The sequence below is a fragment of the Pongo pygmaeus genome, chromosome 8 (genome assembly GCF_028885625.2).
Source record: "Pongo pygmaeus isolate AG05252 chromosome 8, NHGRI_mPonPyg2-v2.0_pri, whole genome shotgun sequence".
In the NCBI taxonomy this organism is placed as follows: Eukaryota; Metazoa; Chordata; class Mammalia; order Primates; family Hominidae; genus Pongo; species Pongo pygmaeus.
Genome location: NC_072381.2, coordinates 138,920,682 through 139,061,980, shown reverse-complemented (window position 1 = coordinate 139,061,980; position 141,299 = coordinate 138,920,682). Strand labels below are relative to the sequence as shown.

At 50.3% G+C, this 141,299-nt stretch overlaps 6 protein-coding genes across 13 annotated transcripts; 2 read left to right on the top strand and 4 right to left on the bottom strand.

The window, feature by feature from the left end:
• Positions 1-33,651: 33,651 nt before the first annotated feature.
• SCART1 (scavenger receptor family member expressed on T cells 1) lies at positions 33,652-51,621 on the bottom strand. The gene is given in 18 exon segments (XM_054503344.1): positions 33,652-33,773; positions 34,279-34,440; positions 35,256-35,359; positions 35,442-35,484; positions 36,169-36,180; positions 36,183-36,624; positions 37,120-37,217; positions 37,310-37,432; positions 37,510-37,786; positions 37,788-38,215; positions 38,376-38,681; positions 48,320-48,388; positions 48,391-48,633; positions 49,287-49,391; positions 49,394-49,594; positions 50,154-50,261; positions 50,745-51,068; positions 51,561-51,621. Coding segments are annotated over 18 exon segments (3,228 nt in total).
• A 2,550-nt stretch (positions 51,622-54,171) lies between these two features.
• On the bottom strand, positions 54,172-62,398 carry LOC129006032 (antigen WC1.1-like). 3 transcript variants are annotated; one of them, XM_054435137.2, is made up of 6 exons: positions 59,586-62,398; positions 57,158-57,307; positions 56,323-56,487; positions 55,590-56,141; positions 54,853-55,047; positions 54,172-54,367 (listed from the first exon to the last, which is right to left on the bottom strand). In XM_054435137.2, exons 4-6 carry the CDS (start codon positions 55,780-55,782, stop codon positions 54,291-54,293), a joined length of 465 nt encoding a protein of 154 aa, XP_054291112.1. In that variant the 5' UTR covers positions 55,783-56,141; positions 56,323-56,487; positions 57,158-57,307; positions 59,586-62,398; the 3' UTR covers positions 54,172-54,290. The 3 variants fall into 3 exon arrangements, 2 of the variants coding, with proteins under 2 accessions (XP_054291112.1, XP_054291110.1); XM_054435135.2 differs by lacking the exon at positions 54,172-54,367 and having other exon boundaries at positions 54,746-55,047; XR_010127494.1 differs by lacking the exons at positions 54,172-54,367; positions 59,586-62,398 and having other exon boundaries at positions 54,746-55,047; positions 55,590-55,727; positions 57,158-57,828.
• A 14,369-nt stretch (positions 62,399-76,767) lies between these two features.
• SPRN (shadow of prion protein) lies at positions 76,768-80,684 on the top strand. The gene is made up of 2 exons (XM_054435134.2): positions 76,768-76,871; positions 77,662-80,684. Exon 2 carries the CDS (start codon positions 77,678-77,680, stop codon positions 78,131-78,133), a length of 456 nt encoding a protein of 151 aa, XP_054291109.1. The 5' UTR covers positions 76,768-76,871; positions 77,662-77,677; the 3' UTR covers positions 78,134-80,684.
• Positions 80,685-80,815: 131 nt separating this feature from the next.
• On the bottom strand, positions 80,816-105,771 carry MTG1 (mitochondrial ribosome associated GTPase 1). Of its 4 annotated transcripts, none has more exons than XM_054435133.2 (11): positions 105,523-105,771; positions 104,084-104,148; positions 103,584-103,688; positions 100,418-100,498; positions 99,693-99,749; positions 99,300-99,390; positions 97,312-97,373; positions 96,647-96,743; positions 96,031-96,112; positions 81,754-81,866; positions 80,816-81,319 (listed from the first exon to the last, which is right to left on the bottom strand). In XM_054435133.2, the coding sequence occupies exons 1-11, from the start codon at positions 105,632-105,634 to the stop codon at positions 81,180-81,182; spliced, it is 1,005 nt and encodes a 334-aa protein (XP_054291108.1). In that variant the 5' UTR covers positions 105,635-105,771; the 3' UTR covers positions 80,816-81,179. The 4 variants fall into 4 exon arrangements, with proteins under 4 accessions (XP_054291108.1, XP_063526498.1, XP_063526497.1 ...); XM_063670428.1 differs by having other exon boundaries at positions 104,084-105,039; positions 105,127-105,539; XM_063670427.1 differs by lacking the exon at positions 105,523-105,771 and adding an exon at positions 105,127-105,481.
• A 2,371-nt stretch (positions 105,772-108,142) lies between these two features.
• PAOX (polyamine oxidase) lies at positions 108,143-121,241 on the bottom strand. Of its 3 annotated transcripts, none has more exons than XM_054435130.2 (7): positions 120,508-121,233; positions 119,784-120,270; positions 118,609-118,808; positions 115,392-115,644; positions 110,665-110,777; positions 110,030-110,187; positions 108,143-108,523 (listed from the first exon to the last, which is right to left on the bottom strand). In XM_054435130.2, the coding sequence occupies exons 1-7, from the start codon at positions 120,962-120,964 to the stop codon at positions 108,380-108,382; spliced, it is 1,812 nt and encodes a 603-aa protein (XP_054291105.1). In that variant the 5' UTR covers positions 120,965-121,233; the 3' UTR covers positions 108,143-108,379. The 3 variants fall into 3 exon arrangements, with proteins under 3 accessions (XP_054291105.1, XP_054291106.1, XP_054291107.1); XM_054435131.2 differs by having other exon boundaries at positions 120,784-121,227; XM_054435132.1 differs by lacking the exons at positions 108,143-108,523; positions 110,030-110,187; positions 115,392-115,644 and having other exon boundaries at positions 110,668-110,777; positions 120,784-121,241.
• A 5,232-nt stretch (positions 121,242-126,473) lies between these two features.
• ECHS1 (enoyl-CoA hydratase, short chain 1) lies at positions 126,474-137,811 on the top strand. Its single transcript, XM_054435128.2, has 8 exons — positions 126,474-126,813; positions 129,271-129,468; positions 129,983-130,110; positions 131,186-131,285; positions 133,230-133,334; positions 134,197-134,316; positions 135,568-135,635; positions 137,345-137,811. Exons 1-8 carry the CDS (start codon positions 126,726-126,728, stop codon positions 137,408-137,410), a joined length of 873 nt encoding a protein of 290 aa, XP_054291103.1. The 5' UTR covers positions 126,474-126,725; the 3' UTR covers positions 137,411-137,811.
• The last annotated feature ends 3,488 nt before the right edge of the window (positions 137,812-141,299 follow it).

Genomic DNA, 141,299 nt, shown 5'->3' with positions numbered 1-141,299 from the left:
AATACAGATTTTGGTACCAGAAGTGGTTCTAGAGGAACAGGATATTAAGGATGGAGTTCTTTCATTGGTTTTGGGGTTTCTGGATTTGGCTGCTTAATATGATTAGATGCAAAAATGCTAAGGTCTGTACTTCTAATAGTATGTAAAACACTGATAGTCCTTGGCATAAACTGTTTAGTAAGTTATGCAAAATAATTGCATTTGACACTCCTGATTCACCGCTTGTGAGAGGCAAGGAGTTCAGTGACTCTGTACATAATACCTTTGGCCATATGTGGAGGACCAAGAAACATAATGAAACTGGTTGGTTGCTCCTAAGTTCAGTGGACAAAGTGATGAAAGCAAATGATGAACCCAGGGATTCTGTCTCCTGGCTTCAGAGGCAGATACTGAGCCTCAAATCTGCTAAGGTTGCCCTGAATGAGAGTCTCATCTCTTTCAGAGAAAGAGCTGAAATTGTGGAAAAACAGACACAAGCTCTTATCATTTGAGTGGCTGACCTGCAATGAAAGATGCATGCACAGCCTCACCAGGTGTCTACTGTTAAAATGAATGCATTGATTGGAAAAAAATGGGACCCTGAAACTTGGAATGGGGACGTGTGGAAGGACCCTGATAAAGCTGGAGACACTTGAGTTCATAAATGCTGATGAACTTTTTTGGCCAGAAGAAACAGCTTCATCATCCCCAGTAGCGGCAACATCCCCTCCTCGACCCATGCTGCCATCAGCCTTTCCACCTTTGTCTGAAGAGATAAACCCTGTGCTGCCTGAGACAACAGTGATGTCCTCCCCTGAGGCAGATGCCAGGCAAGATAATGTTGATTCTCCTCAGGAGCTACCCTCCAACACCTCTGTTTGCTTCTAGACCTGTAACTAGACTAAAGTCCCGGTGGGCCCCTAGAGGTGAGGTTAAGAGTGTGACCCATGAGGAGGTGCACTACACTCAAAAAGATCTGCTTCAGTTCTCTAATTTATATAAACAGCAACCTGGAGAACAGGCATGGGAATGGATATTAAGGGTATAGGATAACGGGGAAGGAATATAGAGTTGGATCAGGCTGAATTTATTGATTTGGGCCCACTAAGTAGGAACTCTGCTTTTAATGTTGCAGCTTGGGGAATTAAAAAAGGTTCTAATAGTTTGTTTGATTGGTTAGCTGAAATATGGATTAAAAGATGGCTCATTGTGAGCGAGGTGGAAATGCCTGATCTCCCTTGGTTTAATGTAGAGGAAGGGATCCAAAGGCTTAGGGAGATTGGGATGGTGGAGTGGATTAGTCACTTTAGACCTACTCATCCCAGCTGGGAGGGTCCAGAAGATATACCCTTGACCAACGCCTTGCAAAATAGATTTGTGAGGGCAGCACCTGAATCTTTGAAGAGCCTTGCAATTGCTTTTCTCCATATGTCAGATCTAATGGTGGGAGCCACAGTCACTCAACTACAAAACTTAAAAACAATGGTAACAATTGGATCCCAAGGTGGCAGGGGCCAAGTGGTGGCACTCAGCTATCAAAAGCAAAGTGGGCATAGCTATCATAATGGACAGCAGAGGCAAAGCAGCAATCAGAATAGTCTGACTCGTGTAGAGCTCTGGCATTGGCTAATTAATCATGGTGTTCCTAGAAGTGAAATTGATAGAAAGCCTACTGCATTCCTACTTAATTTATACAAGCAGAAAACTTCTAGGTCGAATGGATAAAAGACTAATTTGAATTATAAAAACATAGAATCATGGCCCCTTAATCAATTTCCAGACTTGAGCCAGTTTACAGATCCAGAACCACTTGAATGAAGGGGAAGCCAAGTTCCCATGAGGAAGGACCCTACTACATTACCAGCAACTTATGCAGTGAATCTTTCTCCCATCCTTCCCCAAGGAGACCTCTGGCCTTTTACCAGGACAACTGTGTGCTGGGGAAAGGGAAATGATCAGACATTTCAGGGACTACTGGACACTGGCTCTGAGCTGACACTGATTCCAGGGGACCCAAAACGTCATTGTGGTCCTCCAGTTAAAGTAGGGGCTTATGGGAGTCAGGTAATTAATGAAGTTTTAGCTCAGGTCTGACTTACAGTAGGTCCAGTGGGTCTCTGCACTCATCCTGTGGTCATTTCCCTAGTGCCAGAATGCATAATTGGCATAGACATACTTAAGCAGCTGGCAGAACCTTCACATTGGCTCCCTGACTGGTAGGGTGAGGGCTATTGTGGTGAGAAAGGCCAAATGAAAGCCATTAGAGCTGCCTCTACCTAGAAAAATAGTAAATCAAAAACAATATTGTGTCCCTGGAGGGATTGCAGAGATTAGTGCCGCCATCAAGGACTTGAAAGACTCAGGGGTGGAGATTCCCACCACATTCCCATTCAATTTTCCCATCTGGCCTGTGCAGAAGACAGATGGATCTTGGAGAATGACAGTGGATTACCATAAGCTTAACCAAGTGATGATTCCAATTGCAGCTGCTGTACCAGATGTGGTTTCATTATTTGAGCAAGTTAACACATCTCCTGGTACTTTGTGTGCAACCATTGACTTGGCAAATGCCTTTTTCTCCATTCCTGTCCATAAGGCCCACCAGAAACAATTTGCCTTCAGCTGGCAAGGCCAGCAATATGCTTTTACTGTCCTACCTCAGGGGTATATGAATTATCTGGCTTTGTGTCATAATCTTATTCAGAGAGAACTTGATCACTTTTTGCTTCCAAAAGATATCACACTGGTCCATTACATTGATGACATTATGCAGATTGGATCCAGTGAGCAAGAAGTAGCAAACACTGGACTTATTGGTGAAACATTTGCATGCCAGAGGATGGGAAGTACATCTGCCTAAAATTCAGGGACCTTCTACCTCAGTAAAATTTCTACGGGTCCAGTGGTATGGGGCCTGTAGAGATATTCCTCCTAAGGTGAAGGATAAGTTGCTGCATTTGGCCCCTCCTACAACCAAGAAAGAGGCACAATGCCTAGTGGGCCCATTTGGATTTTGGAGGCAACACATTCCTCATTTGGGTGTGTTACTCCAGCCCATTTATTGAGTGACCCGAAAAGCTGTCAGTTTTGAGTGGAGTCCAGAACAAGAGAAGGCTCTGCAGCAGGTCCAGGTTGCTGTGCAAGCTGCTCTGCCACTTGGGCCATATGGCCCAGCATATCCAATGGTGCTTGAGGTGTCAGTGGCAGATAGGCATGCTGTTTGGAGCCTTTGGCAGGCCCCCATAGGTGAATCACAGTGGAGGCCTCTAGGATTTTAGAGTGAGGCCCTGCCATCTTCTGCAGATAACTACTCTCCTTTTGAGAGATAGCTCTTAGCCTGTTACTGGGCTTTGGTGGAAACTGAACATCACGAAGTCACCATGCGACCTGAACTGCCTATCATAAACTGGGTGATTTCTGACCCATCTAGCCATTAAGTGGGTTGTGCACAGCAGTATTCTGTCATCAAATGGAAGTGGCACTAGGGAAATGACCACAGGATGGAAGTGGTATATACGTGATCAGGTTCCAGCAGGTCCTGAAGGCACAAGTAAATTATATGAGGAAGTGGCTCAAATGCCCATGGTCTCCAGTCCTGCAACCCTGCCTTCTCTCCCCGAGCCTGCCCTGATGGCCTCATGGGAAGTTCCCTATAATTAGTTGGGCCTGGTTCATGGATGGTTCTGCACGATATGCAGGCACCACCCAAAAGTGGACAGCTGCAACACTGCAGCCCCTTTCTAGGACATCCCTGAAGGACAGTAGGGAAGGAAAATCTTCCCAGTGGGCAGAACTAAGAGCAGTGCACCTGGTTGTGCACTTTGCATGTAAGGAGAAATGGCCAGATGTGTGATTATATATTGATTCATGGGTTGTAGTTAATGGTTTGGTTGGATAGGGACTTGAAAGAAGAATGATTGGAAATTGTGACAAAGAAATGTGGGGAAGAGGTATGTGGATGGACCTCTCTGAGTGGTCAAAATCTGTGAAGATATTTGTATCCCATGTGCATGCTCACCAGTGGGTGACCTCAGCAGAGGAGGATTTTAATAATCAAGTGGATAGGATGACCCCTTCTGTGGACACCATTCAGCCTCTTTCCCAAGGACCTCTGTCATTGTCCAATGGGCCCGTGAACAAAGTGGCCATGGTGGCAGGGATGGAGGTTATGAATGGGCTCAGCAACATGAGCTTCCATTCACCAAGGCTGATCTGGCTATGGCCACTGCTGAGTGCCCAATTTGCCAGCAGCAGAGACCAACACTGAGTCCTCGATATGGCACCATTTCTCAGGGTGGTCAGCCAGCTACCTGGTGGCAGGTTGATTATATTGAACCTCTTCCATCATGGAAAGGGCAGAGATTTGTCCTCACTGGAATAGATACTTACTCTGGATATCAGTTTTCCTATCCTGCACACGATGCTTCTACCAAGACTACCATCTGTGGACTCATGGAATGCCTTGTCCACCATCATGGTGTTCCACACAGCATTGCCTCTGACCAAGGTACTCACTTTACGGCTAAAGAAGCGCAGCAGTGGGCTCATGCTCATGGAATTCACTGGTCTTACCATGTTGCCCATTATCCTGAAGCAGCTGGATTGATAGAACGGTGGAATGGCCTTTCAAAGTCACAATTGCTGTGGGCGGCAAGCCACCCAGGTGCCGAGGCAAGAGACCGAGGACACGAGCTGTTCCAGTACAATAAAATATAAAATAAGAATAGTTATACCAGAGATAGATCTTAGATATGATTATATATGAATATCATTAATCATTAGTAGCAATTACTCTTTATTCCAATATTAAAATAATCCTCGCTCTATAATCATAAACTAGGAAAAACCAGGCCATACAGAGATAGGAGCTGAAGGGACACAGTGAGAAGTGACCAGAAGACAAGAGTGTGAGCTTTCTGTTATGCCCAGACAGGGCCACCAGAGGGCTCCTTGGTCTAGTGGTAACGCCAGCGTCTGGGAAGGCACCCATTGCCAAGCAGACCGTAGTCTAGCAGTAGCGTTAGTGTCAAGGAAAAACACCCGCTACTTAGCAGACCGGGAAAGAGAGTCTCCCTTTCCCCGGGGGAGTTTAGAGAAGACTCTACTCCTCCACCTCTTGTGGAAGGCCTGACATTAGTCAGGCCTGCCCGCAGTTATTCAGAGGCCTAACCGTCTCCCTGTGATGCTGTGCTTCAGTGGTCACGCTCCTAGTCCACCTTCATGTTCCATCTTGTACACCTGGCTCTGCCGTTTAGTTAGCAGTAGCAAATTAGTGAAAGTACTAAAAGTCTCTGATAAGCAGAAATAATGGTGTAAGCTGTTTCTCTTTCTCCTCTCTCTGCCTCGGCTGCCAGGCAAGAAAGGGCCCCCTGTCCAGTGGACACGTGACCCACATGACCTTACCTATGATTGGAGATGGCTCACACTCCTTATCCCACCTCTTTGTCTTGTATCCAATAAATATCAGTGCAGCCTGGCATTCGAGGCCGCTACTGATCTCCGCATCTTGGTGGTAGTGGTCCCCCGGGCCCAGCTGTCTTTTCTTTTATCTCTTTGTCTTGTGTCTTTATTTCTATGCTCTCTCATCTCTGCACATGAGAAGAAAACGCACCAACCCTGTGGGGCTGGACCCTACAATTACCATGTCAATTAGGTGACCATACTTTGCAGGGCTGGGGCAAAGCACTCTAGAAGGCTGTGTATGTGCTGAATCAGCATCTGATATATGGTACCGTTTCTCCCATAGCCAGGATTCACAGGTCCAGGAATCAAGGTGTGGAAGTGGAAGTGGCACCACTCACCATCACCCCTAATGATCCACTAGCAAAATTTTTGCTTCCTGTTCCTGCAACATTATGTTCTGCTAGCCTAGAGATCTTAGTTCCGGAGGGAGTAACACTGCCACCAGGAGACACAACAACAATTCTATTAAACTGAAAGTTAAGATTGTCACCTGGACACTTCGGGCTCCTCCTACCTTTAAGTAAACAGGTTAAGAAGGGAGTTACAGTGTTGGCTAGGTTGATTGACCCAGACTATCAAGATCAAATCAGTCTACTACTCCATAACGGAGGTAAGGAAGAGCATGCATGGAATACAGGAGATCCATTAGGACATCACTTAGTATTACCATGCCCTGTGATTAAGGTCAATGAGAAACTACAACAGCCCAATCCAGGGAGGACTACAAATGGTCCAGACCCTTCAGGAATGAAGGTTTAAGTCACTCCACCAGGAAAAAAACCTTGACCTGATGAGGTGCTTGCCGAAGGCAAAGGGAATACACAATGGGCAGTAGAAGAAGGTAGTCATCAATACCAGCTACAACCACATGACCAGCTGCAGAAATGAGGACTGTAAAAAGTATTAATCCTAGTTGTGTCTGTGCAGGTGTTGCCAAAGGAGATTCACATTTGAGTCAGTGGACTGGGGAAGGCAGACCCACCCTTAATCAGGTGGGCACCATCTAATGAGCTTCCAGCAAATATAAAGCAGGCAGAAAAACATGAAAAGGCAAGACTGGCTTAGCCTTCCAGCCTATATTTTTCTCCCATGCTGGATGCTTCCTGCCCTCGAACATCAGACTCCAAGTTCTTCAGTTTTGGGACTTGGACTGGCTCTTCTTGCTCCTCAGCTTACAGACAGCCTATTGTGGGGACCTTGTGATCATGTTAGTTAATATTTAATAAACTCCCACTTACATATATACATATATATATATACACACATATATAATATTTATCCTATTAGTTCTGTCCCTCTAGAGAATGCTGACTAATACAGATTTTGGTACCAGGAGTGGGGTGTTGTGTTGCTGAAAAGATACCCAAAAATGTGGAATTGACTTTGGAATTGGGTAACAGGCAGAGGTTTGAACAGTTTGGAGGGCTCAGAAGAAGATAAGAAAATGTGGGAAAGTTTGGAACTTCCTAGAGACTTTGCCCAAAATGCTGATAGCAATATGGACTATAAAGTCCAGGCTGAGGTGGTCTCAAATGGAAATGAGGAACTTGTTGGGAAGTGGAGCAAAGGTGACTCTTGTTATGTTTTAGCAAAGGGACTGGAAGCATTTTGCCCCTGCCCTAGAGACCTGTGGAACTTTGAACCGGAGAGAGATGATGTAGGTATCAGGTGGAAGAAATTTCTTTTTTTTTTTTATTGTATTTATTGATCATTCTTGGGTGTTTCTCGGAGAGGGGGATGTGGCAGGGTCATAGGATAATAGTGGAGAGAAGGTCAGCAGATAAACACGTGAACAAAGGTCTCTGGTTTTCCTAGGCAGAGGTCCCTGCAGCCTTCTGCAGTGTTTGTGTCCCTGGGTACTTGAGATTAGGGAGTGGTGATGACTCTTAGTGAGCATGCTGCCTTCAAGCATCTGTTTAACAAAGCACATCTTGCACCGCCCTTAATCCATTTAACCCTGAGTTGACACAGCACATGTTTCAGAGAGCAAGGGGTTGGGGGTAAGGTTATAGATTAACAGCATCCTGAGGCAGAATTTTTTCTTAGTACAGAACAAAATGGAGTCTCCTATGTCTACTTCTTTCTACATAGACACAGTAACAATCTGATCTCTCTTTCTTTTCCCCACATTTCCCCCTTTTCTTTTCGACAAAACCGCCATCGTCATCATGGCCCGTTCTCAATGGTCGCTGTCTCTTCGGAGCTGTTGGGTACACCTCCCAGATGGGGTGGCGGCCGGGCAGGGGCACTCCTCACCTCCCGGACAGGGTGGCGGCCAGGCAGAGGTGCTCCTCACCTCCCAGATGGGGCGGCCGGGCAGAGGCACTCCTCACTTCCCAGACGGGGCGGCCAGCAGACACGCTCCTCACTTGGGGCGGCTGCTGGGCAGAGGCGCTCCTCAGTTCCCAGACGGGGCAGCCCGGCAGAGGCGCTCCTCACTTCCCAGACAGGGTGGCGGCCAGGCAGAGGTGCTCCTCACATCCCAGACGGGGCAGCCGGGCAGAGGTGCTCCCCACCTCCCAGACGGGGCAGCCGGGCAGAGGCACTCCCCACTTCCCAGACGGGGCGGCTGGCAGAGATGCTCCTCACTTCCCAGACGGGGCAGCTGCTGGGCAGAGGCGCTCCTCACTTCCCAGACAGGGCAGCCGGGCAGAGGTGCTCCTCAGTTCCCAGATGGGGCGGCCTGGCAGAGGCGCTCCTCACTTCCCAGATGGGGCGGCCGGGCAGAGGCGCTCCTCACCTCCCAGACAGGGTGGCCGAGCAGAGGTGCTCCTCACTTCCCAGAGGGGGCGGCGGCTGGGCAGAGGTGCTCCTCACTTCCCAGAGGGGGCGGCGGCTGGGCAGAGGTGCTCCTCACTTCCCAGATGGGGTGGCTGCTGGGCAGAGGCGCTCCTCAGTTCCCAGATGGGGCGGCTGCTGGGCAGAGGTGCTCCTCAGTTCCCAGACAGGGTAGCCGGGCAGAGGCGCTCCTCACATCCCAGACGATGGGCAGCCGGGCAGAGGAGCTCCTCACCTCCCAGACGGGGTGGCAGCCAGGCAGAGACGCTCCTCACTTCGCAGATGGGGTGGCCGGGCAGAGGGGCTCCTCACATCCCAGACGATGGGCAGCCAGGCAGAGATGCTCCTCACCTCCCAGACGGGGTGGCAGCCGGGCAGAGATGCTCCTCACCTCCCAGACGATGGGCAGCCGGGCAGAGGAGCTCCTCACATCCCAGACGACGGGCAGCCGGGCAGAGACGCTCCTCACCTCCCAGACGGGGTGGCAGCCAGGCATAGGTGCTCCTCACTTCGCAGATGGGGTGGCCGGGCAGAGGGGCTCCTCACATCCCAGACCATGGGCAGCCAGGCAGAGATGCTCCTCACCTCCCAGACAGGGTGGCAGCCTGGCAGAGGCTGTAATCTTAGCACTTTGGGAGGCCAAGGCAGGCGGCTGGGAGGTGGAGGTTGTAGCGAGCCGAGATCACGCCACTGCACTCCAGCCTGCAATCCCAGGCACTCGGCAGGCTGAGGCAGGAGAATCACTCGGCAGGCACTCCGAGGCAGGGAGGTTGCAGCGAGCAGAGATCACGGCAGTACAGTCCAGCCTCAGCAACAGAGGGAGAAGAAAGAAAGAAAAAGGGAAGGAAGGAAGCAAGGAAGGAAGGAAGGAAGGAAGGACGGACGGACAGGTGGAAGAAATTTCTAAGCAGCAAACATTCAAGAGGTGATTCAGGTGCTGTTAAAGGCATCCCATTTTATAAGGAAAGCAGAGCATAGAAGTTTGGAAAATTTGCAGCCTGGCAATGTAATAGAAAAGAAAATCCCATTTTCTGGGGAGAAATTTAAGCCAGCTGCAGAAATTTGCATAAGTAATGAGGAGCAGAATGTTAACTCACAAGACAATGGGGAAAAGACATGCCTCTCCAGGGCATGTCAGAGGTCTTCACAGCAGCCCTTCTCATCACAGGCCTGGAGGTATACATGATAAAAATGGTTTCCTGGGCTAGGCCCAGGGTCCCCATGCTGTGTACAGCCAAGGGACTTGGTGTCCTGTGTCCCAGCTGCCCCTAGCCATGACTAAAAGGGACCAAGGTAAAGCTCCAGCCATGGCTTCAGAGGGTGCAAGCCCTAAGCCTTGGCAGCTTCCACATGGTGTTGAGCCTGTGGGTACACAGAAGTCAAGAATTGAGGTTTGGGCACTTCTGCCTAGATTTCAGAAGATGTATGGAAATGCCTGGATGCCCAGGCAAAAGTTTGCTGCGAGGGCAAGGCCCTCATGGAGAACCTCTGCTACAGCAGTGCAGAAGGGAAATGTGGGGTCAGAGCCCCCACACAGAATCCCTAATGGGGTAACCACCTATTGGAGCTGTGAGAAGAGGGCCACCATCCTCCAGACCTGAGGATGATAGATCCACTGATAGCTTGCACTGTGTGCCTGGAAAAGCCACAGACACTCAACACCAGCCCATAAAAACAGCCGAGAGGGAGGTTGTATCCTGCAAAGCCAAGGGGTGGAGCTGCCCAAGACCATAGGAACCCACTTCTTGCATCAGTATGACCTGGACGCAAGACATGGAGTCAAAGGAAATAATTTTGGAACTTTAGGATTTGACTGCCCTGCTGGATTTTGGACTTGCCTGGGGCCTGTAGCCCCTTTGTTTTGGCCGATTTCTCCCATTTGGAATGGCTGTTTTTGCCCAATGCCTGTACCCACATTGTATCTAGGAAGTAACTAACTTGCTTTTGATTTTACAGGGTCATAAGCAGAAGGGAGTTGTCTTGTCTCAGATTAGACATTGGACTGTGGACTTTTGAGTTAATGCTGAAATGAGTTAAGGCTTTGGGGGACTGTTGGGAAGGCATGATTGATTATGAAATGTGACAACATGAGATTTGGGAGGAGCCAGGAGTGGAATGATATGGTTTGCCTGTGCCCCCACCCAAATCTCAACTTGAATTATATCTCCCAGAATTCCCATGTGTTGTGGGAGGGACCCAGTAGGAGGTAATTGAATCATGGGGGCTGGTCTTTCCTGTGCTATTCTCGTGATAGTGAAAAAGTCTCACAAGATCTGATGGGTTTATCAGGGGTTTCTGCTTTTGCTCCCTCCTCATTCTCTCTTGCCACTGCCATGTAAGAAGTGCCTTTCGCCCTCCACCATGATTCTGAGACCTTCCCCAGCCACGTGGAACTGTAAGTCCAGTTAAACCTCTTTCTTTTGTAAATTGCCTAGTCTCGGGTATATCTTTATCAGCAGCGTGAAAATGGACTAATACACTTCCCCTCTCTCTCTCTCGCTCACTCACTCACTTCCCCTCTTGCCTTGCCACGTGATCCCTGCATGCCAGCTCCACTTCACCCTCCACCATGCATGAAAGCAGCCTGTGCCAACATTGGATGCAAATGCTGTCACCATGATTCCTGTACAGCCTGCAGAACCATGAGCCAAATAAACCTCTTTTCTTTACAAATTACCCAGCCCCAGCTATTCCTTTATAGCAACACTAAATGGACTAAGACAATTGAGATAGAAACTTTAAGCACCAGCCAGCAGATATGGGTTTTAAGAGTTTTGTTTCCCATTGAACCTACCAATGGGAAAACAATGTCAAGTATTGCCTCATTACATCTGCCTCTGCTGCAAGTTGTGATGTCATAATAGAATCATCCAGAAATCCTTTCATTGTTTTTCTTATGGAAGACTTGTGGACCTAAGGTGGCATTTAATCATAACTCTCTTGTCTAACTTGGAAACAAGAATTTACTCTCCTTCTCTTCTTTTTGTTCTTTCTTTCTTTCTAAAAAAAAAAAAAAAGTGGGGGGCAGTAAGCATGATGTCTGAAGAAATAAATATGCCCTGGAGATTTGGAGGTATTGTGTATTACCTCCCACATGCTAGATGCCCACTCTTTCCCTGGGAAGAAACACAGAGACCCTGATAAGCCCCTGATTTAAGAATAACAGACTAATCTCCAAGAAGGAAAAACTGAAATGAGGTTTGTCAGGATGTTTTGTGCCCTCACAGGGTAAGGATATGTAGTAATGTAGTTTCTTGGAAACTAATCTTTATAAGAAATATTTTCCTGAACTTCTTTAGCTTCATCAGTTTCCTTTCTTTTTATTAGTAAATATAGCTAATACTTGCTTTTAAAACATATGATATTCTCATAAAATTTTATCTTTCAACCTAATCTAAGCAGTTCTCTAGCTACACACGATTTAGCTTTCTTTCTGTATATGCAGAGAGACATGGAATCATGATTGGAGTGATGTCCACCAGATGTCAAAATAGAGTTCTGGATTCTTGTTTTGTATCAACTTTAATGAGGTATAATTTCCATATAATAAAATGTACATATTTCTGTATAATTTGATAAGTTCTCAAAAATTTATACACCCATGTAAACACCTCCACGTCATGATACAGAACATTTCAATTACCCTAACAAGCTCTTCTCTGCCCTTTTGATACAAATCCTTCATCTCAGCCCCAAACAATCACTATTCTTTCTCTCACTTTACATTAGTTCTCTTATTGTGCAGTTTTATATAAATGGAATTATACAATATGAACTCATTTTGTATCTGTCTTCTTTTGCTAATCTAAACACTTTTCAGATTCATCCATGTTGGTGCATGGATGAATGCATGCTAAGTCCTAATCCATTATATAGATGTATCACATCTTTATAATTATATTCCATTATATAGATTGCTAAATCCTATTCCATTATATAGATATATCACAATTGTTTTGTCCATCATCTATTGATGGATATTTGTCTTAATTTTAGCTTTAGATTAATTTGGATAAAGTTGAGGTAAGCATAAATACATAGGCCTTTGTGTTGATATATGTTTTTCAAGCTCTTACATAAATCCCTAGGAGTATACATTCAACTTTCTAAAAAAAGTCATTTTTTCCCCAAAGTAGTTTTGCCATTTTACATTTCCACCAGAAATTTACGGTTGTTCCAGTTGTTCTACATTGTTTCCAACACTTGAAATTGTCAGTTTCTTTAATGTTAGTGGGTCTCTAGTGGTATCCCATTTTGCTTATAATTTCTAGTTCCTTGGTGACTAATGACGTTGAACATCTTTTCACATGCTGATTGGCTATACATAAAAGTTCTTTTGTGTAGGGTCTGTTTGTATCAGTTGACCATTTTAAAAAACAATTAGGTTGATTGTCTCCCTGTTATTGAATTTTTAGAATTATTTATATAATATGGAAATACAACTTTTGTCTAATATATATGTTATGAATATTTTCTCCCAGTTTGTGGTTTGCCTTTTCATTTTCTTATCTATGTCTTTCAAAAAGCAAAGTTTTCTAATTTTTATAAAGCCTACTTTGTAAATTATTTTCTTTGGTGGTTTGTGCTTTTTGTGTGTGTACTACCTACAAAATTTTTGTATACCCAAAAGTTGCATATTTTTTCTAGTAGCTTTTAGTTTAGCTTTACTGTTTTGGTATATGATCTGTTTAATGTTCATATGTGGTTTGAGGTAGGGATTATGGTTCATTCTTTTCGATATACATAACCAGTTATTTCTTTTCTACATATAAGTAACCAGTTGTTTCAACACCATTTTTGAAAAGATTATCTTTTGGCTGGGCATGGTGGCTCATGCCTGTAAACCCAGCACTTTGGGAGGCCGAGGTGGGCAGATCACGTGAGGTCAGGAGTTCAAGACCGGCCTGGCCAACATGGTGAAACACTGTCTCTACTAAAAATACAAAAATTAGCTGGGCATGGTGATACATACCTGTAATCCCAGCTACTCTGGAGGCTGAGGCAGGAGAATTGCTTGAACCTGGGAGACAGAGGTTGCAGTGAGCCAAGATCACACCACTGTACTTCAGCCTAAGTGACAGAGCAAGACTCCATTAAAAAAAAAAAAGACTATCTTTTCCCTGATTAGATTAAACTGTATTGATCCTTCGTTAAAGATCAATTGACCATTTAGGTATAGGTTTATTCATTTCTGAATATTTATCCTTACATATTTATCCTTACATCAATAGCAGACTGTCTTTACCAAAATAACTTTAAAGTAAATGTTCAAATCAAGTGATTTTATTTCCCTAATTCTGTTCTTTCTTGTTCTTCAAAATTGTGTAAAATACTATATGACATTTGAATAACCATATAAAATTTAAAATCAAATGTCAATTTCTAGGTACTAGTTCAATTTTGGAAGAACTGAAATATTATCAATGTTGACTCTGCAATCATAGCGTGTATCTCCACTTATTTTTATCTTCCTTGAGTTTTATCAACCATGCTGTGATCTTAGTACTTAAGTCTTAAACACATTTTGCTAAATTTATCTTTATTTCATGCCTTTGATGCAATTGCAAATGGTGTTGTTTATTTGATTGCAATTTCCAATCCTTGTTATTAGTACATAAAACACTATTTATTTTTGTATGTTTTACTTTATGTGACCTTGATAAACTCACTTATTAATTCAAGTAGCATTTTTAACATACATGTGATTATGTTCCATTACATGGCATAGTTAACCTTAAGACAGTGAGATTTTCCTGGTAAGCCTGACCTAAGCACACAAGCTCTTTAAAAAGGACAGGTTTTTTTCCTAGTTTCAAAAGGCAATGTAGAATAGAAGCAAGCTGGTTTCACTCTCTCCCACAGAAAACCAAAAACAAATATACAGCACCAAGATTATCACCAGAAATATCCCAGAACTCAAATAAAAAGATGAGACCACTTCCAGGCCCACAGAGAAGTGAAAACACTCTGAGTAGTTGTAAGAGAACTAGACACCCACATTTGCAATGCCCCCTCCCCCATTCTGCCTGGCACCACATGTGTTGAAAAATTTCCCCAATTGATTCTTTCTACACTGAGAAAAGCAAAATGGAGGAGACAAACAGCTTCCCCACCATCTTGGGTTCCCTGGCAGGAGAACTGTCCCTACCTTAGCCCATGGGAAGCATCAAGAAGTATCCCTGAAGACAGGCAGAGACAAAGTGGGGAGGTGGGACTACCATCTCCAGCCCTGGAAACTCTGCTCTGAAACTCAGCCACAGGAGATGGGAATTACAGTGGATGTTCAGCAGCACCATGCTGTAGGAGGTTCATCCCACAGGTCCCCTGGGTACAAACCCCTAGCCAGCCTTCCCACACTACTGGAATATCCCTTTGGGACTTCCCCACCTCTAACTCAAGAAGAGCAGTGCTCTAACCATTTACTAGAGCCAAGGGGAGCTTGTTTTTAAGGTACCACCTAGAGCCATAAAGGAGGCCTATGTGACCTAGCATTAGAGAGCCTCTAAGCTTGGGAACAAGATAGCTGACTAGAGATGCCTGGTATTCATCTCCTCCCCATCCCTCACCCCAGACAAGAAGGAACCAAAGCAAAAAATAAACAGCTCAGTGTTGACTAGAGTGTTGAAGGAAGAGTGCTGGTATGCAAAAGAGGAGTGGAAATGCACCTGTGGTGATTAGAAGTCCAGGAGGGCAGTGTGGAAGCACTTGGCCTCTGCAACCCCTTGTCCCTCATCCAGATCAGAACTGCCTAATGTCAGGAGTCACTTATTGCGGATAAACAAAAGATCCCCACCATCCCTGATTGCCACCGCAAACACCTAAAGTCCTTACAACAGGAGAATCCCACCGTCACCCAGTTTGGAGAGCTGCAGGGCATTCACACAGCTCCATTGCCCTAGATTAGGAGCACAAAGTGTGCACTCCCCATCCCCCAACTATCCCCTGTAAGCCAGTCTGCTGCAGCAGGGCACCATCTTGAGACCAGAGTCATGTCTGGAGTGCACCCTATTCTGGAGGCCAGTATCCACTGCACCTCTCCAGCACTGGAGCTCTGTCTTTATTCCACCAAGCCCACACTGGTGGCTGAGCACCACAATGCTGGCAGCATGAAGCCTGGGCCCAGGATTGGCTGTGACCCTGGAGAGCAGAAAAACCAACTCCTACCACTCTCACTTCCAGACAGAGGAAAAGTCTGGCAGTCCCACCCAGGGCAAAACTGCCCTTGAGCCAGCCACACTGCCGCATGCCCTCCTCCAAGTGGGAGAGACCCTCAAGACTCTGAGTAGCTGACACACTTCCAGGCCAGTGGAGTGGCTATGTGCCTATATTCAGGGCCTGAGTAACAGTTTTGAGGTGCCCTATTCCCTGCAGACAAGGCCCTGACTTGCCCAATGGCCCTATGTCCACAATCAGTGGCTGAGAAACTGCTCTAGGGGCTGCCATTTGCAAAACACCCCCAGAACAACTAAGCAGTTGTGTGCCCTGGGACTGAGAAGCAGCTCAGCTGGCCAATCCTGGTAGGCGAATCTCCAGTCCAGCTGAGCAGATGCACACCCATATCCCAGGTCCAAGAAACAGCCTGGTGGCCCACCCCCAGCAGACACACACTCAGGCCAGCTGATCAGTCATGCAGCTGTGTCCTGGGTCTGAGAAATAGTCCCATGGGCTGCCTGCAGCAGACACAACCCCAGGCCAGCCAAGCAGCCCTGTGCCTGCATACCAGGCCTGAGAAACAGCCCTGTCAGCCACCCATGGTGAGCATGCCCATAAGCCGGCCAAATATCTATGCTCATGCTCCTGGCCAGAGTAACAGCCCAGTGGCCCCAATCCCAGGGAGCAAGACCTCAAGTTGACCAGCCCATTGTGCATATGCACACACACCCCAACCTGAGAAACGGCCTGGTAAGCCTGACCTAAGTGCACAAGCTCTTTAAAAAGAAGAGGGAAAGCTGCACCACCAGTGCCACAGACTCTCTCAGACTAAGCCACTGAGAAACTTGAAACACCACTAATGTAGATTACAGCTGAAAAAACTACACAGAGACGACATTACTGCATCCATCTAGAGCCCAGGGCAATGCACCCCACTGAACTGATGCCCTGAGGCCCGTTCATATGAATGAGTCTTTCCCTTCAAAACTTACTCCACACAAGCAAAAGAGGTGATTTTTTTCCCATCAGATGTATAGAAATCAACATAGAGACACCTCAACACATTAACCATGAAAATGCAAGGAAACATGTCACCTCCAAAGAAAAATAATAATTCTCCTACAACAGATCTCAATCATAAGGAAATATATAAAATGCCAGAAAAAGAATTCAAAATAATAATCTTAAGGAAACTCAGTGAGTTACAAGAGAATACAGATACAACATTCAATGAAATTAGAAAATAATTTATGATTTGAATAAGAAATTTAACCAAATGGTAGATAACATTAAAAAGAGCCAAACGGAAATCCTCAGCTGATGAATTCAATGAATGAAATTAAAATATACAATCAAACACTTCAACAACAGATTAAACAAAGGAGAAGAAAGAACTTCTGGACTTGAAGATAGGTCTTTTGAAATAATACAGGCAGACAAAAAATAATTTAAAGAAATAAAGAAAGCCTGCAGGATTTATGGGACACCATTAAGCACACAAATATTATGGGCATTCCAGGAGGAGAAAAGAAGGGAAATGGAAAACACATTTAATGAAATAACAGCAGAAAAATCCCAAATCTTGGGAGAGGGATGAATGTCCAAGCCCAGGAAGCTCCAAGAACCCCAAATGGATTCAACCCAAACAGGTCCTCTCCAAGTCACGTTATAGTCAAACTGTCAAAAGTCAAACATAAAGAGTTTTTAAAGTAGCAGGAGAAAAGCATCAATTCAGATATAACGGAATCCCAGTTTGATTAACAGCAGATTTCTCAGCAGAAACCTTACAGGTCAGAAGAGAATCAGATGATACATTCAAAGTACTGAAATAAATTTTTAAAAAACCTGTCAACCAAGAATATTATACCCAGCAAATCTATCCTTCAAGAATGGAGGAGAAATAATTTTTCTTGAGAAGGAAAAACTGAGGGAATTCATCACCACTAGACAAGCCTTACAGGAAATGCTCAAGGGAGCCTTACATTTGGAAGCGAAAAGACAATAACCCATCATGAAAACATGCGAAACTATAAAACTAACTGATAAAACAAAGGGGAAAGATAAAGGAATCAAGTCTTATCACTACAGAAAACCACCCAACTGCAAAAATAAATAATAACAGATGAAGCAAGGACCAAAGAATATACAAAGCAACCAGAAAGCAATCAATAAAATAACAGGAGTAAGTTGCCACCTATCAGTAATAACTTTGAATGTAAATAGATTAAATTGCCCATTTAAAAGCTAGAGACTGGCTGAAGGACAAAAACAAACAAACAAACAAACAAATAATACCCAACTATACACGCTGCCTTACCTATAAAGACACATAAAGACTGAAAGTGAAGGAAGGAATGGAAAAAGATATTTCATGCAAATGAAAACCAAAAGTGCCAGAGACGGTGGCTCACATCCATATATCCAGCACTCTGGGAGGCTGAGGCAGGCAGATCATGAGGTCAGGAGTTCCAGACCAGCCTGGCCAATATGGTGAAACCCCATCTCTACTGAAAATACAAAAATAAATATTAGCTGGGCATGGTGGCACACACCTGTAATCCCAGCTACTCAGGAGGCTGCGGCAGAAGAATCAGTTGAACCTGGGAGGCAGAGGTTGCAGTGAGCCAAGATAGTGCCACTGCACTCCAGCCTGGGCAACAGAATGAGGCTCTGTCAAAACAAAAAACAAACAAACAAACAACAAAAAAAACAACAGGAGTACCTGTATTTATATCAGAAAGTACAGACTTCAAGCTAAAAACTGTAAAAAGAGACAAAGAAGGACATTATTTAATAATAAAGGGATCAGCTCAGCAAGAGAACATAACAATTTTAAATATATATGCACCCAACACTAGAGCACCCAGATATATATAGCAAATATCATTGGATCTAAAGGGAGAGGTAGACCCCACTACAATAATAGTTGGGGACTTCAGCACCCCACTGTCTGCACTGGACAGATCATCTAGACAGAAAATCAACAAAGAAACATTGGTTCTAAATTGCACCATAGAACAAATGGGTCTAATAAACCTCTACAGAACAGTTCACCCAACAGCTACATAAAACACATTCTTTTCATCACTACATGGAGCATTCTCCAGGATTGGTCATATACTAGGATACAAAACAGGTCTCAACAAATGTTTTAAATCAAAATTATATCAAATATCTTATCTGATCACAATGGAATAAAACTAGAAATCAATAACAAGAAAAACATTCGAAACTATGAAAATACATGGAAATTAAGCAGCATAATCCTGAACAAACAATGGGTGAAGGAAGAAATTAAGAATGAAATTTTAATACTTCTTGAAACAAATGAAAATGGAAACACAATGGAAAAGCAGTATTAAGAGGCAAGTTTACAGCAATAAATGCCTACATAAAAAAAAAACTAGAAAGAAAATAAATGACTTAATAATGCACCTCAAGGAACTAGAAAAGCAAGAACAAACCAAACCCAAAATTAGTAGAAGAAAAGAAATAGTAAAGATCAGAGCAGAAATAAAATTAAACAAAAACACAATACAAAATAACAAAAAATGAAAAATTGGTTTTTTGAAAAGAAAAAGTTGATAAACCGTTACCTAGACTAACTTTAAGAAAAGAGAAGACTCAAATAAATAACAGCAGCAACGAAAAAGAAGAAATCACAATGGATATCACAGAACTATCAAGGATCATTAGAGACTGCTATGAACAGCTGTAGAGACTGATAAATTTCTGGACACATACAACTTACCAAGATTAAACCAAGAAGAAATAGAAAACCTGAACAGACCAAGACAAGTAACAAGATTGAACCAGTAATAAAAAGTCCTTCAACAAAGAAAAGTCCAGTACTGGATGGCTTCACTGCTGAATCCTATAGAATTTTTAAAGGATAATTAATACTGCTTCCTCTTAAACTATTCCAAAAAATTAAAGCAGAGGGAATTCTTCCTAACTCATTCTTCAAGACCAGAATAACTTTGATACCAAAACCAGACAAGGACACAACACCAACAGCAAAAAGAAAACTACAGGCCAATATCTCTTGTGTACATAGATGCAAAAATCCTCAACAAAATACTAGCAAACTGAATTAAACAACATATCAAAAAATAATAACCATGCTCAAGTGGGCTTTATCCCAGGAATGCAAGGATAGTTCAACATACACAAATCAACAAACATTATACATACATCAGTAGAATGAAGGGAAAAAAACATGATCATCTCAATAGATGCAGAAAAAGTTTTGATAAAATGCAACATCTCCTTCATGATAAAAAACTCTTAATAAATTAAATATATAATCAAAGTAACTCAACATAATAAATATATATGACAAACCCACAGTTAACATCTTACTGAACGAAGAAAAGTTGGGGGGCATCCTTGTTTCAGTGCTTAGAAGAAAAGAAAGTTCTCTTAGTACTGATAAATTTAGTAAAGTTGCAGGATTCTAACATACAAAAATCAGTAGCATTTCTATACATGACGATACAGTTTAGATATTTGTCCCCTCCAAATCTCATGTTGAAATTTGTTCCCCAGTGTTGGAGGTGGGGCCTAATGGCAGGTATTTGGAGCATGGAAGCAGATCCCTAATGAATGTCTTGGTGCCATCTTCATGGTAATGAGCAAGAACTGATTATATTTTAAAAGCCTGGCACCTTCCTTCCATCTTTCTCTCTCCCTTTGCCTCACCATGTGAGGCAGCTCCCTCTTGCCTTCTTCCATGAGTGGAAGCTTTGAGGCCCTCACCAGAAGCATATGCTAGTGCCATGCTTCTGTTACAGCCTGCAGAACTGTGAGCCAAATAAACCTAATTTCTTCATAAATTACCCAGCCTCAGGTATTCCTTTATAGCAACACAAATGGATTAAGGCACATGAACAATGAACTAGCTGAAAAAGAAATCAAGAAGGCAATCCCATTTACAATAGATACAAAAAAACAGTGCCTAGGAACAAATTAAGCCAAGGAAGTAAAAGATCTCTACAGGGAAAACTACAAAATATTGATAACAAAATTGAAGAGGATACAAATAGAGAGCTATCTCATGCTTATGGATAGGAGAATGACAATACTACCCAAGGCAATCTACAGATTCAGTGCTATCTCTATCGAAATACCAATGACATTTCTACAGAAATTGAAAAAAAAAATCATAAAATTTGTATGGAATCACAAAAGATCCCAAACAGCCAAAGCAATCCTGAGCAAAAGGAACAAAGCTGGAGCTATCATCACATTAGCAGACCTCAAAATATACTACAAAGCTGCAGTAACCAAAACAGCAATGGCATGGTACTGGCATAAAAACAGACACATAGACCAATGGAACAGAATGGAGAACCCAGAAATTAATCCACGTATCTACAGCCAACTGATTTTTGACAAAGGTGCCAAGAATATTCACTAAGGACAGCTTCTTTAACAAATGGTACTGGGAAAACTAGATATTCACACACAGAAGAATGAAACTAGACCCCTTTCTACTCTATACAAAAATCAACTCAAAATGAATCAAAGATCTAAATGTAAGACCCAAAACTATAAAACTGCTAGAAGAAAACATAGGGTAAATGCTTCAGAACATTGGTCTGAAAAATAAGATTTTATGAATAAGACCTTGAAATCACAAGCAACAAAAACAAAAATTAACAAATAGTGTTATATCAAACCAAAAGATTTTTACATGGTGAAGGAAACAATCAAAAGAGTGGTGAGACAACCTATAGAATGGGAGAAAATATCTGCAAACCAATCATCCAAGAAGTGATTAATATCCAGAATATAAAAGAAGCTGCAACATCTCAACAGAAAAAAAAAAGATTTAAAAATGGGCAAATGATCTGAATAGACATTTCCCAAAAGACGACATGCAAATAGACAACAGGTATGTGAAAAAATGCTCAACATCACGAATCATCAGGGAGACACAAACCAAAACCACAATGAGATGTCATCTCATCCTAGTTAGGATGGTTATTATCAAAAAGACGAAAAATAACAAATGGCAGCAAGAGCGCAGATAAAAGGGAACTCTTGTGCACTGTTAGTGGATATGTAAATTAGTACAGCCATCATGGCAAACAGTATGGAGGTTTCTCAAAAACCAAAAATAGAACTACCATATGATCCAGCAATCCCACTGGGTATTTATCCAAAGGAAAAGAAATCAGTATATCAAAGGGATACCTGTACCCCCATGTTTATTGCAGCACTATTCACAATAGCCGAGAAATGGAATCAACCTAAGTGTCCATCAGTGAATGAAGGGATAAGGAAAATGTGGTATATATACACAGTGGAATACTACTCAGCCATAAAAAAGACTGAAATCTTATCATGTGCAGCAACATGGATGGAACTGGAGGTTATTATGACAAGTGAAATAAGCCGGCCATAGAAAGACAAATATTGCATTTTCTCATTCACATGTGGGAGCTTAAAAAGTTGATCTCATGGAGGTGGAGAGTAAAATGATAGTTACCAGAGGCTGGGAAGGGTGTCGGGGAAGGGGATGAAGAGAGGTTGTTAAGGGGTACAAGCATACAATTAGACAGAAGGATCTGATCATCACACACGGGTACCGGATTTGATCATCACACATGGGTACCTGGTCTGATCATCACACACAAGTAACTGATTTGATCATCACACACGGGCACCTGATTTGATAATTATATTACTCAGCAAACGTACACCCTTATTTATGCATTTTGTTGTTTGAAAATGTTACCTTAAAAGGAAAAATAACTATAAACAAATGTTTAATGATATGCACGCAGAAGTATTTAAGAAGTGAACTGATGTTTGCAACTGGCTTTGAAATGCATAAAATAAGATGGGTTGGTGATGGACACAAGGATAGATAATCAATTAAACAAAGATAAGTTAATGACAGAATGTAGGTGATTGGTGTATAAATTAAAGAATGAAAATGCCCTTCTCTGAAAGGAAGTAAATCAATAAAGCCCCATGTATTTCCTGCAGGTCATTAAAAAGAAAGGCTGGATAACCCCATCTCTCACCCTTTATGGTGCCAGGACCACGAAACCTCACACAGGGAGGAGAGCATTTCTCCTGTTTTCCTTGACTTCACACCAAGAGGAGTTGGGTTGGAGAGTCGAGGTTTGGGTGATTTTCTCCAAAGCAGGATATCAAGAAATGCCCCCACCCTGTCAACATAGACCAGGCAGTGTGCACAGTGGGCATATCTAACTCTCGACTCATCCCCGGGCAAGAACCCCTGACTAAAAGAAGACATGGCCAGTGGCACCCCCAAGGTAAACGCTCCCGCATTGCTCCCGGGGCCCAGTTGCCAGTGAAAGGGAGTCAAGCAGGTGCATGGGGTGTCGGAGGCTGTTAAGTGGCCCTTTTGGGCTCCTGCTCAGATAGCCACTGGCCCTCCCTTAGCTCCCTGCTGCCTTGTAGCCCTGACTGCACCTACCCATAAGGCCTTGGGATGTTGGGAGTTCCACGTTGAATGATGGCAGCCCCATGGGGGAGCACATTATTTATAAATCTATGGCATTAATTACTTTCTTGTTCCTTGCTGCTTGCATGAGATTCTCAAAGTCATATGTTGAAATTAGTTTGTTAACACCTGGAACATTTCACACGGGAAACTTCCCTTCCTTTTACCTGATGCTAGAAAACACTCTCCTCAGTGCCACTGATACGTCCTTGTTCCGCAGGGAGTAGGTAAGGGGTTCAGGGTGGGGCTGACAACTGTGTACAGCACAACCACCACTCTGCTGTTGTCCATGGAGGAGCCAGAGCCAGTGAGGATGTAGGTGTAGAGGACGGTGGAGTAGTACATGCAGACCACCAGAAGGTGGGAGGAGCACATGGAGAAGGCCTGCGGCTTCGCCTCCCGCAGTGCGGATGCTCGGGATGCTGGGGGTGCTGGCGATGATGCAGCCATGGGACACCGTGGTTAGCAGGAAGTTGACCACGCAAAATAAACGTCTGTGACTACAATCATGATGTTGTTCAGGGCCGTTGGGCTGCAGGACAGCAGTAGCAGGGTGGGGACCTCACACAAAAAGTGATGATTCTGACCGGAGCCACAGAAGCTGAGCCATCAGGCCTGTGTGCACTGACATGCTGACTACACTGACCACTCACCAACGTGCCTAAGCTGATGGCCACGTAGTAGTCATAGGCCGTGGCGGTGAGCAGCAGCAGCTCAGCCCCCAGAAACCACATCAGGAAGAAGAGCTGGCCGTGGCCACCAGCCCCTCCGGCAATTTGGGGAGAACAATGGATGTGCAGACGATGTCTAAAAGGGCCAGGTTGGTGAGAAAGAAGTACATTGGCGTGTGGAGGCCTAGATTCAGGCTGATGGCCACGACCATGAGGATGTTTCCTACAAGTGCTATCAGGTAAAAGAGGAGGAAAAAAGCAAAGCAGCAGCCCTGGACCGGAGGGTCTTCAGAGAAACCCTGCAGGACAAACGCCTCTACGCTGTGTGGTTGTTTGCTGCCATTAGGAGTGCGAGGCCCTCAGGGGTCACTGGGCACAGCTAGTACCACCAGCACAGGAACAGGGTGGCCAGGCGACCTGTCCCCTTGCTCGCTGTCCTGCTGAGACTCTCTGGGAAAGTTTGCTGTTGGCAACTTTGCTGCAGAAAGCACATAATTAAGATGTTAACATGGGTCCCTGCGCCCAGGGAGAATCAGAGCATTAACCCTCCACTCTGTGGGGGAGTCAACAAGCCCAGCATCACTCACCCCCGAGGACAGTGCTCTCTGCTGGCCTGCAGCAGGGCCAGCATCACAGTAAATAACAAAAGTGCAGCAAGAGCCTCTCATTGCTTTGATTTTAAACATTTCCTCCATTATTCCAGCACACAGAAGCTCGTGGTGTGCAAGTGTGTTTGGCCCCCGAGGCAGGCGGAGACCACGTCACTGACCTGGGCATAAGACTCTGGGTCCCAGAGAAGGAAAACCACCCAGCAGGCGTGGGCTTTATGGAGAGTTAGCCTCAGGATAGCACAGGTTTCACCTGCAGAGGCTGTGAGGGACACTCTCCAAAGGGAGGCATGTGGGGACATCAGGGCACTGAGTGGCTCCAACTACCACTCCAGCTCTTTTGGCTAGGTGACCTCAGCTGTCAGATGTCGGCTGTGGGTTGACCTGGCCACAGCTCCTTAGTAGAAACCATGACTGCGGCCCTACCTCGGCCACCCCAGGCCACTCCCTCAGGAGGGCAGACTCCATGCAGAAGCGGGCACGGACTGGTCATCCCTGTTCCTGGTCTGGGTGGGAGGTTTGTTCCCTCAGGGGGTGTCAGGCTGTGTCTGAGACTGGATACATCAAAGAAAGCACAGACCCAGCCTCGGCACAGCTCCTAATCCAGTGCCTCCACTCAACCAACCTCACGTACCTCTCCCAGCACCCATCTCTGACCACCTAGCCTCCTCGGGCAGGACAGGCCCAGCCCAGGGCAAGGAGAGGCGGCTTAGTCAACATCAAAGGAAACAAGGCCCAGCCCACTTCCTTCCCAGCCCAGGAGGCACCCAGCCCAGGTAGTCTTCAGCCCAGGCAGCCTTCAGCTGCAGCCCCCAGCCCAGGCAGTCCTCAGCCCAGGCAGCCCCCCCAGCTCAGGCAGCGCCCCCAGCCCAGGCAGTCCCCCAAGCCCAGGCAGCCCTCAGCCCAGGCAGTCCCCCCAGCTCAGGCAGCCCCCCCAGCCCAGGCAGTCCCCCCAGCTCAGGCAGTCTCCCCAGCCCAGGCAGTCCCCCCAGCCCAGGCAGTCCCCACAGCCCAGGCAGCCCCCAGCCCAGGCAGTCCCCCCAGCTCAGGCGGTCCCCCCCAGCCCAGGCAGTCCCCCCAGCTCAGGCAGTCCCCCCAGCTCAGGCAGTCCCCCCAGCCCAGGCAGCCCTCAGCCCAGGCAGCCCCCAGCCCAGGCAGTCCCCGCAGCTCAGGCAGTCCCCCCAGCCCAGGCAGTCCCCCCCACCCAGGCAGCCCTCAGCTCAGGCAGCCCTCAGCCCAGGCAGCCCTCAGCTCAGGCAGCCCTCAGCTCAGGCAGTCCCAAAGACCCCCTGGCTGCCCAGTCTGAGGTCCGAAATCCACCCTCCATCACCCGCGAAACCAAGGGCAGGGCTGAGCCTTGCACCAGATTCACAGGAAGCTTCCAGGCCCCTCTTACAGATCCTGATCTGCCTTAAAGGCCAAATAACAGGGCTCCGGCTTCTTGCTCACCTGATCGAGGGCACAGAGCAGGCCCACAGAGGTTCCCAGGCACTTACAGTTTCAAATGGAAACCCTCAACACAACAGCAAAGCAATTTCAGCAACATTTTTTCCACATTAAAGTAGGTCAGGGCAGGGTAGAGTCAGATCTGACTTTTCAAAAACATTGAAAGGAAAATTAGGTGGGTCATCCATGTGGAAGGAAGGCGTGGAGGGTTGCAGCCACTCACTGAGTGAGGAGTGTGGCTGGGCCAGCTCCTGTCCAAATGACGGACATGATGGTGCCTCAAGGTTGACGCCCATCTCTTCCCAGTCAGTGTCTCCTGTGCTTGATGCTGACCTTTGAGTGAAATCTGTCCCCTCGGGGTGGACGCTGAGGTTGCTACAGAGGCCCATGTGCCCCCCAGGAGCGGCTCTCAGGGAGCAATTACCCCACTCAGAGGTAGAAAGGGGTCCCTGTGGGAACCACCCCCAGGCTCGAGCAGAGACAGGCCAGGGCACCTGCAGGGCTTCTGGGGAAAACAAACCAGAGCTGGCGGCTTCTCCCCAGCACCTCTGCCCTGGGCACACAAGGGCCATGTGCAACCCTCCCTGCAGGAGGATGGAATTTTATTTAAATAGACTTAATCTTTTAGAATAGTTTTAAATTTGCCCCCACCCAGTTTCCCCTGTTACTGACATCTCCCATTAGCGTGTGTTACATTAATGTGCCAGTATCCATCCTGTACTATCAACTGCAATCCATGGCTGATTCCCAGTTCCTCCGTGTTCCCCTAATGTCCTTCTGTCCACATCACAGTTAGGAGTTTCCTTAGGCTTCTCTTGACTGCGACATTTTCTCAGACTTTCCTTGCTTTTGATGAACTTGGTACTTTTGGAGAATATTGGCCAGGTATTTTGTATTTGCCAGGTATTCCCTTGACTGGGATTTGCCTGATTATTTTTTTACTCATGATTAAAGTTATGGGTTTTGGGGCGGAAGGACACAGAGGCATGTGACATTCTCATCACGACACACCGGGATGCACACTGTCAGCATGTCTTGCTGTTGATGTGAACTTGAGAAGGTAAATATTTTCATCGCAATTCTTATGTACCCATCCAGACGCTGAGGTGGCCTGCAGTGTCCAGGGAGACACTGTCCTGCTTTCAAGGATGGAGCATCCAAAAGGTCTGAGGAGACTAAGAGTCGTCTGGCAGGCTGGAGCCCAGACCCCCACTCTGCACCCAGCAGGCCTGGCCATGTAGATGAGGCATTGTGAGCCCATGGGGGTTGACTCACTTCCTTGTTTGGGCCAAAGGCCCACAACTGATTGGTAAAGCATGTGTAGGTGGTCACAGAAAGTGCCCGTAGGTAGAACTGAGATGATAATTGTGCTCAGGAGAAACCTATCAATTTATCTTAGTGACCAAGTGCAGAAAACAGTCATTGCAAAAGAACCAGAGACGTGGCCATGGCTGATTTAAAGTGGTTCTTAATTTCATCAAAGGAAGACAACTGGCCCCTTTAATTTTCCAAACCTGTTAACATCCTTCAACTCAACCAATCAGCACATATTTTTAATCTCTGGCCAATGATTATCTATTTTCCATGACAGTATATGTAATAGCATTTCAGCAACCCAAGATTTGAACACTTCCTCTAATTTATTCAAATGTGATATAACCTTCAGCTATGCCGGATTTTCCTAATCAAACACACCACTTTTCTTAAAAAATAATGTTGATTTATAAAAACATTCAGTATCAAAGGTCACTGCAACACTGATTTAAGGTTATTTCATGGCCCACAATAAGTAACCATATTTGTAGCATTTAAACCTCAAAATCCAAGCGAAGTGGTAAGATGTGGGGAGTAACTGCTACATACCTGGAATTGTCCTAGGGCTATGGGGATCCTCAAAGCCCGATGAGAGTCCCTCATCTTCCAATGTTTTGGGATCCTCAGGCAGCAGGGCCATCCCCAGCAAGGCTCAGCAGGTCCAAGTCACCTGACCACTGTCAACCGGGCACTCCCTGGGGGACCCTGTGCTCAGCCTATGGGAAACAAGCCAAGCAAAGGGGCTTCTTCAACTCTGGGGTCAGTGAGACACCTACCCACAATTAGACACAGGATGTTCCCTTGGGAGGGGTCTCTGTATTCATCTGTTCTCGCACTGCTATAAAAAAATACCCGAGACTCTGTAATTTATAAGACAAAAAGGTTTAATTGGCTCATGGTTCTGCAGGCTGTACAGGAAGGAGAGTGGTATCTGCTTCTGGGGAGGCCTCAGGAAGCTTCCAGTGATGGTGGAAGGTGAAGGGGGAGCAGGTGCCTCACATGGCAAAAGAGGAAGAAGAAAGAGGGGGAGACACCACACTCAATGACCAGATCTCAGGAGGGAAATGCCACACTCAACTGAACACATCTCAGGACAGAGATGCCACACTCAACAACTTACATCTCAGGAGGGAGACGCCACACTTTCCACTGACCAGATCTCAGGAGGGAGATGCCACACTCAACAACCAGATCTCAGGAGGGAGACGCCACACTCAACGACTAGATCTCAGGAGGGAGATGCCACACTCAACGACCAGATCTCAGGAGGGAGACGCCACACTTTCCACTGACCAGATCTCAGGAGGGAGACGCCACACTCAACGACCAGATCTCAGGAGGGAGACGCCACACTTTCCACTGACCAGATCTCAGGAGGGAGGCGCCACACTCAACGACCAGATCTCAGGAGGGAGACGCCACACTCAATGACCAGGTCTCAGGAGGGAGATGCCACACTCAACAACCAGATCTCAGGAGGGAGATGCCACACTTTCCACTGACCAGATCTCAGGAGGGAGACGCCACACTCAATGACCAGATCTCAGGAGGGAGACGCCACACTCAATGACCAGATCTCAGGAGGGAGACGCCACACTCAATGACCAGATCTCAGGAGGGAGACACCACACTCAACTGACCAGATCTCAAGAGGGAGACACCACACTCAACTGACCAGATTTCAGGAGGGAGACACCACACTTTCCACTGACCAGATCTCAGGAGGGAGATGCCACATTCAACGACCAGATCTCAGAAGGGAGACGCCACACTTTCAACTGACCAGATCTCAGGAGGGAGACGCCACACTTTCCACTGACCAGATCTCAGGAGGGAGATGCCACACTTTCCACTGACCAGATCTCAGGAGGGAGATGCCACACTCAACAACCAGATCTCAGAAGGGAGTCGCCACACTTTCAACTGACCAGATCTCAGGAGGGAGACGCCACACTTTCCACTGACCAGATCTCAGGAGGGAGATGCCACACTTTCCACTGACCAGATCTCAGGAGGGAGATGCCACACTCAACAACCAGATCTCAGGAGGGAGACGCCACACTCAACTGACCAGATCTTAGGAGGGAGACGCCACATTCAAAGACCAGATCTCAGGAGGGAGACGCCACACTCAACTGACCAGATCTCAGGAGGGAGATGCCACACTCAACGACCAGATCTCAGGAGGGAGACGCCACACTCAACTGACCAGATCTTAGGAGGGAGACGCCACATTCAAAGACCAGATCTCAGGAGGGAGACGCCACACTCAACTGACCAGATCTCAGGAGGGAGATGCCACACTCAACGACCAGATCTCAGGAGGGAGACGCCACACTTTCCACTGACCAGATCTCAGGAGGGAGATGCCACACTCAAAGACCAGATCTCAGAGGGAGACACCACATTCATCGCCGTCTAATAATTTTGCTAAAATTCTTATTTTTTCTACATACTATTCTTTTCAGTAAAGTTAATTCATTACATGTATAATTACTAAGCTAATATCTTTAAATTTTTAAGACTTTACACAAATAAACTCATAAGTAAGGAGCCCTCCTTTGCCAGCTCACACAGGCTGGTGATGGTTTAGGCAGTCACTCACCATCATCCTGTCCAATCTGCTGCTAACCCAGAAGTTCCAACTGTGCTGATTTTGCCCCCAGGGCACATTTGGTGACGTCTGGAGACATTATTTTATTGTCACAACTGGAAGGGGGCTGCCACTGGCACTTAGTGGGTGGAGGCCAGGGATGCTGCTCAGCACCTATGATGCACAGGATGGCCCCACGCGAGAACAACCTAGCCCCAAGGTCAGTAGCGCCAAGGTTGAGGGGCTGCTCTGCCGGCACGTGGACTCTAACACTGAATTACCATAGCAGATCCATTCTCTCCCCAACTCTCCAGCCCCACATGGCTGGGGCAGACACACCTCCCTCCACCATTTTCCTCTCCAGGACACCTCTTCCCACAGGCCTGGGTGTCCTTTGATACTTCCTAAGAGCCAGAGCCTCCCAGTATCCCAAACTTTGCTCCTGCCCCACAGCCTCTTGGGCAACATTTGAGCTGCCAGCCCACCAAGAGCAAAGATCAGCAACGGCCCAAAGTACAATGGGGGCCGCTATCAGGGTGGGGTCCCCTGTGTGCCCAATGGGACACCTGGCTGGGCTCTGTGAGTCCTGTGGGGAGACAGCCCAGAGGGAGGAAGGTGCTTAGTGTGGCCTGGCCCCCAAGCCCACATCTGGACCTGGCTGAGGCCACCCTGCAGGACTTGACTGAACACTTTCTTCCTGTGTTCCTGCAGTGGGGAGGACCCCTCGGTACCAGGGCCACAGCTGGGAAACGACCACCCCAGAGGAATTCATGAGAACGCTCAAAACTCAAACAACCCAATAAAGCATGAGCAAAAATTTTGAACAGACACTTCAACAGAGTACATATACAGATGGCAAATAAACACATGAAAAGGTGTTCAATATCATTAGTCCTTAGGTAAATGCAAATTAAAACCACAAGGACACAGCACTGTATACCTGTTAGAATGTCAGACATTATCGACTCAGTGTTGGAACCTTGTGGAGGAAGCAGAACACTCAGAGATTACTGGGGGGATGTAACATGATGCAGCCTCTCCAGAAAGGTTGGTAGAATGTTAAACTTGCACCTACTGTACAGTCGTTCCATTCCTAGGTAGCCAAGAGAAATGAAAGTACGTGTCCATATGATGACTCATACATGAATATTTGTAGCAGCTTTTTTTGCAATAGCTGAAAACTTCAAGCAATGCAGATATCCATCAGCAAGTGAACAGGTAAACAGCACAATGGAGCGCTATTTGCCAAGAGGAAGAAATGAACTATGGTTTCTCACCACATGGATGAATCGCAAGTAATTGTGCTGAGCGAAAAAAGCCAGACTCTCATCCCCAAAAAAAGAGTACATGCTATATAATCCACTTACATAAAATTCAAATAGTGCAAACTAGTCTACAGTGTCAGAAAGCTGAACTTTATATCACCTGAGGGGCAGGACACAGAAGGGACAGGACAGATGTTCAAACATACATGAAAAACGTTGGGGGTGATGGATCCGTCCATTCTCATAGACACTGTGATCCTTTCAGGGGTGTATGTGCATGTCAAAACTTATTGCAATGTATTCTTTAAATATGTGAAGTTTACTGTATGCTAATTATACCCCCATAAACCTATTAAAACAAAATCACAACATATCAAAACTCTTGGAATGCAGCCAAAGCCATGCTAAAAGGGAAAGTTATAACCTAAAATATATGCATTAAAAAAGAAAAAATGCTGAATATCAACAATCTGAATGTCCATATAAAAGAGCTAGAATAAGTAGAAGGAAATCACAAAGATGAGAACAGAAATAAATGAATTAGAAGGCAGATGTTCACTACGAAAATCAAGAAAACCAAAGGCACAAGCTCCACGTGCCTTGGAAAGACTAATGAGATGAATAAACTGCCAGCAGCACCAGTCAAGAAGAGCAGAGTGCCCAGAGTCCCAGCTGTGCAGGGGGCTGTGAGGGAGGATCGCTAGAGCCCAGGAGTTTGAGTCTGGTCTGGGCAACACAGTGAGACCTTGGTCTCAAAAAAAAAAAAAAAAAAAAGGAGAGAAGACACAAATTGCCACTATCAGGATTGAAAAATGCACATGACTACAGATTTTGTAGACATTAAGGCTAGTAGAAAGATACTATTAACAAATTTATATGGGCAAACTTGAAAATTTAGATTAAATGTACCAATTCATTTTTAAAAAGGACTGAACAAAGCAGATCTAATAGGAAATAGAGAATCTGAATACTTCAACTATTTATTTTAAAAAATTAAATCTGGAAAAAAAAAAAAACCTTCCTAAAGAGGAAACTCCAAGCCTAGATAGAGAGCTTTACTAGTGAATTCTTCCAAACATTTAAGAAGAAATAAAACCAATGCTACATAAACTCTTGCAAATTTTTTACAATTATTCTTTAAGTTCTGGGGTACCTGTGCAGAATGTGCAGGTTTGTTACATAGGTATACACGTGTCGTGGTGGTTTGCTGCACCCATCAACCCGTCATCTACATTAGGTATTTCTCCTCATGCTATCCCTTCCCTAGCCCCCCACCCCCTGACAGGCCCCAGTGTGTGATGTTCCCCTCCCTGTGTCCATGTGTTCTCATTGTTCAACTCCCACTTATGAGTGAGAACATGCAGTGTTTGGTTTTCTGTTCCAGTGTTAGTTTGCTGAAAATGATGTTTTCCAGCTTCATCCATGTCCCTGCTAAGGACATGAACTCATCCTTTTTTCTGGCTGCATAATATTCCATGGTGTATATGTGCCACATTTTCTTTATCCAGTCTATCATTGATGAGTCATCAGAGTGAACAAGCAACCTACAGAATGGGAGAAAATTTTTGCAATCTCTCCATCTGACAAAGGGCTAATGTCCAGAATCTACAAGGAACTTAAACAAATTTACAAGATAAAAGCAAACAACCCCATCAAAAAGTGGGTGAAGGATATGAACAGACACTTCTCAAAAGAAGACATTTATGCAGCCAACAAACATATGAAAAAAAGTTCATCATCACTGGTCATTAGAGAAATGCAAATCAAAACCACAATGAAATACCATCTCATGCCAGTTAGAATGGTGATTATTAAACAATCAGGGAACAACAGATGCTGGAGAGGATGTGGAGAAATAGGAACACTTTTACACTGTTGGTGGGAGTGTAAATTAGCAAATATTTTTTAAAAGAGAATATACTCCTAACTCTTATGAGACCTGAATAATCCTCATACCAAAAATTAAACAGAAATACTACAATAAAAGAAAAAAATTACACATCATTTTCTTTTTTAAACATTGACCCAACATATTACCAAACTAATTCCTGTGAAATACAAAAAGAATAATATATCATGATAAAGGTAAGTTTGTTTAAACCATGGTTAATTTAACATATGAAAATCAATCATCTATCATCTTAACAGATACAAAAAACAATTTGATAAAAGTCAACACTTATGATAAAAAGCAAAACCCTTAACAAATTAGGGATAGACTGGGCTTTCCTTGATCTGATAAATGGCATCTACAAAACCGAACATCAAATATTATATTTCATAGTGAAATTAAATGTGGAACACATTTGCTCGGAGTCCATGAATGAGACAAGACCTCCACTGGCTGCCTCTCTTCAACACTGGACTGAAGGGTCCCAGCCCCCGAAATAAGGCACAGAAAAAGAGATTAAATGTACCCGGATTGGAAGGAGAAGATAAATCTGAATATTCACAGATGACATGATTACACAAGTAGAACATCTAAAAGATACTTTGGATTCAATTAAGAAGAGTTTTTAAGAAAAAAGAGGAAGGTTCTGGCACGGGGATCTCTGCAACGCACTGCTGGGTGCCAGAAGCGAGCTGTGGAGCGGAAGATGAAGATGGCACCATGTGTCTCTAAACCACAAACAGAACCACTGATTTCTATGTGTATTTGCATTGCTGTAATGTGTGGGAAATCTGAAGGTTACACAGCACAACTGTCCACAGCAGATGGCCCTCGAAGGGGATGAGGGTTAGAACCAGGCAGGGCCTGGAAGGACTGGATTTTATATGGACGTGGAGGACATTGCAAGAGAAAGGCATCCAAGGTGTTCTCACGAAATCCACTACAATTGTACAAGAAAATGAAGAGCTGTGATTTCGACAGCCAGCTGGTGTATCTCATCCTCAGGGTGCTTTACAACATCATCTCCTCCAGAGGAAACGCAGCCTCATCATATCCCTGAGAAACAGGTCTGCTGTGTCCTCCCTCCATACGTATAGACTGTCCCTCCAGGAGGTTAGACGCCTCCCCTGAAACTGGCGCAAGAGACACCGCGTGACCAAATCGGCACACGTGCAAGTTGTCCCCAGAGCACATTTGGCAAAGCCCGTAAGACAGGGACGAATAAACATGTCAACCAGAAAGCACCTGGCAATGTTCAAGGCATCTTGACATTGAAGCACCCCAAGCGGACTGTGACAGCAGCACAGCTCCCACAGGTGAGGAAACTGAGGCTGAGTGAGCTGCAGCATATGCCCCTGCCAGACCCATGGCTCCCAGCACACCCTACCAGCCCTCTTCTCCCACCACAGGGCAGGCCTCTCCGATAGGGACTGCAGCCACTGACTCTGCCCTCATGGGTGTGGCCCTGCTCTCCCCTGCCCACGGGTCCCTTTGCATCCATGAGCCCTGTGGTCAGCAGCCTTCTGAAGCCAGGCTCCTGTGGTCAGAGTCCCTTTCCACTGCATCTTGTGGTCAGCATCCATAGCCAACCCCAGAGCTAACCCCAGAGCTCACCCCTGAGCTGGAGCACAAACCCACCTGCGGCTTCTGTGTCCACCTTCACCACACCCTCGTCCTCCTCATCTTGGAGCATGGCCTCGGCCTCGGCCTCCATGATTTCCTCGTACAGTCCTGCTAGCGGCATTTCCCCAATGACATCATAGATGGCTTCTCCAAGAGATGCCTCGGATCTTCCTAGACCTGCGGCAAGGTGAGCATGGTCACACACAGGCCCTCAGTGTGGACATGGCCACAGGCAAGGGAGGGCAGCAACTCCAGACAGGAACCCCACCCAGGCAGCAAAGAGGCAGGATGCTGTGGGCTGTGATGGAGGGACCACGGCAACATAGCCAGACCTCCAGTGCCCTCCCATCCCTGGCCACCGTCCCTTGCCAGTAAACCACATGATGCTTCCCAGTGGGCCCCAGTGTGCTGCCTGGGGGAACCTTCTAGGGTTCAGCTCAGTCTTGAGGGCTGCAGGCTGATGCAGATGTCTGCCACTCTCTCTGGCCAATAAAAGGAGCCCTAAGTGAGACCAGCTGCAGTCTGAAGCAACTCTGCCTTGGATGCTGATCCACCATATTGACTCCTGACCAACTCCAGTTCCAGGAAGGCCTCTAAGATTTCTATTTTATCTACTGTTCCTTGCATAAGAGCATGCATTCACTGTAAATCCTGCCCTTAAGCAATTATCCTACATGTCCCCTTCCCCTGGGGTATGTAAGTTCTAGTTGTGAGGGATGATAATATGGGCATCCACCGTCTCAGCTAGAGGCCATCCAAGGCATGGACATGGCTTGTCTTCATAAGTCCCTTTTAAGTGTTTCTTTCTAAGGAACTGGATTTGTCTGCCTCTTTCTTCAGCTTCTCAGTTCCTTGGACTTTGGGGGTAGGTCTGCATAGGCCTGACTGCTGTGGAGCACCCCGCCTGCCCAGACCCCAACACCAGGTTGGAGCTGTGAGCTGCTCTTGCTCCTGCACACCAGCTGATGGGATCAGGGTGGGCTCGCACTTACCCCTCTGCATGGCTTGTGTGACTCGAGGCAGAATCAGAAAGGCCATAAGGCCCAGAAGGAGAAGACCAAGAAGGGCTCCCAGGACGACACTGACCGCCCAGAATGTCCGGATGGGAGCTGCAGGATGACACTGACCGCCCAGAATGTCCGGATGGGAGCTGCAGGACGACACTGACCGCCCACAATGTCCGGATGGGAGCTGCAGGCAGCGGGGGGCCTGGGCCAGGCTCTGAGAAAGGAGAGGTCTTGAGCCAGCAGGGTGGCCAGGCGGAACCTGCACGCCCTCAGCAGGACAGGGTGGCTCCAAGGGCCCAGCCACACCCTCTCCCTCATGGAGGACCTGCGAGTCGGAAGTGCTTGGGGGGGGCATCTGCTGGTTTCAGCTGCGCAGAGCACCCCAAAATGGCTAGTGTCCACTGGAGGTGTCTGCTTTCAAGGGACAGCCCCCTTCCTTGGTAAAACATGGCCCCCAGGCAGATGCCAGGGCAAGTCACAAGAGGTGACCAGAGCACAGAGAATGGGAGCGGCTCGGGGAAAGTTACCCACTGCTGCTATTTTTGCTAAGGTCATCACTGTGGTTAACTGTTTTCTGCAAAGAGAATGAGGTGCAGGCTTTGGGAACAACTGAACCTGCCAACACCCAGGTGACACATACCCGAAATGAACAAGGATTGGAATAAACAAAAGGGAATTCCCAAAAAAGATTAGGGGGAAACCCCAGGGGATGCATGTCCCAAACAGGCCTCCACAGCAAATCAGCTTATCCCAGAAAAATCCCAGGGTGGAAACCAATCCACTAAAACCTGGGCGAGCTCTCCTGCCCACCGAAGCGACAGAAGCAACACTCAAGACTGACTCCATCCCAGCGCCCGCTGCTAGCCTCATGACCCATTTCCCACCACCCCCCACTCACCCCAGCAGCGCGTGCGTCCTCCTTGTGCGCGCAGCCTCCGCGTCCCCACCGCTCCGAAGGGCAGCCCCACAGGGACGCCTCGCTGCCCCGGCACCCCACCTCGTCCAGCCACACGGGCCCGGAGCCAGGGCCAAAGGCGGCGGCCCCCAGGGCGGCGACGGCCCGACCACAGCCCAGCTGGCGGCACACGACCTCCGCGTCTGCCAGGTCCCAGCCATCGTCGCACACGGTGCCCCAGGAGCCCGCGTGCCAGAGCTCCACGCGCCCGGAGCAGCGGTCCTCGCCCCCGCGCACTCGCAGTGCGCCCTCCTCCGGAACGGGGGCTGCGGTCACTGCGGGGGCTGGACCGGGATGGGGAGGAGGACACGGACAAGGACAGAGGGGTACCTGGGCAGCCGAGCGAGGAGGAGCAGTTGAGGGTCTCCCCAGGGTCCTCAGGAACTTCTCCTGCCTTTTCTGCATAGGAAATTGGGACCCGTTTCTAAATTTGCAAGCTCGGCAGCTTAAATTTTGTAAAATATTTTTCATTTCTTTTTTCCCTCTGTCTCCCCAACACACCAATTTCTGCTGGCTAAAGAGAGAACTCTGTTTAAGCAAGGGATCTCCACATGGGATTACAGATTCGACAAACCGTGCCCGAGACTTCTCCAAGGGGGACGTCTGCCTGTGGGATGTCCTCAGACGATACCGGGAAGTGCAGGGGTCCTGCTTCCCTCACTGGGGGAGATCACGGGTTCTGGGAAGACTCCAGATGTTCCCTACCCAGCCCAGAGCCTCAGAGCAGGGACCTCCCGCTTTGACCGGACCAGCACAGGTCAGACTCATCCAGAATAAGGAAAAGGGAAACTGACATTTCATCTCCCAGGAAAGGGCCCATGCAGACACAGTGGGGGGCCCCTCAGAGACCCCTCTCCACCACCACTCCCCCCACACACAGGCCCACCCACTCACCTGTGCACAGGACCCACGCTTCCTCTCTGCTGGAGCATGAACACTGGTCCCAGGGGGCTGACGGGCACTGCCACAGGGACCGGTCATCCATCCCTGCACTGGATGGAGCCCACCCAGAGAAACTCAGGGGCAGACCGGCTTCCTGCCCCGGCCTGCAGCTGCCCGTGGGATCCACAGCCCAGCTGCCCACACAGGACCCCCAGGGAGGCCGCACTCAGGGTCCGGCAGACACCACCCCAGGTCCCATTGTAGAAAACTTCCAGCCGCCCTGTGCATGGCTGCCTGTGGTCCTGCAGCCTCAGATCCGTGAACTCTGCAGAGAGAGAGGCCAGTCAGCAAGGCCCAGCTCAGAGTCTGGGTGGGGACGACAAGGTGGACGGGCTGCAGGACCTGAGCAGAAGACGCCGGCGTCCTCCTTGTGCCTGCAGTCGTGCTGGCCCCAGCCCGCCGATGGGCACCGCTACAGCGCAGACTCTTGGCCCTGGCACCCCGGCTCGTCCAGCCAGATGCGCCCTGCCCCGGCTCCGAAGTGGGCGGCCCCCAAGGCGCTCAGGGCGCGGCCACAGCCCAGCTGCCTGCAGACCACGTGCGCGTCCCGCAGGTCCCAGGCGTCGTCACACACGGTGCCCCACGCGCCCCCGTGCAGCACCTCCACGCGCCCCGCACAGCGCCCCGGCCCCGCGGCCAGCCGCACCCTGAGGCTCCCTGTGGAGAGACAGAGTCAGGGCGCCCGGGACCCCGCGGCGACGGGCCACGGGGGACGCGGTTCCGCCCTCACCGGAGCACACCACGCCGGCGTCCCGCGAGGTCCCCGCGGGCTCCTGCAGGGTCGCGGACACGTTGCACTGAGTCAGGCGCGTTTCGGTGCCCAGACAGCGCACGCGGCTCGGCGCCACCTGGACCGACCCGCGGCTGGGAGCAGGTGCGTCATAGGCTTGCTGGGCCCGTCCGCACCCGAGCTGCCGGCACACCACGCCCGCGCCGCGCAGGTCCCAGGCATCGTCCAGGACGCGGCCCCACACGCCGTCCAGGGAGACCTCCACGCGGCCGTCACAGCGGCTCTGTCCTTCCCTCAGTCGCAGGGCGTGGGGCAGACCTGGGGATGGGGACGCACAGGGGCCCAGGATGTCGGCGGGAGGGACCCAGGACCGCCTCCCAGCAGGGCCCGTCCCTCTCCACCCGCTCTGTCCTTCCTTGCACCCCTTCGTTCATGTCTCTCACTCACCCTCCTGGTCCACCCTCCTGGCTGCACCCACCTGAGCAGACCGCGGAGGCTGAGTTTCCCGGGGCACAGGCCGGGGCCCCCAGGGTGCTTACTGGGCAATTCCACAAGTGGGGCTCTGTCCCCTCACAGTGAAACGCGTCAGGCCAGACGGCAGCGTCCCCGTCCCCAAAATGGCCTCCTCGAGGTGCGGCCACCGCGTTGCCACAGTTGAGCTGGTGGCAGAGGACGGTGGCATCTGCTATGTCCCAGTGGGTGGCACAGAGGGGCGCCCAGGACCCCTGCACCTGGAGCTCCACGCGGCCCTCACAGCTGCTGCTGCCATTGACCAGCCTGAACTCTGGGGGAGAGGAGGAGTCAGCCTGGCTCGCAGACGGCAGACACTGGCTGCACTTTCCTTCATGTGAGCCTGAGCCTGGTTACACAGTCCACTCCCAGACTTGGGGGAACAGACTGAGGGCACAAAAACAGCTTTGGTGAGTGAGCTCACCACAAATTGCCTGGGAAATCCAAAAGGCAGTGATTAAGTTGGGAAAACTATGGAAATATCCTTTGTCAGTGTGCTGGAATGCATCCAACACAGAGGAACGCTAAAAAAGATGAAGCTGCTGAATGTTGTCTCCAAGAAGCAGGAAGTGAGCACCAAGACAGAGCTCCACACACCCTTCTCAGCTCCTGCTTCTCCGCCAGCCAGAGCTCTGGGAAATGGGGCAGCATCTCCGGCCCCACTCCCCAGGCCCCACACGTGCTGCTGCACTTGGTTCTTGATGTGAGCCTAGTTAAACATACCCCACACCCTGCACTTCGGAGGAAATGCCTGAGGGTAAGAAGCAACAACAGTATACGTGGCAGAGTAAGGAACCCCAAAGCTCCACCTCCCTCTAATGTAATGATTAGGTGATAAAACTCATAACCAACTTTTTTGAAATTCTAGTATCTGGGAACAACTTGAATACGCTTAATGAAGAAAGAAGTGGCAAATTTGGTTCTGCATAAGGAAGGAGTGAAGAATAATGCCTTGGTATTGAAGGTGTGCCCCAACAAAGAGTTAACATGCAAAGACTGGAAGAGTCGGGAGCGCTGGTTTGTCTGTTTTTTACTATGGGCATTTAAGGGAACATGTCTAATCACTAACCCCACTAACCAACAGAAAAGAGACCACAGTGGTCATGTGCAACAAAGAGTCTTTACAAAACGAGTTTAGAAAAGTCATTAAACAAGCAACAATCAGCAACAACAAACCCTGGTGATAGAGAAAAATGTGATTTCTAGAGTTGCCACAGTATAATAATTCAAAATGTCCAGTTTCCAACAAAACAGATGATACATGCAAAGTAACCATAAATTATGACACATTTATGGGGGAAAAGGGAAACAGAAATTGTCCTTGAGGATGCTAAGTCATTAGACTTACTAGACAAATACTTTAAATACACTTAAATATGCTCAAAGAGCTATAGGAAACCAGGACAATGATATCTCACCAAATAAGGAATATTAATAAAGATGTATAAATTATAAAAAGGAATCGAGTAGATTTTCTGTAGCTTAAAAAAGTTAAATAGCAAATGAAAAATTCACTACAAGTTTCAACAACAGGCCCCTCGAGCAAGCAAAAGATAGAATCTATGAACTTGAATAGTGATAGAAAACATATTTGAAGAAATAATGGTAAAAAAATTCCAAGTTTGATGAAAGATATAAGTCTGCATCCAAGAAGCTCAACAAACTTCAAGTAGGTTATACTTAAAAATATCTGCACTGAGACACATTATAATCAAACTCCCAAAAGCCACATATAAAGAGAAGAATCTTGAAAGCAGTAAGAGAGAAATCACTCATCATGTACAAGGGATCCTCAATAAGACCAACAGTTGATTTCTCAACAGAAGCTATGGAAGCCAGAAAGCAGTGGAGTAGCATATTTAAAGTGCTGAAAGGAAAACCTGGTCACTCCAAAATTCTATATCTAGCAAAACTATCCTTAAAAATGAAGGAGAACTTTAAACAAAAGCTGAGGAAATTCATTGCTAGTAGACTTGTCCTACAAGGAATGCTAAAGGGTTTAATTCAGGCTGAAATAAAGGCACTAAACAGTAAATCAAAGCCTGATAAGTAATTTAATAACATTGATAAGGATAATTACAGAGGAAAATATAAAGGCCAACAGTGTCATTTTGGGGGTTTGTTATTCCTTTGTCCCTACATGCTTTAAAAAAATAGGTATGAAACAAACATACATTTATGTTAGTGGACAAAAAATGTCTAAAGATGAATTAGTGACAATAACAATATAAAAGCAGAGATTTTCTATACTATTGAAAGTAAGTTGGTTTTAGTGCAAACCAGAGGTTTGTAAATTTAAAATATTTCTTATGCTCTCCAGGGGAACCACTAGAGAAAAAACTAAGAAATACACCAAGAAAAAAAAGAATGGGAATGGAATGAAAATGGTACACTATAAATGTCCATTATACACAAAAGAAGGCAGTAATGGAGGAATTGAGGAACAAAAACATGACATGTGGGAAACAAATAGACAAATAGCAGAAGTGAATACTCCTTATTGGTAATTACTATCTAAATAAAATTTAGCTGGTAATCACCATCTAAATAAAAGGCAGAGAGGGACAAAATGGATTTTTTAAAAATGGTTTTAAAATGTGCTCTCTTCATAAATTCACTTTAGATCAAAAGACAATTAGGTTAAAAGTGAAAGCTTGGAAAAGATATATATGCATATAGTGACCAAAAGAGAGCTGAAGCGGCTATACAAATATCAGACAGAATAGAGAGCTGAAGCGGCTATACAAATATCAGACAGAATAGAGAGCTGAAGCGGCTATACAAATATCAGACAGAATAGAGAGCTGAAGCGGCCATACAAATATCAGACAGAATAGAGAGCTGAAGCGGCCATACAAATATCAGACAGAATAGAGAGCTGAAGCGGCCATACAAATATCAGACAGAATAGAGAGCTGAAGCGGCCATACAAATATCAGACAGAATAGAGAGCTGAAGCGGCCATACAAATATCAGACAAAATAGAGAGCTGAAGCGGCCATACAAATATCAGACAGAATAGAGAGCTGAAGCGGCCATACAAATATCAGACAGAATAGAGAGCTGAAGCGGCCATACAAATATCAGACAGAATAGAGAGCTGAAGCGGCTATACAAATATCAGACAGAATAGAGAGCTGAAGCGGCCATACAAATATCAGACAGAATAGAGAGCTGAAGCGGCCATACAAATATCAGACAGAATAGAGAGCTGAAGCGGCCATACAAATATCAGACAGAATAGAGAGCTGAAGCGGCCATACAAATATCAGACAGAATAGAGAGCTGAAGCGGCCATACAAATATCAGACAGAATAGAGAGCTGAAGCGGCCATACAAATATCAGACAGAATAGAGAGCTGAAGCGGCCATACAAATATCAGACAGAATAGAGAGCTGAAGCGGCCATACAAATATCAGACAGAATAGAGAGCTGAAGCGGCTATACAAATATCAGACAGAATAGAGAGCTGAAGCGGCTATACAAATATCAGACAGAATAGAGAGCTGAAGCGGCCATACAAATATCAGACAGAATAGAGAGCTGAAGCGGCTATACAAATATCAGACAGAATAGAGAGCTGAAGCGGCTATACAAATATCAGACAGAATAGAGAGCTGAAGCGGCCATACAAATATCAGACAGAATAGAGAGCTGAAGCGGCCATACAAATATCAGACAGAATAGAGAGCTGAAGCGGCTATACAAATATCAGACAAAATAGAGAGCTGAAGCGGCTATACAAATATCAGACAGAATAGAGAGCTGAAGCGGCTATACAAATATCAGACAGAATAGAGAGCTGAAGCGGCCATACAAATATCAGACAAAATAGAGAGCTGAAGCGGCCATACAAATATCAGACAGAATAGAGAGCTGAAGCGGCTATACAAATATCAGACAGAATAGAGAGCTGAAGCGGCTATACAAATATCAGACAGAATAGAGAGCTGAAGCGGCCATACAAATATCACACAGAATAGAGAGCTGAAGCGGCCATACAAATATCAGACAAAATAGAGAGCTGAAGCGGCTATACAAATATCAGACAGAATAGAGAGCTGAAGCGGCTATACAAATATCAGACAGAATAGAGAGCTGAAGCGGCTATACAAATATCAGACAGAATAGAGAGCTGAAGCGGCCATACAAATATCAGACAGAATAGAGAGCTGAAGCGGCCATACAAATATCAGACAGAATAGAGAGCTGAAGCGGCCATACAAATATCACACAGAATAGAGAGCTGAAGCGGCCATACAAATATCAGACAGAATAGAGAGCTGAAGCGGCCATACAAATATCACACAGAATAGAGAGCTGAAGCGGCTATACAAATATCAGACAAAATAGAGAGCTGAAGCGGCTATACAAATATCAGACAGAATAGAGAGCTGAAGCGGCCATACAAATATCAGACAGAATAGAGAGCTGAAGCGGCCATACAAATATCAGACAGAATAGAGAGCTGAAGCGGCCATACAAATATCAGACAGAATAGAGAGCTGAAGCGGCCATACAAATATCAGACAGAATAGAGAGCTGAAGCGGCCATACAAATATCAGACAAAATAGAGAGCTGAAGCGGCCATACAAATATCAGACAAAATAGAGAGCTGAAGCGGCCATACAAATATCAGACAGAATAGAGAGCTGAAGCGGCTATACAAATATCAGACAGAATAGAGAGCTGAAGCGGCCATACAAATATCAGACAGAATAGAGAGCTGAAGCGGCTATACAAATATCAGACAGAATAGAGAGCTGAAGCGGCCATACAAATATCAGACAAAATAGAGAGCTGAAGCGGCCATACAAATATCAGACAGAATAGAGAGCTGAAGCGGCCATACAAATATCAGACAGAATAGAGAGCTGAAGCGGCCATACAAATATCAGACAGAATAGAGAGCTGAAGCGGCTATACAAATATCAGACAGAATAGAGAGCTGAAGCGGCCATACAAATATCAGACAGAATAGAGAGCTGAAGCGGCTATACAAATATCAGACAAAATAGAGAGCTGAAGCGGCTATACAAATATCAGACAGAATAGAGAGCTGAAGCGGCTATACAAATATCAGACAGAATAGAGAGCTGAAGCGGCTATACAAATATCAGACAGAATAGAGAGCTGAAGCGGCCATACAAATATCAGACAGAATAGAGAGCTGAAGCGGCTATACAAATATCAGACAGAATAGAGAGCTGAAGCGGCTATACAAATATCAGACAAAATAGAGAGCTGAAGCGGCTATACAAATATCAGACAGAATAGAGAGCTGAAGCGGCTATACAAATATCAGACAGAATAGAGAGCTGAAGCGGCCATACAAATATCAGACAGAATAGAGAGCTGAAGCGGCCATACAAATATCAGACAGAATAGAGAGCTGAAGCGGCTATACAAATATCAGACAGAATAGAGAGCTGAAGCGGCCATACAAATATCAGACAGAATAGAGAGCTGAAGCGGCTATACAAATATCAGACAGAATAGAGAGCTGAAGCGGCCATACAAATATCAGACAGAATAGACCTAGTCACGGTTTGAATGTCTGTGTTCCTCCAAAATTCATGATGAGACAGAATCCGAAAAGCAACAGTATTAAGAGGTGAAGACTTTTGGAGGTAGTTAAGCCATGAGGGCTCTATCCTCATGAAGGACATTAGCCCTTATAAAGGGCTCGAGGGAGCGATTTCATCCCTTTTCCGCTTTTGCTCCTCTATTATGTGAGGACACAAAGAAGGCTCCATCTATGAGGAACAGGCCCCTCCAGACACTGAATCTGCTGGTTCCCTGACCCTGGATTTCTCAGCCTCCAGAACTCTGAGACATAAATTTCTGTCATTTACAAATTACCCAGTCTACAGTGTTTTCTATAGCAGCCTAGACGGACTAAGACAGACTTTAAGTTAAAAATTGTGAGGAGAGATAAGAAGAGGATTATATATTTATTAAAGGGTCAATCCATCAAAAAAAATACAACAAATATAAGCATAAGTGCAGCTAATAACAGAGCCAAAAGTAATAAAAAAAATTGACCAAATTGAAGGCAGAAATAGACAATTGTAAATAATAACTAGAACCAAAAACATCTCACTTTTAATAATGGATAGACCATCTATGCATATGGCTAATAAGGAAAGAAATAACTGGAAGAACACTGTAAATCAACTGGACCTCACAGACGCATGTGAAACACTGTGCTCAAAAACAGCAAAACACACATTCTTCTCTAGTGTACATGAAATGTTCATCAGAGTAGACACTATGTTGAGGCATAAATCCCAATAAATAAAAATAAGTCCCAATAAATTTTAAAGAACTGAAATCATAAAAAGCAACTTCTCTGACCATAAAGGAATGAAGCTAGGAATAAATTAAAAAGGGGAAACTGGGAAATTAACAAATAGAACACACTCATAAGCAAGCAATAAGTCAAGGAAGAAATCACAAGGAAAATTAGAAAATACTTTTGGATGAATGAAAATGAAAACACAACATAACAAAATTTATGGATTGAAATGAAAGCAATGCTTAGAGAAAATGTTATAGTAACAAACATCTATATTAGGAGCAAACAAATATCTTAAATCAATAATGGCATTTACACCTTAAAAAACTAGAAAAGGAAGAATAAACTAAACCTGAAGCTAGCAGAAGGAAGGAGATACCAAATGAAATATCGAATGAAAAACAATAGAGAGAATAACAAAAATAACAGCTAAGTCTGTGAAGAGATCAACAAAAGAGATAACATTTAGCTAGAATGACCAACAAAAAAAGAGAACACCCAAATTACCAAAATCAGAAATGAATGTGGGGGGTACTTGGTATGAAATCTACAGAAATAAAGAGAAGTGTAAATGAATGCCATGAACTAATTTCATAGTATTCACCACCCCCCGAATTAGATAATTTAGGTTAAATGAACAGATTCCTAGAAATACACAAATTACCAAACCTGACCCAATAATGAGCAAAAAATCTGAACAGAGCTATAAAAAGTAAAGGAAATAAATCAGTAAACAAAAACCTCTGAACAAAGAAAAGCCCAGCACCAGGTATCTTCACTTCACTACTAGAATGAAGGAAAAAACAAAATAAAACATGGTAATTTCAATTGATGCAGAAAAAGCACTTGACAAAATCCAATAGACTGTCATGATAAAACATTCAACAAACTAGAACAGAAGGGAACTTCCTCAATGTGCTGAAGAACATTTATTAAAAACCCATAACTAGCATCATACTCAATGGAGAAAAACTGAAAGCTTTTCCCTTGAGATAAGGAACAAGACAAATACACACTTTTTCACCATTTCTACTCAACATTCTACTGGAAGTTCTAGCCAGAGAAATTAGTCAAGAAAAAAGAAATAAAAAGCACCTGAATTGGAAAGGAAGAGGTAAAACTATCTGTATTCACAGATACATGATCTTACATGTAGAAAATCCTACAGACTCCACCAAAGAAACCATTAAAGCCATAAGCAATTTCAGGAAAAATGAGGGTGCAAAAAATTAGTTGCATTTCTACATTCTAACTATGAATAATAATAAAAGAAGAACCCAAGAATACTCAAAGCAATCCCGAGCAAAAGACCAAAGCTGAAGGCATCACATTACTGGATTTCAAAGTGTACTACAAAACTATAGTAACCAAAACAACATGGTACTTGATATGAAAATAGACACATAGGCCAGTGGAACAGAGAGAGAAGACAAATAAATCCATGCACTTATAGTCAACTGATTTTGAACGAAGGTGCCAAGAATACACATTGGGAAAAGGACAGTCTCATCAATAAATGGTGCTGAGAACACTGGATATCCACATGCCGAATGAAACTAGACCCCTACCTCTCACTATATACAAAAATCAATTCAAGCTTGATTACAGACTTAAATGAAAGACCCACAATGATAAAAACAACTAGAAGAGAACAGGGGAAATGCTCAGGACATTGGTCTAGCAAGGATTTTTCCGATAATACCTGAAAAGCGCAGGCAACAAAAGCAAAAATAGACAAATGGGCTTACAGAAAACTCACAACCTTCCATACAGCAAAGGAAACAATCGACAAAATCAGACAAAATCAGTAAGTTGAACAGGTATCTGTACCCCCGTGTTTACAGCAGCACTAATCACAACAGCCAAACTATGGACTCAACCTGTGTTCATCAATGGGTAAACAGAGAAAATGTAGTCTATATATTACACAAAATGAAATCTTATTCAGTCTTAAAAACAGAATGGAATCCTGTCATTTGCAGCAATGTGGATGGCCTGACGGACATTATGTTAGGTGAAATAAGTCAGAGAAAGACAAACACCAGATGATCCCATTTGTATATGGAATCTTGAATAGTTGATCTCATAGAAGTAGAGAGTAGAAGGGGGGCTACCAGAGCTAGGGGGGGTAGTGAGGAGGAGGTATGGGGGGTGGTGAGTGGTCAACTGGTACAACAGTAGAGACAGGACAGAAAAGTTTCAGTGTTCTATAGCACAGGCGGGTGGATACAATTAACAGTATTGTACTATATATTTCAAAATAGCTAAAAGAAAGGGTTTTGAATGTCCTCACCACAAAGACATAATCATGTTGAGGTGATGGATACGCTGAATTGCCTGATTTGATTATTACACAATATATACATGTGCTGGAACCCTGAACTGCACCCCATAAATATGTACAATTAGTATGTGTCCAAAATGTGTCCATTTAAAAAAGAATGAAATAATAATAATAATGTTTACCAAGGAAGTCCAAGACAGACTTGTACACTAAAAAATACAAAACATTTTTGAAAACAATCAGTGAAAATCTAAACAAATGCAAAGACATCCTATGTTCATAGATTGAAAGATTGTTAAGATAGCAATACTCCCAAACCAATCCACAGGTTCTATGAAATCCCTATCAAAATCCCAACGGCCAATTTTTGTTCAGAGATAGAAGAACTGATCCTAAAATTCAGATGGAATTTCAAGGGACCTTAAATAACCAAAACAATACTGAAAGAGAAAAAGTTACAGGACTCATTTCCCTATGTCAAAACTACTGCAGAACTACAGTAATCAACACAGTATGCTATTGGCATAAAAATACACACGCAAGTCAACAGAATAGATTGAATGTCCCAAAATAAGTCTATCCATGGGGGGCAATGGATTTTCACATGGTGTGAAGAAAATTCAATAAGGAAAGATTAGCTAATCATTACAAAAGGTGTATATGTATTGAGACATCACACTGTACAATTATTATGTGTCATTTTAGAACAATAAATAAGTACGTTCAAAAAATAAGGAAAGAATAGTGTCTTCCACAAATGGACAACTGGATAGCCGCATGCAAAGGAATGAATAGAACCCTTTCCTTATACCATATACAAAATGTAAGTCAAATCAATCAAAGACCAAATAAGAGCTGAAACTATAAAACTGAGAAGAAAACCACAGAAATAATCTTCACGACCTTGGATTAGAGAGTGGATTCTTAGATATGACACCAAAAGTTCAAGAAACAAAAGGGGAATAAACAGGTAAACAGGACTTCATCAAAATTAAAAGCTTGTGCAGAAGGGGCAAATTATCAGAAGTAAAAACACTCCCACAGAATGGGGGGAAATATTTGCCAGTGATATATTGACAGGGATGGAGGGTCCGCATGGAAAAGGGTCCTGAACAAACATTCCTCCAAAGACGATCAACTTCAGGTCAACAAACACCTGCGAGAGCGGGAGGAAGGAAGCTCGGGGGGCCCCGCAGCCCCAGGCCCGGGGCGCGCGCGCCAGGTTCGGCGTCCAGGGAGTGGCAGCGCCCGCACCCCACAGGGCCCTGAGCTCTGTCCCCGCGCCATACCCCAGCTCCCAGCCCCGGAGCCCCGCGCCGGTGACTTACTTTCCCCCGTGCACCTGAGCCCCGCGTCGCGGCCGGGCCCACACTGGCTCCCGCGCCCCCGCGGGTGAGGAACAGCAGCGACTCGTTGCCCGCACAGCGGCAGGTCTCCGTCCACACCGGCCCCGAGCCCCGGCCGAAGCGGGCGCCCTCGGGCGTGGACACCACCGCCCCGCACTGCAGCTCCCGGCACACCACGTGGGCCGTGGCCAGGTCCAGGTCCGCATCGCAGACGGTGCCCCAGGTCAGGCCCCGCCTCACCTCCAGGCGCCCGGCGCAGGGGTGCTCGCCGCCCACCAGCCGGGCCTCGGCGTGTCCTGGGGGCAGACGCTGGACTGGAGCACAGGGCAGGACCGGCTCCGTGCAGGCCTCTGGGGTGAAGCGACCTGACCTTGGCCCTCGGGTCCCATGGGAAGGACCGATGCAGGAGGACCCAGGACCACCTGGGCTGTCCCGTTCCCTGGAGCTCTGAAGCGGCAGGAGAGGTCCTGGGGTGTGCAGGCCGAGGTCTCTCCCACCCTCCAGTCTCCCTGGGGTCCTGGCTCCCACAGAATTCGGACAGCAACAACAGTCCCCACCCCCAAACAAGGATCTCTACCCCCAGGGCCTGGGGCCCCCACATCTGTGTCATGGAGCCCACTCACTCCCAAGCTTGGACCTGGTCCCTGGCAGGTCACTCCAACCACCTGGTCAGTTTTAAGCGCAGAGCCCAGCCACACCCTGGCCAGAGGCCCGAGGAAGGAGCTGCCATCAGTGTCAGCCATCTCCCCAGGTGACCCCTGGGCCACCAGCCCCTCACCCTCCCTAGGACAGGGGTGCAGTGCAGTCTGAGGGCAGCAGCATAGGGGCCTTGCCGGGCAGGCGCTGAAACCCCAGGAGACAAGACCCCCACGCCCCCTAGGCCAGGGCCACTCAGGTGTCTGAGTGGACACCTCCCGTCTCAGAGATTCTCAGGAAAGGGCGTCCCTACCTGCACACACCACCTCAGAGTCTGTTGGGAGGTCACAGAGGTCCAGGAAGTTCAGGTTGAACCTGCAGTTGAAGATGCTGGACTCTGTTCCCTGGCAGGAAATGATTTTTGAGCCCAGCCAGCCTGGGTGCCCTGTGAGGTGGGGCCTGGATGCTGGAGCGCCGGGCCGCACCCCAGCCTTCTGCAGAAGATGCTGGCCTCCTGGTGCAAGCTGCACCTTATCACAGAGCCTTCTGTTATCCGGATCATGGGGGTTCCCGCGCAGGGGCTGCCTCCGCCACTCAGCCCCAAGGAGGCCAGCTTTCCTCCTGCACACACAGGAGCCCACTCTGGTTCCACTTCAGTTCTGCTGGCGCATGGTCCTCCCACCCCTAACATGTGGACTGCATGTGGACTGAGGCAGTGGTCTTTGTTGAAGGATGAGGTGTGTGGGGGTCTGCAGCAGAGGCCTTTCTTTTGGGCCCAGGACCCCAGAGGAGGCAGCCAGAGGCTGTACCTGCCTGCTTTAGGTCCCCTCTCCCTACCGCCCTGTGCCCAAGAGGCCACCTGCATAGACGGCAGGACAAGCTCCACACCCTCTGGCTTCTGGGGCCTTGCCCACAGGGAGGGCCCCTCAGGTGGAGAGGACAGTAGATAGGAGATGGGCCCATCTGCTCCTCTCTGAGGGGCCCTGCAGGCCAGTACCCCAGGCCCCTGGTCATACCCCCACAGTGGTCTCCACACAGGGCCAGCTGTCTCTGGTTCTGGAGCTCATGCCTTGGATTTTGCAGGCCAAGGCCCTCTGGTGCCAGTGGCCTCTCCCTGCCTGTGTCAATGCCCCTCATCTCTCTCTCCTCAAATATGCCACTTTGAGCCTCTGCCTCCCACCAACAATCCAGCAGAGGGGAAAGGGCAGGGTCCCAGCCAGAGCCTGAGCGGGACAGGGGTGCCGAAATCTGGGGCAGATCCAGGAGCTTGGAGCCTTCTGAGTGGGCCCTGACAAGGGAGAGCACAGGAGCAGAAAGCCAAGATGAGGGCCAGGAGGGAGCACCTCACTCAGCACCAGCCTCCACACCTGCCTGAGCCCCCAGGCTGGTGCCTCTACTCATGCCAGCCACTCAGGGGAGGAAGAGAGGGACCCTTCGCCTCAGAAGGTCCTGTGGTCACCACTGGCCCCCAGCGCTTGATGGTCTCCAGGAGTCAATTGAACCCAAAAGGACTGAACTCTGGCTGGAGTCCCGGCCAGGGCTGGCCTGGGTGTGTAATGTGTTCCTCAGTTGTGCTGTGCTGTCTGGGCCTTTGGAGGGGACACATGTGGGTCTGAGGGTCACAGCACTGGAGTCACAGTCACCCCAGGAAGAAGGGTCTTGTCTTCCACCCTGGGGGACTCAGGCAACAACCCTCCTCCCCAAAGTGAAGATCGTGGGTGGGGACAGGGCCACAGACTGGCAGAAGTGGCTCCCGGGGCACCCGTCCTACCTGAGCAGTGGGCTGCACCAATGCACTCACACTCACAGCCGTGCAGCGACCCCCACTTCCCCAGGGAGCAGTCCCAGAGCGAGGCCTCCACACCCTGGCACTGCACGCCCTGCAGCAAGGACTGCTGAGCCTCCTGGGGCCACACCACGTATATGGGGACATAGAGGGCACGACCGCAGCCCGGCTGCCTGCAAATCACAGATGCCTCCCGCGGGCCCCAGCGGTCCCCACACACCAGGCCCTGCTGCCCCAGGGACTGCACCTGCAGGAGGCCCTCGCAGCGGTTTCCACCCCTCACCAGGGCCAGGGACTCTGCAGCGGGAGCTTTGGGGACAAGAACATAGGAAAGGCGTCATGGCAAAGGTGCTCTTGAGTACTTTATGCCCGGAACTTTCAAAGTTAGAAATTTAACTTTCACCTTCCAGCCCAGTTTGCACCTTACTCTTGATTCTCCCAAGTTTTCTTGAGCATTATTTGGATGTCACCAATGACATTCACAAACTTACATGTCAACAAAAATGAACAAAATGTTAACAAAAATGGCTTATGGACCATTTTCTGAGGAAATTCAATGAAGTTAAGGTCCCAGCCGTTCACATGCATGTGGAAGGCCCACGGAAAACAAGCCTCTGGTCACTGCCCACTCATGAGCCCTGCAGAGGACACCCCAGCCCTCTGCGGTCCCCAGCTGAGGCTCCCAGGATTCACACCAAGGAGCAGACGGGACCACTGTTGTGTCGTGGCCCCCTCCCCCATGGAACGTCCTGCACACCGGGGCTCCGACCCCCAGCACCCTGCAGGCAACGGCACACTCACCGGGAGGGAGGGTCCAGCAGGCCAGGAGCAGGGGCCACAGCCCCAAAGGGAACAATGCCATGCCTGGCCAATCTGCTGCTGCCACTCCCCAGGCTGATGCTCTCACGGCAGGGACGTGTGCTCTGCCCCCGGACGGAAGGTGGACGCCGGCTCAGTGTGACACCTTTCTGAGAAGGAAGCCCGTGCACACCCTTGCCTCCTCCCCCCATATCAGAGCTGTCATCTGTCACCCGTGCCTCAGCCCAGACGGTGCCAGCAGCATGTGGTGAGGCCAGGCTGGGCTTCCTGCAGCTGGTGCCCGATGCAGCCTCAGGTGTGAGATGGACCAGTGAGTGCCCATTCTCAGCAAGGCCCTGGTGGCCACAGGTGCTGAGACCAAGGTCTGGCAGGGGAGGGATGGACCTTCTCTGCCTCACACAAAAGGTGCGGCTGAAGACCTAGGGTCGTGCCAAGCTCATGTGCTGTGAACACACAGACCTAGCAATGGGAGCAAAATCCTGAAACACGTGTGTGCCCTGCGACCCGAATTCGTAAGGGATGTATGGCCTCCCTGTGAGGTTGTGTCCTTGGGAAGCCGCCAAATCCAACAGAGGATTAAATCAATGATGCGGCATCTGAGGCAAGGCCGGAAAGGGGCAGCCCTTACGCTCAGCTGGATAAACACTTGCATTTGGGCACGTCAATATGCCACCTACATGTTTTCAGAGATGGGGTTTCACCATGTTGCTCAGGCTGGTCTCGAACTTTTGGACTCAAGTGACCCGCCTGCCTTGGCCTCCTAAAGTGCTGGGATTACAGGCATCAGCCACCCCATCTGGCCTGTTTTTAAATTTACAATAATTAAGCATGTGTTATTTTATAAGCAGCATAATATCAATAAAGGTTAATTTCCAGTAGATTTGCCAGAGAACCAGTTCAGGACAGGGTGACTCAGGTTTTTAGACCTCTATGTGGGAGACCAGGAGAGTGAGAGGGAAACAGATTTCCAGAGAAGGCCACAGACCCATCTACCAGGCTGTTGGTGCCGGAGCCCAGCACCTGGGACCTGCAGCTGCCTCAGGTGCTTCCCTGCACTCTAACTTGCAAAGGGCCTCTTTAGTGCCCTGCACGTGGAGTCAGGATGGTGAAAGCCCTCGGGAGGCCTTGGCGGGGGTGGGGGGCATGCAGCTCTAGGTCCCCATGTCTGTGCCAATCACTGCAAAAAAAAACTCCTGAAAACACTGCTGCTGGGAGACCTAGGGGAATAAATGGGAGGGGCGAGGCCGGCACAAAGGGCAAGGCTGAAGCGGGCAGTGACGCCAGGGTCCTCCCCGCAGCACTGACAGCCTCGCTCTGCTCCCCAGGGGTCCTCCAGGTCCGTGTCTCATGCTCACACCTCATCCCATTTCCTGCCACCTTGCTGATCTCACCCCTACGGCCCCTCCACATACCTCACGCCTCCCTGCCCTCACCCAACCCAGGGACAACCCACATCCCCTACCGCCGACCTTGGCCCCAAGGACACGCCTCGCACAGAGTCAAGCCAGGCTGGCCAACCCTTCATCAGGGGTTGTTCCCTGAGAGCAGGCCCTGCTAGTTCTGGGAGGGTAGGGTGTGCTTAGACGTTAGGTAAGCCCTCCGCCCCCTAGCTGTATCAGGAGCTGCTCCAGCTGCACCCTAGGAAGCTGGCCACACATCCTAGCACCGCACTTCTGCCCGGAGGCCCTGTCAGTGCTCTCTGGATGTCCCCTCAGCACCCTCATTGGGCTTCCTGTCTGAGGAAGGGGGCTTCTGGTTTATCTTCTCCACCCGACGTGGTCCTTGGACCCAAGCAGGGGTCCCCCTCACAATCCCAGGAAGTTGGGACAGAGGAGGGGTTTGGGGTAGGGGAGGCAGCATGCAGAGAGACCCCAAGGGTGCAGCTGCGGTCCTCCTTGCTCAAGGAGCCGGTATCAGTGAGGCCAACAGCACGCTGCCCACACGCCAGGGCAAACACAGAGGCCAGACAGAGGCCCACACGGCTGAAAGACCCTACAGGTGACGGACTCACTGGATGTTTAGACCTGGGTGTTACCAGTATGCTGAAACCTGAGATGAAGAAGTCAGAAAAGATCTAGACATGCCTGATGGGGACCTGAGTGGTGGAATCCTGGGTGGGTGGGATCGTTGGTGGGTCAGGTCCAGGGAGGGTGTGGTCAGCAATGAGGATGGTCAGGGAAAGCTTCAGGGCCTATCAGAGCAACGCAGCTGTAAGAAATGGAGATTCTGGCCCCAAGCGCCCAGCAGAACCCTCACTATCCCCTGCAGCACTGTGTGTGCAGATGAAAGGTGGGAACCCAGGGGTGGTTCATCAGGGAGCCACACTGAAGGATGGGCCCCTAACCTTGGAAGTCAGGTGGGAGCACAGACGAGAAATGATCCAAGAGGTTGCCTGATTGGCAGACCATTGCCTGAGTTCCAGGAGGGTTAGCCCACATTCCAACTCAATAAAACAGTGAAAACAATGTGGGATTGGAAACACACAAAGTTGCCCTCAGATGAGAAGACAAAGGACCAGGCTGAGGCCAGAACAGAACCTGGACCATGGTGGTGTCTGTTGAATGTTTCTGGGTTGAATTAATGACGGATGAGTGAGTTCAAAGGGAGTTTAATAACATCTGTTTTGAGAGTGAGGACAATGAAGACCCCAGCCTTCCCTGATTTATCCCACTCTCTCAACACACTGACATCCCCACTGTCAGCTCCAGGTCATCACGTCCTGGGGCACAGGCCACCATGGTCTTCCATCCCAGCTTCAGCTTCAGGACCCAGGCTGAAAGGAGCCCCACCTGTGTTTAGGGAGACAGACACAGGGTCCATTGGGGTGCTGAGCAATTTCTCAAAGCCCCAGGAGTTCTCATGTCCTGGTTTCTGGCTGGGAAGCAAAGCCACAAAGAGACGAGGATGGGATGAGGACGGGACACCGTGGATCAGGAGACAGTGATATGGCTTCTCACAGTGACCTGGGCTGCCCAGGGCCCCTCCTGCAGCCAACTGGGAAAAGGTGCTGGAAGGACACTGCACAGCTGCAAAAGTAATCCAAATATGGACCTATGACCTCCCTAAGTCCACATCTACCCACTAGGAGACGCAGCTTCAAAAGGACAGCCAAAAGTCCTAATGCCTCAGGCCTGAGACAGGAGAGAAAGTCATGGATACATGAGAAGCAGCTCTCAGGTTCTTTAAATGTAGGCACTGGCCAGAGCAGTGCCCTCTGCATCGGAGCAGTACAGCAGGAAGAGCACCATGGATGCCAGGGCGCAGAGGTGCACACCTGCGGGGCTCAGCAGCACGCTGGCCTCCTCTGCCTCCTCCCCAGTGCCGTCCTCAGGCTCTCCAGCATCGTCATAGTCCTCCTCCAGGCCCAGGTCCACAGATGCTGCAGGTCCCTCATCTTTCTCCCCCATGGGGAAAGCTCCGATGTCCTCATAGACACCCTCTGAGGACAGATGGCCTGACATCTCCCAACCTGCAAAGGCCACACCAGAATGTTCTAGAAGAAATGCTACTGCAGTCTAAGCTCCCCCTGCCTGGCCCCTGCAGTCTCTCATGCACCAACATGAGAGACTGGGAACCAACACCCCTGGCTCCTCTGTCAGCAGCCCCCACAGACAGCAAAGATCCCCAACCAGGGGCCACTTTCGACTCAGGGCACCCGGGACAGCTGTCCTAGGGTGGGACTGGTGGTCTCAGCCTCTGAACACACCCAGGAAAGCCCCCCACTGCACACAAGTCATAAGGGGTCAGCCGAATCCTGAAGCCGGTTCTCACTCCAGGCCGCCCTGGGAGTGTGGATTTTCTTGATCCAGCACATCGCGGGGGCAAAGCAAGACCCAGACTCAGGGTCCCTGAGGCCCCAACAACTCATGGGTCCACGGACAGTCACTGAGCAGTCACCATGGGGAAGGCCACTTAGCATGCAGGGTCTGCAATGACCGGGGCCCACATAGCATGCCCCCCAGCCTCCCCATCCCAGGCCCCTGCTCACCACACCTGGGCACACCCACCTACCCCTGCAGGCTGCTCTGCGGCGGCACCACTGCGTCCCCAGGAACAGGGAGATGATGCCCAGGAGGGAGCCAAGGACCAGGCAGGTGATCTCAGGCAGGGCCCAGGCCTTGTGGGCAGGTAGAGGGGCCAAGGGAGGGGCTGTGGGGTACAGTGAGAGGCGGGGCCTGCTGTGCACCTGGGCTGCCTGGGCCATTGTGACCCTGGCCCTGGAGGGCCTCAGCCTCACAGCAATGGGGGGCACCCCAGGAGAGGTGGGCCTTTGTGCTGCCTGAACAGGCACCCCTCCCTTGGAGAGGCAGGTTGAGGCCACCACACGAGAGGCCCAGGTGGGGGCTCTGCCTGGGGGTGGGCGGCCGTGCCCCGGGAGAGGGGGCCGCGCCAGGGCAGGGCTGGCCGGGACCGGGCAGGGCCAGAGCCGCGAGTCCGCGGTGTTCGTGCCCTCGGGGGTCCTGGCCGCCCCGGCAAAGCCTCCTGGTGGGCACCGCAGGGCGGAGCTGGGCTGCGGCCACGGACATGGGCCCAGAAAAGCTCCGGGGTGCCCCAGGCACAAAACTGGAGGAAATGAGAATGGCGCCTTCAGCGACGGTCCCAACGCACCCCAATGCCCACCTCCAGCCCAGGCCCCTGCTCCACACGCCTGTGTCCATGCCTTTGCCCAACCGCTCCCCCATCTGTGAACCTGCACCCCAAAACCTTACTTCCGACTTCCCCCAGCCCCCAAAACCACGCTGACCTCAGAGCCTTCGGCTTATCTCTGTTTCACACCCACATCCAATCCATCAGCGAATCCATCGGGCTGCACCCCGGCAGGGTCTGCCCGATTTCAGCTACAAGGGCCGCCCGCAACTGGGCCCTGCCCTGCCTATGCTCCACCAGCGTCCAGAGGTCGAGGGGGCTCCTAGAAAGCAAAGTCACATCAGTCCCCACTCTGCTCACCACCCCACAGCCACTCAGTCGGTGACAGCCAAGGACTCACCACAGGCCTGTGTGCCGCCACCCACTGCTGAGCTCAGCCCTCCCTGCCCACTGCTCGTTCCCCCACCACACAGGGCCCATGCCCACCTTCGCCTCTGCAGCCGCTGTCCCCTTCCCTGGCACTCTCTTTCCTGACACCTCCAGGGTCGACCCTGGCCTTGGGTGTTCTGTCCAAGCAGTGGCCCTGATCCCACTCCTTTTGGTGCCTGCCTCTCCATGCCACGCTCCACCCCCACATGCTGCAGAGTTGCCCACCATTAGCTGTTGTCTGTCTCCCTCCAACACCCCAGGCAAAAACTCATCCATCCACTGCTGGGCCGGGGGCCAGTGCTGAGGCCCAGTAAGGACCCTCAGACATGGCTGAATGTGAATAGATGTGACATTTATGAATGTGGCTTTGGGACGCGGGAACACAGAGCCATACATCTGCCCCCAGCAGCCCTGGAGGTCTGTGCCCTGTGTGGACCAGGACCCCAGGCCAGGCTGGATGGACTGATCAGCTGTGTCTGGGGCCAGTGAAGTCCCTTCTCCAAGCACACACAGAAGGCGGGGGCCAAAGACCCCTCTGTGGGTCCTCAGCACCTTCTCCTTACCTCCCACTGCCCTCTGCCACCTTGAGCTGTCCAGCCTGGACCACCCCTCTGTGGAGCATCAGCCAGGCTCAGCCAACCACGTGGGGAGCAGTCAGAGGTCCTTGGTGTCCAGGGAGAGGGCTCTGCCCCGGGGCCGTGGTCCTCACGGGTCTAAGTGAGGAGAGCAGAGGGTTCAGGTGCCTTTGCCCCTTTCACAGCCCATGAAAAGGTTTCCTCAATCAACCCTGTGCCCCTCACAGTGGCCTGGCCAGAGATCAGGAGGTGGAGGACAGACAATGAGTCAAACTCCAGTCTCAGACCCGACTGCTCTGAGCAGGCAGGCGGAGCCCACCTGTGGGAGGCCCTGGGAGACCGGCACCCTCTGCTCTGGGATGTAGGGGCTGGGGGGCATACAGGGATCCCCAGGGGGGCTCTTCGTGTTCCCCTGTTTCTCCAGATGCTGCTGGGGTGTGCAGGTATGTTCATCAGTGCTCCACATCCTGCTCAGGCCAGATCACACCTACCCTGTCCCACAGAGACAGCCGGGGCGGGGCCGGTGTGCAGGTTTCCCTTTGGCCTCCAATTCCGATTCCAGCCAGTCTGGCTGATGGGCCTGGTCACAGGGGAGGCAGGTCCCTTGGGCAGGTGAGAGGGACCTGCACGCACCACCCCCAGGACAGGTGGGAAGAGCCTCTGCTCCCTCCCCCATCCCCAGGCCTCTGAGAGAAGCCCCATCTGAACAGCTTCTCTCTTCTGTGAGTTCTTTTGAGATGGGTGTCAGTGAGGGTGGAGGACGGTTGACTCTGGCCTTGTCCAGATGGGCATCAGCTCCCAGGCTGCCCAATACATGGCCACACTCCCTGCACCAAGAGGACAGGACCTGTGTGGACTTGCCCAGGCAGGTAAGCTTCTCCCCACTCCCTAACCCTACCCTCTGAAGAACAGGGAGGAGGGCCTGCACGGCCCTGGCGGTCGCTTCTTGTCTCTTATGTTGTGGGGGGTCCTTTTACTGGGGAGCTCATCTTTGCAACCAGGCTTCTCTGATTTTGCATCTTCCAAGCCCTGATCTTGTTGGCCTGAGTGGTCACAGAAGCCCCTGCTTTGTCCAAGAGCAAACTCCAAACTCCCCACCTCAGCACCTCACAGGTGAGGAAATGGGCCACCAGGTCAGAGCAGAGCGTGTGGGGCCGGGCTGGGACTCAGACCCAGATCCACCACCTAAAAACCACGTCATCCTCTGCACAGGTGACATGCTGGGACTCAAACCCAGATCCAACACCTAAAAACCACATCATCCTCTGCACAGGTGACATGCTGGGACTCAAACCCAGATCCACCACCTTAAAACCATATCATCCTCTGCACAGGTGACATGTGAGTGCTTGTGTTCATGAGTGTGCCTGGGTGCACCTGTGTATATCTGTGCACCCACCTGTGTATGTGCCTGTGTATGCCTGTGTGTGCCTGTGTGCACCTGCATGTGTACCTGGGCATATCTGTGCTCACCTGCATGTGTACCTGGGCATATCTGAGTGTCTGTGCAACTGCATGTGTACCTGTGTGTGTCTATGTATACCTGTGGATACCTGTGTGCACCTGTGGATACCTGTGTGTGTCTGTGTGCACCTGTGGATACCTGTGGATACCTGTGTGTGCCTGTGTGCTCCCGTGGATACCTGTGTGTGCCAGTGTGCACCTGTAGATACCTGTGTATGCCTGGGTGCTCCCGTGTGTCTGCATGTGCACCTATGTGTGCTTGTGTGTCCCTGTCTGAGTGAGCACCTGTGTGTGTCTGGGAGTACCTGTGTGAGCACCTGTGTATAACTGTGTACGGCACAGCACATCTGCACATGCCTGCGCCTATAACTACATGGGGCAGCAAGCTGTCTGGGGTGTGCTGGTCAACAAGCTTCCCTGAAGCAGGTGGCCATGTGGAAGGGCAGCATGTCTGTGGTTTCACATTTGTGACTTTCATGGCCTTGTCTGTCCACTTGTTTCTGTGGGAAGCACCGGGCCCCAGAGGCCGGGGTGAGTGGTGCCTGCCTGTCTCCTGGGCAGGGGCAGCATGTCGGCATGGATGTCTGTGTGCCAGGTCTGGATCTGCTGTGTGCGTGTTTTTGTCTGCCTGCTGGGAGCCTGCTGTCTGCGTGGGGGCCTGTGCTGGGGGCACATGTGTCTGGGTGTGGATGGGTGTAGTTCTGATGCAAGTGCCTGGGTGCCCTGTGAGTGAAGCCAAGTGTGGGGTCGGGGCATGTGATTCTGCACTTACGGTAGGTGTGGGGGAGCATATGGGCTGTGTGAGAGCATCTCTGCAGGGCCTGCATGCCAGGCTGTCCGTGGGCACCTCTGTGTAAAGGGCATGAAGCTCTCCTGCTCCATACTTGGCAGCAGCTGGGGTCCCCCACACCCCACAGCCCCACAGCAGCAGAGCACAGCGTGCTCCACATACCTATGTGACAAGGACTCAAGGTCTCCGCTGCAGATCCTGCCTCAAATTCTATCAGATAAGGCAACGCTGGCTGCATCTTTCAGAGAGGGAACCTGGGACCGGAAGAGGCAGATGGGCACCTCAAGCCCCACAGCTGCTGAGTGGCAGCTCTGAGAGGAAGCCGGTGGTCACAAGTCACAGGAGCCGTGGGCAGTGAGGGGCCCAGCTCACCTGGGAGATGGCAGCATCAGAGATGGGGGATGTGCAAAGGTGAGGGCTTTGGCCACACTGGGTCTGACCTCGCTAAGATCTGACCCGAAACCTCCTGGTGCACAGCTTCACGCCACCCCCGACGGACGCCCAAAGCCCCAGAGCGAGCTCATCCATGGGGGACCAGCACAGGGGCCGGCACTGCAGAGACTCCTGACCCCTCCCAATCCATGGGTCCAAGGTCACACACCAAGGGCGGGTCCGGGATTTGAATTCCAGCCCCTGTCCCAGAGCCCACACTCTGAGGAGCTCTGCTGCCCCCACAGTCTTTTCGGAACAAAACTGCACATTTCTGCTGGCCTTACATAGGCAGTGAGCCGGCTGGGGAGGAAAAGGCACAGAGGGTCTGGGCAGCCCAGGCGCAGAGGCAGGGGAGGCGGTGGACGAGCAGCGCAGGGTGAGGGTGGGGGCCGAGGCTGGGGGCTGCCCTCCCAAGTCCATCCTGCAGAGTTCTTGGTCCAGGGACCTCCTTGGGGAGTGGCAGGGTGGGCAGAGCAGCCGCCCCTCATGGCATCTACTAGCTGGCCAGACTCCGAGGCCCCCATGGCCCAGGGCTGGAGGGGCCCCCCACACACCGCCTGCCATGCCCCAAGCTCAGCTCTGTGGTGGTTCGTTGTCAGCTGTTCCTGGCCCAAATGCGTTCACAAAATTACCCAGCTTGTTTACCAAGCTTGTTCACCTTGAGGTTAAGTGGAGGATGCATGGAGGGCTCACCAGAGGCACTTAGGGTGCAGATAAGCAGGAAAAGCCCAACCACACTGCACACGAGTAGATTTACTTTAAAACAGGGTGGGGAGGAGGAGAAATAAGAAAATAGGACAAAGGACTCAGGTGGCCAAGAACGTTACCAAACAAAAACCAAGCTGCTGGGTCACCCACTCCCCACCCATGACCCAGTCTCCATGGACGGCTGGCCCCCGGCTCTGTTGGGAGCCAGTGGGTAAGGGAGGCTGCAACCTGAGCTCACAGCCCCATCGGACCCTGACCCAGATGACACCGATGGACCCCGACCCAGACCTCGATGGATGCTGAGCCAGACCCCAATGGACCCAGACCTAGACCCCAATGAACCCCAACCTAGATCCTGATGGACCCTGACCTAGACCCTGACGGACGCTGACCCAGACCACAACAGACACTGACTCAGGCACTCATGGACCCTGTCCCGGGCACTGGGGTTCCCCACAGGGATTCACACCCGGTGCCCCATCCTTAGGCCCCTCCCTGCATCCCTCCCTAACCGTCCCCCAGACCATAACACAAGGAGCCCCTGGAGAGGCTGAGCCACTCTTCCAGGCAAATATCCTTCAATCCCACTGCAGGGCGGGCATCTGCAGAAGGCCAGGTTCGGAGACTGGACGAGGCTGCCCATGCTGAACACAGCCCAGCTTGCAGGGCCTCCCGGAGGAATCTGTCCTCTGCTCCTCCTAAGAGGCTGTGAGGAGAGGGAGGGCAGTAGACCAGATGCAGGAGCCTCCAGCTCCCCTTTAAACGCAGTGGCTCCGGGCTGGCGGAGCTGCGTGACGTCACGTGTCTTCTACGGTGGCCTTCAAGTGTCACGGGGACCCACAGCTGGGAGCCGCTGACGCAGCCTGCCTGTAGGTCAGAATCACATGTATCTGCAACAACTGTTTCAGTAATGACTCTCAATCCTGCTGGCAAGGTTGTAAAAATCTAGGATGTTCATCCTGTGCAGTGACAGGATGGGAGTCCTGAGCTTCACTCTCGGGACCAAAGTAGAAACACACAGAGGCTGAGGCATGAGGCCTCTTTCCACACTCAGGTATTGGCCCGGCCATGTGGCGTGGGCCTCGTGCTGACCGAAAGCCTGCAGGCCGTGGGGCCCCTGCACGCAGAGCTCACAGGCACAGACACACAGGCACAAGGACAGATGCCAGGGCCGTCCAAGCCCAGGGTGGCCCGGCTGCCCCGGGATGGTGCATGGCCTGGGGGTCTCTCTGGGATGCCTTTGTCTGCAATGGAGACAGGGCAGGAACAGAGGGAGGAAACAGCCAGGTGCTCTGAAAGCAAGATGCCGGTGGGGCTGAAGGTAGGGATTTTCAGAAGGTGGCAAAGCCAGCCCTGACCCCAGTAGAACTCTGAAGACAGTGAGCCAGGGAAAGCCAGGGGGGCCGGACTTGGACACACCCAGACCTCTGAGAGCAGAGGGACAGACATCAGGGAATTGCCCGAAGGCCCCCGTACTGAACAGAGAGACCCCGGCCCCACCAGGTCCCTAGACAGTGGACGGCAGCCACTTACACCTCCAGGCAGGACCCCGGAAGACATTCCTCTCAGGAATCTGCGTGATGCTGGCAGACGAGGCGGGGCTTCTGCCAGCCAGATGACTCTGCCACGGCCTGGTCAGCATTTTGGATCTCTCCAGTGTGGACTGACAGCCAACGGTCACCAGACATCAGACGAGAGCCCCTAACAGGGGAGATAGACAGAGGCTGAGAGAATGAGAAGAGGCTGGAAGACATGGAGACAGAGGGCAGTGAAATCCGTGAATATCCTCACGGACATCAGAACATGTAGTTTGCACCCTTGAAACAATAGAACACTACGAGAAAAGAAAGGAAAGACAGAGTCAGAGAAAGAAAGACAGATAACCCACAAATTGGAAATAGGATGCCAGAAATAAACTCAAGAAGGACTGGAAGAAATCACTCAGAAAGTTAAACCAAAATGTGATATGGAAAATGGAGACTAAGTATGTTTTACAATTAGCCCAGTAGATCCAATATCTAAGCAGGAGAGAGTTCCACACGTCCAGAGAAAACAACTTACTAATTCAGAGCCTCCCTTTCCTGGAGGACAACAGGATGAGTCTAATCTTCTTAAAAGCAGCCGGGGGGTAGATGTGAGTGAGGAGCTGCTGGGCTGGGGGCAGGAGCCAATGGGCACCAGGGAGGCAAGCCCAGCACTTGGGCCCCGTGCCAGCTCCTCCAGCCCAAGTCCTCCCAACACAGTGGCCCTGGAAATCCACAACTATGCCCCCGAGGAACGAGGATAAACCCGACAAGCCCCAGCCCCTGTGTCCAGGACAATCCTGAACCTTCAGTTGGAACATCAAGTGTAGACTGAATTGAGTCACGTGGTTCTAGACAACTACCACCACCACGTGTCCGGAAGAAGTAAAAACAAGCAAAAATACTCAAGGAAGGGTGCATCAAAGCAAGCTCTAATCAGTCCCTCAAGTAAGTCTCTAAGCACAGTGCTCAGCACACAGCGGAAGATACACAGGCTTAGAGACGGTGGGAAGAGCAGGCATCAGACACCAACAGACAGACTCAAAACCGCTGCACTTACAAGATCCAAGGAGGCAGAACAAGCAACAAGTCAGAAGGGTATGGAAGGCAGGAACGGCACCGCCACCTTCGCCTAACTGATGTTTACAGAACACTCCATCCAAAAACAGCAGGGTACGCATTCTTTTCAAGTGCACGTGCAACATTTACCCCGATAGACCCATATTCTAGGCCAAGAAATGTGTCTCAAACTTAAAAGAATTGAAAGTAATACATAGTAATTTGCAGGGACCAGCCCTACAGGGTCTGTGGGTTTTTCTCCTCATGTGCAGAGACGAGACATCATAGAGATAAAGACACAAGACAAAGAGCTAGACGAAAAAACAGCTGGGCCCGGGGAACCACTACCAGTAAGACGTGGAGACCAGTAGTGGCCCCGAATGCCTGGCTGTGCTGTTATTATCAGATACAAGACAAAGGAGCAGGGTAAGGAGTGTGAGTCATCTCCAATGATTGATAAGGTCACATGAGTCACACGTCCACTGGACAGGTGGCCAAGGCGGAGAGAGACAGAGGACAGCTTATGCCATTATTTCTTCTATGCATTTCAAAGACTTTTAGTATTTTCATTAATTCTGCTACTGCTATCTAGAAGGCAGAGCCAGGTGTACACGGTGGAACATGAAAGCGGACCAGGAGCATGACCGCTGAAGCCCAGTATCGCAGGGAGACGGTCAGGCCTCCGGATGGCTGCAGGCGGGTTTGACTGATGTCAGGCCCTCCACAAGAGGTGATGGAGTAGAGTCTTCTCCAACTCCTCCGTGGAAAAGGAGACTCCCTTTCCTGGTCTGCTAAGTAACGGATGCCTTCCCTAGGCACTGACGCTACCACTAGACCGAGGTCAGCTAAGTAACAGTCGTCTTCCCAGACGCTGGTGTTACAGCTGGACCAAGGAGCCCTCTGGTGGCCCTGTCGAGGCATAACAGAAAGCTCACACTCTTGTCTTCTGGTCACTTCTCACTGTGTCCCTTCAGCTCCTATCTCTGTATGGCCTGGTTTTCCCCAGGTTATAATTGTAGAACAAGGATTATTATAATATTGGAATAAAGAGTAATTGCTACAAACTAATGATTAATAATATTCATATATCATCATATCTATAATCTATTTCTAGTATAACCATTCTTATTCTATATATTTTCTTCATTACACTGGAACAGCTCGTGCCCTCAGTCTCTTGCCTCAGCACCTGGGTGGCTTCTCGCCCACAGTAATTAAAAAAAGAAATCAACAGAAGAAAATGATTTATGGGAAATATTTTGATATTTGGGGAAAATACAGTTCTAAATAACCCATAGTCAAAGAAGAAATCAAAACAGAAGTTAGTAAATGTTTTGAAATGAAAATAAACACGACATATCAAAAAATTACTGGATTTTACTAATGCAGTACTTAGAGGAAAATGTATAGCACCAAACACCTGTAAGAAAAGAAAGGTCTTAAATCAGTTACCTCAGTTTCCACCCTAAGAAACCAGAAATATAATAACAAATTAAGCAGAAAGTGATCAAAATAAATAATAAAGATCAGAGCAGAAATCAATAAAATAGAGAACAAAAATGGCAACAGAGAAAATCAACAAAACCAAAAGCTAGTTCTTTGAAAATATCAGTGAAATTGGGGCCAGGTGTGGTGGCTCACACCTGTAATCCCAGCGCATTGGGAGGCCAAGGTGGGCAGATTACCTAAGATTAGGAGTTCGAGACCAGCCTGGCCAACATGGTGAAACCCTGTCTCTACTAAAAATACAAAAATGAGCTGGGTGTGGTGGCGGGCACCTGTAATCCCAGCTACTTGGGAGGCTGAGCCAGGAGAATTGCTTGAACCCGGGAGGTGAGCTGTCACTGAGCCGAGATTGTACCACTGCACTCCAGCCTGGAATACAGGGCAAGACTCCATGACAAAACAACAACAACAACAACAAACCATCTGATTAGAAATTGCAGAAGCAAAGATAAATTAAAGGCACAGCAATAGAAACTACCAAAAAATGAAAAAGAGAGAAGAGAATAATGTTTTAAGTGAAACAGTATCAGTGACAACTGTTGGACAACTCCAAGCAGATTAATATACATGTAACTGAATCAACAAAGAAGAGAGAGCAAAGATATTTGAAAAACTAATGGCCAAAATTTTTCTAACTTTGATGGAAACTACAAACTCCTAAGTCCAAGTTGCTCAATGAATCTCAAGATAAGAAACACAAAGAAAACTACACCGAGGCACATCATAATTAAATTGCTCAGTACCAGTGATCAAGGGAAAATCTTAAAAGCAGCCAGAGTAACAAAAATAAATATGACCACAGATGCAAGCAAGAGAACAGTGGAGCCACAAGTTTTAAAGACTGTAAGAAAAAGAAAAACTGTCAATCTAGAATTCTGTACACAGGAAAAATATCTTTTTTTTTTTTTTTGAGATGGAGACTCGCCCTGTTACCAACGCTGGAGTGCAGTGGCAAGATCTCGGCTCACTGCAACCTCTGCTTCCCGGGTTCAAGATATTCTCCTGCCTCAGCCTCCTGAGTAGCTGGGATTACAGGCACACACCACCATGCCTGGCTAATTTTTTGTATTTTTAGTAGAGACGGGGTTTCCCCATGTTGGCCAGGCTGGTCTAGAATTCCTGACCTCAGATGATTCACCCACGTCATTCTCCCAAAGTGCTGGGATTACTGCCATGAGCTACCATGCCAGGCCAAAAATATCTTTCAAAAACAAAAGTTAAATAAAGAATTGTTCATACATACAAAAGATGAAGGAATATATCATGAGCAGACCAAAAGATGAAAGAATATATCATGAGCATTACAAAAAATATTTAGAGAAATCCTCCAGGTAAAAGGCAAATGATGCCAAGTGGAAATAAGTATCTATAAAAAGAAATAAAGAGCACAATGAATGCCAATATGAATAAATATACAACACTTTTCCTTATTATTTAAAAGATAAGTATCTGTATAAACAAAAATAATAACAATTTATTGTGGAATTTATAATACATGAACATAAAATGCATGACCACAGTAGCACAAAGGCCAGTAGGAGAGAAGTGGAAGTACACTATTGTATAGCTTGTATACTATATGTGAAGAAATAATATATCACTTGAAGGTAGACGATGATAAGTTAAAGGAATACACTAACCCTAAAACAACCACTAAAGTAACAAAAGAAGGAGTTACAGGTCATAGTCAGCAAAGGAGACAAAATGTAATCATAAAAAGGGAAGAAAAAGATGACAAAGGGAACAAAAATCAGACAGGATAAACAGTAAACAAATAGTAATGTGGTAGATGTAAGTGTAATCATATTAATAATCACATTAAATGTAAATGGTTAAATACCACAAATAAAAGCCAGAGATTATCAGACTGAATAAAAATGCAAGACCCAACTATATGCTGCCTACAAGAAACACAATTTAAAAAGAAAGACACAAGTAGGTTTAAAGTAAAATAATGGTAAAAGGTATATCATGCACTATTTAAAGAAAGCTGGCGTTAATATCAGACAAAATAGATTTTAAAATGACGAATATTACCAGGCATAAAGGAAATCATTTCATAACTATTAAGGGGTTAATTCTTTAGAGGGACAAAATCATCCTAAGTAGGTATGCACCTAATAACAACCTAAAAATACATGAAGCAAAAACAATATAACATCAAGGAGAAATAGACAAATCCACAATTAGAACCACAGATTTCAATAAAGATTGAACATCACTATTAACCAGCTTACCTGATTGACATCGACAAGATGTGCCATCCTGCAACAGAAAATGCACATTCTTTTCGGAGAACACAGATCAATTACCAATATAGACCCATATTCTAGGCCATAAAATAAATCTCAAATTTAAAACAAAGTATGTTCTCTAATCTCAAAGGAATTAAAATAGAAGTGAACAACAGTGAAATGTCTCCAGAAAATCTCTGAACATTTGGAAACTAACACATTTCCAGATAATCTGGAAACTATCTAATAATGGAACAAACACTCAAACTCTGGATATGCCTCAAAAACATTGTGCTGAGCAGAAACTGGAGATGAAAGAGAGGACGTTGTGTGTTCCACTTATATTACATTCTAGAATGAACAAAACCTATGAAGGAAAGAATCTCAGCAGTGGTTGCCTCAAGGTTGAGAGTCAGGGATTAACTGGGAAAGGGTATGCAGGATGTCTGTGGGGTGACGGAAGTTGGTATCCTCATGCGTCTGGGTTCCAGGCACACACACATTTATCAAAACCCATCACCTCAACACTAAGCACATTACTGTGTAAACTGTGCCTCCACAGAGAAATTTAGAAAGGGCTAAATAATTCCTACAAATCAATAACTAAAAGATGACACCATTGGGAGAAATGTACAAAAGACACACAGAAGCAGAAACACACATTGATACCAAACCTGTGGGACAAGCAGGAAAATACGAGTCACCAACACAATGAGACGCTGCTTCTCACCCACTAAAGTGGCCAAGACTGAGAATTCCACGATACCACCTGCTGGAGAGGGTGGCAGAGCCATAGTAGCTGTGGAGCAGTACAGCCACATTGGGAAAAGGCTTTGGTATTTTCTTAGGAAGTTTTGAGTAAAGTTTGACCTCAGCATTCCCATTCTTATGGTTGGATTACAAGAGAAATATTTACACACAACAACCAGGAACCAGGCACAGGAATGTCACCCAGTGCCATTCGCAGTAACAGAGGACTGGGGATCGTTCCAAGTGTCCGTGAACAAAGAATGTGTTACGACTTGCGGTGTAGTCACACCACGGAATATTACACAGGTGTCCAGCTGAGTGGAGTGCAGCTGCTGAGAAGAGGGAGAGTCTCGACATGAAAGAGCGAGACCTAGAGGACAGCGCACAGCCCGGGGCTCTGGGTTATGAAGCTTCAATCCAGCAAAGCTCCACCTGTGTTTCGTGTCATCAACGTGCTTCCAAGAAAGCAGCCAGAGAATCCCAACGAATGGTCTCTGAGGCTGGGAGAAGGGAGGAGCTACGCTCATGGGTTAGTAATTGTCTACGTCCTGTGCTGAGCGGAGGTTTATGTGCTCTTTGTATTATTTTATAAATAGATGAATAAATGCCATGCATCGAAAAATAAATAAAATGAAATGGGTGTTCCGAAGGCAGTCTACTGGGCAGCATTGAGCAGCCCCCACCCTCAAGGGAAGGGCCTCGAGTCTGGGACCTGTCCCACGTTGGCGTCCCCGGGGTCAGGGCACCGGGAGGGAAGGTTGCATGGAAAGCTCTGTTTGCCGCTGAGCAGAGCGTGGGGAGGCCTCCCAGCTCAGCGGGTCCCTCCATGGGCCTGCAGAGCACCTTACAGATCGCTCTGAGAGTCCCATTGGAGTGAAAAATTGCAACGAGAGACTTCCAGGATGGGGAGCAGATAGGGGGTGGGGAGCGCAAGGTCACAAAGGAACCGAATAAGAAACACCAGCAGGTGCAGATAGAGGCGGAGCCCGGGGAGACCCACCTGCGAGGGAGGCGGGGCCCGCCGTGACCTTGGTCTCCACGCAAAGACCTGGGGGAGGCTGCGCGGACTGCACCCCGGGCCCCGGCCCTGAGCCCCAAGCTGCCTCGCTGGCTGTTCCACGTCGCCCGGGGCGCTGCGGGGTGGGGGGCGCTGCGGAGGGTCCTCACCGCTGAGCCTTCGTCGGCCCAGCCCCTCCCGGCAGCCGCCCACGCTGCACCCAGGGCGGGGCCCATGCGTCTCCTGAGGCTGCCCAGTGGCGCCTCCCAGCGCTCCGTCCTCGCCGCCGCCATGGGTGGGGGGTCTCTGAAGTCGCCTCACCAGGTGGGCCTGGAGCAGCCCGCCAGCCCCGAACCCCGAGCGCCGGTGAGGACGGGGTGGTAGAAGGCTGGGTCAAGGGTCACCCGGGAATTTCACTCGTCCACGGGGACCCCGCCGCTGCCCAAGCGCAGACAGACCCGGAGGCAGAGTGCCAGGTAGGGGTCTGGGGCTTACATCCCCCGAGAGGGGCGGGGACCTCCCAGAGGAGCTGCTGCGCGGGCCTGCGGAGCTCCTTCTCCCACCACTGACCCAGCTCACCCTCCAACCCCCATCCTGCCCTCAGACACCCAACTGGCAGGCAAGTCCAGGAACCAAAACCCGACGCCACACAGACCTGTTGGAGGCTCTGAGTGGACAGCTCCAGCCCTTCCCTCCTCTGCCCCTTTGCTGGCTCAGAAAGTACAAGATAAAGATATCAGGACCTAAGAGGTGGGGAGGAGCCTCCCTCCCCTCTGCAAAACCCCTGGAAGCTTTGTTCACCCCTACAGGGTGCCCCTGGCCCCTGGGGGCCAGCAGGGTCGAGGTCCAGGAAGGGCCCCAAGGCACACAACCCCAAGAAGGCAGCCAGGCAGAATGGGTCTTCCCTTGCACTGTGTGTACATCTGCAGGTGTGCACCAGGGCGTGTGTGCACCTGGGGAGGGACGTGCACTGAGTGTGTATGTGTGCACCTGGCCATGTACCTGTGTGTTGGAGCAGGGAAGATTACGCATCTCCGCGCGTACAGGTTTAAGAGGAGGTATACCTGATCATATGAGTGTGTACAGGTCCCAAGGCCCCTTGGCCAGGCGTTAGCTCTGGGTAAGCGTGCATGTTGGGCTGAGAGGTGGGGATGACAGATAAGTATTGCAGCAGGTCCCAAAGGTGCATGGTGGGACAGTCTGTGAGCCTGAGCCCCTGCCCTAAGATCCCAGGACGGCTTACACTGCTCTTACCTAGCTCTCACCAGTGGAGCAGGGCTCTGACCCCATCACACACCACACCCAAGTCTCCCCACTGTTCTAGAGTGCTCAGAAGTGACTTGCCTGACCAGGAGGGCCATGTACAATTCCAGCAATACTGTGGTGACAGAGTTTGTCTTTCTGGGCTTCCCAGAGCTGCGCCATCTTCAAGGGCTGCTGTTTGGTCACTCCTCCTCATCTATGTGGTGACCATCCTAGAGGACCTGGCTGTCGTGGGGACCATCAGAGCCAGCCACCACCTGCACACATCCACGCACCTCTTCCTGGCCAACGTCTCGGTGCTGGAGACCCTGTACACCTCGGTCACCGTCCCGAAGCTGCTGGCCGGACTCCCAGCACAAGCGAGGACCATCTATCTCCTTCTTGGGGCACCTCACCTGGCTGCTCCTCTTCCTCTCACTCAGCTCCTCTGAGTGCGGCCTCCTGGCCACCATGGACTGTGACAGGCCCCCGGTCATCTGCCGCCTGCTGCACTACCCAGTCCATTATGGAGTTCAGGCTCTGCGTGCACCTGGCCCTCAGTGCCCGGCTCAGCGGCTTCCCGGCCTCCTTTGTGTCCATGGCTCTCAACTCCAGCCTGAGGCTCTGCAGCCCCGATGTCCTCAACCACTTCTGTGATATCCCACCCCTGCTATGGTTCTCTTGCTCCAGCACCACTGCCATAGAAATACTGGACTCAGGCAGCCCAAGTGATCCTCGCGGCTTCCCTGCAGACAACCATGGTCTCCTACACCCACATCCTGGCCAGGTTGCAAGGATTCCAACAAGGCCCAGCAGCCTAAGGCCTTCCCCACCCATGCCTCCCACCTGGGGTAGCGGCTTCTCTAACCTCATCAAGCTGGTGTCAGGGGTCTACTTGGTTGCGATCCCTCTGCTCAAACCCATCATCTACTGCCTGGGAAACGGCAACATCAGGGTGGCCCTGGTCAAACTCCTCCAGGCCCTTCCCCTTTAGAGCTGCAGGAGGGAGAGCTGCCCAATCCCTCTTCCTCCTTCCCTGTGCTCACAGACACTGGTGACAACCCAAGGCAGCCACAGCCCTCTCCCAACAGGGCACTCAGCAAGTCCTGCCCTCGCCCATATCACCCAGAGTCAGAGCTGCCAAGAGCACAGAGTGGTGGCTGTAGGCAAGCATCTCCATGAGCAGGGGAGGGACAGAGATGCCAGACCTGGGCCTCAGCACTGCCAGGACAGCTCCTCGCCACGGCAGCTGGGAGCCTCCAGCCCAGAAGAAGCTGGGCCTGGAGCTCACAAGAAGCCCCCTCTCAGGGCCTCTCCCCTGACGCTCTCGGATGAACAGCTGCTATGGAGGCCAGCCACTCTGCCCAGTCCTCCAGGCCCAGAGGGATGGTCTCCTTGCCATGAGGTCCCAGCTCCTCAGAGCAGAGCCTGAGGCCAGGTGAGCGAAGGGCTCCGGCACATCCAGGCAGCACCACCAAATACATAGGTGCCCCCTTTCCTCAGAAACAGGAACGTCATTTTGTGTTCTTTTATTGAAAGCTCCATGGGTCTAATGAATAGACGACGTGCCCTTACCTGGTTTCTCTGCCTTTTCTCTCTGGTGCTTGAGGGCAGAAACTAAGTTGACCGAACATGTCTCTTCCTATGGGGCTGCAGCACCTGGTTGTGGGGAGGTATCCCTTGCTTGATTTCATGGTTTTTCCATGCCCCAATCCCACCTCCCTCATCACAGACACCCAGTGTGATGCATTCAGCATGTGTCCTTGGAGAGAGAGGTACTCAACAGATCCATGGTGTTGTGTGTGAGTTTTAAATTTATGTCAATGATTTTTCACTGTAAATCTCCTATTTTTGTTTTGTATATTTTGAGGTTATGTCATGAAGTGCATACAGATTTAGAAATATTTTATCATCTTGGTAAATTTAACCTTTCATCACTGAGAGGCATTACTCTTTGTCCCTAGTAGTGCTTTTACCTCAACCTTTAAGTCATAAAGTCTGCTTTGTCCGGCATTAATATAGCTACACTGGCTTCCTTTTAGTTAGTATTTGCATGGTATCTATTTTTTATCCATGCCAATTATTAATCTGCTGCCTCTTAGCTTCTAACCACCCTTCACAGTCAGCTCTGTGACGCTGGAACAGGGACTTGACAAACTGCATTTCTGCTTTGTCACCCACTCCCTCTTTCTGTTGAGAAGTCAGCTGCCAGTCTTACTTTTACTCTTTTGCAGGTAACTTGAGTTTCCCCTGCTTCTGGAAGTTGTTTGGTTTACAGCTGTCTTACCTAGGTATGCTTCTTTTTGTATTTATTGCACTTGGAGTTTGTAATGCTTCTAGAATTCATGATTTAATTTATTTCATCAGTTTTTGGAAATTATTGGTGATTACTTCCTTGAATATTACATCTACCTCATCCTCCCTCTTCTTCCATTGGTTCTAATATTACATGGCATGTCAGGCCTTTCTACAGTGTACCCTTGCCTCCTAACATCCTATTCTGCATGCTCTTTTTTTTTTCTGGATTATTTTCTGATCTTCCAGGTTACTAATTCTCTCTCTAGCCATGTCTAATCTTCTGTGTTTTAAAATGTATTTTTTGATTCTAGACTTTCCTTTTTGTCCTTTTAGTTTCCCATTCTCTACCAAAATTCTCAATCTTGTTTTATTCCTGTAGACATGGACAGGTTCCTACAGGAGTTTCTTAGTGGTATCCTTCTTCTCTTGTGTTGGTCTCTGTCTAATCCTTGCCTAGACTGGGTTGTTTTATTACTATGGCTTTCTACAACGTCTTAATATGACATGGTGAGTTACTCTTCTTTGATCTTCTTTTTCAAAATTATTTTATTAATAGTTATTTTAGGCCTTTATTTTTCCATATAGACTACAGAAACTTTTGGGTTCTGTGCTATTTTGTTACTACCATAACAAAGTGCCAAAGACAGGGTGGCTTAAACAACAAAAATTTGTTTTCTCACAATTTGGCAGGGTTGGTTTCTTCTGCAGCCTCTCTTCTTGGCTTGTAGACACCATCTTCTCCCTATGTTTTCACAGGGCCATCCCACAGTGGGTGTCTGGGTCCTAAGCTCCTCTTGTTAAGGACATCAAGCTCACCTCACCTCATTTAACCTTAGTCACCTCTTTAAGGTCCTATTTCCAAATGAACCCACCGCCATAGGTACCAGGGTTTGGGACTTCAATGCATGAATCCGAGTGAGACACGGTTCAGCTCATAACAGTCTTTTAAAAATTATGCAAAGATTTTTATTGTAATTTCATTAAATTTATGGATCAATTTGTGGTGAACCATCACCCTTACAATAACCTGTGCATCCTCCATTTATGCAGATTTTCTTTTATATTCTTTAATAACTTTTTTATGTTCTCCATAGAGGTCTTTTACATTGTGGACTATGGTGAATGGCTTTTTTTTTTTTTTTTTGGAGAAGGAGTCTTGCTCTGTCACCCAGGCTAGAGTGCAGTGGCACAATCTCAGCTCACTGCAACCTCCACCTCCTGGGTTCAAGTGATTCTCGTGCCTCAGCCTCCCGTGTAGCTGGGACTACAGGCACGTACCACCATGACTAGCTAATTTTTGTAATTTTAGTAGAGACAGGGTTTCACCATTTTGACCAGTCTGGTCTCGAACTCCTGGCCTCAGGTGATCTGCCCGACTTGGCCTCCCAATGTGCTAGGATTACAGGCATGAGCCATCATGCCAGGCTATGAATGGCTTTTTATCTTATATTTTTTAAAGCTATTTTTTGTTCTGGTAGAGAAATTCTACCATCTTTTAAATCTAAGGTACACATCTGGCTGCAAGTCTAGGGAGTACCTGCTTAATACAGGGATGAGACATGAGACACCCAGCAGTGCAGAGCAGCAGAGCAGCACCGCCATGTGCCGGGGACGAACCCGCCCTCCACCCACCTAGCCGCTGACCCAGCATCCTGGGGTCTTCCGAGCAGCAGAGCAGCACCGCTGTGTGCCGGGGATGACCCCACCCTCCACCCACATAGCCGCTGACCCAGAATCCTGGGGTCTTCCAATGGCAGGAGCCACCCTCAGCACCAAGTCCCACTCCCAGCAGGAAAAAGGGGGAAAGGACAAGAGCACACAGGTTCTGCGCAGCCCCTCTCCTCAGGGGGGACAGAGGCTCTCCCAGGAGCCCCCGGCACCCTCAGTTGCAGGTTTCACCAGCTATGCCTATGTCCTGTGGCCTCTGCCGGTTGCAGCACTTGTGGTGGAATCAGGTCTCAGGGCTACAGCTGCAGGAGCCACTCCACCTTCTATGGTAGAATCAGGTCTCAGGGCTGCAGCTTCGGGAGCCACCGTGCCTTCAACGTGCTGTGTTCTTCTTGGTGGCAGCTCTGCCAATGCTGTATTAAACAGAAGTGGTGAAAGTAGGCAATCTTTTCATTGGTTCGTATTTTTAAAAATACATTTAAAAGCTCTCCACTACATATGTCTTCTGAGATTAGCCTTTATCAAAGAAAACATTTCACTTCTATGACGAGTTTTCTCAACATGTTTCACTACAAACCAATGTTGATTGAAATCAAATGCTTTGTCTTCCTCTGTAGAAAAACGTATTTTTCGCCTTTGGTCCACTAATAGGTAAAGCACACTGACATATGTATGATGTAAAACCACCCTGAACCTGACCTGATCATGGTGATTTGCTTTCTGATGCGCCACTGGACTCATTGTGCTACTGCTTTATTTAAAACTTTCACGTCTCTAATCAAACATAAAACAGCCTAAATGTTTCTCTTGTGCTTCTCTTATACACCCTAAGATACATCCTATACATCTTAAGATAGAAGGCTTCTGGAATCATAAAATCAGCTGGAGCACCGCCTCCCCCTTCCTTTTCCCGTTCTGTGTTCTCGGCCTTGGAACAACTGTTAGATGTTAGAGCCCAAAACGGATCCCCTGGGTCTATCCCCTTTTCTTTCATATTTGCTGCCTTTTTGCCAGAAACATTTCCTTAAATATACAATTCCATCCTTCTGTTGGCTTTTTTGCAATAATTTTTTAATCTCAAAAGTGTCTTTTTTGTCTTATTTCATCTTCACAGTTTCCTGTTCTTATTATATAAATATATCTCCCTAATCGGAGTCTATGGATTGGAGTTCTGTTTTGTTTCTTTTTAATTTTCCTGAGTCATTCAAATTTCTCAATCCATTTATTTTCTGTTTCTTTGCCTGGTCTTTCTTTTATGTGATGCAGCTCTCCTTGAATGTCTGATACATTTTCATCCTTTAAAATGAAGCCAATGGGTGACAGGAAGAAGTGCTTCCATGAAAGGCAGTGTTTCACTCCAGAACCTCAGCTCCCGCACGCTGGATCCAGATCCACAGCATCCCCAGGACCTCTTCTCCCCTCTGGGTCCTGCCCCCATCTCACTGGCTCCCATCTCAGATTCCCTGTGAGGCTCCACACTTGGCTTCACACGCAGAGTCCAGGAGTGAGGGGCCCCTCCCAGCCTCTCAGCTGGCAGTCCTGGGCCTCTGCTGGGAAACATCCCCTCCCCGCCTGCAGCCGGAGGTGCTGCATGGCTGTCTTGAGTGGAGGTCACACATCACCTCCCAGGTTCAGGGGAGGGAAGGGTCACAGACGTTCCTCATGAGCCAAAAATAAGCGAGGTCTGGCTGTGGTGCTGTCCACTGCCGGCTCCAGCACCAGGGGTTGCCCAAGAACCCCCTTGGCTCCTTGGGGTAAGCAGCTCACTGCTGGCTGTTCTGTGTGTGACCGGGAAGGGGGACTCAACCAGAGTGGGCAGACCTATGACGACCCCGCTTCCACCTCCACGTCCCATGGCCACGGCCCCTCCCTTCCAAGCTCCTTCTGCCTGGTGGGCAGCACCCCCGTCCCGTCTGGAGTCTCCCGGGGCCCTTCCTGCTCTCCTTGTTAATTTATTTTCTGTCTTGGAGGGAAGCTGGGTGGACCTGCTCAGGCGGCCCCCTAGGGCCAGAAGACCTGTCAGTCACTTTCAAATACATGTTCTTTCCAGCCCTTCCTTGCCAAAGGTTCTAAAAGCACTGTTGTCCGTCTCACCCAAAAAGCTAAGCTTCTGTCCAATCCTTAACGGTAGCTATAAATGAGAAGCATAAGCTTGGTTTCCTTCTAACATCCGGCAAGTTAGAAGATAGAACGTATTTCTTCACTTATTCATCACATATTTGCAGGGCACCCCTACACGGGACAGCAGAGGTCCCAGGCCGGCGCTGCACCTGGAGCCAGGCTCGGAGCTGGCCTCGCGCCCTCAGCTGAAACTCACCGGAGGCGCGGCCGCCCTGGGCTGGGAAGACGCGGTCGGCCCAGGTGGCATCAGAACCCACAGGAGGAAGACAGCCGGCCCAGGAGGGGCCATGGGGGGCCTCTGGGGATCGCAAGGGGTCGACCCCATCCTCCCTGAAACAAGGCCGGAGGTTGAGGAGGTCTCCGCCCAGCCCCGCAGATGACAACCGGTGGAGAAGCCGCACCTGCCACGGGAGGGGCCACGGGAGGGGCCACGGGAGGGGCCACGGGGTGGGCTCGAGCCACCATGGGGCTGGTACATGCACCCTCTCCGCTCAGGACCTCGGCCCTCATCCTAGGGCACCAGGGCTCACAGGGGGATGGGCCCGGGTGGGGATGAGGGTGTGGAGGGGCAGGAAGCACGGCGGGTGGAGCGGGGCCGGGTGCGGGGGTCACGGGGGACCGCGGGGACGGGGCCTTGTGATGCAGGAGACGGAGGGGGCTGGTGAGGGAGGACGGGAGGCCTCAAGGATGGGGGACGCGACGTCCTTTTCCCCTCCCACCGGCTCACCGGGGATGCGCCTCCGCGACTGCCCGCCCCAATCCCAGGGCGGAGGCCTCGCGCAAAACCCAGGCGCCGCGGCTCCGCGCTCCGGCTGAGGGTCTGCGCCGCCGCCCGCCCGCTCCTTCCCGCTCGGCCGCGGCCCCAGGGGCGGATACTCCAGCGCGCGGTTCCAACCGAGGCCCGTGGCGGGTAAGGCCGGGAGGCTGGGGCGGGTATGGGGCCGGGAGCGAGGGGCGGCGCGGGGAGGGGATGCAGCCGTCGCCCGCACAGCCGCGTCCGGAGGCGGCCCCGCGACTCGACCCCGTCCCGTCCCCCGCCAGCTGCTGAACTAGGCGGCCGGGGACGGCATGGAGCGCGAGGCGCGCGCAGGAGGGACCAACCCTGGGATACGGGCCTGCTGGGGCGGGGTCCGCACGGTGTCAGCAGCCGCTTGTCCTCGGCAGCACCCGCAAGGCCCGCACCCAGGCTTTGGCCCCAAAGATGGGCTCCAGGCCCAGGCACGGTCCGTCCCCGCTCCAGACCCTGCTCTGAGCCAGCTCTTGGTCCCCGCTACCGCGTCCTCCAAACACAACGCCCCTCCCCCCATGCTGTCCCCCCGCCCCCACATCCCAGCAACGCGTGCAGAGCCCATGAGCCTGGCGCCCCTCCCCCAGGCCTGCCCCCCGCCCGGGCCTGGCCGCCCCCAGAGGCCTGGACGCTCCCACCGCGGCGCTCCTGCTCCGCTTCTAGGCCCCGCTCCAAGTGCACAACCTTCAGGTGCAGAACCCTCCTGCCCCACCCGCCACTTCCCAGGGCCTCCCCCAAGCCTAAGTCCCTGATGCTAGAGATTAAACCCCCAGGCCTCAGTGGGCCTCCAAGATGCTGGGGCACCCTGATCCCACAAAAGCCGAGGATCCCTCTGCTCTCCAGCCCTGAGCCCTCCGCCCCTGGGCACCCGATCTCCATGGAAACTGAGGTCCCTTTCCCTCTCTTCCCACAGGTTTGGCCCCGCGAAGATGAACTGGGCACCCGCAACATGCTGGGCTCTGCTACTGGCGGCCGCCTTCCTCTGCGACAGCGGCGCAGCCAAGGGCGGCCGCGGAGGGGCGCGGGGCAGTGCCCGGGGAGGGGTCCGCGGGGGAGCGCGCGGGGCCTCGAGGGTGCGCGTGAGGCCGGCGCCGCGCTACGGTGCCCCGGGCTCCTCCCTGCGCGTGGCTGCCGCCGGGGCGGCGGCCGGGGCGGCGGCGGGAGCAGCCGCGGGCCTGGCGGCGGGCTCGGGCTGGAGAAGGGCCGCGGGACCCGGCGAACGCGGCCTGGAGGACGACGAGGACGGGGTGCCCGGAGGCAACGGGACCGGCCCTGGCATCTACAGCTACCGCGCGTGGACTTCGGGCGCTGGACCCACGCGCGGCCCGCGTCTCTGTCTCGTGCTGGGTGGCGCCCTCGGCGCCCTGGGGCTGCTGCGGCCCTAGGCCTGGCTGGGCTCGGGGACCACATCTGGCCCCCGGCCCGCGCCATCCCCCAGGATCCTCCGGCCTGGGCTTCCCCTTCCTCCCTTGCCCACGGTCTTGGAGCCCCAGTGGGTGCAGGAGCTGCTGGCTGTCCCTGTGGACCCACCATCCACCGTCCTGCCCACACCACCTCAGCCTCCCATCTCCCACGTAGAGGGGACCATGGGCCCTGCCCCACATGCTCCAGGATGTTAGGGTCCGCCCAGCCAGAAAGGCAGCGGCCTGTGGCTCCTGTACCAACCGCCCAGCCACGCTCCAGAGCCGCCCAAAGGGAGGTGCCAAGGCCAGGAATCCAAGCCACCCCAGCTCCCCTCACCTGCCCAGGGGCCGTGGTGACCCATGGGCAGGGAAGCAACCTCAGGCTGGTTCTGCCACTGAGGCCCTGAGGAATCAGGCCCGCCCCAAAAGAAGCAGTGAAATGGACCAAAGGACTTAAGGATTTGGGGGGAAGTGAGGGGAAAACGTTAGGTGCTAACCACCTGCCCAGAAGAGTGGATCTCACAGCCCAGTAACATTCCCAAGCAGGAAAACTGCCCATCCAAGGAACGTCCATCCTGGCTCTGCGGCTGCTGGGAAAACACACCCTGTCCTGGAGGGGCTGCCCAGGCCTTGTCCCCCACACCCTCAGGCCGAGATCCGTGAGAGACCCACTTTGCTCCAACAACTCGAAACAAGTCACTTTACCCTCCTTAGGACCCATTTTGGGGGAAAAAAACAACACATTCCAGAGCTTTCCAAATCCTTTGAACTTCAGGTTCACATTCAGGGATCACACAGTTCTGCCTGTTCTCAGGGCATGGCAACTGCCAATCCCGCTGAAGAGGCCTCCCTGGGCACAGCTCAGGCTGCACGGTGCGCCGATTTACCTGAAGGCAGCCCCTTCTTCGGAAGCAGCTGTTCCAGGCCTCGGAACAGGGCCTGGGTATGGGCATGGTGGGCTGCTCAGTGGAGCCAGGAGCTAACTCAGACCCCGGAGCAAGCAGGGGGCCAGTGGTGGGGCCCAGCGCCCAGCAGGACACCCATGCAAGAGGATGAGCCCCCAACATCCAAGGACAGGAGAGACACGGAGTGGCGCCAGGCAGTCATGACAAGGACTTGCCTCCAGCACTGGACACACCTGTGTAAGACCAGCCCTCTGCTTCCCAGTCCCACCAGCCTGGGGCATCCTCCATGGGCTCAGCACTGAGAGGTCTTGGGTCTGCCACGTTCTCTAGCTCTCCAGTCACCCGACTCATCCAAGGTAGAAGGGGTTCTCCCTGCCCCCGCCCCCCCGTGGGCTTGGGATCTCACCCTCTCCATGTCCTGGTGAGAGCCTCGCCCTCAGCCAGAATGCATCCCTCCTGGGCCTGAGCCTCTGGACTCAGTGGACACCAAAGTCAAGACCAGCACCCATCACGGGCCCTGCCAGCCTCTGCCTTCCCCAGCTGGCCTGGGTTCTGGCCTGGGTGAGGATCTGGAAGCTGTTGGCAGGACTCAACCAAGCACTGTTCTCTAGCTCCGGGGCACTAAGCCACAGGAGGCAGCGCCCTGCAGCCTCCCGTCCACACTGCCAGCAATGCCCCTGACCCAGTGAGCCCAGACACTCCTCCACCCCTTCCAGACCAAGCTCAATGCCTCCAAGACCAGCAGGCCAAGGCCAAGCCCTGCCCCAGATCCTCACAGGCAGAGGAGCCCTTCTGACATTTCCCCCAGGAGGCAGCGGGTGGTCTGAGTCTCCTCAAAGCAGGGAGATCCACCAGAGCCCCCTCAACTTTGCAGAAGCCCACCTGGAAAATGGGCTGAGCTGCACCAGACCCTCACACACCACAGCACTGCAAGCTGATGGAATGTTCCAGATGTGATGGACACATCGTGATCTGCAATGACTGTTTATTCAGCACATTAGCATCTGACACAGCCAATCTGAATACTTTCTGCCCCGGGCGGTCAGGGTTATGGCAGGAAGCAGGTGGCACTCAGGGGCTAACTTCAGGCTGATGATTGTGTGGGGGTATGGGGCAGCAGAGGCAGTCAGCCAGCAAGGAGGGGCCGCTGAGCACCAGGGCCGTGGTGGAGGCTGCTGTGGGACGGTCAGGCCACCACCGGAAAGAGGCGGCCGGAGCTTCTGCACAGGATGTCCCTGGCCCCAGGTCCCGCAGCACCTTAGTCCATACTCCCAGCCCCACCTGCCTTCCTTCATCTTCCCTCTTCTAGGATACAGGCTGTGGACCCCTTCAGGTGCACTATAATGGGGCTGGAGGGGCCCCCACATCTCTCAGCCCCACTAATGCAGAATCCCACTACCCGTGAGCTAGAAGGTGCTCAGAGGCCAGGGGTCTCTACTGCCCATGCCGGGCGGCCTTCCAGTCATTGCATAGCAAAGCCATGTGCAGGGCGTCCCCCTCAACCCTGCCTGGAACATGCCCCAGGGCACTGAGGGGCGAAGCCAGTGCTTGGGCTCTGCTGCTGGAGTCTCTTGTCTGTGTCTGTGTGCGCCTGTAAGTGTGAAATAAACCTCTCTGATGGCAGCGAGCCTCTCACTTGTTGTAGGACTGCAGGACACTGGACCGAAAGCCTCCAACACAAACCCTAGTTGCCAACCTGCTCATTTCTTAGGTTCCACTGGTGAGAGCAGCTTTAACACACAGACCCAAGGCACTATGGTGCACCTCACAGGCCAGTAAGAAACAGGCCCTTTAATTGGAGATTTTAAAGGTTACAAGTTATAGCTTTAACTCCTTCTGAGACAGCATCCGTTTCTCAAGAGGCCTGAGCAGGAAGCTCCAGGAGAACCAAGCATGCGGAACTGCTCAGGGACGTCCACTGGGAAGCCTGGTGTCCACTCCCACCTGCTTGGCCCCTGGAACTGGGGCCCCCGGAGCTGGCCAGGCCGTGGGGCGCCAGAGAGCACAGCACCCTAGTGGCCAGCATGGAGCTTCTGGACCGGGTGAGCTGTCTTGAGCCTCAACCACCCAGGTCAGGAGGTCTGGGAGGCCACCTGCCTCCAGCCCTCCCCACCCGGACAAGTTCAGGGCACAGTCTCAGCCGGGGGGTGGCCCCGCAGGATGTCGAGGTCCAGCATCACGGAACCCAGCAGCCCGCGGCGGAAGGTCTGGAGGAAGTCACGGGCTGCCGCGGGATAGTTAGGCTGAATAACGTTCACGTTACCTGGGGCACGGGAGGGTTCAGTGAGGAAGGAGCCTTCACAGCAGGATGAGCCCAGCCCTTACCCACCTGAGGGACCAGCCCTAAGAGGCTCCAGGATGGCATCAGGGAAGCCCAGGGAACGGGGTCACACTCAGAAAGAAAACAGCTTGAGCTGTGCTGCCCGGAGCCTCCAAGGCCAGGCATGTGAGGCCTGCAGGTGTCCACCTAGCACTGCCCAACACGCGGCAGGGCTGGTCTCACCCTCGGAAGCCTGGACTACGAGCCCTTCCTCGCCAGAACTTTCTGTAGCTCCCCTGCCCTGAAACCCATGCCCAGAAGACCCACCCACATGCTCCTTGAGACGTTCCTCTCCTCACTGCCTCCTCCAGGGATGGCCGGGGTCCCCCGGGGTGATGGGGTGAGGCTCCGGTGCCCATGTCAGCGACCTCACTCACCCGTGCCCGTGAGCACCTTCACCTTCTGCGTCTTCCCCAGCTTCACAGCCACACTCTTCAGCACACGCTCTATGTTGTCACAGGCACTGCCCAGGCCGTAGTGCTGCACATACCTGTGCATAGGCTACAGGTCAGCGCCAGGGGGCCCAGCACTGACACTGCGCAGACAGCCAGGCCGGGCCCTTCCTCCTGAATGCCACAAAAGCCATGGCCAGGCACCTCCTGTGGGTGACAGTGACTGCGGCACTGTGGATGACCAAGATGAGACTGCAGGTGACTGGTGCTGGGCCCCGGGAGAGAGCCACTGTATAAGAATCATCCCTGAGCTTTGTCCTGTGTGGCCACGGCCAGCAGCATGGGGGGCGGCTCCCACCACCGGAGCCCTTGCTGCAGCAGGAGGAGTAACAGCTGTTCACATACACAGGCTTCATTCACCCTATCCAGGGCGGGACAGGCAGGCATCTGTGCAGGCCCAGGTCCTGGAAACTAAAAGAGTAGCACAGCGGACCATCTGCAAACACACACTGTTTGCTGCTAAGGATGGCACTCCGTGACTTCCAGGCAGCCAGTACACCTGCATCCTCTCCACCCAGCTGGGTGTTTGAGCGGTGTTTTCCTAGCACAGGGACCAGCATGGGCTGACTAGGCACCCACCGCTGCTAAGCGTTACCCAGTGATTGTCACGGGCACTCTGACTCCTCACAGTGCAGGCTCTGGGCAGAGAGGCCTGGAGGGAAAGGCCAGCACAGAGCAGCCACTCACAGGGACAAACACCGCCCTAAGCCTTGGGAGCCCGACTAACCCAGACCCAACACTCTCCCAACCTTCCTGACAGCCAGGGGTGAGGGGAACCTGTCTCGTGGCTCCCACGAGGACAGGCTCAACCTTGAGGAGGCTGGTGCCCTCGGACCCGGTCACAGCATGAGCCGGTAACACAGAACTCACCCCAAGGCCCAGTATAGCAAGACATGAGCTCAGAGGCCATGGGAGCACCAGAACCCTGAGTAACACAGGTTCTAAATCTAACTTCTGGGAGGCACCAAGCATGAACTCTGAATCAGCAGCCTCAAGGGCCCCCTGGTGCTCCAAAAAAGCTGTCCCAGGAGAGAGGAGCAAGCCTGGAGGAGGCGCCCCGGACCACCCCCCGAGACCTGCCAATGGTAAGAACTCCTGAAAGGACCGGACTGTTTCCAACAACCTAACTGTCCCACAACAAAGCTCAAGAATTTTTACAGGAATGTAGATAGCCATCACCTAACAAGGTGAAACTCAAAATACATGGCATCCAGCCAGGCACGGTGGCTCACGCCTGTAATCCCAGCACTTTGGGAGGCCAAGGTGGACGGATCACTTGAGGTCAGGAGTTCGACACCAGCCTGTTCACCAATATGGTGAAACCCTGTCTCTACTAAAAATACAAAAATTAGCCAGGTGTGGTGGCACATGCTTGTAATCCCAGCTGCTTGGGAGGCTGAGGCAGGAGAATTGCTTGAACCCGGGAGGCGGAGGCTGCAGGGCTGAGATTGTGCCACTGCACTGTAGCCTAAAAAGAAGAAAAGTGTGTGTGTGTGTGTGTGTGTGTGTGTGTGTGTGTGTGTGTGTGTGTGTGTGTGTGTGTGTGTGTGTGTGTGTGTGTGTGTGTGTGTGTGTGTGTGTGTGTGTGTGTGTGTGTGTGTGTGTGTGTGTGTGTGTGTGTGTGTGTGTGTGTGATCCAAAAATTGCCAGGCCTACAAAGCAAAAAAACAGACGCCCTAATGAGAAGAAAAATCAGTCAACTCAAACTGACGCAATGTTAGAATTACACAAGACATTAAATCTAAGCTGAAACACGAAAGATATTTTTTAAAACGATCCAAACTCAACTTGCAGAAGTGAAAACTATGAAAACTACTGAGTGGGATGAACAGCAAATTACACATTGCAGAAGTAAAGATGAGTGAACCTGAAGACACAGCAACAGAAACCGCAAAACAGGCACAAAGTTTTACTGAGCTGCGGTGGGGCAAAGCCAAGCAGCCTGAAACCCGCATGCCTGACACCCACGTGCCTGACACCCGCGTGCCTGATAACTGCGTGCCTGACACCCGCCTGCCTCACACCCGCCTGCCTGACACCCACGTGCCTGACACCCGCCTGCCTGACACCCGCCTGCCTGATAACTGCGTGCCTGATACCCGCCTGCCTGAGGTCCTGAGGAGTAGAGGGACAGAAAAAACACCTGCAGATATGAAGTTTCAAAATGATGCAAATTTCATGAAAACTACAAAGTCCCAGATCCAAAAATCTCAATGAACTACAAGCACAAGGAACACACAGAAAACCATACCAAGGTCCATCGTAATCAAGTTGCTCAAAAGCACCGAGAGACAGAAAATCCTGGAAGCAGCAGAGGAACAAACAAAGACAACCACAGACGGCTCATCAGACACCACGCAGGTGACAAAGGGAGACCAACCCCTCTCAAGCACTAAAAAACCCTGTCAATCTGGAATTCTACATGTAGAGAAAATATCTTTCAAAACAAAGGTGAAATAAAGACATCTTCAGACAACCAAAAGCTGAAAGAATTCATCACCAGCAAACCTGCCTTACAATACATGTTAAAGGAAATCCTTCAGACAGAAGTAAAATCACACCAGAAGGAAACCTGGACCTACACAAAGAAATGAGAAGGTGTGGATGGTAAACTGATGGGGAAATATATACAACTTTTTTTCTGGTATTTTATATTTCTTTAAAAGATAACTGTATGAAGGAAAGAAAGTACATCTGGAGGTTATAAAATACGTAAAGGTAAAATATATCACGATGATGATGGCACAAGGATCAGGATAGAAAAACAGAAATGCATTATTGTAAGGTCATCACTTAAAGACATACTAGACACCCTAAAGCAACCTCTCCCAAAAGTTGTAGACAATAAGCTAACAAAGATACAGTAGAATCATTTAAAAATATTCAATCCTAAAGAGGCAAGAGAGAGGAAAAAAGAGAACAAAAATTGAGACAAATGGGCCGGGCACAGTGGCTCACACCTGAAATCCCAGCACTTTGGGAGGCGGGTGGATCACCTGAGGTCAGGAGTTCAAGACCAGCCTGGCCAACATGGTGAAACTCCCATCTCTACTAAAAATACAAAAAAAAATTAGCCAGGCGTGGTGGCTCATACCTGTAATCCCAGCACTTTGGGAGGCCAAGGTGGGTGGATCACCTGAGATTAGGAGTTCAAGACCAGCCTGGCCAACATGGTGAAACCCCATCTCTACTAAAAATACAAAAACAATTAGCTGGGCGTGGTGGCAGGCACCTGTAATCCCAGCTACTCAAGAGACTGAGGCAGGAGAATCACTTGAACCCGGGAGGTAGAGGTTGCAGTGAGCCGAGATCGCACAATTGCACTGCAGCCTGGGTGACGAGAGCAAAACTCTGTCTCAAAAAAAAAAAAAAAAAAAAATTGAGACAAATGGAAAACAAATTTGCAAGATAATAAATTTAAATTTATAAATAATCACATTAAGTGATTAAATGTAAATAGCCTAAATACCTAAAAGACAGAGACTGTCAGACTGGATAAGCAGCAAGATCCAACAATAAAAAGCAGTAGAGACTGTAAGAAACACATTTTAAATATAAAGATATAAATATGCTAAAAATAAAAGGACAGAAAGATACGCCATGTTACTGTTAATCAAAATAAGCTGGAATGGGCCGGACGCAGAGGCTCATGCCTATAATCCCTGCACTTTGGGAGGCCGAGGCGGGCAGATCACTTGAGGCCAGGAGTTCGAGACCAGCCTGGCCAACATGGTGAAACCCCCTCTCTACTACAAATACAAAAATTAGCCAGGCATGACGGCGCATGCCTGTCATCCCAGCTACTAGGGAGGCTGAGGCGTGAAAATCACTTGAACCCAGAAGGCGGAGGTTGCAGTGAGCCAAGATTGTACCTCTGCACTCCAGCCTGAGAAACAGAGTGAGACTCTGTCTCAAAAAAACAAAAGTGGTGGCTATATTAATATCAGACAAGACAGATTTCAGAGCAGAGAATATTCTGAAGGATAAAAAAAGATCATTTCATAATGATAAAGGCATCAAATTATCAAGAGGACGTAACAGTCTCCTGAGCGTTTCTGTATCTAACAGCAGAGCTTCAAAATACACGAAGCCAAAACTGAACAGCAAGAAAAAACAGAAATTCAGTTACAGTGGGAAATTTCAATACCCCTCTCACAATAATTGGTAGTACAAATAGAAAGTTAGCAAAGTAGAAATAAAAAAATAAATATCAAATGGAAATCAATGACATAAAAAACAAAGACAACAGAAAGTCAATGAAACCAGAAGCTGATTCTTTGGGAAAAAATCAATAAAATTAATAAGCCTCTAGCCAGACTGTTCTCTTCAACCTGATAAAGGGCATGTAAGAAACACCCATACCTAATACTGCACTCAATGGTAAGAGACTAAAAGCTTCCTACCTTAGATCAGGAACAAAAAAAGATGTCTGTTCTCACCACATCTCAAGTACTAAAAAAACCTGTCAATTGTATTGAAGACTGTAGCCAGTGCAATAAAGCAAGAAAACAAAATATGGCATCTGGACTGGAAAAAGTAAGATGATCTTTATTTGCAAATGACATAATTGTCTAGATAAAAAATCTAACTGGAATCTACAAAGAGCTAATAGAATGAATAAATGAGTTTAGCAGCGTTACAAGATACGAGATCAATATACAAAAATCAATTCTACTTCTATATACTAGCAATGAAAAATCAAAAGTGAACATAAAAACAATACCATTTATAATAGCATCAAAAATATTAAAGAGTTAATAGAGGGAATGACATCACCAAATAGAGAAGTAGAAGCAATCTGGCTTCACTCACCCTCTCAAAGAAAACCAAAACCAAACATCCAGCACCAAGAATATCACCAGCAATATTCCAGAACTCAAATCTGAGGATGAGACCAGAGAAGTGAAAAAAACTCCAGGCAGAAAGTAAGCTGCAAAAAACCTCTAAGCAAACATCCAAGAAAAAAAAAAAAAGCCAGACAGGAAAGCCTGGATAACAAATCCTTCAATGCAAAACCACAGACATATGTGCACAAGAAATAACAGCTAATGGAAAACCGTGACCTTCTCAAACAGACAAAGCAAAGAGCCAGTGACCAACCCTAATGAGATGGCAACGTGTAAGCGCTCAAATCAAGAATTCAAGATAACAGTTAAAAAAAAACTCAGCAAACTCCAATAAAACACAGAAAAACAATTCACAAATTTGTCAGACAAATTTAACAGAGATTGAAATTTTTAAAAAAAACAAACAAATCCTGGAACTAAAAAATACATTTGCTGATCTGAAAAACATATTAGAGGCTCTCAACAGCAGAATGGACCAAGCAGATGAAAAAATCAGTGAGCCTGAAGACTGGCTATTTGAAAATATATAGAAGAGGGAAGAGAAAAAAGAAAAAAAAATGAAAAGGAATGAAGAACACATGCAAGATACAGAAAACTGCCTCAGAAGAGCAAACCCAGGAATTACTGGGGTTCAAGAAGGAACCGAGCAAGAGGAAGGGGCAGAAAGTTTATTCAAAGAAATAATTACTGAAAAATTTTCAAACCTTCAGAAAGACATAAATGTCCAGGTACAGGGAGGTCAGAGATCACCAAACAGATTTAATCCAAATAAAACTACCCTACAGAATATACTAATCAAACTCTCAAAAGTAAAGGACAAAGAAAGAATCCTACAAGTACTAAGTAGTACAAGTAGTAAGAGAAAAGCAGCAAATATATTTATAAAAGAGCTCCAATGAATCTGGCAACAGACTTCTCTAGGAAATCTATATAGGCCAGGAGGCAGTGGGATGATATATTCAAAGTGCTGAAGGAAAAAAAAAAAAAATGCAACTGTCAACTGAGGACACACCTTCAAACATGAAAGAGTAAAGCTGAGGGAATGCATCAGACCCAACTTACAAGAAATGCTAAAAAAAAGTTCTTCAATCTGAAAGAAAAAGACACTAATGTACAAAAAGAAACATGTGAAGTATAAAACCCACTGGGAAAAGTAAACACACAGATTCAGAATAATACTGTGAATGTGGTGTGCATTCATTCACATCTCTAGTGTGAAGACTAAAAGAAAAATGTATCAAAAATAACAACTAGAGCAACCTGGAAAGAGAGAGCCAATATAAAATAAATAAACTGAAATAACAAAACGTGAAAATTTGGGGGAAAGATGGAGTTAAAGTACAGAATTCTTTAGTTTCTCCTTTGTTTCTATTCTTTCCTCTGTGATCACAGATAAGGTGTCATGTGTTTAAAATGATTGTTTTTTAAGAGAGGGGTCTCACTCTGTCACCCAGGCTGAAGTGTGATGGCACAATCATAGCTCACTGCAGCCTCAAACTTCTGGGCTCCAGCAATCCTCCTATCTCAGCCTCCTGAGTACCTAGGGTACAGTCACAGAGCACCACGCCCAGCTAAAATAACTAAATAACTTGTTATAAATATAAAATGCTTTTTGTAAGCCTGATGGTACACTACATATAATATATAGACTAAAAATACAAAGCAACAAATTAAAACGGAGAAAATCTCTTAACCACCACATGCGAAGGAAGACAGTAAAAAAGGAAGAGAGGAGTTACAATCAGAAAACAAGCAACACAATGGCAATATTAAGCCTTTATCCATAATAATATTGAAAGCAAATGTACTATATTCTCCAACTAAAAGACATCGAGTAGGCCAGGCACAGCGGCTCACGTCTGCAATCCCAGCGCTTTGGGAGGCCAATGTGGAAGGATCATCTGAGGCCAAGAGTTTAAGACCAGCCTCGGCAACATAGCAAGACCTCACCTCCACAAAAAATAAATAAATAAATAAAACAGCCAGGTGTGGTGGCACACGCCTGTAGTCCTAACTATCAAGAGGCTGCGGTGGGAAGACTGCTTGAGCCCAGGAGTTCAAGGCTACAGTGAGCTATGATCACACCACTGCACACCAGCCTGGGCAACAGAGTGAGACCCTGTCTCAAAAACAAGCAAAAAACACAGAGTGGCTAAATGGATTAAAAAAAGATCAAACTATATGCTACCTATAAGAAACCGACTTTACCTATAAAGACATACACAGACTGAAAGTCAAAGGGTGGAAAAACATATTCCATGTAAACAGAAACCAAAAAAAAAAGAGCAGGAATAGCTATACTTACAGATGACAGAACAGACTAAAAGTCAAAGACTGCAAAAAGAGCAGGAGCAGCTATACTTACACAAAATAGACTACAGGTCAGACTGTAAAAAGACACAGAGAAAGTCACTATACGATTGATAAAGGGGTCAATTCAGCAAGAAGATATAACAATTATAGATATCTATGCACCCAACACCAGAGCACCCAGATATATAAAGCAAACATTGATAGATTGAAAGCGAGAGGCAGACTGCAATACAATAATAGTAGGAGGCTTCAACACCCCCTCTCTGTAGGGTGTTTCCAGCCAGAAATCAACAGAAACACTGGAGTGAAACTACATGCTAGATCAAATAGGTCTAACTGACATTTACGGAACATTTCACCCAACTGCTGCAGAACACACATTCTTCTCATCAGCACATGGAACATTCTACAGAATATACCATATGTTAGGCCACAGAACAAGTTTCAACAAATCCAAACAAATGGAAATCTTATCTTTTCTGACTCGATGAAATAAAACGAGAAAGCAGTAACAAGAGGAACCTCAAAAACTACACAAACACATGGAAATTAAACAACACACTCCTGAATGATCAATGGGTTAATAAAGAAATTAATAAGAAAATTTTTAAATTTCTTCAAACAAACGGAAACGGAAACACAATATATCAAAGTCTATGGGATTCAGCAAAAGTGTTGCTAAGACAGAAGTTTATAGCAACAAACACCTACACTAAAAAAAGCAGACTTCAAATAACCTAACCATGAACCTCAAGATACCAGAAAAGTGAGAGCAAACCAAATCCAAAACTAGTAGAAGAAAAGAAATAACAGACATCAGGAGACCAGAGCAGAAATAAATGAAATTGAGATGAAAAAAAAATACCAAAGATCAATGAAACAAAAAATTATTTCAAAAACATAAACAAAATCCACAAACATTTAGCTAGAATTTAAAAAAGAGAAGATCAAAATAAATAAAATCAGAAAACGAAAAAGGAGACATTACAACCAATACCACAGAAATACAAGGGCTCATTAGGGACTACTACAAACAACTACACAGCAACAAACTGGAAACCCCAGAAGACATGGATAAATTCCTGGATGCAAACACCCTGCAAGACTGAGCCACGAAGAAATGAAAAACCTGAACAGACCAATAATAAGTAACAAGATCAAAGCAGTAATAAAACGTCTTTCATCAAAGAAAATCCCAGGTCCTGATGGCTTCACTGCTGAACTATCAAACAGTTAAGGAAGAACTACTATCAACTGTACTCAAACTATTCAAAAAAACTGAAGCGGGGAACACTTCCAAAGTCACTGTACATAGCATTATCCTGCTACAAAAACCAGACAGGGATACGGCAGAAAAATAAAATGACAGGCCAATATCCCTGATGAACACAGATGCAAAAATCCTCAACAAATGACTAGCAACCCAAATTCAACAACATGTTACAAAGATCATTCACCACGATCAAGTGGGATGTGTCTCAAGGTTGCAAGGATGGTTTAACATATGCATATCAATAAACATGTAACATTAAACAGAACCAAGGAAAAAAAACAATCATTTCAACAAATGCTGAAAAAGCATTCAATAAAATTCAGCATCGCTTCATGATAAAAGCTCTCAGCAAACTGAGTATAGAAGGAACACACCTCAAAACAATAAAGGCCACGCATGACAAACCCACAGGCAACAGTACATTGAACAAGGAAAAACAGCTTTTCCCCAAGATCTGGAACAACACACAGATGCCCATTTCTACCACTTTTATTCAACAGAATACTGGAAGTCCTACCCAGAACAATTAGGCAAGAGAAACAAATAAAAGTCACCCAAATTGGAGAGAAAGAAGTCAAAATTATCCTTATTCACAGATGACATAATCTTATATTGGGAAAAACTGAAAAGATTCCACCAAAAAACTATTAGAACTGATAAAAAGGTTTCAGTAAAGTTGCAGAATTCAAAACCAACATAAAAAAATCAGCAGCAGGTAATCGGAAAAAGAAATCAGGCCAGGCACGGTGGCTCACGCCTGTAATCCCAGCACTTTGGGAGGTCAAGGCAGGCGGATTACCTGAGATCAAGAGTTTGAGACCAGCCTGACCAACATGGAGAAACCCCATCTCTACTAAAATTACAAAAAATGAGCTGGGTGTGGTGGCACACACCTGTAATCCCAGCTACTCGGGAGGCTGAGGCAGGAGAATTGCTTGAACCCAGGAAGCAGAGGTTGCGGTGAGCCAAGATCACGCCATTGCACTCCAGACTGGGCAACAAGACCGAAACTCCATCTCAAAAAAAAAAAAAAAAAAAAAAAGAAAGAAATCAAGAAAATCCCATTTATAATAGTTACAAAATATAAAATACCTAGGAATAAATCTGACCAAAGAAGTGAAAGATCTCTACAAGGAAAACTATAAAACTCTGATAAAAGAAATTGAAGAGGACACATAAAAAATAGAAAGATATTCCATGCTTATCAGTCAGAAGAGTACTGTTAAAATGTCACCACCCAAAGCAATTTACAGATTTAATGCAATCGTTATCAAAATAGCAATGACACTCTGCAAAGAAACAGAAAAACAATCCTAAGATTTGTATGGCACCACTAAAGGCCCCAAATAGCCAAAGCAAACCTGAAGCAAAAAGAACAAAGCTGGAGGCATCACACTACCTGACTTCAAAATATTTGTAGTAACCAAAAACAGCATGGTACTGGCATAAAACACATACACAGAACAGTGGAACAGACCAGAGAACCCAGAAATACATCCACACATTTACAGCCAACTCACTTTCGACAAAGGTGCCAAGAACATACAATGGGGAAAGGACAGTCTCTCCCATAAAGAGTGCTGGTTAAACTGGATAACCACAGGCAGAATGAAACTAGACCCCATCTCTCCCAATATACAAAACCAAATCAAAAGGGATTAAACACTTAAATCTGGCCGGGTGCAGTGGCTCACGCCTGTAATCCCAGCAGGATTACAGGCTGAGGCAGGTGGATCACGAGGTCAGGAGTTCAAGACCAGCCTGGCCAAGATGGTGAAACCCCATCTCTACTAAAAATAAAAACTTAGCCAGGTATGGTGGCGGGCACCTGTAGTCTCAGCTACTTGGGAGGCTGAGGCAGAGAACTGCTTGAACCCAGGAGGCAGGGGTTGCAGTGAGCCGAGATCGTGCCACCGCACTCCAGCCTGGGTGACAGAGCGAGACTCCTTCTCAAAAAAAAAAAAAAAAAAAAAGACTTAAATCTAAGACCTGAAACTTCAAAACTACTAGAAGAAAACATAAGGGAAACGCTTCTGGAAATTGGTCTGGGCCAGATTTTTTTTGTATAAGACCTCAAAAGCACAGGCAACAAAAGCAAAAAAAAATAATAATAATAATAAGCAAATGTAAAAAAATTTACATCAAGCTGAAATGCCTCTGCACAGCAAAGGAAACAATCAGCAAGCCAGGCATGCTGGTATGTGCCTATAATCCCAGCTACTTGGGAGGCTGAGGCAGGAGGATCTCTTGAGCCCAAGAGTTCAAGGCTGCAGTGAGCTATGATCGCACCACTGCACTCAGCCTGGACAGCACAGCAAGACCCGAAGCAAGAAACGAAACTATCAAAGCACTGAAGAGATAATCTACAGAATAGGAGAAAATACCTGCAAACTACCCAACAAGGAATCAATAATCAGATTATAAAAGATTCAACTCAACAGCAAAAAAACAAGTAACTTTATTAAAAATATCTGCAAACTACCCAACAAGGAATTAACCAGATCATATAAGCAATTCAACTCAACAGCAAAAAAACACATAACTATTTAAAAATGGAGAGATCTGAATAATTATTTCTCAAAAGAAGACATACAAATGGCCAACAAGTGTATGAAAAAATGCTCAACATGACTAATCACCAGAGAAATGCAAATCAAAACCACAATGAGATTTCATCTCACCCTAGTTAAAATGGCTTTTATTAAAAAAGACAGGGAATAGCAGATGCTGTTGAGGATGTGGAGAAAGGGGAGCCGTTGTACACTGTTGGTGGGAATGTAAGTTAGCAGAGCTACTATGGAAAACAGTATGGAGGTTCTTCAAAACACTACAAATAGAACTGCCATATGATCCAGCAATCCCACTACTGGGTATAGACCCAAATAATGGAAATCAATATACTGAAGAAATGCTGCACTCCCATGCTCATGGCAGCACTACTCACAATAGCCAAGATATGCAATCTACCTAAGTGTCCATCAAACGGTGATGGATACAGAAAATGTGGTACATAAAACACAATGAAATATTAGCCATAAGAAAGGACGAAATCTTGTCATTTGCAGTAATACAAACAGAACTGGAGGTCATTCTGTTAAGTGAAATAAACAGGCACAGAAAGACAAATAATGCATGTTCTAACTCAAATGTGGGAGCTAAAAACGTGGACTTCACGAAGACAGAGAGCAGACTGGTGATTACCAGAGGTGAGGGGGAAGAGGGGATGAATAGAGGTTGATTAATGAATAGTTCGGTAGGGTGACTACAGTTAACAGGAATCTACAGTATATTTCAAATACCAGAAGAGAGCAATTCAAATGTTTCCAGCATGAAGATAAATGTTTGGGATGATGGATATCCCAATTACCCTGATCTGATCATTACACATTGTATGACTGCATCAAAATATCATAGGTACCCTGAAAACATCTATTTTGTATCAAAAGATAAATCTTAGCATTAAAAGTTTAAAAAGAGTTAAATATAAATCTTACAAAAGGTATAAAAGACCTAGTACTGTAAACTACAAAACACTGCAAAGAAAAACTAAAGACCTAAATAAATGAAGAGATACACTGTATTCACGGGTCAGAGACTCAGTGTTACAATATTGTCAATTCTTCCCCAGACTGACCTATAAATTCAGGGGAATCTGCCACCCAGCCTCAAGAAAAACAGGGATTTTTGTAGCAACTGACAAAGTGACTGAAAAATGCATGAGAATGCAAAGAACCAGGAAAAGACAAAGCAATTTTGACAAAGAAGAGTGGGGGGTACCAGCACTGCCTGATTTCAAGTCTCATATTAAATTAGAAGCAGTTACCAAGACGGTCGGTCACACAGAAAAGTGACACAGGAAGAGTCCACAAACAGACCCACATATATATGGACAACTGATTTGCGACAAAGATGCAAAGACAATTCAGCGGAGAAAAGACAGTCTTTGCAACAAATGTTTCCGGAACAACTGGTTCTCCATGTGCAAAAAAAAAGAACTTCAATCTGCAGCTTGTACCATATACCAAAAAGTCAAAAAGGATCATAGCCCTAAATGTAAAACCTAAAACTATCTATCTTCAATGAGGAAACCCTTGTGACCCTGGTTTAGGCAAAGATTTCTTAGATACGACAACAAGAGTACTCTGGAAAAGATCTAGCTGATAAACTGGACTGCATGACAATTAACAATTCTCCTCCTCGGAAGACACTGTTAAGAGGACTGAAAATACAAGGCACAGACTTAAAGAAAGTTATTTACAAACCGTATCTCTGATTAAGGACTTGCATCCAGAATATATTAGAAAAAGATTACAGGCTGGGCATGGTGCCTCATGCCTATAATCCTAATGCTTTGGGAGGCTGACGCGGGCAGATCCCTTGAGCCCAGGAGTTCAAGACCAGCCTGGGCCACATGGGGAAACCCTGTCTCTACAAAAAATACAAAAATTAGCTATGTGTGGTGGCACATGCCTGTAGTCTCAGCTACTTGGGAGGCTGAAGTGGGAGGATCGCTTGAGCCCAGGAGGTCAGGCTGCAGTGAGCTGAGACTGTACCACTGCACTTCAGCCTGGGTAACTGAGACCCTGTCTCAAAAAAAAAAAAAAAAAAGATGAAAACTCAACAATAAGAAAAGAAACAATTCAGTTAAAAAAAAAAAAAAAAAAAGGAAAAGGATTTGAACAGACATTTCTCCAGAGAGGGATGACAAATAAGCACATGAAGATGCTCAATGTCACTGTCATCAGGGAAATGCAAATTGAAATGCTATGCGACACCTCTACATGCCCGCCCGTCAGACAGGCGAAAGTTAAAAGACTGATCTTAGAGAAACTGAAGGACTCATTCCCTGCTTGCTGGCATATAAAACAGTGTAACTACCTTGGAAAACAACGTGGCGGTTTCTTAAAAACTCAAACATATGCCTCCCCTATGATCCAGCTACTCTACTCCTAAGTATTTACCCAAGGGAAACGAAAGCCCGTGTCTACACAAAGACCCGTCGGTCCATGAATGTTCACAGCAAGGGAAACGAAAGCCCGTGTCTACACAAAGACCTGTCGGTCCATGAATGTTCACAGCAAGGGAAACGAAAGCCCGTGTCTACACAAAGACCCGTCGGTCCATGAATGTTCACAGCAAGGGAAACGAAAGCCCGCGTCTACACAAAGACCTGTCGGTACATGAATGTTCACAGCAGCTTTATCTGCAATAGCCAAAACCTGCAAACAACTCACATATCCATCAACAGGTGAAGGGATAAACTGCAGCGCACGTGGACACTGAAACTGCCTGGCAACAAAAAGGATGAGTGACGGACAACACGCTACGACACACGGTGATCACGCAACAATCGTGCCGAGTGACAAATCGACAAGAGTGCACATCCTGTGTGATTCCATCTACATGGAATTCTAGAAAACCCAAAGCAACCTACAGGGACAGAAGACGGCTGCCTGGGCTCGGGGAGGGGCAGGGAGGAGTGATCACGAAAGAGCACAGGGACTGGGGGTGACGGGAACGCTCGTTTCCTTGATTTCACGAAGGAGGAGCAGGGACTGGGGGTGACGGGAATGCTCGTTTTCTTGATTATGTGTTGCTTTCACAGACGTAGCCATACTCCCAAACTTGTCCAACTGGACACTTTAAATGATGTGCAGGTTACTGTGTTTATAATACCTTTATAATGCTGGGGTTTTTTTTGTTTGGTTTTTTTTCAAATGAGGTGACTAGGAGGAGGGGCCCCAGCTGCCCTGCATTCACGGCACTCACCCAAAGCGCTGGTGTTTGTTGAGGGTGTACAGCAGGTAGTCAGCCATGGTCTCCTCCCCGACTAGGTGGTCCAGCACCGTTCCTGTGGAAGCAGCAGCCGAGGTGAGCACTGGAAACAGCCACATTTATGCTCCTGCCAAGCTCAAACACATCCCTTCCAGTCCTAGCCCAAAGACACCATGTCGTAAGGAAGAGGCCACCCACTGACAAAGACACTAACCCAGAGGACGGCACTCGGCTGTGGTCCCGGCCCCCACTCCTGCCTGGCACCTGTGACCAACCTCTCTGCCCTGGTCTGTCAACTCGGCTGTGGTCCCAGCCCCCACTCCTGCCTGGCACCTGTGACCAACCTCTCTGCCCTGGTCCGTCAAATGGGGAAAGCGAAAGCCACTCATGGGGCAGGGTGTAATGGTGACCAGTGCCTGTCAGCTGTGCACTACTACAGCTCTCACACTAAGCTTCGAGGAATGTCTGGCAGCAACCAGGTCAAAGGCAGTAACAACTCCAGTCTAGGGACCCTGTGCCAAAGCCAGCCCTAAAGGTGGGGTGGGCAGGGGCCCCGGCCCCGGCCCCGGCCCCGGCCCCAGCCCCAGCCCCAGCCCCAGCCCCGGCTCACCACACAGGGCCAGCTTCAGGCCTGTCTCCACACTTTCAATCCGAGGAGCCAGCACGCCAGGAGTGTCCAACAGGAACAGCAGGGGCCGCTCAGAGACCTGTGTGGGCACAGAGGGCATCATCAGGCCGCAGTGGCAGCCTCCCACCCAGGTGGGCCACTCAGGAAGCCTGGGCAGCCCCTGGCACCCAATGCTCCGAGGAAGGCCACGGGGACCCAACCCCATGGCAGCGTCACTCTCACCAAGCTCTAGGGTTCCCCAGAGGATCTAATTCCCACTTAATTTGGAGAATAAATAAAAGCGTCAGGTCCCAACAGCTTGTCTTCTGCTCCCAAGGAGAACACAAGGAAGGGAGTGGAGGGTGCGGGGGGTGGGGGGGTGGGGCGCCACACTCAGGTCTGTCCTGACCACTGCATGGCCCTGGACAGTGGCCTCCTCATTTGGAAATGGGAAAAACAGCGTGCCTTCCCCAAAGGTTTGGTGTAAAGACTATGAGGACTGTGGAGTAAGGGCAGGGGCAGTGCCTGCCCCGGGGGTGCTCAGCAGGGACACTGAGTGGAGGGGAGGGAAGCGTGGTCAGCAGCTGGAAGCCATGCAGAGGTCGGCAGGTGCCAGACGCCCGCAGAGCTCTTGACAGAGTGCTGGGCCTGGCCCCTAAGGACTCCACCTGAATTTTGGACATCACAGCTCTGGTGATCCCAGGCTCGCCACCCACCCTGGTGGCTTTTCCTGTAGGAAAAGGAGAAAAGGAGGCTCAAATGTATACTAAACACAGAAGCTGCAGAACAAGCAGGGAGACGTATGTAACAAACACATCTGGCCAGCCAAGCAGGGAGACTATGTAACAAATGCAACTTACCAGCCAAGCAGGGAGACTATGTAACAAACACATCTGGCCAAAATGGAAACACCTAAAAGCCAGATGAGCTTCCCAAGGCTATAATTTGTTTCACTTTCAGTCCCAAACCAGCTCACAGCAAGGGCACTTTCCAAGCCACAGAGAGACTGAGATTCTTCAACAAATGCACCAGAATTTAACTCCCCAAGACTGGAAAGGCACTGTCAGACTGCAGAGGTCAGACAAGAGCTGCTCCTTCCACGCGGTCCCCCACCTCCCTCCTGGACCCACCCCTGCACCCCAAGGTCAGCCTGCCTCCCACAGCACTGTCCACAGGGGGCTAGCTGCTCTAGGACCCAGCTCAGGGTGTGTCCCAAGGAGAGGCCACTCCACTGTGGACAAACAACGCAAGAATAAAAAATGCAAGTGTCCATCCAAATGAATGGACAAGACAGGATGTGGTCTGTACACACAACGGGGTGATCAGCCTTAAAAAGGGATAAAATTCTGACACTCAGGACAACACAAACAAACCTTGAGGACATCACGATCGGTGACATCAGCCAGTCACAAAAGGCAAGTACTGTGAGTCAGTCCACTTGGAGGAGGTAGTTACAGTCATCGAATTCACAGACAGAAAGTGGAACGAGGGGTGTAGGAGGCTGGGGGAGTGACTCTTTGTATTTACAGAGTTTCATTTTCAGGTAACCAAAATATTTGAAAATAGTGGTGCTGGCTGCATAACCCTATAAATGCACTTAATACCACTGATAAAAAATAACATGCTTAAAAATAAACTTAAAAGAATAAATGACTGTAACAACTCTCCAATAAGCACCAAAAACACCCTCTCTGTAAAATAATAGTTCACCGTAGTTTAAAGCCTTCAGATTTGCACATCATGAATGGGTTTGTTAATAAATACCTTATTAATGTGAAAAATGAAGCCAATAAGGACTTGAATTAAACTTGAAAACACTTAAGAAAAAGAGCCCATGGGGCAGTGAAGGGTGCTCGGGGCTCCTGCTGTGAATCAGAGTCTGAGAACAGGCACGGAGGAAGAAGAGGAGCGCCTGCAACTCCGGAGTCCAGGAAACCTCCAGCAATGGCAAGGCGGACGCCATCGAGGAATGGCCTTGCAGCCTCCCTGCCTGATAACCCAGCCCCATCTACTTCACACGCTTTGAATTCTCTGGATCAAAGGGAGTCTGTTTTTTTGTTTTGTTTTTTTTTTTGAGACGGAGTCTCGCTGCGTCGCCCAGGCTGGAGTGCAGTGGCACAATCTCGGCTCACTGCAAGCTCCGCCTCCTAGCTTCACGCCATTCTCCATTCTCCTGCCTCAGCCTCCCGACTAGCTGGGACTACAGGTGCCCACCACCACGCCCACCTAATTTTTTGTATTTTTAGTAGAGACGGGGTTTCACCGTGTTAGCAAGGATGGTCTCGATCTCCTGACCTCATGATTCGCCCACCTTGGCCTCCCAAAGTGCTGGGATTACAGGCGTGAGCCACACACCCGGCCAAAGGGATTTAAATAAATGAACAAATATCAAAGTTTAGAAAAGCCATTCTCATGTTAAAGATTTTAAAAGAGAGAAAAATTAAGTGTGAAATTCACAGCAGAACGACCTGATCCCACTGTTCAGCCCTCCTGTGAACTGGACTGAACGAGACAAGATGTGCTGTGGGACAGCGGGGTCAGCAGAAGACTGGCGGTGCTCCTCGGGCACGTCCCCTCCGGGAAAGATGGAGGCGTCAGCACATCAGCCACACGCACCAGTACCTTTCCTGAGGTGATCAGCCACACGCGCCAGTACCTTTCCTGAGGTGCTGCCTCCGGAGGGAGTTGATGAGGGAGGACTTGCCCACGTTGGGGACCCCGATGACCATGATACAGTACTCCAGGTTCTGCGCAGGCAGAGAGAGGGGTCACAGGGCCCACCCTGGCCGCTAGAGCCTGAGACTCTGCAACCCCACCCAGGCAAGGGGACCCCAGGCCAGGCCAGCTCAGGGAAGAAGGGAGGTTAACGCAGAGGCTCTGCCCACCCAGCGGGGACAGCCTCAGCCCTTTCCACTTAAGAGAATCAGAGGACAAAGGAGGGGCCTCCCTGCCTGGGGTGCAGCACCTTCTCCTTGGAGAGGCCAGGCAGGAGGGGCTGGCCCATCCCACGCCCGCCTCCCACTCCCAGCTCTGGGCCCCACCAACCAACCTCTCTTCGGTGGTAGCGGTAGCTTCTCCCAATCAGTTCAGTGACCATCGGGATGATCTGCAACAAACACCCACTCATGGAGCCACCCCAGGTCGGATGTCTGTGCACTGACCTGCTCCTTCTGCCACCTCAGAACAGGATTAGGGGTTCCAGTGTCTCCACTTTCACATATCCGTTAGGAAAACAGAGACCTCATATCCAGAATTCTACCCAACATTTCATACGCAAACTGGGCGTCACCTTTCATCTGGAGGTAGCAGACGCAAGTATCTGGTGTTGGGAAACTGGAGTTCTGTCTCCAGGTCACAGATGTCAGACTGAGCTCTGGGGCCGGGGACCACCTATGCCCGTCCCCTCCCATCAAAAACAAGCAGGGCAGACCCGGGGCTTCAGTGACAGCTGTGACTGTAACTACCTTTTAATGAAGAAACACATCAAGCCAGAAAATTCTACCACATACAACTGGAAACATGAGCTACCTGAGTCTCCAAAAGACTGTGACCACCTACAACCCTGGAATGCGTCTACAGCCTGACCTTGTGCCCTCAGTACAGGGAGACTAGACGCACTTGCCCCAGGAGGTCGCATCCATGTGTGGCAGCTGGAAACCAACATCTAGGATCTTTTCCAAAGCTCTGCTTCTTACTAAAGCATAAAACAGTTTATAATGCTCCTCAAACCTACTGAAGCAGAAGCATCAGAGAGAGCACAGACGAAAAGCCTACCTGCTTGACATTTTCATCCTTTACACAGTTGGTAAAAATGACATTTTTTAAGCCTTCTCCTTCTAAGTGTTGCATAATTTTCTGAAAGACACAAAACATTTCCATTTTACTTTTTTTACTGGAGTCTCGGCTCTGTCACCCAGGCTGGAGTGCAGTAGCGCAATCTCGGCTCCCTGCAACCTCCGCCTCCCTGGTTCAAGCGATTCTCATGCCTCAGCCTCCCGAGTAGCAGGGATTACAGGCATGTGCCACCACGACCAGATAATTTTTGAATTCACTGGCCTTAACATGCAGTGAAACCAGTGCAAAGCTGTATCATATTTCTAAACATCAGTGTTGTTAATCATCTGACCTAAAATATGACTGATGCTTAAATCAGCAAGTCCTTCACTGATTCAGCTGGTTTTATTTAGTTGTCCATCAAGATGGCACGGATGGAGAGATCAAGCATAAGACACACACCTGAAGCCACACACTCTGGGTAGTAAATGTACTTGGGTGTCCCTGCTCAGGGAGGCTGAAGGCAGGGCCACCCAGAGGCAAGTCTACCTCTCTCCCGATTCTTCAGAAGCACTGGCCTTTCTCTGACCAGGTCAGACACTGCTGTGCCCTATACTAGACGGCCACCCACCAGTCTACAAAAAGTCGCATTTTCAAAGGCAGGAGTTGCCACTGATATGACGTAAAAGTACCAACTAGTGAAAACCCTTGCGATGATTTAAAAAAAAAAAAAAAACCGGCCGGGCGCAGTGGCTCACGCCTGTAATCCCAGCACTTTGGGAGGCCGAGGCAGGCGGATCACCTGAGGTCAGGAGTTTGAGACCAGCCTGGCCAACATGGTGAAACCTTGTCTCTACGAAAAATACAAAATACAAAAATACAAAAATTAGCTGTGTGTGATGGCACACGCCTGTAATCCCAGCTACTCGGGAGGCTGACAGGAAAACTGCTTGAACCCAGGAGGTGGAGGCTGCAGTGAGCCGAGATCACGCTATTGCACTCCAGCCTAGGCGACAGCAGCAAAACTACATCTCAAAAAATAAAAAAAAAAAGACTGGGGGCAGAGGGGGGGTCCATTTCTATATTTACTCAAAAGAAAGCATAAACATCAGCTGTGTGGGACAACAGGCCAGTTCCATAGTTCCATGTCTGTGTTTTTCTTTTTGTTTTAACCTCCACACACCTCACCCAGGGTCACCTGCACCCCTGACTCTGCTCTTTGCCTTCGAGAAATCCTTTAGCTCCTTTGGGCCTCCCAGCAGCGCTCTCAGCTTCTGAAATCCCAAGATGTGCACAAGCTGGCTGGCAGACAAGCCCTTGGTTCACAGCAGCAAACCGGACACCTGGGGCACCACAACCACCACAGAAGACCTCAGACCAGACTGGCCTCATGTGGCTACTAAAACTAATTCAGCATAATGTGAAAGTCACGTGGCAGTAGACACAAGTCAGGTGCTCACAGGCGGCCATGTGAGACACAGCAGACACAGAGACCCCATCAGCAAGGAAAGGTCCACAGTGCCACTGCGGCCACCACTCGGGCTCTGGCAGCACAGCCTGGCCACTTCCCACAGGAGACGCACTGTAGGGTCCAGCCCCACAGGGTCAGTGGGTTTTTCTCCCCATGTGCGGAGACGAGAGACTATAGAAAATAAGACACAAAGGCTGGGCGTGGTGGCTCACACTTGTAATCCCAGCACTTTGGGAGGCCAAGGAGGGTGGATCACGAGGTCAGGAGATTGAGACCATCCTGGCTAACACAGTGAAACCCCATCTCTACTAAAAATACAAAAAAACTAGCTGGGCGTGGTGGCGGGCACCTGTAGTCCCAGCTACTCGGGAGGCTGAGGCAAGAGAATGGCATGAACCCAGGAGGCGGAGCTAGCAGTGAGTCGAGATTGCACCACTGCACTCCAGCCTGGGTGACAGAGTGAGACTCTGTCTCAAAAAAAAAAAAAAAAAAAAGAAAGAAAGAAAATAAGACATAAGACAAAGAGATAAAAGACAGCTGTGCCTGGGGGACCACTACCACCAAGACGCAGAGACCGGTAGTGGCCCCGAATGTCTGACTGTACTAATATTTATTGGATACAAAGCAAAAGGGGCAGGGTAAAGAGAGTGAGCCATCTCCAATGATAGGTAAGGTCACGTGGGTCACGTGTCCACTGGACAGGGGGCCCTTCCCTGCCTGGCAGCCGAGGCAGAGAGAGAGAGACAGCTTATGCCATTATTTCTGCTTATCAGAGACTTTCAGTACTTTCACTGATTTTGCTACTGCTATCTAAAAGGCAGAGCCAGGTGTACAGGGTGGAACATGAAGGTGGACTAGGAGCGTGACCACTGAAGCACAGCATCACAGGGAGACGGTTAGGCCTCTGGAAAGCTGTGGGTGGGCCCGACTGATGTCAGGTCCTCCACAAGAGGTGGAGGAGTAGTCTTCTCTAAACTCCCCTGGGGAAAGGGAGACTCCCTTTCCTGGTCTGATAAGTAGCGGGTGTTTTTCCTTGACACTGATGCTACCGCTACACCATGATCCGCTTGGCAACAGGCGTCTTCCCAGACGCTGGCGTTACCGCTAGACCAAGGAGCCCCCTGGTGGCCTGTCCGGGCATAACAGAAAGCTCACACTTGTCTTCTGGTCACTCCTCACTATGTCCCTTCAGCTCCTATCTCTGTATGGCCTGGTTTTTCCTAGGTTATGATTGTAGAGCGAGAATTATTATAATATTGGAATAGAGTAATTGTTACCAACTAATGATTAATGATATTCATATACAATCATATCTACGATCTATATCTAGTATAACTATTCTTATTTTATATATTTTATTACACTGGAAAATCTTGTGTCCTCGGTCTCTTGCCTTGGCACCTGGGTGGCTTGCTGCCCACAACTCACTGACCACTTGGGTTCTGGCAGCACAACCTGGCCACTTCCCACAGGAGACGTGCACTCCCTGGGTGTCCGGGTCACGAACCACACACTGGGGGGCACGCCATATGAGAAACAATGCTGGCACACTTCCACAAAGCAAAGGGCTGTTTCTAAAGCAGAGCCTGCCTGGGCAAACCGACAAGTGTGCGTCCAGCAACTCTTCCGTTAGAACAAGTGACCCAGGGAAAACACAGCCACACTGCGGAAGGCGTCCGAGAGAAAGGCCTTTACCTGCTGCTCTGTAAGATCTGCCAAGTCCATCTTGTTGAGGACCAGCAAGTGAGGCTTAAGCCCAAGGGTTTCCTGAAACAGAGGGTTGCGGCCTGAAAGTGGGATGTGGCAAAATTAAGGTAAAAATTTCTCCAAAGCTTTACCAGCCAACCAACTTTTTTTCTTGCCATCAGTGAATGAATCATCACGTTTTGCCAATTCATTCCTCAAGTACAGAAGGAAAGCCCCAGTTGGCAGGAACATTTTACATTTAAACAGAGGTTTCATAGCCTATCTAGAGAATTCCACTGCTGCACCATACCGTCAGGCTTGAGTGAACCAGATATATGTATTAACAATGAAGTTTCAAAGACACGCAGTCTGGACCCCACACCACAGATTCTGATTAACTGGTCTGGAAAGGGGCCTAGCAATTCGTATTTTTAAAAGCCTCCCCAGGTAATTCTAATGTGTAATATGACTTCAGGCAGAGGGGCCTCCCCTGCTCTGTGAAAGGATATCCGGGCATCGTGGACCTCGATGATACAGTCCACCAGCTTCAGGCTGCTCTGCATCTTCTTCAGCCCTGGAAAACAGAAGGACGCCTCAGCAAAGGGGCTCACAACCTTTCTAGAGTGATCGATTCAAGCTGAACCGTCCAGAATGACACGCCACCATAAATAACCTAAAAAGACTACATCTGAGTGAAGAGTACTAAGTAATGGTAACAGATAACATCCGCTGAGCGCTTCCTCCAAGGTCCACACCCTCAGAATGGGAGACTGGGAGGCGCCCTGCCAGAGGGTGGGCCACGTGTCAAAAGCCAGATGCGGTCTTCACCACCTGACTCATGGCTGACTCTGGGTGGAATATTTGACTTCCATGGGTCGTTTTTTTGTTTTTTGAGACGGAGTCTTGCTCTGTCACCCAGGCTGGAGTGCAGTGGCGCGATCTCGGCTCACTGCAACCTCCGCCTGCCAGGTTCAAGCAATTCTCCTGCCTCAGCCTCCCGAGTAGCTGGACTACAGGCACGCGCCACCATGCCCGGCTAATGTTTTGTATTTTTAGTAGAGACGCGGTTTCACCATGCTGGCCAGGATAGTCTCAATGTCCCGACCTGGTGATCTGCCCGCCTTGGCCTCCCAAAGTACTGGGATTACAGGCGTGAGTCACCGCGCCGGGCCTTTCCACGGATCTTAATCTCGGCTATAAAACAGAGTAACACTAGCTCATTAGGCCCTGCTACCTCGTGGGGATGACGATAGTCCCCTAACCAGGAATACCACACACAACCAAGATAACAATGCTTCCAGTTTTCTTCCCCTCCAGTGTTGTCCGAAGACGGAGGACACAGCCTCAGACACCCACACGGGCCCTTCTTCCCCTCGGCCTCCAGTGCACGCGGAGCCAACGCAGGAGTCGCCATTACAACACCTAGAGGGGCTGGGCCGGCCCCAGAGGTCTTCTTGGGGCCGAACTGTGACAAACAGTAAGAATTACCAAAGACGTTTAAACAGGAGAACGACTCAAAATATCAGTTAAAGCTGAACAGGTGCCTTCATACCCACTGTTTCATCTATAGTCCCCAAAAGACTCAGAAAAGTCTATCCTGTCAAGAACATGTGGAAACGGAGGCTTCGGGGGATTAAAGGGGCAGAAGGCACTTGCTGGGAACAGAGGACAGGGGCGACAGGCCAGAGGTCGGTCAAGCAGGCCCCGGGTCCCAGGCTGCGCTGCGGGAGCACTCGCGGGAAACGGCCTCTCCCGCAGCTGCGCAGGGGAAGGGGTTCCGGCGGCTCCGGGAGCGGGTGAGACCGGGAAAGGAGGGGAGACGAGGGAGAAGGGGCGGGGCCAGCCCAGGACGACCGGGACAGGCAGGCGACTGCCGAAACGGGGGTGGGAGGGAAGCAGAGGCGCCGCGGCCGTGGGCATGACCTTGCCCCTCCCCGCCGTGCCTCACCCTTGGCCATGTGGCCCGGGAACCAGCGCGCCACGTCGCGACCACGCAAGGGGAAGTCCTCCCGCCAGGCGGCCTGGGCGGCGCTGCACAGCGCGCGCGGTGTCAGTCTCATGGCGGCGCCGTCCCCGGAAACGCTCCAGCGGCTGACCTCCTCTGCGCCGCCGCGACCCGCCGCTGAGGTTCCGGCGCTGCGGGCTTCCGGCGCTCCCTGGGCCCGCAGCACGGCCCGCGCGTGCGCACGACGTTGCCTCCGCCCCCGGCGAAGCCCGGAGTGGGCGGGGCCCGGGCCCAGAGGGAGGGACGAATAGTGGGCCGGGCGCCGCGGCGGGATTACAAGGAAACCCCGGGGACGGGGTGGGTTCCTGGGTTTTGTGGGTTTAAGTAATTCGCAGATTTATTAACATTCATTAAATATTAAAAATCATCGTTCTCCCTTAAGCATATCCTGAGTATAAGTGTAAAAATTTAGCAATCTCTTTTTACAATTTGGTTAAAATCTCTCAAATACTTTAAATTTACCTTGTAAATGTAATCTCTTCATTTTCTTTTTAAGTACTTCAGGGTTTTTGTTTGTTTTGTTTTGTTTGAGATGGAGTCTCGGCTTTGTTGCCCAAGAGTGCAGTGGCACGATCTCGCTCATTGCAACCTCCAACTCCCGAGTTCAAGGGATTCTCCCACCTCAGCCTCCGGAGTAGCTGGGATTACAGGCGCCTGCCACCACGCCGGCTGATTTTGTATTTTTAGTAGAGATGGAGTTCCACCATGTTGGCCAGGCTGGTCTCAAACTCCTGACCTCAAGTGATCTACCTGTCTTGGCCTCCCAAAATGCTGGGATTACAGGCATGAGCCACCGCACGCAGCCTCATGTACTTCAGGGTTTAATATAACAAATAAACTGTTTCCAAATACTGACTGCAGTTCTGCTAAATTAAACCAATTAATACAATGAGGCTGAAATATTCTCCACTGTCCAAGACTAGACATAAATGTAGTCGGATTTCAACTCTAAATCAGCAGTCAGCAACTGCTCAATTGCACGTTGCATTACAAGAGTATTACTCTACCGGAATTTTTATTTTTAAGACGGGAGTCTCACTCTGTCGCCAGGCTGGAGGGCAGTGGCGCAATCTTGGCTCACTGCAACCTCCGCCTCCCGGGTTCAAGCAATTTTCCTGCCTTAGCCTCCTGAGTAGCTGGGACTACAGGTGTGCACCACCACGCCCGGCTAATTTTTTTGTATTTTCAGTAGAGATGGGGTTTCGCCGTGTTGGCCAGGCTGGTCTCGAACTCTGACCTCAGGTGATCTGCCCACCTCAGCCTCCCGAAGTGCTGGAATTACAGGCATGAGCCATGGCACCCAGCCTCTACTGGAATTTTTTAAACAAGCTACTGAAATACCAAACATGCTCAAATTCTAAGTACAAAAATATTGCCATGGTTCTGATGTTCTTAAACCACCTAATACCCTAATGCCTAGCTGTAAACATTTTTGGGCATTAGAGACGTGGCCCCTCCGTGGAAGACAGAAGCCTCCCAGGTGGTTTCTGGGCTGAGTGGGGCAGTCAGGGCCTCCTGCTAGGTCAATACCCCCAAGCCCCCTCCTCACCAAGCCAGTCCCTCACACCCAGAGGGGGCAGCCTGGGTCTTGCTGCCTTTGTCCCTGGGATACAGAATTGATGAAACCCTAAATGTTAACGATAAAGATTTTTGTACTTGAAGGAAGCTGCATTCCCTCATGGTCCTAGGAGCACAAAACCACAATAAAACCCTGTGGAATTTGAATTTCTCTCACAGGTGTCTGATAGGCAGGTGTCCCCGGAGAGACCAGTCTGGTGACACAGCAAATGCAGGTGGGGCTGCTGGCTACAGAGGGAGGCTGGGGCTCGGGAGGCTGGGGGTCAGGGAACACCCTAGGAGGGGTGATTTCAACAGAGACCAGAGGGTGAGAAGAGAGGAGCCCTGCAGATCTAGGCTGGGGTGGAGAGGCCGGAGAGGGGCCTGGACTCCCAGCACACTCACCCCAATACCACCGGGCACCCCAGCACACTCACCCCAATACCACCTGGTACCCCAGCACTGCCCACACCCCAACACCCCCCGGCACCCAGCACACTCACCCCAACACCCCCCACCACCCCAGCACTGCCCCCACCCCAACACCCCCTGGCATCCGGCACACTCACCCCAGCACTGCCCACGCCCCACACACTCCCCAGCTCCCATGGGCTGGGCACCGTTTCTCATTTCAGGCCTTATTATGTATTCACTTCCTCCAGAAAACCCCCGGCCTCAGGGCAGGGCACCCCTCATTTCCCTAGTGCCCTGTGAACCTCTGAAGTGGACGCCTGATGCAGCATCAGTTGATGAGCAAGAGGAGGGTTGTCAGCTATGCTGTCATCCCAGGCAGCAGCCACAAGAATGCAGGGGGACGAGAAGCAACTACAGGACCCAGAGTTCAGGGAACCCACAGTGTGGGGCCACGTGTGGTTGTGAGGATTGGAGACACAGGGCCCTGTGCAACCTGGGCCTGGAGCAAGACAAAGACAACAGCAGCAGATGCTGGAGCCCCAAGGCAGGAAGGACAGGACGGCCCCAAGGCAGGAAGGATGGCTCTGGACACTGCGGCTGTAACTTGCTTTATGTGTCCAGCGTCTCCGTGAGCATCCGGTGTCTCAGCTCAAGTCAACCCTGGCCAGACTCCAATAACAGACACAAGAACTGAGAAGGTGGCCCCAGTTACCAAAAGCCAGAGGACCCTATTAACATCCCCAAATCTCAAGCCAGATTGAAATCTGTCAGAGGAAATGAGGGTCCCAGCCTCCCCCGGCACAGGTGGAACAGAGTAGGCTGGGCCCAGCTAGAGCCTCGGCCTGGGCTGCTGCACCTGCGCGGCCCACAGACTGAGGAGGCGGTCGGCCTCCCTCCATCCCGACAGCAGAGCCCCATGCGTCGTGGAGTAAAACGTGCGATGTGTGGCTTCCCCCGCAAACAGGATCTGGAGCTGCGAAGAAGAACCAGGGTTAGAATGGGGATGCAATTCAGACAGCAGGGTCTGGGCAAAGAAACACAGGAAATGGCTCACAAGCATCCACCAAGAGGTGGGAAAACAGTTCACACACCTCCACCAACGGACGAGAAAAGGGCTCGTGTACCCACCAACAGCCAGGAAAACAGCTCACACACATCCACCAACGGGCAGGAAAACAGCTTACACACACCCACCAACGGGCGGGAAAACGGCTCACACGCACCCACCAACGGGCGGGAAAACGGCTCACACGCACCCACCAACGGGTGGGAAAACGGCTCACACGCACCCACCAATGAGCGGGAAAGGAAGCGACTGCACCCCGCGGCTCAGGTGTGAACAGCGTTTAGAGAAAACAAGGGGTGTAAACACTGAATAGTGATCTGGCCTCAACTCCTGGATCACATATGGGGATGGTGGGGGAGGGATCTGGGAGTCGGGTGGGCAGAGGAAGAAAGCTACAGCCTTATGTGATGTAATGAGAAGTCAATTAGTAACACCTGAAACTGGAAACTCAAGAAGCAACATTTCCAAGTAGGCTCACTGAAGAGAAATCATGAGCTGAGTGGAAAACTGAACACTGACTAAATATTGGATCATATCGAGGAATGATTATTAATTTTTAAGTGGGTAAATGGTATCATAGTTATATGGTTTTATTTTTATGTTTTCTGAGACAGAGTCTTGCTCTGACACCCAGGCTGGAGTCCAGTGGTGCAGTCATAGCTTACTCCAGCCTCAACTTCCTGGGCCCAAGCCTGAGCAGCTGGGACTGCAGGTGCATGCTACGATGCCTGGCTACTTGTGTGTGTGTGTCTGGGGACCGACTCTCACTATGTTGTCCAGGCTGGTCTCCAACTCTTGGCCTCAGCAAACCTCCTGCCTAGGCCTCCCAAGGCACTAGGATTACAGGTGTGAGCCACTGCCCTCAGCATCATAGTTAAGTATTTTACAAGGATGTCTTTTAGAGACAGGCACCAAAATATCCCCAGGTGAAACAATGTCCTGTGTGAGACATGCTTAATAAGAAAGGGTGGAGGTGGGCGGGGAGCAATCTTGGCTTAGGGGAAGCCTGGTGGGTACTCAAAGGTTCTCCCTACTTTTGTATGTTTGACATTTTGCACAGGAAACGTTTCTCAAAACGTGGTAGCAGAAACATGTTTTTAGAGATGCAGTAAACTTAGCGATCAGAATCAGCTGGGAGCACAGTCTGGGAAGGGCAAAAGGGGCTCCACCTGCCGTTTTGGTTTTATTTTCTTTTGTTAGCACTGCAGAATTCTCTGACTTTTTAAGCTATGTGTGTGTATAATTCTCACAAAAACAATACATTTAAAAATTATTCTTAGTTTCAAAAAGAACATGGCTTCCGAGTCTGCGGTCCCAGCCCACCCGTCACTGGCTGGTGCTTCTGCAGCGCCAAGACTCAGCGGGGGCCTCTGCAGCGGGACCCACGCCCCCCGACCGGGGCACGCCACATACCTGGGCGCCGGCGCCGTCTGCAGGGAGGGGCTGAGCCATCAGGTCCAGGTCGCCCCCAGTGCTGCCCACGGCCACGTAGCTGTAGGAGCCCCTGGTGTACGGGGCGCTGTGCCAGCGAGATCGCAGGACGCTCTTGGGCGCGGGGAGCCGTGGGTTTCCTGAGCCAGACACTGCATGTTAATCGAGAACTCTCACCCACAGGTCTGCAACTCTTTTTGTCATTTTTAAAGATTGAGCAGTTTAACGTGAAAGATGCTACGCAGGAAGAAAACTGAGCAGCAGAGTGCGTCAGGAGAGGTTCTTCCTGCCGCCTCTGACCCGAGAGCAGCGGGCCAGGACCTGGGGGCCGTGAAGGCAGCAGCTACTGTTTCCGAGCCTTGGGTTCCTCCTCTGTAAAAATCTGATCAAGGACAACCGCATTTATTTTGGTGGCAGAAGTAGGAAGTGTTTGCAAAGTCATTTCACTTCCTCGGAGGTAAGAACTGTTACTGACCCCGCTAACGTGAGGAAGGATGGTCCCTAGAGATGTACAGAGTCAGCCGAATTTAGTTTTTCTCTGTTCTGCAAAGTCTAGTTTCTGTTTAGAGATCAACCAGTAACGAGCAGAGGCAGGAACCGGCATGTGTGGTGAGTACCTGTCACTCTCCGGAGCACCTGGGTGAGACACAGAAGTACTTCTTCATCCGACAGAGTCTCCATGAACTCAGACTCAAGCCCGGCAATGAACCCACAGAGAACGTGGACAGACCTGCATGGAGAAAGAGAGCCCTGGGATGACCAGACCTGCATGGAGAAAGAGAGCCCTGGGATGACGGCGTCCAGCCCAGCTCTCCGCCCGCGTCTCTCAGCAAGGAACCACTGATGGAGCAGGGGCCCCAGGGGCACAAAGAGCCATCCCCGCAGAGTGTGGGCGGCAAAGTCCTGGGCATCCGAAGACCCTGCCAGGGACCCTCAAGATCACAGCCATCTTCAGACGCTAAGACAGCATTTGCTGTTTCCACCACACCGACATTTGCACCTGAGCAAGAGCCAGGGCCGGTAAACCGTTCCTTAGCAGAATCAGGCAGCAACAGGACCCACATGCACCTACAGGCGTTCCTACCACCGCACACGCGGGTTACAAAATGCTCCTTTTTGCAGCCGTAAAAGAACGAGATCATGTCCTTTGCAGGGACATGGATGGAGCTGGAGGCCATTATCCTTAGCAAACTAACACAGGAACAGAAAAGCAGATAGCACATGCTTTCCCTTTCAAGTGGGAGCTAAATGATGAGAACACACACTGGGGCCTATGGGAGGGTGGAGGATGGGAGGAGGGAGAGGAGCAGGAAAAATAACTAATGGGTACTAGGTTTAATTCCTGGGTGATGAACTAATCTGTACAAGCCCCCATGATACACGGTTAGCTATATAACAAACCTGCACGTGTACCCCTGCCTCTGAATATAAAAGTTAAAATATATATATTAAAAAATAAATAAAAATGCTGCTTTCACTTGAGAATGTCCTTGATCAAAGGCAGTAAAAGTTACTAATTTTATTAAATCTTGACCCTCGAGTTCATGTCTTTTTAATAATCTGCGTGGAGGGCCAGGCACGGTGGCTCAGGCCTGTAATCCCAGCACTTTGCGAGGCCGAGGCACGCGGATCACGAGGTCAGGAGTTCGAGACCAACCTGACGGGGTGAAACCCCGTCTCTAAGAAAAATACAAAAATTAGCCGGGCGTGGTGGCGGGCGCCTGTAGTCCCAGCTACTCGGCAAGCTGAGGCAGGAGAATGGCATGAACCCGGGAGGTGGAGGTTGCGGTGAGCCAAGATCACACCACCGCACTCCAGCCTGGGCGACAGAGTGAGACTCCGTCTCAAAAAATAATAATAATCTGCATAGAGAAGCGGGATCCGCGTAGAACACTCCTGCTGCGTGTGGTGCACGGTGGCCGTGGAGGACTCGCCCTGCACAAGCTCATTCCAGGCGGGGCTGGCACGTCTTTCACAGACAGGCTCAGAACTCAGGAGAGCACCGGACAAACCACGGCTGGTATTTGGCGACATTTTCTTGAAAATGAGCAAAGTGTCTCTATCACAGGAAAACAACTAACAAATAGTATTTATAGACAATGACAAAGTTTAAGCTCTCAAGCAAAAACTGCAATTTTAGAAAAGCTTGTTTCTGCCACCAACAGCATAACAGCTTCCCAATCCTGACTTTTCTGAGATCAGTGGTATGTTAATAAATTTGATTTTTTATATTGTATAATGAAATGTATCAACATTTGGAAGACTACATGAACCAATATATATATTTTTTCTAAGACATGGCCTCGCTCTGTTGCCCAGGCTGGATGGAGTTCAGTGGCTTGATCACAGCTCACTGCAACCTCCGCCTCCTGGGCTCAAGCAATCCTCCCACCTCAGCCTCCCAGTAGCTGGGACCACAGGCACACACCACCACATCTGGCTAGCTTTTTGTATTTTTGGTAGAGACTGGGTCTCGCTTTGTTGCCCAGGCTGGTCTCAAACTCCTGAGTTCAAGCCATCTGCACACCTTGGCCTCCCAAAGTGCTGGAATTACTGGCATGAGCCACCAAGCCCAGCCTAGTATTTTCCAGTGACTAAAGTCATGGATAGGTAAAAGATCCATTTAAAGTGCAAGACAGACAAATAGATTTCAGTGTCACAGAAGACAAAAAATTCACTGGTGTGCTCTCCGATTTCATATTTGGCCAACCTTTAAGGAACTACTACTACTTCTTGTCTTTTGATGTAGTATCAAAGAATACCCACAATCATTTCAAAAGCTATTTAAATATCACTCCTTTGGCCGGGAGCGGTAGCTCATGCCTGTAATCCCAGTACTTTGGGAGGCCAAGGTGGGCAGATCACTTGAGGTCAGGAGTTCGAGACCAGCCTGACCAACATGGAGAAACCCCGTCTCTGCTAAAAATACTAAATTAGCCAGGTGTGGTGGTGGGCGCCTGTAATCCCAGCTACTCGGGAGGCTGAAGCAGGAGAATCGCTTGAACCCGGGAGGCGGCGTTTGCGGTGAGCCGAGATCAAGCTATTACACTCCAGCCTGGGCGACAAAAACGAAACTCCGTCTCATAAATAAATAAATATCACTCCTTCTTCCAACCACATATCCATGTAGATCCACATTTTCTTCCTATGTTTCAACCAAAATGAAACATCACCACAGAATGAATGCAGAGGAGGCCTGAGAACCCAGATGTCTTCTATTAAGTGTAACACTAAAGAGTTTTGCAGAAAAGGCCGGGCCTGTTGGCTCACACCTGTAATCCCAGCACTTTGGGAGGCCGAGGTGGGCGGATCACTTGAGGCCAGGAGTTCGAGACCAGCCTGGCCAACATGGCAAAACCCTGTCTCTACCAAAACTACAAAAATTAGCTGGGCATGGTGGCACACACCTATAATCCCAGCTACTCGGGAGGCTGAGGCAGGAGAATCGCTTGAACCCAGGAGGCAGAGGTTGCAGTGAGCTGAGATCATTCCATGCATTCCAGCCTGGGTGACAGGGAGACCTTGTCTCAAAAAAAAAAAAAAAGTTTTGCAGAAAAGACAAAACTGCTGCCACCCTTCATTAAATTTTAAGAAAATATTCATTTAAAAATGTTATTTATGCTAACATAGAATAGGTTTGTTACTATCATCTCAAATAATTTAATTTATCATGTGATGGCTGGGCACAGTGGCTCACGCCTGTAATCCCAGCACTTTGGGAGGCCGGCGGGCGATTCATTTGGTCGGGAGATCGAGACCATCCTGGCTAACACGGTGAAACCCCGTCTCTACTAAAAATACAAAAAATTAGCTGGGCATGGTGGTGGGTGCCTGTAGTTCCAGCTACTGGGGAGGCTGAGGCAGGAGAATGGCGTGAACCCAGGAGGCGGAGCTTGCAGTGAGCTGAGATCGCACCACTGCACTCCAGCCTGGGGGACAGGGTGAGACTCCATCTCAAAAAATATATATATTTTATTTATCATGGGGTAAATTTACAGATGTGACTCACATAAACAAAAGCTCTTTGAGATCCCCAACCCTTTGCAGATATATAAAAGGATGGGACAGCTACCACCCCGTGCCACAGGGTCCCACCAAGGCACTCAGGGTCCCACTGATGTCCTAAGCAAGAGAGCACAGGAGATGGGGCTGGGCCTGGAGCAGGTGGCTCTACACACAGTCACCCACCCGACTGCCCACCAGCAACCCAGGCCTATCTCAACACCTGGAATGCCAGTTTTCTTTCTTTTTTTTTTTAGACAGAGTTTTGCTCTTGTTGCCAAGGCTGGAGTGCAGTGGCACAATCTCAGCTCACTGCAACCTCTGCCTCCCAGGTTCAAGCGATTGTCCTGCCTCAGCCTCCTGAGTAACTGTGATTACAGGTGCCTGCCACCACACCGGCTAATTTTTTGTATTTTTAGTAGAGACGGGGTTTCATCATGTTGGCCAGGCTGGTCTCAAACTCCTGACCTCAGGTGATCCACCTGCCTCAGCCTCCCAAAGTGCAGGGATTACAGACGTGAGCCACCGCGCCTGGCCAAAATGCCAGTTTTCTCTTCAGTGTGAAGGAGACACACAGGCTTCCCCCGTCACAGGTGCAGAGCTGGTCTGCAGCCTGTAGCCTCCTGCTCCCAGTGGATGGCAACTATGAACCATCTGGCAGGCATGCCCTACATCCCACCCCATTCCAGGTCTTTCAGAACAAGAACTCGGTGCCCTCTCCTGCGGCATCTCTCAGTGGAAATGTGGAATTATATCTGCCATCTGACTACATCAGGCTGTCTTTGTGTTTTAATCTTGCTGGAAAACTCAGTCCCTCCATCCCCACATCACTCATCGGATTATCTCCTGAATGGCCACGTGGTCTAGATATGCTGTTTCTAAGCGGGCCAGCCCATACAAGTGAGCCTTTCCTCTGTGGGTCTCCCATTCCATTACTTCTAGGAATGTTTCCTTCAATTATTTCATCCCGTTTAAGTATTGTCTCCCCAGGTATGGGCAGATGGTGTTTCGAAGTTCTTCTGTATCTACAAGCCCCAGCTCCCTGCAACATTCCAGTAAACACGTTCCCACTGACTGAAGAATGAGCCTGCCTGCAAGTCCACAGACACATTCTGGGCCCTGAGGGACGCTGACAACCCGCATACAGCAGGCCGCCATCTGTCCCCGCAGGGGTCAGGCCCAGGTGCAGCCAGCACCTGGGCCGGGGTGGGGCACTCATGGGATCCCTACCCATTAAACCCCCTAGAAATGCCCTGCCGTGAACGGACACGCTGCTGCGTCCTCCATCAGATGAAGGCCTAGGAGCCAGCCACTCGCGGAACTTCTCAGGGAGCAAACATACGCAAAAGCAGGCAGGACCACAAAACCAATGAGCTTCTGGAACCAGGCGTCCTGTAGTGCGGGGGCAGCATCCTCCAGGGGCGACGTGTCCTCCCACACCAGCTGGATCAGCTGGCAGTCTGGCTCCCAGAAGGGCTCCTCAAACTCCAGGAAGATTTTGTTGTTGGTGCCAAAGCCTATCTTCCTGATTGCTTCTGCCTTCTCAGCCGGCAGGGGAGGGTCAAAGAAGGTGTCCAGATGTTCCTTGAGAAAACCTGGAATTCAGAATTGGACCCTTCTTACATCACATAAAGCCCTCCATGGAAGTCCTGTCTGTCCAGACCTTGGATCCCGCAATTTCCCCTGCTGGAGTTTATCCTACAGACACATTCACACAAGCAGTTTTACCTCTTTGTCCTTGTTTTTGAGGTAGGGTCTTGCTCTGTTGCCCAGGCTAGAGTGCATGCAGCACCCTGATGAGGGCTCACTGCAGCCTTGACCTCCCCGGCTCAAGCAATTTTCCCATATCTTGTGAGCCTCCGTCCCCACCTTTCACATAAGTGTTTTTTGTTTTTTGGGTCTTCTTTTTTTTTTTTTTTTTTGAGATGGATTCTCACTCTGTCACCCAAGCTGGAATGCAACGATGCCATCTCGGCTCACTGCAACCTCCACCTCCCAGGTTCTAGCGACTCTCCTGCCTCAGCTTCCCAAGTAGCTGGGATTACAGGCACCCACCACCACGCCCAGCTAATTTTTCTATTTTTAGTAGAGATAGGGTCTCACCATGTTGGTTAGGCTGGTCTTGAACTCCTGACCTCAGAGGTGATCCACCCGCCTCAGCCTCCCGAAGTGCTGGGATTACAGGCGTGAGCCTCCGTTCCCCACCTTTCACACAAGTGTTTTTTGTATTTTGTTTTTTGGGTCTTCTTTTTTTTTTTTTTTTTTTTTTGAGATGGATTCTCACTCTGTCACCCAAGCTGGAATGCAACGATGCCATCTCGGCTCACTGCAACCTCCACCTCCCAGGTTCTAGCAACTCTCCTGCCTCAGCTTCCCAAGTAGCTGGGATTACAGGCACCCACCACCACGCCCAGCTAATTTTTCTATTTTTAGTAGAGATGGGGTCTCGCCATGTTGGTTAGGCTGGTCTTGAACTCCTGACCTCAGAGGTGATCCACCCGCCTCAGCCTCCCGAAGTGCTGGGATTACAGGCGTGAGCCTCCGTTCCCCACCTTTCACACAAGTGTTTTTTGTTTTTTGTTTTTTGGGTCTTTTTTTTTTTTTTTTTTTTGAGATGGATTCTCACTCTGTCACCCAAGCTGGAATGCAACGATGCCATCTCGGCTCACTGCAACCTCCACCTCCCAGGTTCTAGCGACTCTCCTGCCTCAGCTTCCCAAGTAGCTGGGATTACAGGCACCCACCACCACGCCCAGCTAATTTTTCTATTTTTAGTAGAGATGGGGTCTCGCCATGTTGGTTAGGCTGGTCTTGAACTCCTGACCTCAGAGGTGATCCACCCGCCTCAGCCTCCCGAAGTGCTGGGATTACAGGCATGAGCCACCCTGCTTGGCCAACACAAGTATTTTTAAGTGCACATGTAAAACTGCATGAAATAGAAAAAGCGAAGACCACCTAAATTTCCATCTATGCTTATGAAACAATGACAAGAAAACACTGCGTGGCAAATTAACTGGCTCCTTTTTTTTTTTTTTTTTGAGACGGAGTTTCACTCTGGTCACCCAGGCTGGAGTGCAATGGCACAATCTCAGCTCACTGCAACCTCCGCCTCCTGGGTTCAAACAATTCTCCAGCCTCAGCCTCCTGAGTAGCTGGGACTACAGGCACCCAACGGCTAATTTTTGTGAACTGGCTCCTTATAAACAAAATGCTCACAGTTGTAACAATGTATCTACTGACAATGTCCCCGGTGATCAGCACTTAGCAGGCCCTGCAAGCACTTACTCCAAACATGAATGAACAAAGCCACTGGAGTGAAACAAAAAAGACCACTGTAGATCTATGTGTGCTGATTTGGAAACACTGACAAGTTCTATTAAGAAAAAAAACAAAAACAGGCAAACTGAGCAACAGATTTTTGGTTTTGTTTTTTTTTTTAAGACAGAGTCTCACTCTGTCACACAGGCTGGAGTGCAATGGCACCATTTCGGCTCACTACAACCTCCACCTCCCCTGTTCAAGCAATTCTCCTGCCTCAGCCTCCCAAGTAGCTGGGATTACAGGTGCCTGCCACCATGCCCAGCTAATTTTTGGATTTTTAGTAGAGACAGGGTTTCACCATGTTGACCAGGCTGGTCTCGAACTCCTGACCTCAGGTGATCCACCTGCCTCGGCTTCCCAAAGGCCTGGGATTACAGGCGTGAGCCACCGCGCCCAGCCGGCAGCAGATGTTCATGTGTGGACGATGACTGCATCTCTGGGAAACAGCAATGGGGTCTGAGTGCTCATCCCTGTTCCTGGGAGGGCACAGCCACCCCTTGGAGACAGGAGTTAGGGCTGCGGAGGCTCTTGCTTTTCATCACACACCCATCAATCACACCTAGATTTCCAAGTGAGTGCTGGCACTCACTAGCTTTGTGAACTTGGGCAATTAAGTGACTTCTCTCTACTTGCCTAGATGTTCAAATCTGTCATATGGGGGACGGTGACAGACACCTCCCAAGGCTGCCTGAGTCAATGAGATAACTCAGGCACAGACCCACAGCAGCGTGAAACCCATGTGAAGCAAATGTCCAGTTGACAGCAATTATCCTAGTAACTCTGTTTTCAACCATCTCCACCTTTTATAAAACAGCTTCAAACCACCTCTACTCAAGGACAGATCTAAAGCACCAGATCTAGAATTAAACAGAATTATACACATGCCTCCTTCAACAGGTCACCCCAGGCCTGACCTTGAGACCAGGCTTTTCATGCCTTTTCCTGTCTCCAGCAAAGTGCGGCGTGGTTAATCTCCAAGGCCGTCCCAACCCTAACCGTTACCTCCAAGTGAGCAGGATGCATACTTACTCGTGTTTTTTCTTACAGTGAAACCCTTAATTCCAAAGCATGCAATTGCTACAAAACATAACAGAATCATTCCTTCCACCTATCTGGAACTTACTAGAATGAAAATGTGAGCTTCGTACACAAGCAAACACCCCAGAGCCAACTGAGGCAGGATAAGGGCAGAGGCAGGGGCACTTGGGATGGGGGTTTGGGCTGAAAACCTGACCTACCTAAGGGCACGGTGACAATGACGTGGTGCGCCGGGAACCGGTCTCCATCCTCACACTCTACAGACACTGGAAAGGTCTCCCCGGGAAAGGCTGCCTCCTGGAAGGACCCGTTCCAGTGGATGGTCTTCACAGGCTTCTCAAAAACTACGGTGTCCTCTGGCAGGGAGGCCATCATGCAGTTTGTGAGCCCTTGGTAGCCCCTAGGAAGACGGAAGCGCTGGTTTTGTAGAGGCCTAGTCCCTGGAAGGGCAGGACTGGTGGAAATACGTGGTACGAGTTCCCACCCGCATCAAAGGTAGCTGCGGGGAGCTCTCCATTGCTCAGGGCCAGCATGGAGGGCAGCTCCACTCTGTGGTTTTCCACCTCAAGGATGCTCATACCTGCCCTCCAGGCTGTAAGGGAGGGTTCAGTGGGCACAGAGCTCTCAAGTCAATCTGCCGGAACCAGGGCTTCCTCCTTACCACCACAGAGTTCCTGACTCACAAATGTCCATTGCCTGGCCAGGAGCCTTGGGGCCAACACCAGGGGTGACGGGACAGCCCGAGGAGGGTCTCACCTGCACCTGGTACCTGGCAGCCACCCTGCCACAGGGAGAGGGCCTGTGTGGCCCTCTCTGCAGTCGAAGCCCCTCATAAATACAGGAGCAAGAGAAGTCTTTCCTTCTTCTTCTTTTTTTTTCCTTTGAGATGGAGTCTCACTCTGTCGCCCAGGTTGGAGTGCAATGGAGCAGTCTTGACTCACTGCAACCTCCACCTCCCAGGTTCAAGCAATTCTCCTGCCTCAGCCTCCCGAGTAGCTGGGATTACAGGCACGCACCACCACGCCCGGCTAATTTTTGTATTTTTGGTAGAGATGGGGTTTCACCATGTTGGCCAGGGTGTTCTTGAACTCCTGACCTCATGATCCACCTGCCTCAGCCTCCCAAAGTGCTGGGATTACAGGCGTGAGCCACCGCGCCCAGCCTTACCTTTCCTTCTTTTAAACACTCTCTCTCAGAAATAATTTTTTTGGCTTAAATGAGCAAAACTAGGGAAAGAAGCAACCAGTCTGTCTGAATGGGGAGGACAAATGGTCTCCTGTCCCTCCCATACCCAAGCAAGAGCGGAGCCCGGCCAGCCCTGGGGCCCTGGGGAGCCTGGTGGGAGGACTGGCGGGGCAGGGGCTCAGGCACGCACTTAGAAAAGGTGCAGTCCAGCCCCGGCAGCACGGTGTACTCCCCAAAGGGTGCAAGGGCCACCAGGTCCATGCTGTGGGTGCCGCTCACACAGCATTCCAGGTTGAAGAAGGAGTTCAGGATGGCCAGCTTCAGCTTCCTGGTCTCCTCATCCTCTGTCCAGCCGGCCACGTGCTGGCCAATCTCCTTCTTAAGGTACTCTCCAACGCTGGGCACCGGGGTCTCTGCAGCGTGCAGGAACTCCCGGGTCTGGTCTATCAGGCCGTAGAACAGAGTCGCCATCTCCGCCACCAGCTGGAGGCTCACGCGGGCCCCGGAGCTGGCGTAGCTCACGGAGGGCAGGCCCACGTGACCCCCGGTCTCCACCAGCTGGTTCTCCTCCGACAGCTCCTTCTCCCCCAGCAGCCCGTACTCAGCAGCCAGCTGGAAGATGGGGTTACCCCGGGAGGGCCCATGGATCCAGTGCGCGCCCACCTCCACCACGCCACCTGCGAGGGGACAGCAGATGCCACCTGGAGGTCCCTTTCCCAGAACGGTCACCCCGAGCACTTCTCCTGGGCCACGCCCACCTGGCCTTCCCAAGGAGGATGTAACCACACTGTCCCCAAGGGCCCTGTGGTCCCCAAGGGCAGGGCCCTGTCAGACCCAGTTTAAGGGGAGCACCTGGGCAGGAGGGCACTTGTCGGGCGGTGTGGACCAGAGGGAGGGGTGCAGGGTGGGCGTACCCCGGGGCTGGGGGGGCCCCCGTGGGGCAGAACCAGGGCGGCCTTGTGGAGCCGTAGGTAGCCTTCCCTGACCGGCGCCCTCCTGACTAACTCTGAGCCCTGAGTTTCTGGGCGGTGAACTCTGGCGGATTAAGCGAGCCGGGATTCCCTCGGCGAGCCCGGTGAGGCGGCCGGGCCGGTCAGCTGCGCGCAGGGCAGGTGGGGGCCGGCGAGTTCGGGCGCAGCCGGTTGGGTTCCGGGAGGGGCTCCGGGAGGGGCTCCGGGAGGGGCGGTTACCGAAGCTGCGCTCCGAGCGGATGCGGCCCCCGGCGCGGGCCGTGGCCTCCAGGACCCGCAGGTGCGGGAAGGCGGAGTGGCCGCAGAGCCTCTGCGCCGCGCCCAGCCCCGCGATGCCGCCGCCCACCACCAGCACCCGGGGTCCGCCCGGGGCCTCCCCGACGCTGCCGGTCGACTCCATCGCGCGGTCCGGGCAGTCCGAGGGCTTCCGAGTAGCCGGGAGGTCTGGAGCTCTCAGAGGAGGCCGGAGGCGGAGCGAGGGGGCGGGGAAGAGCGGAGAAGGGCGGGGAAGGGGCCGGACCTGGCCGGGCCCTACAGTGCGCCTCGGCCTCCGCGAGCCCCCGGACTGGGATCGGGTATCAGAGGGAAGCACCCCGCGTGGGAGGGCCCGCGAGCCCGCGAGGACAGGCGTCAGGAAGCGTCTCGCGCTGCCGGGCGGTGCGCGCGAGCGTCCCCACGGTGGGAGAAGCCGGCCGGCCGGGCGGGCCAGTGTCTCCTCCAAGGGAGACGAGGGCACAGCGAGCGCTTCCCCCAGGGACCCGCGTCGAGTGCGAGGGCGCAGTGGGTCTGGGGGTGCCACGGTGTCAGGGGTGGGACCTGGGAGAGCTTAACGCGTCCGGAAGGGGCTGTGAAAGCCTCCAGCATCGCCAGCGAGCCGTCAGTTCGCGTGTGCGCGCGCCTGCGTGTGCGTGTGTGGTCACAGGTCTGCAGGGACACAGGACCAAAGTACAAAGTACACTCTCAAAGTACAAAGTTCAGAAGCCGAGGGCAAGTGCAGAAACGTCTCTCGCCTGGGGAAGTTAGGCGCACACCCAGGCACGCCTGTATTTCTGGAGAATTCCCCCCCCCCGTGCAGGCGGCTGCGTTTTCTACTGCATCGCAATCCGCGGGGGTTGAAAACGCTCCTGCCCTGTTTGCAGGCGCGTCCCCGCCTCCTGAGCCCCTGTCCTCTGCGGAGGGGCCGCGCGCTCCAGTTTGCCAGTGTGAGCTTTACCCTTCGCTCTCGGCGTGGGCCTCCTGAGCCGTGTCTTACTTTCCTTTGATTCCTTCTCGTCCCAGCTGGAGAAAAGGCTCCCGGGAGGGTGACCTGGTGTCGCTGGATTCCACTCCCCATCACTCCCTAGCCAACCCCGCGAGCTGAGCTCCAGGCAGGGAGAGGGGCGGGTGCCTGGGCGGTGGCGGGCAGGGGTCGAGCGTCCTCTGTCCGTCAGGGGCCCCCAGCGCCAGGAGGCGACGCCGGATGCAGTGGCCATCTCCTCCTGCCTCCAGGCCATGGGGAACCCATAGCGGATCCCGGGTCAGCAGGGCCAGCTCTCCACCAAGCTGACCCACCCGACATGCCAGGACTAAGAAAAGAAGGGCTGCCCCACCCCCATAGTCAGATGGCAGGTGTTTGGGGTGCAGCCCCCGCCACTAGTGTCACCTGTTCTGCCTGAGCAGGTCTCTCTCTTACTCCCTGCTCTTGGGCCTGAAGCAGAGCCGCTGGCTCAGTGGGGCGCTCCATTCTGAGGTCCCTGGCATGCACCACGGAAGCCCAGCGGGACCACCCACCCACCTGCCCCAGCTCCCCAGCGGAGGTCCTGAGATGGCAGATTAAATACTCTGGGGTCCTGAATTCCACAGATGAACTGGGTCCCCCACGGGTATGGCCAAGGGGACGGCCCACTCCCTAGTGGCTCTGTGTGAAATCGAGCTGCCGCTGCTCTGGCTGCAGGGCCCAGGTCACTGCCCAGGCACAGGAGCACATCACCCTGTGCACAGGCTGGGTGGGCACAACTGTGAGGGATGCCACCCCATGCCTCAGGCCTCCTGCACAGGCGTGGGCCTCGCCACTTTGGGTGGACAGGCTACTTTGGCCCCTCAGCCTCTGGGGACTGCTGCCCTGTTTTCAGCACAGTGTCAGACACCATCTGGTCAGCCAGCTCCTCCAGCCCCGAGACTCCCCTGTGTCCTCATTCTCCTGGGCCGTTACTGTCGGCCAGGGCCCAGCCTTTGCTGGAAGGCCGTCCAGGCTGGGCTCTGGTCAGGCATCGATGTCCCCCAGGCACCTGGCCTCACCTCGCGTTGGGACAGCCTCTGCAAGATGGAACAGGAAGGGTCTGGCTTTGCCTCTGTCACCTCCTCCCGGTCCATCATGTCCTCCTGGCCAGTCTGTTCCTGGTTCCTGCGGGGAGCCCAGCCCGAAGGGGAACCGAAAGATTCTAACTTAATTCTAGTTCAGCCTCCCGGATCCTCTTGTGGAGTGGCAGGATCCCATAAAAGCTACTTGGCTCAGCAACTTGCTGGCCAAGCCTCCCCACAGCGGTCCACACAGGCCAGAGGTAAACATGCCCATGCCCCACACCTGGAAGACCTGGTGCAAGGAGGGGTGATTGTAGTGACTGAAATGGGAACTCCGGCTTTATGGCGCAGAGAGAGAAGACATGGACCCCAAGAGCTGCAGGGTGGGGACAACCGATGCGCTCTTTGTCCCCTAGATGTGGTGCCACAGCCTGAATCCAATAGCACCTGCCGCTGATGCTCTGACCTGGGGCTGGGTTAGTCACCCGTCCCCCTTGCTCTGAAATGGAGAGCGCACGTGACCACGGCCAGTCCTGGACAATCCTGCCATGCCAGAGCCACCAGCTGGAACACACAGACACAACCTCTTTTCCGTCTGACTGGTACGAGGTATGTGCTTCTCCTAGCTCCACAGAGCCTTGGGGGATGCCACCTATGGTGATCAAGGTGGCAACTACCCATGTGGCTTTGACTGAATCAGGCTTGTTCATTTTTTAAAATAACTTTATTGATATAGACATCATGCTGTAAGACTTCTCCCGTTTAAAGTGTTCAATTCAATGGTGTTCAGTTTAGTTACAGAGTTGTGCCACTGTCACCATCATCCAGTTTAGAACTTTTTTATTTTGTTTTGTTTTGTTTTTTGGGATGGAGTCTTGCTCTGTTGCCCAGGCTGGAGTGCAGTGACACTACCTTGGCTCACTGCAACCTCTGCCTTCCAGGTTCAAGCAATTCTCCTGCCTCAGCCTCCCAAGTAGCTGGGATTACAGGTGCGTGCCACTACGCCCAGCTAATTTTTGTACATTTAGTAGAGACAGAGTTTCACCATGTTGGACCAGGCTGGTCTTGAACACCTGACCTCAGGTGATCCACCTGCCTTGGCCTCCCAAAGTGCTGGGATTACGGCTATGAACCACTGCACCAGGCCCCAAGTTTAGAACATTTTCATCACCCTATAAAGCAAATGGGGATATCCCTTAGCAGTCACCCCATTACCCCCTCCCTCCAGCACCTGGTGACCACTAATCTAGTTTCTGTCTCTGTGGATTTGCCTGTTCTGTACGTTTCATAGAAATTGAATCATTCAATGCACGGCCTTTGTGTCTGGCTTTTTTCACTGAGCATAACATTTTCAAGGCTTGTCCATTTTGTAATGTGTATCAGCGCTTCTTTCTTTTTTACTCCTGAATAGAGTCCATTGTATAGTCTAATACATTCTAATGTATCCATTGTTTGGATATATGACATTTTGTTTATCCATTCATGAGTTGATGGACAATTGGCTTTTTCCCACTTTTTGGCTATCATGAATAATGTTGCTATGAACGTTCATGTCTAAGTTTTTGTGGACATTTGTCATCATTTCTCTGGGGTGTACACCTAAGAGTGGAGTTGCTGTTTGACCTTTTGAGGAAACAACAGACTGTTTTCCAAAGTGACTGCACCATTTTCCATTCCTGCTGGCAGTGTACCAGCGTTCTCCGCTCATGTCCCCCACACCCTGCTGTGACTGTTGGGCTTTTTATTGCAGCCAGCACAGTAGATGTGACGTCGTATCACTGAGGTGTCAGTTTGCATTTCCCTAATGATTCGTGATGCTGAGCTTATCTGACATTGATTATCTTCATTGGAGGAATGTCTGTTCAGTCCTCTCACTATCTTGGTAGTGTCCTTTCAGACATAAAAGTTTTAAATTTTGGTGAAATCCAATTTACATATGTTCTCCCTTTGTTGCTTGTGCTTTTGTGGCTAAATTACTTGATGGAGGACGGGAGCTGCCCGGCCTCCTGGGTTGTTAGAAAGGAAACCTCTTGGCGGGCACGGTGGCCCACTCCTGTAATCCCAGCACTTTGGGAGGCCGAGACCGGTGGATCACTTGAGGTCAGGAGTTCGAGAACAGCCTGGCCAACATGGCAAAACTCCTGACTCTACTAAAAAACTATAAATATTAGCCAGGCATGGTGGTAAGCACCTGTAGTCCCAACTACTCAGGAGGCTGAGGCAGGAGAATTGCTTGAACCCGGGAGGCGCAAGCTACAATGAGCCGGGATGACACCACTGCACTCCAGCCTGGGTGACAGCAAGACAAGAAAGAAAGGAAAGAAGAGAAGGTGAAGGAGAAGGAAGGAAGGAAGGAAGGAAGGAAATAAACCTATTTTCTGTTTGAGCCTTTTCATTTTGAGCCTGTCTGTCCCAGAGGTTTAACTACACTAATATAGAGCGTCTTTTAGTAAAGGTTTGTTGTTGATTTGTTTCTACTTACACGAGATGTCTTCATTTTACCCTCAGTCTTGAAATAAAATTTTGGTGCATGTTCATTTTTGGTTTGAATTGAATTATTTTCTTGAACATAGTGAGGCAGGAGAACAGGGTCTGGAGGCCAATTCATGCTGACTCCCTAGAACTAAATCAAATGGAAACACTTCCCCTATGACAGGAAGTGTCCTCTCCATTTACATAGGGCCTACACCAAGTAACCAATGGAAACCTCTACAGGGTATTTAAACCCCCAAAAAAATCTGTAACGGGGCTCTTGAGCCCCTATGCTCAGCCGCTCCCACACTGTGGAGTTATTTTCGTTGTCTTTTCTTGTTTCTTTTTTGAGACAAAGTCTGGCTCTATCGCCCAGGCTGGAGGGCAGTGGTGCAATCTCGGCTCACTGCAACCTCCGCCTCCTGGATTCAAGCAATTCTCCTGCCTCAGCCTCCCGAGTAGCTGAGACCACAGGCGTGCACCACCATGCCCGGCTAATTTTTGTGTTTTTAGTAGAGAGGGGGGTTTCACCATGTTGGCCAGGCTGGTCTCAAACTCCTGACCTCAGGTGATCTGCCCGCCTTGGCCTCCCAAAGTGCTGGGATTACAGGCCTGAGCCACCGCGCCCGGCCACACTTTTGTTTTCCATAAATCTCGCTGTTGTTGCTTCCTTCTTTCCTTGCTTTGTTTGTGCGTTTTGTCCAGTTCTTTGTTCAAGACGTCAAGAACCTGGACACCCTCCACCGGTCACAATAGCCGTTTCGCTTTCCATTCCATTTTATCCAGGGTGGTTTTATCTCCACCCTGGCGTTTGCAGAATCCGGCCAAGTACACAAATGGATGCTCCACAATACTTGTCTAGATATTTAAAAGTTATAAACAAAATAACTTAAATGAATCAAAATTTTATTATTTAAATCTGTTGAAGTCCTGTGTACATGAAAATAAAACTGTTCCCAATGTGGCGTTCAGTGCCCACGCCGCTGCCACCGTGCCTGGCCCTGCGCCTGGGCGCGCTGTGTCTGCTGCTGCAGACGCGGGCGGGCGCGGGGAGGCGGCGCAGAGCCCGGCAGGCGCCGCCGTTGCCTCCGCCTTCGCATCCGCGCGGTCTCCCCGGGGCCAGTTGGGACCCCGAGGGCTGGGGCGGGGGCGCGGGCGACTGTGGTGGGGCCTAGAGAGCGCTGGTCCCAGCCCAGGGCGGGGTCCCGGGGACGCCCCTCGGACTTAGATCCGCGAGCGGCAGCTCGGGCCTGGGGGCGGGGCCTGGAGGAGAGCGCCCCTCCCACTCTGCCCGGGCTGATCTCGCGAGGGCCGCCTGGTCTCGCGGCACTGGCCTGTGGGCGGAGCGAGTCCTGAAAGGCTAGGCGAGAGGGCGGCTCCGCGGGGCCGGGCGAGGAGTCCGGAGCGCCATGGCCACCCTGCGTGTCCTGCTGTCCTGCGTCCGCGGCCCGCTGAGGCCCCCGGTTCGCTGTCCCGCCTGGCGTCCCTTCGCCTCGGGTGAGTGCGCGGTGAGAGCTGGCGGTCCGAATCTCCTCCTGACTCCGACCTGCACGCCCAGACCAGATCCCAGACCGCACCCCCCTCCCACCTGAGCCCGCATCCCCCACCTGACCCCAACCCACACCCCTCTTCCGCCTGACCCTGCACCCTCACCTGACCCCTACCCGCACCCCACTCCGCCTGACCCTGCACCCCCCGACGTGACCGCGCACCCCCCGGCCTGACCCCGCACCCCACTCCGCCTGACCCCGCACCCCCCGGCCTGACCCCGCACCCCTCTTCCGTCCGATCCCGCATCCCCAGGGCCTGACTCCGCACTCTCCTGCTTGACCCGGCACCTACCACCTGACCCCGACCCGCAGCCCCTGCCTGGCTCAGGCCTGCAACACCCCCCTCGCCTAGTGCTGCACCCGCCACCTGACCCGCACCCACAGCCTGACCCAGGCTTAACACTCCACCACCACCCGCCACCCCGCACCGACACCACCCACCTGACCCTGACCCGCATCCCCACCCCCCGCCTGGCTCTGCAGGAGGCCACTGTCACCAGGCCAGGTCCTGCGGGAGGCCCGGCGGCTGGCTGGTACTGCCCCAATGCCAAGACCTCTGGCCAGCTGGGCGCAGGGTGGGGATTGTGAAAATCCCAGGTGTTCCCTCGGCTCTAAGAGCAGGTGTAGCTCCTGTGCAGCAGGCCAGCCCGAGAACAGGACATGCAGGTACATTTTGTCCTGGGTGCCTCCTGTCCAGGGCCACCCCTCAGAGGGTCCCAAGGGAAAAGCTGACACCTCCTCCCCAGCCACAGGGGGCTGCCGTCTTCCTCCCTCGCGGCTCACCCGGGGCCCCACTCATCAGGGGCCATCACCGGCTCTCATATCTGAGGAATCTTGGGCCATGCCTTGGGCTGGGGAAGAACTCTTGCTTCCTCTTCCTCCCTCACCCTGTGTAGCAGTGGACCGCTGAGTTGTGTTGGTTTCAGCCCCAGGCTCTCCTTGGCCTTCGGCTTCTCCACCCTGACAGCAGCCCTTTCCTGGAATCTTGCATGGCAGGCACTGCTGCCAGACACGTCACCTGTGATCTTCCAGTTACCCCTAGAAACCCACAGGATACGGCGGGGCACAGTGGCTCATGCCTATAATCCCAGCACTTTGGGAGGCTGAGGCAGGTGGATCACCTGAGGTCATCGAGACCACCTTGGGCAACATGGTGAAACCCCATGTCTACTAAAACTACAAAAATTAGCCGGGTGTGGTGGTGTGTGACCATGGTCCCAGCTACTCGGGAGGCTGAGGCAGGAGAATCACCTAAACCCTGTAGGCAGAGGTCACAGTGAGCCGAGATTGCACTACTGCACTCCAGCCTGGGCAATAGAGTGAGACTCAGTCTCAAAAAAAAAAACAAAAAAACAAATAAAAGAAACCCACAGTACAGGGACTATGATCCCTGCTTTGCTACTAACAGAGGCAAGCACCCAACACACAGGCTACCTTTGTCTTTTCAGGTTCACCTTCTCACCCCTGGAACACCATTGTCCTTTGTCTCCTTCCCACCTTGCTGTCCACCCAGCAGCACAGGTCCTGTGCAGCAGGCCAACCCGAGATGTGCCTGCGTCTCCCATTTCCAGGCTGGCCTGCTGCACCAGACCTGTGCCTGATCTTAATGCCGCAGGAACACCCAGGATTTTCACATCCCCCACCCTGCATCCAGTCGGCCAGAGATCTTGGCACTGGCGTGGCACCAAGTGCAAGGAGCTGGCTTACACCCCCTCACCTGTTGGCATTTGTTGAAAGAAGGTGTTTCCTGGTGCCTTGTCTCAGCAGAGTCCAGGGCTGTCTCCAGTGTGGTGTCCTGGGAAGAGCTGACCAAGGCATATCAGGAGAAGGAAAGCGGCCGTGGGCTGTGTTCTGTGCTGGGGATTTTTCTTTTTTTCTTTTTTTTGAGATGGAGTCTCACTCTATCACCCAGGCTGGAGTGCAGTGACATGATCTCAGCTCACTGCAAGCTCCACCTCCCGGGTTCACGCCATTCTCCTGCCTCAGCCTCCCGAGTAGCTGGGACTACAGGCACCCGCCACAACACCCAACTAATTTTTTGTATTTTAGGTAGAGACGGCGTTTCACCGTGTTAGCCAGGATGGTCTCGATCTCCTGACCTTGTGATCCGCCTGCTTTGGCCTCCCAAACTGCTGGGATTACAGGCGTGAGCCATCGCGTCCGGCCCGGGGATTTTCTTTAGGACATGTTCAAACACATGTGAAAGCAGAGAGAATGGTACCAAGGCTACCATCTATCCTTGTGGCCGAGAGCTACACCTGGAGCCACTGAGGACTGGGCAGGGAGCCCTCAGAGGGCCTCTTGGGGTCACACTGTATCCACCGATGGGGCCACATGCCTTCCCCCACTCTCCCCAGTTTGATATCTGTGTGAATAGATACCCCTTTTTGCCTTCTTGCTGTAGGTGCTAACTTTGAGTACATCATCGCAGAAAAAAGAGGGAAGAATAACACCGTGGGGTTGATCCAACTGAACCGCCCCAAGGCCCTCAATGCACTTTGCGATGGCCTGATTGACGAGCTCAACCAGGCCCTGAAGATCTTCGAGGAGGACCCAGCTGTGGGGGCCATTGTCCTCACCGGCGGGGATAAGGCCTTTGCAGGTACGCGCGGCAGTGGAGGCCTTTGTGTCTGGGCAGATGTGGGAGGCACGTGTGGCCTTGGGAGAAACCTCCAGACAGACTTGCCCCTCGGTGATGGTGACTGGGGACTCCCTCAAATGTCGAGTGAAGACGGTCCTGGGAACGGCTTGCATGAGCGGCTTTGTGTATGCCGGAGAGCCGCATGTGTTCCACCAGCAAAATAGCTTCTTCAAAGGGGTTTAGGTCCTTGGCAGTCAGGCTTTGTGTGTGTCGAGGGCTTATGCCCTGACGAATATGCCCAGCCTCTGTGGGCGCCTCCCTCGCACCTGCCGCCTGCCCCAGGGCCCCTGTGCCTAACTTCTGTTATAGCATTACAGCGTCCCTACAGCTGTCCACATGGCCTGGTGTCAGCCGTGCCCAGCAACCCCAGTGACTGTGTCTGGTGTGCTCTGAAGCTCCTTGTTGGTCTGGGGGATATAGGACGGGTGGGCTCTCTGCTCTCTGGTAACCGGAACCTCCTTTCCACTCCTGCTAGCTGGAGCTGATATCAAGGAAATGCAGAACCTGAGTTTCCAGGACTGTTACTCCAGCAAGTTCTTGAAGCACTGGGACCACCTCACCCAGATCAAGAAGCCAGTCATCGCTGCTGTCAATGGCTATGCCGTGAGTGTTGCTGCCAAGAGTCTCCTCTCGTGGTTGAAGGAACTGTGCTGTGCATACACAGCGTAACAGATTTTTATTTTGAAGAGGCCTTTAGTTCCCAGGCCAGCAGCCTCCTTTCCTGCCTCATGGTGCTAAAGAGCCGGGAACTGTGTGGAGAGGACACGTCCTGGCAACTGCTTTTTTCATGGCTGTTCACCTGACAGCTTCTCCCCAGCAAGCTTCTCTTCCAGGGCAGGGGAAGAGAGTTGTTGGCTTTGGCTACATCTATAAACTAGTTTCTTTTGCTCCTTTTAAAAGTTCTGTGTCCTGGGACTGTTTGAAGTGCTGAGACTCATCTTGGCCTATAGGGAAGCAATGTGATCATTTCATGACGCTCCCTTCCGCGTAAGCCAGGGGTCTGCGGATTGTGATCATTTCATGACGCTCCCTTCCGCGTAAGCCAGGGGTCTGCGGATTGTGATCATTTCATGACGCTCCCTTCCGCGTAAGCCAGGGGTCTGCGGATTGTGATCATTTCATGACGCTCCCTTCCGCGTAAGCCAGGGGTCTGCGGATTGTGATCATTTCATGACGCTCCCTTCCGCGTAAGCCAGGGGTCTGCGGATTGTGATTATTTCATGACGCTCCCTTCTGTGTAAGCCAGGGGTCTGCGGATTGTGATCATTTCATGACGCTCCCTTCCGCGTAAGCCAGGGGTCTGCGGATTGTGATCATTTCATGACGCTCCCTTCCGCGTAAGCCGGGGGTCTGCGGATGGAGTTTTCTCGGCACAGCCACACCCGCCTGTGCACCTAGCCTCTGTGGCTGCATTTCAGCCACAGCAGCAGAGTTGAGTCGGACAGCAGAGCCTGTAAGACCCTCATGGCCCTTTACAGAATGTTTGCCACCCCTGGTAAACAGCATCAACCATCTGTAGTTAACTTATCATAACAATTATCTAGTTTGGTGCCACTATGTTAGTCTTTGTCATACCCCCAACACTGTTTCTTTTAAATGGAAAATTTGAATAAGCAAGCAGAGCGATTTCTGACTGGGTTCCCCTGGTAAGACTCTCCTGATGCCAAATGTTTTACAGTTTGGCGGGGGCTGTGAGCTTGCCATGATGTGTGATATCATCTATGCCGGTGAGAAGGCCCAGTTTGCACAGCCGGAGATCTTAATAGGAACCATCCCAGGTAAAGAGTGACACTGTCTGTGGCATAGATGCCTTAGGTAATTACTCAAAATCTGCCTGTGTTTCAGGGCCCACAGCTCATATCTGACCAGAGGCCCTGGATGGACAGCCCCATGGCTGGTCAGTGGTCCCTCTGTGGACAGCCACGGAGGCTAGAGTGGTTGTGACAGAGCTTGGGGGGGGCCTCAGAGTCCTGGGACTGTGGCTCCTGTGACTGTGCCCAGGTCCCACATCTGATGGTGTTGGGAGAGGCTGGTCCTGGGTAACACTGGCTTCTAACCATGACAGTTCTTGCTTGTGATTCGTGTCCATGGCAGAGAGAGAACCTTATGGTGACCCTGGGTGGCACTGGGAGCTCTGCCCACTGCCATCTCACTGGCCATGGAGGTCACATGGCCTGAGTTCAGGGTGGGGAGTCAGACCCCCGACCCAGGCCCATGAGAAGGGCCTGGGCTCTTGGCAAAGAGCAACACCCTCTAACCCCAGGGTCCTCCTGGTAGGAAGGGTGGGCCCAGGCCGAACAGCCAGGAGGGAGTTGAGACCCTGAGGGGAGCAGCTGCACTCAGGGCGCCCTTCGCTGCCCTCTGAATTTGACCAGGCCGATTCTGAGGCCTTGAGCTGTGAGCTTGGCGCGTTTGTTCAGGGTCTGATCCCTAGAACAGCTGCTACTGTAAGGGACCAGTGCCTGGGGTCAGGGAGGCCTATAAGCTTCTAATATGTTGACCACAGAGGCTGGGGAGGGCCCCACAGATCCACCACCTCGATCCAGTGTCAGGGTGTTGGGGGAGTGTAGGGTCCAGCCCTACGGGGCTTAGCGGGTGTTCTCCCCGTGTGCGGAGACGAGAGATTGTAAGAAATAAAGACACAAGACAAAGAGATAAAGAAAAAGCAGCTGGGCCCAGGGGACCACTACCATCAAGAGGTGGAGACCGGTAGTGGCCCCGAATGGCTGGGCGCGCTGATATTTATTGCATACAGGACAAGGGGGCAGGGTAAGGAGGGTGAATCTTCTAAGTGATTGACAAGGTGAAGGAAGTCATGTGATCACAGGACAGGGGGTCCTTCCCTCTTAGGTAGCCGAAGCAGAAAGGGAAGGCAGCAAATGTCAGTGTTTTCTTCTTTGCACTTATAAGAAAGACCAAAGACTTTAAGACTTTCACTATTTCTTCCGCTATCTGCTACGAACTTCAAAGAGGATCCAGGAGTACGGGAGGAGCATGAAAGTGGACAAGGAGTGTGATCATTGAAGCACCACAGGGAGGGGGTTAGGCCTCCGGATGACTGCGGGCAGGCCTGGATAACATCCCGCCTCCCACAAGAAGCTGCTGGAGCAGAGCGTTCCCTGACTCCTCCAAGGAAAGGAGACTTCCTTTCGCGGTCTGCTAAGTAACGGGTGCCTTCCCAGACACTGGCGTTACCGCTTGACCAAGGAGCCCTCAAGCGGCCCTTATGCAGGTGTGACAGAGGGCTCACGTCTTGCCTTCTAGGTCTCCTCACCATGTCCCTTCAGCACCTGACCCTATACCCGCCGGTTATTCCCAGGTTATATAGTAATGGAACAAAGAGTAATATAAAAGCTAATGATTAATAATGTTTATAATAATGATTGATAATTGTCCATGATCATCTCTATATCTAATTTGTATTATGACTATTGTTATTCTAACTATTTTCTTTATTATACCAAAACAGTTTTTGCCTTCAGTCTCTTGCCTCGGCACCTAGGTAATCCTTTGCCCACAGGGGAGCACCAGATGTGGGGCCTGAGCTTGAAAAGGGGCTGCTGCCCCTGATGTTCCTGGGCTCTTGTGCTGCCCGGCCTCTGACCCCTGGACCTTGTCTCAGGGCCTATCTTAAGCCCCTTGGAACTTGCTGGCTGCACAGCTGTGATGTCTTCTTGGGTTCACTCATCACAGTGCCAGCCATGACCAGCTCCTCCCCGCAGGTGCGGGTGGCACCCAGAGACTCACCCGTACTGTTGGGAAGTCGCTGGCGATGGAGATGGTCCTCACCGGTGACCGGATCTCAGCCCAGGATGCCAAGCAAGCAGGTATGGGTTGGGGCTACCCGCAAAAGCCACATGGAAACCCGGGGCAGCATCCAGGTGTCCCCCTCGTGGGAGCCCCACAGAAACCCAGAGCTGCATCCACGTGTCCCCCTCGCGGGAGCCCCACAGAAACCCAGAGCTGCATCCACGTGTCCCCCTCGCGGGAGCCCCACAGAAACCCGGGGCGGCATCCAGGTGTCCCCCTCGCGGGAGCCCCAGGGAAACCCCGGGCGGCATCCAGGCGTCCCCCTCGCGGGAGCCCCACGGAAACCCCGGGCGGCATCCAGGTGTCCCCCTCGCGGGAGCCCCACGGAAACCCCGGGCGGCATCCAGGTGTCCCCCTCGCGGGAGCCCCACGGAAACCCCGGGCGGCATCCAGGTGCCCCCACGGTGGTTGCATGAGCTTTTGGGTCCTGAGGACCTGGGAGAAGACTGACTGCCTTTTGTTTATACATTTTGAAGTACTGTATGTACGGAAGTGGAACCACACGTAAGTATCTGGTACAGAATCACAGCCCAGCAATTGTGTCCCCAAAATCCAGTGTAAGCAACAGGCACCTCCAGGCCTCAGTGGCCGGTCCCCCCACTGCCCTGTTGGTGATCGTGGTCCCCGTGTCTGGCTGCCTCTGCCGTTGGAGCTGTGGACAGCCTGGCCCACATGTCTGAGAGCACAGTGACCGCAGTACCAAGAGCACTCAGCACTGGGGAAGGGGCACGGGAGGCACTTCCTGTGTGGAAGCTGCCCTTGCTTAGCGTCCAGAGGCTGGGGTGCTCCAGCCACGCTGCTCCCCAGCGGCCACTCACTCGAGAAGGAATAAACAAATGCTGTTTCTGCACATCACTCACCGACTTTCTTGTGTTTCAGGTCTTGTAAGCAAGATTTGTCCTGTTGAGACACTGGTGGAAGAAGCCATCCAGTGTGCAGAAAAAATTGCCAGCAATTCTAAAATTATAGCAGCGATGGCCAAAGAATCAGTGAATGCAGGTAGGGGATCCTGCCAGGAAGAGAAACTTGGAGAGGCCTCCGTGGCTGTCAGTATTTCTGAGCAGCAGCTTCCTGGCTCCAAATGAATATGCCTTAAGCCGTCCTGAGCAGAAATGGTTCTCAGTGTCTCAGTTCTGCTGTCTGTAGAGTTGTGGTTTCTGGTCACGCACTCAGGAACTCCGCTGAGATGTTCCCAGCTCCGCTTTGTACCAGGGCCCAAGAACTGAGCCAGGCCTGGGAGGTGAGGGCAGTACAGAGCTGGCCATGGCAGGGAAAGGCTGAGAAGGGAGCAGAGGTCCCAAAAGTAAAATGGTCTCGCCCATGGGGAGGCTCGGTTCACCTCCCGGGACCTGGGGTTGGTGGCTGCACGTGTGCCTGGCAGGTGGCTACGCAGAGGCTTGCAGGCCAACGCCACGCTGTTCATTCTTGGCCTGGATCCTTTTAGTTCTCCCTGTGCCAGGGAAGTGGATCTGAACCTCCCCCTCCTCAGAAATGCTCGAGTTTTAATGTCACAATTTATTCTCAGCATATGGAATGAGGTGGTTGTTAGCTGGTTGAGTCCGGACAGGTATGGGTGGCCCCAGGCAGGTCCCCTAACCTCTCTGAGTGCGTTTATCTCGAGGGTGTGGCCATCCCCCGGGCTTGTCGTTGGTTTGAGGCAGGTTACAGTGAGGAGAGCATTTTGAAAGAAAGGAGGCTGCTGTCGCCAGAGGCGTTTGGCAAGGTCGTGCTCCCCTCGGAGAGGATGCTGGCACCAGCCCTGGAACCACAGCGCCTGCCTCCATCTGCGCACCCGGATCTGCTCTGCTTGGCCTCGTGCAAAGAAGGGGCCTGGAATGAGCAGAGCCAAAGGCGTTCTTGGTGTCAGCCGCGCCCAGCTCTGGCTCCCGTGCTGTCCTTCCTGGTTTTCATCCTTGGTTATTTTTCTCTGTTTGCAGCCCCATTGCTGCCTCACAGCCTCTCCTCAAGGGCACAGTTTGCCATCTCACCTTTCATCCAGTTCCTCTCCCTTCTTGGGGCCCTGGGCCACCTGAGCGTGACGTTTGGGGGCCATAGGAGAGCTGTTGGTTCTGCCAGGTCTCCGCTGGGGCAGTGCCTTCGAGAAGGGCAGCACCATGGAAGCCTGCGCAGGGCCGGGCCGCGTCGAAAGCACAGTTGTGCGTGGGTCAGTGAGGAGGGCTTCCTGTCACCGTGCAGGAAAAGTTCTGCATGTAATATCTCCGTTCATAACTCTGGGACTTTGTTTTTCAGCTTTTGAAATGACATTAACAGAAGGAAGTAAGTTGGAGAAGAAACTCTTTTATTCAACCTTTGCCACCGTGAGTAAACTGTTCAACCGGAGAATCAAGCAAATTCCAGTCACACAAGTTGCTGGGAATTTCCTTTTAAATTTTATCATTAAGTATCGTTTCTTCCTGGTCAGAACTGCCAGCCTCACCTTTAACGGGATCAGATTTGTTCTATCAGTGGGTCTTGATGTTAGGAAAAAAGTAGAGCATGTGGAAGGTCAAAAGTACAGAAACCTTACAGGGGCTTTTCTTGTTTTTCCTGTTATGTGAGGTCTATGAATTGCACCCTCAAGCAGCTCCTTTATTGAAAATGCAGTTTCAGCTGGGCAGGGGTCGAGCATCGGTAGCCCCAGCTTCCTGGGAGGCTGAGGCGGGTCGTTCGAGTCCAACTGGGCAGCAAAGCAAGACCCCATCTCAAAAAAAAGACTTTTTTAAAAAATGAGGCCGGGCGCAGTGGCTCACGCCTGTAATCCCAGCACTTTGGGAGGCTGAGGCGGGTGGATTGCCTGAGCTCAGGAGTTTGAAACCAGCCTGGGCAACATGGCGAAACCTGTCTCTACTAAAAATCCAAAATATTAGCCAGGTGTGGTGTCAGGTGCCTGTAATCCCAGCTACTCTGGAGGTTGAGGCAGGAGAATCGCTTGAACCCAGAGGCGGAGGTTACAGTGAGCCGAGATCACACCACTGCACTCCAGCCTGGGCGACAGAGTGAGACTGTCTGAAAAAAAAAATGTAATTCATTTTACCCATGATTTTTTTAGATCATTCCAATTATTTGGAATAGGCTCAAATGTATTCTAATAAGATAAGCTGAAGCTTTAGAGCAATATTTTATAAGATTTCTGCTAGTAACTTAAAGTAATTCCTCTAATTACCATCATAATTTTTATTTTTTTCCCTTTGAGGCAGAGTCTTGCTCTGTCGTCCAGGCTGGAGTGCAGCGGTGAGATCTCAGCTCATTGCAGCCTCTGCCTCCTGGGTTCAAGTGATTCTCCTGCTTCAGCCTCCCAAGTAGCTGTGATTACAGGTGCCCGCCACCACACCTGGATAATTTTTGTATTTTTAGTAGAGGCAGAGTTTCACCATGTTGGCCAGGCTGGTCTTGAACTCCTGACCTCAAGTGATCTGCCTGCCTCGGCCTCCCACAGTGCTGGGATTATAGGCATGAGCCACTGCACCTGGCCAGATTACCATTTTAATTCATGTCTTTCACTGGGAGAAAGTCATACTTCGGTGTTTTCATTGTTCTATAAAATTAAAAGTGGTTTGGGCACCTGAGGAAGGGGTACAGATGCATGTGTGTGTGTGCACGCATACCTGGGGACACACGTGCACACAGTGTAAGAAAAGCAGATGCAGAGTTGAGTTCTCATGTCCTACTATGTCCTACTCCAACACAGAGTAGCCCCTGATACAGGTCACCCATCATCCAGTTGATGACTTGGTGAGTGACCAAGATGGGTGCATCTGAGGCTCTTTAGATGTGAGCTTGTTGGACATACACAGTGGCTCCTGAATGACTGTCACCTAGACTGGTAGAGAGAGGCGGTGAAAATCCCCTCGCCCAGGCCCAGCTCTGATTGGGCAGGTGTTCCTGCTGCTGAGTTCCCTCCCCAGCCCCCTGGGCCCCTGTGAGCATGAGGAGTGAGGCAGGGCCAGGGAGACACGGGCGGACATTGGCATCAGGCTCTGTGAGGAGACTGCGTGTCCAGCTCTGTTTCTGTTCCTTTTCCTACCAGAATGACCGGAAAGAAGGGATGACCGCATTTGTGGAAAAGAGAAAGGCCAACTTCAAAGACCAGTGAGAACCAGCTGCCCCTGCCTCACACCTCTGCTTGGAGAGGACAAGTGCAGCCTGTCAGTTTTAGAAGCAAGTAAATCATCCTCTTTTCAAGAGCAGTGTCCGTGGTGTGCAGTTTCTCTCCAATTGCTGCGTGGTCATGGCCCGACCTCACGGCATGACAGCCTTCTTCACCCAGCCTGTGAGGGTCCGTGTTTGTGTCCTGACTGGAGCACCTTCTTCTAAATCTAAGATTCTGCTGAGGAGCCCCCACTGGTCCCTCTGGGCATGCTGTGCTCAGAAGGAAAGCAGGGCCTGCAGGTCCTTGTGTCCCTGCTGCTGAAGAATGGGGCTGCTCTGAGGGAAACGCTGTCTGCTGCCTTCACACAGATGCTCTGCTGATTAAAGTGATAGCGATTCAGATTACACCATGCCTTGTAGTCATGTCTAGAATGAGTATTCTGTCATGTTAGTTGTTTTTTTTAAACTTTTTTGTTTTTTCACTGTAAGGAACAACATTCAAACAAAACAAGTTTGTATAGTAAGTTGCCTCACATCATACTTCAGGGTAGCCACTGTGAACAGCTGGGCTTGTGGCTTCCTAGAGACTTCTGTGCACACACGCACACACCCCTGCACACGTGCACAGGCATGGTTTGTGGTTTTCTTCCACGCCCACTTACGTAGAGCCCTTTCCTCACGAGAGCCCACCCTATTTTCTTTGTACTTCTTTCATAAGGAGCTCTCTGTTCAGTTTACTGCATTCTTCTCTATTGTGGTAACACACAATGTAAACTTGATCATCTTAACCATTGTTTTTTAGAGACGGGGCTGGAGTGCCGTGGCTCAATCACAGCTTACTGCAGCCTGAATCTCCTGGGTTTAAGTGATCCTCCCCCCTCCCAAGTAGCTGGGACCACAGGGGTGCACTACCACACCCAGCTAACTTTTTAAATTTATCTTTTGTAGAGACGGGGTCTCCCTGTGTTGCCCAGGCTGGTCTGAATCATTTTAAGTGCACATTTCAGTGGCATTAAGTACGTTCTCGTTGTGCAGCCATTACTATCCAAGAAAGCTTTCATTTTCCCAAACGGAAACTGTCCCCACTAAACAATAACCCCTTTTCTGCTTCCCTCCAGCTCCTGGCACCCACGCTTCTACTTCCTGTCTCTATGGAGGGACCTCCATTTGTCCCTTTGGGTCAGGCTCATTTCACTCAGCCCCACCCCAAATCCCTAGGTTGAAATCCTAACCCCTACCGTGACTGCATCAGGAGGGGGGACTTTGGGCAGTGACTAGTCACAAGGGCGGAGCTCTTCGAGTGGGATTAGTGTCCTATGAGAGAGAGGGTGGAGCTCTTCCAGTGGGATTAGTACCCTATGAGGGCAGAGCTCTTCGAGTGGGATTAGTGCCCTATGAGGGGGTGGAGCTCTTCGAGTGGGATTAGTGCCCTATGAGAGGGCGGAGCTCCTCCAGTGGGATTAGTGCCCTATGAGAGGGCGGAGCTCCTCCAGTGGGATTAGTGCCCTATGAGAGGGCGGAGCTCCTCCAGTGGGATTAGTGCCCTATGAGGGGGCGGAGCTCCTCCAGTGGGATTAGTGCCTTATGAGAGGGCGGAGCTCCTCCAGTGGGATTAGTGCCCTATGAGAGGGCGGAGCTCCTCCAGTGGGATTAGTGCCCTATGAGAGGGCGGAGCTCCTCCAGTGGGATTAGTGCCCTATGAGAGGGCGGAGCTCCTCCAGTGGGATTAGTGCCCTATGAGAGGGCGGAGCTCCTCCAGTGGGATTAGTGCCCTATGAGGGGGCGGAGCTCCTCCAGTGGGATTAGTGCCCTATGAAGGGGCGGAGCTCCTCCAGTGGGATTAGTGCCCTATGAGGGGGCGGAGCTCCTCCAGTGGGATTAGTGCCCTATGAGGGGGCGGAGCTCCTCCAGTGGGATTAGTGCCCTATGAGGGGGTGGAGCTCCTCCAGTGGGATTAGTGCCCTATGAGGGGGCGGAGCTCCTCCAGTGGGATTAGTGCCCTATGAGGGGGCGGAGCTCCTCCAGTGGGATTAGTGCCCTATGAGGGGGCGGAGCTCCTCCAGTGGGATTAGTGCCCTGTGAGAGGGCGGAGCTCCTCCAGTGGGATTAGTGCCCTGTGAGAGGGCGGAGCTCCTCCAGTGGGATTAGTGCCCTGTGAGGGGGCAGAGCGCTTCCAGTGGGATTAGTGCCCTGTGAGAGGGCGGAGCTCCTCCAGTGGGATTAGTGCCCTGTGAGGGGGCAGAGCGCTTCCAGTGGGATTAGTGCCCTGTGAGGGGGCGGAGCTCCTCGAGTGGGATGACTGCCCTTAGGAGAGCCCTGAGGGCACTCTTTTGCCCCTCCTACCATGTGAGTGCTCTGTGGGAAGGTGCTGTCTGTGAACCAGGGTGGGCCTCATCACACACCGAACCTGCCTGGAGCCGTGGCCTCCAGAACTGTGGAAAGTCAGTGTTTATCAGCCACCCAGACCATGCCACTGCATCATAGCAGCCCAAGCTAAGGCACATACTGTCCAGAAGGTTTGTGCCTGTTGTGGCATGTTTCACCATTTGATTTTTTCACTAAATGACGGTCCTATGACATTCTTTTTAGTGGCCCTGACGTTTCATACTATGGACATGTCATCATGCCCGTGGTTCTAGATATTTCCCCCAGGGAAGCCCACCTGCGCCCTAGCTCCGTGCAGACGCCAGAGAGCGTTTGCAGGTGTCTCCTCCACTTGGCCCCGCAGCTCGGTGTGGGTAGGTGGTCTAGACTGTGGTCATGGCCTTGGGTTGGGTGGGCAGAGTGTGTGAGCCCCCACCCCTGAGGACTTGGGCTGAATACCAACGACAGGTTCACCTGCATCAAGAAAGAAAAACAGTGACCTTTGCTGAGCTCTGGCTCCCTGAACGCTGCAGGTGCCACGCCCATGTGTCTGGTTACATGTATATGCAAAGTGGGCACACGCGTGCTCTGCGACCGCTCGCCTTGCAGGCATTGGCTCTGTACTCCCACCCACCCCGTCTGTCCTCCTGTGTGCCGTGATTGGAGTCCACTAGTTCAGAGCCGGCTTCAGGGTGGAGCAGGTTTATCTCACCTCTGCCAGGCCACGTGGGAGTTCTCATGTCCTTTTCAGATAAGCCTCAGATAAGCCTTGGGATCTGGGACTGTTTGACAAATACTGAAACAGGTACAAAGGGAGTTTGATTCGGGTCCAACAGGGCGTAACAGGCTCTTCCCTTGGGGTAGGGAACCTGGAACCTGCTCACTTACTGGAGTGGAGCACATGGGAGGTCCGTGTGGGTCATGAACCACTGGCCCTGGAGCCTGGAGTAAACATGCAGAGATAGATAGGCACCAAATCTTCAAGTATGCAAGGGAGGAAGCCTGAACATTGAGAAAATCCACTCCGTTTAATTTTTCATGTGCACTGGAGTCAACCTCCATAATTTGATTTCAAGCAATGGAACCCCAGAGATCCGTAGGGCCGGCTGCAGCTTCGTGTTCATACCTGTGTCAGCCACACTTGGCTGGAAGCCAAGAAAGGGTCCAGCATGGAAGCCGCATCTCAGAGGGTTGCATCTAGTTATCTGGTTCCAGAGCTTGGCAGGGACAGACACCCAATCCTTAGGCTGGGGAATGGACTTTCTCTTCATGCTGGCCTCAGGGAGCCTGGAGGGAGGGATGCCACTGTCCGGGGCAGGGGAACCCCAGACTCAGAGTGAGGCTTCCACTCACTCCTGAGCTAGTTGACCTCTGGCCCCATTATTGTTTGGGGTTTGATTAGGTGTTTTTTGTTTGTTGGTTTTGTTTTTCTTTGAGACGGAGTCACTCTCTGTCACCCAGGCTGGACAGCAGTGGAGTGATCTCGGCTCACTGCAGCCTCTGCCTCCCGGGTTCAAGCGATTCTCATG

What these genes read in the sequence shown, in the direction of transcription:
- MTG1 (XM_054435133.2), bottom strand. Translation starts at nt 105,634, where the DNA reads ATGAGACTGACACCGCGCGCGCTGTGCAGCGCCGCCCAGGCCGCCTGG. An exon ending in TCGAGGTCCACGATGCCCGG is followed by an intron (nt 103,689 to 104,083) that starts ATATCCTTTCAC and finishes TAATTTTGCCAC; the next exon opens with ATCCCACTTTCAGGCCGCAA. An exon ending in CCTGAAGCTGGCCCTGTGTG is followed by an intron (nt 96,113 to 96,646) that starts GTGAGCCGGGGC and finishes CTGCTTCCACAG; the next exon opens with GAACGGTGCTGGACCACCTA.
- SPRN (XM_054435134.2), top strand. Translation starts at nt 77,678, where the DNA reads ATGAACTGGGCACCCGCAACATGCTGGGCTCTGCTACTGGCGGCCGCC.
- ECHS1 (XM_054435128.2), top strand. Translation starts at nt 126,726, where the DNA reads ATGGCCACCCTGCGTGTCCTGCTGTCCTGCGTCCGCGGCCCGCTGAGG. An exon ending in CCAGGATGCCAAGCAAGCAG is followed by an intron (nt 133,335 to 134,196) that starts GTATGGGTTGGG and finishes CTTGTGTTTCAG; the next exon opens with GTCTTGTAAGCAAGATTTGT. An exon ending in CAAAGAATCAGTGAATGCAG is followed by an intron (nt 134,317 to 135,567) that starts GTAGGGGATCCT and finishes TTTGTTTTTCAG; the next exon opens with CTTTTGAAATGACATTAACA.
- PAOX (XM_054435130.2), bottom strand. Translation starts at nt 120,964, where the DNA reads ATGGAGTCGACCGGCAGCGTCGGGGAGGCCCCGGGCGGACCCCGGGTG. An exon ending in GTGGTCCTGCCTGCTTTTGC is followed by an intron (nt 110,778 to 115,391) that starts GTATGTTTGCTC and finishes TTCTCCATGCAG; the next exon opens with GTCTGTCCACGTTCTCTGTG. An exon ending in CAGACGGCGCCGGCGCCCAG is followed by an intron (nt 108,524 to 110,029) that starts GTATGTGGCGTG and finishes TCTTCTTCGCAG; the next exon opens with CTCCAGATCCTGTTTGCGGG.
- LOC129006032 (XM_054435135.2), bottom strand. Translation starts at nt 55,782, where the DNA reads ATGGCCCAGGCAGCCCAGGTGCACAGCAGGCCCCGCCTCTCACTGTAC. An exon ending in CCGCAGAGCAGCCTGCAGGG is followed by an intron (nt 55,048 to 55,589) that starts GTAGGTGGGTGT and finishes TGGCCTTTGCAG; the next exon opens with GTTGGGAGATGTCAGGCCAT.